Genomic DNA, 144,179 nt, shown 5'->3' on the forward strand with positions numbered 1-144,179 from the left:
TTTTTAAGCTACTACTGAACCAAAACGAAGACGAGGGACTCATTATCTCCACAAACACCATGCCGGGTTCCGACGGAGAGACGTGAAAATGCCCCCCCCCACACCTCCACCCCTCCACACGGTCACTGAAATGACACGGCTCACGACGACGTGTTGCAGTTAGAAGAGAACCGAGCTGTCACTCGCCGACAACCGTGTCGTTAATTGCCCGCTCCGAGACTTTCATGACACCGAGCCGAGGAGGCTCTCCGGCAACGGGAGTCCATTCATCCAGCCTGGCTGTGTGCTAACGACGTCTCCGTGTGTTGGCTCGTTCTAATTTAATCGGTGAGACATTTATGAATTCATCCACCACCACCACCACCACCTGGAATCAGTGTCGGGGAGAGACGGGGCTGAGGCGACTCGGCAGGGGGGGAAAGGATATGGGAAAGCGAGCGGAACCGATGCAGTGGGTCTCGTCAAGACAGCGTCAAAATACAGGTGAGCACCAGCTGCAGATGGACTGATAAAATGCCTTTAGCTTCACTCTCTCTCTCACACACACACACATACACACACACACACACACAACCAGAGCAGTCGCAGTCATCGACACGGTGACCCGGCTTTTTTTTTGTTGTTGCTGTATCTAGCTCATGCTTCAATGATGCTGGATACTCGTTTCTTAGGCCACATCTCTCAGTATATCCAGGCCCGCAGGACAGCCCTCATGTCCTCATGAAGCCAGATGAGACACTGAAGTGTTGCTGTCATACGACTTATTGTGTTGGAATCGCATGTTTTAGGTGCTGGTGCATTTCAAACTTTAACACCTGCAGCTAAACACCCCCTGGTAACCTGCTGTCACCTGTCACAGGCAGGCACATTCACCACTTTTTGGGGGGATGATTAAAAAAAAAAAAAAAAAAAAGGTAACAGGCTTTTATTGATCATCGTCACAGATGAAGATTTAATCAATTAATTAATGAATCGTGTAAGCTTACACAGGCTTGTTCCAAGATACTTGACAAATGCTGTTCAGGACTTCCATCCTGGCCAGGTCTCTCTTGAAAAAGAGATTTTAATCTCAATGAGACTAACCTGGATCAATAAAAGATAAATAAATAAAAAAACAAACCTGTTTTTTTAATCCAAAAGTTTAATATTTGCTTAATGTAAAACATACAACTGCAATGCAGTGCTGCAGTTTGGATGGAGACGCATACCTTTTTTAAGTTTTGTTTCGCAAAGTTTGTTACAATCTTTAAAAAATCTCATGTTACAAAATTTTGAGGGAACAAGTGTGTTGATTGTGATATCGTAGTAGTAATACGGTATTGTGTAGAGCTGCAAGCAACGATTATTTTCGTAATCGATTAATCTGTCGATTATTTTCCCGATTAATCGATGAATCGTTTGGTCCATAAAATGTCAGAAAATTTTAAAAAATGTTGATCAGTGTTTGTCAAAGCTGGAAATTATGATGTTCTCGAAAGTCTTTGTTTTGTTCACAAACCAAAATGATTCAGTTTTAATGATTTCTTTGTAATGTGGAGCAAAGAAACCAAGAAAATATTCATATTAAGAGAAGCTAAAACAATCATAAATCTTGTTTTAATCATGAAAAAAGCTTCAAACCGATTATCAAAATAGTTGACGATTAATTTAGTAATCGATTAATAACCGATGAATCGTTTCAGCTCTAGAATTGTGTCGCTTTAACAGATTGTGTAAGTACAGGTCTGAACGTAAAAACCACATGCATGAACACGATCTGTCCTCAGAAATCACTTCCTCAGCTGATGCCATCTGATCGGCGGCTTCAGGCTCAAATGCTAATTTATTTGCAATCACCCATATGATTTTCCCTTTTAATGAGCAAAACTTATTTCATATTACAGTGCTGTGAGGAGAGCTTTGACTCACTGAAGCTCATCTCTCTAATCTCTCTGTCATTCACACACACGCACACACAGCAGCAGTGTGCGTGTATGTGAATGACAGAGAGGTGTGTCTGTGACAGCAGACACACCTTTACTGTTAAAACAATATGTATGATCTTGCAAAAAGTCATGACATCAGTGTGTGTGTGTGTTTGAATAAAGGGCAGTGACACCTGATCAGGTCTAGGACATCCACGACATGTGATTGGTTAGATAATATTGTAGCACCGCATCGGAAAGGGACCTAAGTGTAACACTGATTACTTGAGGTTTTGTGCAAATTTAAAAAAAATGTTTTATTTGTGTCACTGGATCATGGATGTATTATATGAACTGGATAGAGCACCGCCCCTTCGCTTTCGTTCATTCCTATGAAGCTGCTCACCCAGCGCATATGCCAAAAAAGTTTTTCGACTTCCGCATTTATTTCCGGGCTATGGGGCCCATCGAGCATGCGCGGTAGTGTCACTACCATATAAAGATCTATAAAAGCCTGTGTCCATGTCTCCAGGTATCCTGTGGACACCTTGCGGTCAGTGGGAAAATTTCTTTTTGGGCTTTTGGGCTTTTATGGGGTTTTCTGTTGCAGTACCCACTGTGGCCACCATGTAAAAAATTGTCTTCAAGTCAGAGGGGGCGGTGCTCTATCCAGTTCATATTATACATCCATGCACTGGATCGGTTGTGTTTATGATCAATATTCGTGCGAGTAAACGCAACGTTAGCAACTTACCAGCAGCCAACCAACCAACCAACCGGCTAATAACAGCTGAATTCAAGTGAAATAAACATTTTCAAAACTTATCAGGTCGTCCCAACATCCTCGCTCACTCTCCTGCCAAGGCCCCTCCTCCTTAACCTTGTTTTGCTTACTTGGGGTGAGGACATGCAGCATCATAAGCCAGAGCTATACTAGAGCAGCGCTATGGAGCGGAGCAGGGCAGAGCGCAATGCATTATGGGCGTGCATGGATTGAAGGACTCCCCTGACTCTGCTTGGCTCTGATACCTTGTGATGCCCATATCAAACTGTTGTATTTTAACAGATATTGGCCATTGGCTGCCCTGATTTCTAAAGATCGGGCTCAATGGTAGAAAAATCCATATTTATCCTCATCTAGTTTCTGTGGGCTTTGGTTATTTGTCCATTAAGTTGAAGGCAATTTAGAGTTTGAAATGTCATAAACATTGACAAATGTGGCCACAAAGTGATGTGAGAGTTTCTCAGTCCAGCTCAACAACCGTATTAACAGTCTTTGTATTGACTGTGTCTGATTACTTGGTTATTATTCAGTCAACAGGTCAAACTGACACACGTTATTATTGTGCTCCTGCTCGTATCCATACTGCGGTTTTGGACGGGTACGAGATCACATGCCTCCCCCTTTTTAATGTCACACTTGTTTATCACACTGAGAATCTTTCACTGATCTCATGTTTCCTATAGACCCCTTCCCCAGCCCACGTCACACTAACATGAATGAAGTAATAATTAGTATGCATAAATGTTAAAAAAAAAAAACAATGTTTGAGAGCAACAGTGTAATTAAACTCAGGTTCAAGTCAAACTACCGTCAAACTACATCCAGCTGTGGATAAGTTTGGTTATGGTTTTTTCCTCCGTTATCAACAAAGCCATGACTAGAATCCTGTTTGGGCTTGGGTTGCGGTGGTTGAGTTGTCCAACCAGTAAACACATCCTAAGGACTTTAATTCATGATTTTATTCCAGTCTAAAGGCCACATTATGAGACAGTTTCTCACATGTCACCTCTGCTTGTCAGGGTATCTGTGGGGTCTTAAAAAGTCTTAAATCCAATAATTTGAATTTAAGGCCTTAAAATGTCTTAAATTCTCCTAAAATCTCATAAAAGGTCTTGAATACAATTTTGAAAGGTCTTAAAAATCTATTAATGTTACTTTTATTTAAAACCTGCAGAGACCCTGGCTTGTGGAAGGCGACCTGGTTTTGCACTGCCACTGCAGTCAGGTTCTGTTACGGTTGTTTGCATCATCACAAGTAGTATATAAAACCTGAGTGTTTTTGGGTGAAGCAGCGGAATCATTTGTTGTTTTTGTCGTTAGTGAATTATAGCTTATTTGTCACATTAATTAAAAGCTGTTATCCAGACTCTACAAGGTATTAATGATTAATACCTTGTAGAGTCTGGATAATGGCTTTGGATATGTACTGTATATGTAGTCTATATTAATCAGCCTGGTTCTAATTAGAAATATAAAGAGCGAGGCATAATGAAGCAATTAAAAATATTTGATGTTTTAAATGATATTTCTGATTGCTACTTAAGGGAAATGATTAAGATAGAACTATTGATCTGCTCTTAAAGCGGACCTAGACCGGAAGTTCCAATTAATGCTGTTTTTTAGTGTGTATCTGCGTCATTACCTTGTTTAAGAAGCACTGAAGGTTCAAAACAAACATTTCAGCCACTGCTGAGAACGCTGTGTTTTATTGTAATCTCGGGCTCAGCGAGATCTCTGAAAAAAACTGGTCCGGTTACGTAAACACCGGTTCTCCTGAGCAGCAGATCGTCCTGCTCCGGGCACTAGTCCGGGCACATCCGGTTGCGGACATTGAACCGCAGAAGAAGAATAACGTCCGTTGTGGAGGTGTTTCACAAGCTACAGTGTCTTCTGACTCTGGGTCTGACTCCGGGTCAAAGTCGGCGGGGAGTCCTGAAGAAGCTATTTTTAAACATTGTTAAAACAATGTTTTGATAATCAGTAGCAGTGCATCCACTGTTCCAGAGGGGGGAGCTGAGTATTGGCCAATCATAAGACTCTGTCTTCTGGGTGAGAGATTTGAGTCTCAAGTCTCGTGGCTGGGAAACACCGTCAGAAAAGAGGATTTCTATCGGCTCGTTTACAGCAATTAGGTTTTTATATGCTTATAACCCGCACCGTTTACACATTCATCTGTTTCCTGTCAGTGTGTGCTTGTGAGCTTTTTTAAAAAAAAGATGTTTGAACGTAATTATCAGAATTATCATATGCATGCATGTGACACATATCAGCAAGTCTGTGTGTGCAAGTTAGTGAAATTGCATCTGCGTCATATGAGTGACGACTGGAAAACAGATGGTTTACAACAGATCATTCTTTGAGATGAACTCAAAATGGATTAAGCAGTTGCAACCAAATTAGGAAAAATGAGAAACAAGTTACTGTTGCCCATGTGCATTTACTCTTCAGATGTGGTGCTTGGTCTTTGTCTTGGGAGATATTTTGACCTGTTTTTTTTTAAACAACGATCTGGCATGTGCCTATTTTTGTGCGTCACCTCCCTACTACCCAAACGGAAAATACTATAAGATGTCGAACCGGAATCACGTGATTCTGCAGAGAAGCCATTTATAGACGACTGTTCAATACTCGTCTGTGAAAATGCCAAGTTTAAATATTACAGTATGCATGTGACGCATACACTTGCAGTGGGGTGCTGCATGGACAAAACTGCCAGCCTGATACAGATATGACAAACCGATCCATGCATAGTGTGTGGCTGCATGACGGGTTGGCAGAATGCATGCGGTATGTTACCCACCTTAGCACACACCAAAGAAAACATTCATGTACAACACGCACAGGGACACTGCAGTGCACATACTATCACATCAACCGAAAGAAGAGAAAATCAAGTGGGAAGAGGTGAAAGGAATTGAGGGGGTGGCAGTGGGAGAAAAAGATGGAGAAAGAGGCAGAGGGAGAGTAGGAGTGAGTGGCACATGGCTTTCATTCTAAAAAAAGATGAGCAACATGAAACCAAAACCAGAATCTGAATTTACAAGATAAGAAAGAGGAGGGGAGGGCGGGCGACTGGAGAAAATGTAGGTTTTCTGTGCTCTGAAAATGGTGCAGATGCACACACTGGATCTCACAGCAGCTCTCTAATATGAATACTGAATGAGCGTGTGGGTAGAAAGAGAAGGAGAGAGTGGGAAAACAGGATGAGAAAGGCACAGGGTGAGACGGAGACCGGACAGTGGGGCTGTAACGATATGCATATCGAAATCGGAATCGCGACACTCGGAGCCACGAACCTGTCTTGCGGCGCGAGAAAACAGAATCGCGAAACGCCCTCTCTAACTCCCAGTTATTTTTCCGGTCAGCCACATGATATGAGCTGTCTGTGCTGCCAAACTTTTCAAATTACTATTATTTTTATTAGGGGTGTCAAATTATCGCGTTAATTGTGATTAATTAATTACAGTCATCATTAATGCGTTATGTTTTTTAATCGCGTTAATCTCTTAATCTCTTCTTTACTGATGTCCTCAGTACCGGGGGCAGCGACAGACGCAGCGACAACAGCATCACAAAACCACGTCTAACTTTAATAAACACAGACATGATGCATACCCACAGAAAGGTCAGAAACTCAGCTAAAAGCTCATATAAACCATTCTTATGTTCACCAAACACAGTTAAAACACCGATGGATCAAACCCGCAGGAGGTGAAAACAAACCAATACAGCGCACATGTTTAAAAGCGGCACCGGAGCGTCAGCGTGGTTATGTAAATTTACAGATTATAACGGTACCATTTTTATCACTCTACGAACAAGATTCACGGATCCAGCCCCCAAAATAAGAGCAAAACAACAACTGACTTTCAAGAAATACAAGCGGAAATGTTGTCTTACCTTTGCTATTTATCAAAACAAGTGATTTCCACCGGAACAAAACGGCATCCCATGAAGAACTACACTTCCCAGCATGCTTTGGGGACAAATCCCAGTCTGATTGGTCATTTACTTTGTATTTTTCAAGAGTATTATTTTATTTACAGAAAAGAGAGAAGTCTTTGGTTATTTATTTATTTATGTTCAAATCTGTTCACAGTGTTCCAAAATATTTCTTATTAAATTAAGTTCTCATATAAGTAAATGTTGTTTAAATAAAATGTTTTAAAAAAAATCATGGAATGTATCGAATCGTGGGTCAAAAATCGCGATACAAATCGCATCGTGAGTTTGTGTATCGTTACAGCCCTAGTGGACAGGGTGAGAATGTTCACGGCCGACAGAGAGCTGCTGTTGTATGAAAGAACAGGGAGAGACTGGATTATTAGAGACAGCAGGAGCGCAGCCAGGGATGTGACAAATGCTGGAGAGAGAGTGAGAGAGTCTTGATTTGAGCAGAATGTAACACTGACCCAGGCAGAAAAAGAGAGACTGAAGCAGATGGATGCATGACACAGAGCGTACAGTAGGAGAGCAAGAGAGATTCGGGACTGCGCTGTAGTCGTACCATTATCATGCCAACCCAGTGTAACCTTAGCATTTTGTCCACAGTTATTCTTAGCTCCTCACTACATGTCAGGTCAAAGATGGCTCTTCGATGCCGTCTTGTTTATTCCTATTAAATCTAAAACCCAGACCCAAGGTGCTTCCTTCAGGACCACTGTGTGAATCCATACTGTAGCCATAGACAGTGTTGTGTGTATGGACACATTCAGTTCATGCAAACTTTCACTATAGACTGTGAACCCTCCTCATATTTTAAGGCCAGGGTTGCCCACATCTCTTTAAAGGTCACCTAGAGTGGTCCTGTTGCACATATATGTTAGTTATGGAGGTCTACTTACATATATTAACTTGTTTTTATGGTCAAAAACCTCCTAGTTGCTGTAAACGAGCCGATAGAAATCCTCTTTTCTGACGGTGTTTCCCAGCCGCGAGATTTGAGACTCAACTCTCTGAACCCGGAAGTGACATCAGCACACCCGCTCTCAGAAGCGCAGCTCCCCCCTCTGGAACGGTGGATGCACTGCTACTCATTATCAAAACATTGTTTTAACAATGTTTAAAAAATAGCTTCTTCGTTTCTGAAACACCTCCACAACGGACGTTATTCTTCTTCTGCGGTTCAATGTACGCAACCGGATGTGCCCGGACTAGTGCCCGGAGCAGGACAATTGGATGTTCCGGAGAACCGTTGTTTATGTAACCATAACGGGATTTTCAGAGATCTCGCTGAGCCCGAGATTACAATAAAACACAGCGTTCTCAGCAAGGGCTGAACTGTTTGTTTCGAAACTTCAGGGCTTCATAAACAAGGTAATGACGCAGATACACACCAAAAAACAGCGTTAATTGGAACTTCCGGTCTAGTTCCGCTTTAAAGAAATAAATCATGTGTTTCATTCAAATCGAAGCAGGACGAATGTTCGAATCTTAAAGGCGTCCTTCTGCTTCTGTCATCCCTTGGTTTGTTGACTGAGATTATTTGGAAACACCTTTGTTTCCATACATTCTCAGGTCCACTCCACCATGAATCCCGCTGAAAGTTAAGTGTAGTTCCTTAATGACACGCAAATGCCAGCAGAGTTGCATTCGCACTATCGGGCTGAATTTCGAGCAAGTGATGGCATCAGGCTCTCACAGGCAATCGAAGTCCACAAGGATCCAATCTGGCAGCACAAATATTCTGCATGCCTGGCAGTTAAGACATTTTTCAACCACTGTGACGTTTTTTCAGACGATTTTAAAAGCAGTGAACATTCCAACATGAATATTGAAGAAGAAGATGAGGAAGAAGAAGGAGAATAGGTCTTTGAGACCTCTCATCATTGTATCTCAGACTTTGGAATAATGTCTTCAACAGAGCATACTCAAAGAATACCAGCTGGTACTATTTTTTACTTGACAACACAGAAGGGAACTGGTTGTGTTTGTTTAATCAAGTGCTAAAAAATATGCAGCACGTTGCTGCCCTAGAACAGCATGTCCTCATTTGTAAGACAGTCTGGCATCTTCTCTTTAATATATTTCAGTTTTAAATGGCTTTACTTTTTTGTTATATTTGCATTTGGCATTTGTTCACTCGACTACTACTCAAACTATAACAGGTTGAGCAGCATTTCCAGTTTCAGAAACTCTGGAGTTTTCAAATGACTCCAAGGCAACATGAAAGCAATATGGAATTGAAAAGCAAAATGGAACTTACAAACCCCTGTTTGCTTTTCCCTTCCCGGGATCAGGGGCCGCGTCAGAAGCAGCGACAAAGAATCATAAAACCATGTCTAACTTTAACAAACACAGACATGCTGCATACCCACAGAAAGGTCAGAAACTCAGCTAAAAGCTCATATAAACCATTCGTATGTTCACGAAACACAGTTAAAACACCGATGGATCAAACCCGCAGGAGGTGAAATCAAACCGTTACAGCGCAGACATGGAAAAGCGGCACCGGAGCGTCAGCGTGATTATGTAAACAAAAAAAACCTGTTGACTGGACAACGGAGAATCTACAGATTCTAACGGTACCATTTGTATCACTCTACGACCAAGATTCATGGATCCAGCCCCAAAATAAGAGCAAAACAACAACTGACTTTCAAGAAATACAAGCGGAAATGTTGTCTTACCTTGGAAACGTTATTTCCACTGGAACAAAACTGCTTCTCATGAAGAACTACACTTCCCTGCATGCTTTGGGGACAAATCCCAGTCTGATTGATCATTTACTTTTCCACAGTATTATTTTGTTACAGAAATCTTTGGTTATTTATTTATTTATGTTCAAATCTGTTCACAGTGTTCCAAAATATGTCTTATCAAATATTACATTAAGTTGTTAAGTAGATGTTTAAATAAAATGTTTTTTTAAAAATTTTAAAAATCGTGGAATGTATCGAACCGTGGGTCAAAAATCGTGATACAAATCGAATCGTGAGTTTGTGTATCGTTACAGCCCTAGTTTATACCCTCAAACCCATTCATTGATTTATCAAAAGAGCTGACTCAGCAGTTGACCTGGAGATATGAGACCAGGCTAAATTCAGCCCTAGTTTCATGTATCACTCTTTTCTTTTTTTGTGAGTACATTTTTTTTTGCAGTGATGAGATGCATCGGTTGGTGGCTGTTCCTGGTTAAACACCGTGCAGTGTGGGACACATAGATCCTACAATACTGAAAGTTGTGTTGTGTGTGTATTTGGACCAGGGAATTGTAGGCATGAGTGGACTTTGTTTGTTTTCAAACCAGTTAGTATGATCCGTTGGACAAAACATACATTCCTGTTTTAAGCTTTGTTGTGGTGATGCATGGACAGATGATGCTGTGTCACTGCCTGGCTTGATGATGCTGCAGCAGAGTCACTCTCAGTCTTATGAAAACACCTGCTATCAACAGGTTGTAAAACAAGGAATAATGCAGCAGTGCTAGTTCAAATAGGACTTGACTTCACACCAGCTCCTTATAATTGGAATCCTACTGCGTTTGCTCGGAAACATGTTCATTTGGGGAGGTGTGAATGAATGCGCAACCGAACTCTGATCCACACCAAAGAAGCGAACTCTGATTTGCTTAAAATATCGGTCTGCTTCAAGGTCGAGTCAAGTGAACCAAATGCAGGGAGTGAGCTACAACGCAGGGCATTGTGGGTAAACACAACCAGAACATATGCGCATGTAGAAATGTCGGTCATGTTTTGCTCTGATCTGGAGGAAACGGGAAGTTTTCCTGCATCAATCAACAGATGAGCGAGTTTTCTTGTTCATTGTTTGTCTCGTCTTCTCCTTCAGTAATTATTGATGCAGCGCTGCCTCAGGCGAGGAGGGGAACGCGTTATTCAAGAGGTTCGGTTCATTTCACTAAAGTGTGAAAGCAAACTCGGACCGGCTGAATGTTGCCATCCCCAATTGAACCGAGTACCCAATCGTACCAAGGGTGAATTCCAATTCCTTGCTTAGCCCTCAATCTTAACCAACTTCTTAACTCAATCTCAAAAATGCGAACTCCCTCTTGTGCAAGTGCTGTCTCGATTCTCAGAAAAATTAAGTTAAGGGGCTACCCAGAATGCATTGCGTGTTTTCACATAAGAAAGATGGCATCGAAAGCAGCGAAGCAAGTGCGATACAAATTAAGTATTTTCTTTGTTAAAAGAGATATACCATTGTATTATCTTAGTTTAGGCCCATATTATGGATTACTGACGTCATTGTTGCGTAACATTTATTTTTATTTTACGATCTTTTGTCAATAGCCGGCCGGTGCGGACAAGCGATCGTTTGCTATGGTTTACTTTTCAATAAGCCGTGGTGTGTGGTAACTGTCAGCTGAATATGTCCGTGGTTGTGGTATTTGTATGAGTATCATATTATAACTAACTGACAACCTAATAACTTGACTGACAAACGGATCGTAATAAATAATCCTGATGTAAATGTTCTTCTTCTTTTTTGGAGTTGACAGACTGGACGCAGCTTTCGCGTTATTGTGCCCCCTACAGTCTGAAGACGTATCTGCATTTAAGGGGTTTCCCATTTCTAATTGACAAAATAACCCTCAACACTTGGTTTTGAGGGACAGTTAAGATTAAGGGTTGAGCTTAAGGGTTAAGATAGGAATTGGAATTGGCCCCAAGTCTAGCGGAGACTATAAGGTGTGAAAACAACCTTAAATTCGGTGATGCCATGCAGGCCTGCTATTAACATCCACCCTGAGTGGCCTGATCTGATTGCACTAAATCCAGGTCTGAACAATCCTTCCTGAGAACATTCTCAGGTCCTATCACAGAAACCACAACCAGAGGTACTAGATGCATGGGTCCACATTCCTGAACTGCAATCCTCAGGATTACGCAGTAGAGACCACTACCTTAGCCGGCAGCTTTGTGCGATCCAGGGCAAATTCTGTTTTGTTACACTAATCAGCACTTGTGTGTTGATTTATTTATTGCAGCAACCGCCACCATACATAGATCGATGGGACACAATTTATTGTCCTCACTGGTTAAATTGTCTTAAGATCGGCAAGTCTAGACTCATTAGCATACAACACCAGACGCACACGCTGCAAATATAAAATAAAGAAAACAACATCGTAAAAAAAACAAAGGAAGGAAAGTAAACATCGTAAAAAAAACAGTAGCATAAAACCAAAAACGGCATATACTGGAAAATAATACATACATAAATAAGGAAGAAGAGTCTGCATATTAGCACAGATAATTTTCCTTTTCTTCCTCAGACACATATATACAGTCATGACATCAGTGTGTATTTGAATACAGGGCGGTGACTAACAGCAGCTCTGATCATACAGTATGCGGTCACAGGAGACTCATTCGGGGACGCATTTGAATGTCAGGTGGGAACAATTGCACTTAAAGCTGTCCACATGTGACTGGATCATAGAGAGTGATTGTTAATACCAGGTGTGAACAGGGCCATTGTCTGTTGTTTACCGTAGCAGTGCTGTTAAGTTAAAGTTGACCTTTTATTTGCAGTGGTGGAATATGTACACGTATTGAATTAGATTCTTCTGGGTTTTTTTTTTTTTCTTTTAGGATGTGTAGAAGATGCATCGGACATTTCAAAAGATTCTGCGCTCCGTGTCTGTGCCCTGATTGTTTCAGTGGTTATGTCAAAGCCATAATGACATACAGGGAACCCTGTTATTGTTGTTAGCGTCATTGTTGTTGCATCACGTGGTCACGGGCCTGCGCCTGGCACACAGTCGCACACTGCTTGGAGCACAAAAGCATTGCTCACATGCAGGAATATGTCAGTCAGTCTTTACACAAAAACACATGTCATTTGGATTTAGACGGTGTCACTCGCTCAGGATCAAGAGTCAAGAGTGTGCGTGACTCATGCCTCAGGCAGAAACCAGGGATTCAGGGATCAGGCTGAACACTTCATCACAATATTATCACAATATGTTCGAATCACAGGAGTTGACAATTTTAGTTTTAGTGAAAATTAAAGTCAGGTTTTAGACATGTACTGTTCTCTCTTAGTCTCAGACAGGGCTTGTGGTGTGTGGAGGTTTATGTCTTGAAAAGTGTCCCTCAGCTATTATTATTAAGTGAAATTAATTGTCAATTATTTGGGTTTATGGGTAGATAATAAAAAAAAAAAAAAAGCTTTTGGATTTTTCAGCTTCTTAATACATCTATCTTTGTGTGTTTTGTGTCTTTTCAGCAAACTACAGAATATGTTATGTCTATTGGATTTGCGATGGTTTCATCAATTCAATCAAATGTTCAGGTGTCTTTTTGAACGAAAAAAGATTTCTTTCTGCGGCCCGCAGAAACATTTCTGGCGGCCCGCAATGAATTACAGTTGATAGTTTTAATCCAGGAGGTACTAAGCTTGTTAAATGTTTATTGGACATTACTGGATACTAGGGATGTGAATCTTTGGGTGGCTCACGATTCGATTCAAAATCGATTCTCGATTCAACCGATTCGACTCATACGATTCTCGATTCAAAAATGTATACAATGCATAGTGTGTTAAGGCAAATTATGGCATCAAAACAATAGAGTTTGTATAAGATAATGTGATCACACAACAGCAAACTTATGACAAAAGTTAACATTTATTCATTCAAAACAAATAAAAACTTACTTACTGTACAAAATAATGAACTTGCATAAATAAAAGCTTAGGCTAGCTGCCTTTTTCTCCCAGACGTTACAACAATAAACTGTACACAACACAATGGGATTTCTTTCTGTTTCTGTTTTTTTTTTCTTGTTTTTTTTTTTTTCCTTTGGCGGCCCTCAGTCCAATGTTAGGTTCCTAAATTGGCCCTCAGGTATCAAAAGTTTGAGAACCCCTGTCTTAAATGATCTGGAATTGTTTCAACTGTAGCTGCAATCGAGATCAACTTCCCTTTGAGTCCTGTCGAACTCGGGTGAATGTAATAAAACTTAATTTAGCGTTTTACTGTGGTGAAAATAAGTTGACGGTAAATGCATCTGCTAATGGCTGCGAATGAAGCCAAAACGCCTGATAGTGGAAAGAATGCAGCCTGAATATATATATATATATATAATAGTATATAAAGTGAAATACAATACTCACTCATTGTTGTCTTTAAATGATTGATGAGAAGACAACTCATCATGATAATGATCTATTATTTGTCTAAGTGCAATGTAAACACAAAGTGCCTTCACATTCTGCGGCTTCAGTCTCTTTGGACAAAAGGACAAAACAATGATTGGATTAAGATCAACAAATTAAATCAAGAAAACAAATATTTAAGAAAAATGTATAACATTAAAGTTGTTCTTTAAATTTTTTTGTTTTGCTCATAGTGTATTGGTCATACAATTATGAAAGCTGTGATTCTTCAGAAACCTAACGTGAATTAAATCCTGCAACCACTGAAAAGCTAATTTACAAACCTGGTTGCTAAGAATAAATTAAAATATGGGGTTGTTTGCCGCCTTAGAGCCAACCAGGAACGGAACAATTTTTGGATCCTAGGGAGGAGGAGACGTGAGGCAATAAAGACTGCTGATAAATTAATAAATTATGACTCGGCCTCTCTGGCATAATCAATAAAATCCTAAGAAAATCAATATGATGGACTGCATTTGCTGTGCTAACAAGCAAACTACAGCAGATAGCTTCACTCTGACCACCAGTCTTCTGAAGGATTTCTAATTTGTTTGATAAGTTTGAAAAGAAAGTGCTTCCACTTATAAATAAACCAATAAACCCCAATTAACTGACCTAATCACACCCCTGTATTTTAACATTGGTGATAATGGTGATACTTGGGGGGGCTCAACATATTCTCAGGTTATAAGAGGGCGGAGGAGTCCCCAGCTCAGACCTGTGTTTGTTTTTGGATCAGGACTTCCCTACTTTGGAGTAAGACATATACAGACTCAGTGCCACAACAGTACATCATTTTGAAATCATAAATCACCCAGTGCATGCTGGGATGCGACAGGGTAAACGGTGAAGGAAAGTATATGGACTGTAAAGAACTGACTCCATTAAATCAGACTTTTTAAACAAAACTTTACTTAGTCTCGCTCTGAGCTCCATCGATTTCTAATTATGTCATAAAATACTTTCCATCGTTGAAGTGACATCAGGCCTGAGGGGAGTGCACTGGTAACATTGTCCCTGTTAGTCTTATGTGTGTGTGGTTTCTGCATTTAAGAGATCTGCTTGATTTCTCTGGCCTGATTGTTGTGACCTAATTGAAATCTACTTCTTTTTTTTCCCCTTTTCTTTCCTTTCTCCCTTCATATTTCCACTGTCCTCTTTAATCTTCCACCGACCCAGACTGAGTTTTAGATGAGATGTGACTTCAGTCACATGAACCTGGTTTCCTTCACTCTATTTCATTATCTCAATGCAGCCACAATGAAAGGATAACTGGAATTTGTAGATGAAGAGTTCTCCTACTAAATTCTACTGTATTGACTTCTAAAGCTGTGAAAGACAGTGATTTCACTGTGTGTTGTATTATCTTAAATATGTGGCAATCAGTGCAACCACCCACTGGCTGCAGCACTTCACAGCAGTGTTTGTTTGACCCCTGCAGGTAGTTGCAACTAACGATTATTTTCGTAATCGATTAATCTGTCGATTATTTTCTCGATTAATCGGTTGGTCCATAAAATGTCATAAAATGTTAAAAAAACGTTGATCAGTGTTCGTCAAACCTGGAAATGACGATGTTCTTGAACGTCTTGTTTTGTCCACAAACCAAAACGATTCAGTTTGAATGATTTCTTTGTTATGTGGAGCAAAGAAACGAAGAAAAAAAAAATCACATTTACGACATTAAAACAATCAGAAATCTTGTTTTAATCATGAAAAAAGCTTCAAACCGATTATCGATTATCGAAATAGTTGCCGATTAATTTAGTAATCGATTCATCGATTGATCGTTTCAGCTCTAGTTGTAATCACTTCCACTCTCAAGGTGCATCCCTCAATCTACACTGTACAGAATACCATTAATGTTTGTTTTTCTATTACAAGATTAGTATAGGTTTGTTTCTCCTGTATTTGACCATGATAGCTTATTTAGGTGTGGCAGCTGCTGCTGATATGGTTTTGAGCACATGGTATGAACTGAATGTTTTCATTCAGGTACATTGTGGTTAGAAAACAGGAATGCACGAGATAACAGAAACTTGAAGATGCTTCAAACTGATGCATTAAGCTTCCTGCAAGTCTGTAGATTTGTGTTGGCGAGGGGGTTTTAATTGTGACCACTTTTGGAAGTTGCACACTCACATTTTCCTGAATGGAAAAGGGAAACCTCTTTGCTGCTCAATGTAAATTTTCACGCAGCAGCAACAGGCATTTCACAGTCGGGTGAGAAGTGAAGGTCTGCTCTATTTAGTTTTCACTTGTATAAAGTAAAACTAGTTATGCAATTAATTTCTTCCTCTTGGTAGAATATTTTAGATGAATTATGATCATGTCTTGTCTTGTCGAGATGTGAGACTGCTTTTTTTTTGGTGCCATTAACACCAGGACGTGTAAATATGGGTTTATTTCGAGTGCAGTCAGTCATAAATTGAAGTGAGAGTGAGTCCTAATACTTGTTTAAATCATTATTGTATTTTCCTTACTGTCTATACTACTGACCGATACTATCAGTAGTGATACTGCTGACAGATGATACTAGAGATATAAGTTTACATACTGAGTTACAAACAATAACAATAATAATCCCTCTCATAATCAACAATATGACTGACCTTTACAGTCAAGAAAATAGTCATGATTAAATGAAATTAAATGGCTCCTGCATACACAACAGAAAAGTTTAGAAGTAGTGTTGTATTGCGTCTTAGTGCTGCTTAGTTAATGTTGTAAACGTAATTCATGCATACTTGACGAGTATCGGTTGTCTTTAATCTGAAAACATTTGTCAGCTGTACACGCAGCAGTAGAAGAACGTGTGAAACTATTAGCACAACTATTAGCACTCGTGTGTTAATGGAACTACAGTATGTGCCTGTGTAGATGCATGTGAATCCCTAAAGGGCCTCTGCTTCTTCCAAAACATACCAGTGTTTATCGTGCACATGCACGAATAGCTGAACTTAACCAATAAAAACGTTGAGAAAGTATTCAGAAAGTTCCACTAAAAGTCAACCATGCAAGGTTGTTAAAAATTCTGTATCTAAATCACTAACAAAATCTAAGCATTGCACAATTTTTGAGTAATGCTGTTCATAATAACAAAGACTTAACCTCCTTTTTCAAATGTTATCCAATTTGTGTTGTCATGAGGTCTCTGTCATAGTCATGCTAAAAAGCATGCGTCTTTTATTCTAAAGATAGTCCATGATCTCCATGATGTCGGTGCCAAACAAAAAGCGGGAGATGTTTGATCTGTGCGTATTCAGAGGATGATGCAAATCAGCGCAGGTGTTTACGCTTCATAGGCAGCCACTTAAAGGCATACAAAAGGTCCATTGCTAAACCGCGGGCATACAAGTCTCACATTTAGTTTTAATGTTTGTAACCGAGCATAGAATAGAGCTTTTTTTTTTACCATCTTCAAGCTCCTGGATTGTGAATACTAAAAGAAAAATGTTAATGGTCCAGTGAACTTGGGGTTATAAGAACGACAAGGTCTCAGTGTTTGTGTGTTTGGCCACAGAATAGAGAGAGAAAATGTCACTGATTATTAGTGAGACTTCACACATCCATTCTGAGAGCTACTGTATGTACTGTAGGTGGTGGCAAAAATGTCTCAATATGGTTGTTTTTTTTTCCGCTTAGAGGTAATTTGGTGCAGTAGAAACAAGGTAAACTGTATCATACACAAAAATAATTTAATTGTCAGTGAAGATGGTGCTTTCAAGTTGACGACTTCATAATTCTTGATCATTTGCTGAGCTAGTTTACTTACGGCATCGGTGTCCCCCTCCACCTCCGTCACCACTCCACTCAGGAGGGACTCCCCGGCACAGACGCTCTGCCTGTGTGACGCCAGGCGCTTTTTTGCGTCTACTTTAATGTCTGACCACTTTTTTTTTCACCTCGGCCACACTACGACCTTCTGAGGCATTGACATTATCCACCACATGCTGCCACTCTAGAGCCTTTTCGGCATTGGTGACCCCAACACTGTGTCCACCAAACAATAAAGCCTTCCTCTTCTCCACCTCCGCGTCAAGTACTTCCACCTCACACTGGGTGAAATTGCGTTTCTTGGCCTTTCTCTCCGATTTCTGCCTGATTTCAGTCATGAATCAATATTCACGAGGGGCGTTTCTCTGAATATTTATAGGCAAATATGGGCTTGGTATAACCCGCACACAGGTGCGCCACATTTACAGTGGATTGTGATTTATAAAGGGAAATCGGCGTAGGACATGCGTGCCCACTGTTTTATAAATCAGGATATTTTTGTGCATAGGCACTTTCTGTGTTTCGTGCGTATGCCAATTTTGAATTATTTGGATTATTTGACTAATTGATTACTAAATTTACACTATTTTGGGAATTGATTCATCGGTTTGATTGATGAATAGATTAATCCACGATGAAAAATAATCATTACTTCCAGCCGTACTAATGACAAGTGGATATTTTCGTTGCGCCTCTATGTCTGGTAGATAGAAGTAGTTATTTTTGGAATATTCTCTGTAAACTTTAGAGATGACTGTGTGTGAAAACCCCAGTGTGTCAGCAGTTTCTGCCAGAAATAGTCAGACCAGCACATATGATGCCAGCAATTATGTCACAGTTAAAGTCACTTATATCACCCTTCTTGCCCATTCTTTTAACTTCAACAGGTTGTCATGACCATGTCTACACAGTCCCACAATCACGGAGTTATCCGTTTAAATGATTATATGTTTGTGTTAACAAGCAGATTATGTGTATCTAATAAAGTCGGTTGGTACAGTGGTTTTAGCATGATAGATGGCATAATTTTGATAGAATAGGGAAAAACTCTCTGTAAATATGCAGTAGTGTTGCACCATAAAGGCTGCATCAGCCTGTATGAACAGCAGAAAGACTACATCAGCCTCTCTGTGGCTCCCTCTCTCCTTCCTACTGTGTCCGTTACAGATAATTTCAGTCTAGCCCAGAGGCAACTTTCTTTGCAAAATTCTCCGTGTCCTCAAACAAAAAGAACGGACAGGAAGATCACATGACCATACTCGGCATGGCACCGTCTTATATGAAAGTAGCTTTTTCTTTCTGTACTCTCTTACGTGGTGGATCCATTCACCCACTTATTTTCGTGCTCCAGTCCAAGGATGTGGATAAAAGGACATGTCATACCGTTTGGCATGTTTTAATTGAATGATTATCAGGTATATGTGCCATACAAAGAGACGTGGTAGGCCAACTAACTGGCAGGAAAGCTAAGAGAAATGCTTAAGATATGCAGTGAGATTGAGAGTAAATTGACAAATTAATATTTTCTGCATCCTACTTTTTAGCCATGTCTTACGACTTGCTGTTTCCAAATTAAAAGGAAGGAAGGAAGGACCAGAAAACTGTGGTCACTGAGTGGAAATCACTTCATATCATGTTTTTGGGTACTTGGATACTCTTGTGTATTATATTGGACATTTTTGTTAAAGCCTTATGAGGAATAATGCTGCGTTCCAGAGCCCATCCAAACAAATGGGATGTGGGACTTATCCTACCTGCATTGTACTAGCTCCTACTTCAAAGCGTTCCAGCAATTGAAGTCGAATGTTAGAAAACATGGACGATCGCGGCGCTTTAGATTTATGTTTGAAGAGGCATTTTGACTGTCAGCAATTCACTCTATTTACATACACAAGCGAGCCGTATATAAAAGCGTTGCATATCGATATGTAACGTCATGAGTATACTTTTACCGTAGCCCTACATATCTTCATGCTGACAGATAACAACAACGACATTATTTCACGCCATAACATGGAAAACACGTTGTCATGATTTGAATTGCTGTGTTTAAAACAAGTCTATACACAGAAAAGTAAAGTGTATAGCCTATTCGTGTGACTCCATGGGCGCCGCCATTATTCTCCGATGTCATTTTGGTGAAGTCGGGGGTAGGTCGATCAGCCCCGACTTCGCGAGTAGGAGGTCCCACTTCGACAGGTATTCCAGTGCACTTTTTCTAGTTGGAGGTAGGATAAGTCCCACGTCCAACTGGTTTGGATGGGCTCTGGAACGCAGCATGAGTCATGGACCCCATTCAGACTCGGAGATCACGGGCAGATCTTGCTAACTCTCAGGTCTAAAGGCTCCCGATCTGGCCCGGACTGTGTCCTAACATCTGATTGTAGGAATCGCATTCTTAGTGGTTTTTCCAGACTTGTTGAAAACAAAATTTTGTCTCTGTGAAAAGAATAGAAGTCGGTGTGTATTTCAATAAAGTGCAGGGGAAGCCAGATCCGATCCCCTGTGGTCACATCCAGGATGCATTTTCAAGTATTCCTGTGTACTTTGCTCTATCCACATTCGATAGGATAACTGAGGACGTAGGAAGTTTAATTCCTTAAATCTTTGTTTTTCTCTACAGGGCAGTGATGCCTGGCATGGTGATGTTTCGGCGGCGCTGGTCAGTTGGCAGTGATGACCTAGTGCTGCCCGCCCTTTTCCTTTTTATATTACACTGCATCTGGTGAGTCGGTGTTCCTTTCAATGTATTGCTTGTTATTATGTTTTATATACATGTTTTTGATTTATCAGTGTATATTTTATGTTCATTATCACTTCCTCTTTCGCGCTCACAGGTTGGTGGTTCTCTCCGTTGTTCTCTTCGGTCTCCCGTACGGCTCAGACCAGTCCTGTTCTGTTACGCTGGTGGACCATGGCAGAGGCTACCTGGGCATCCTGGTCAGCTGCCTAATCTGTGAGAGCGCCATCATGTGGTTGAGCATGAGAGGCAGCATTTTGTACACACAGCCCAGGGAGGCTGTACAGTATGTCATCTACATACGACTAGGTAAGACAGCCAGGCACACACACACTTCTTATCCGTCCACTCCAGCAGCATGTGGCTGTGGTCTCAACGATTATGTAATTTGTATTCAAGGTAACTGATCTTTCATTTTGGTCACCTTATAATGGCATAATTCACTTTACTCTTCTGTAATTTATGGGTCAAAGTGGTTTGTTGTTTTTTATTGACCGTGTTTGTCATAAATGAATCACGACTACTCTTTGCTATTTGCTGCACGTTCTGCTGACACAGCTCCTCCAGCGAAGCATAAATACACAGCACACCCAAATGAGACGGCAAGACGAGAACTCCCATGATCCCTCGCTGCTTCCCAACATCATCAAACTTGTTTTGAGGACCCCTGTAGTGGCAGAAATGACATAGTGACACAAAGTGATTTATGCGTTCGGTTTGGCCATCCATCCCACTGTAATGAATACTTCTCTCAGGGACTGTGCGATGGAATTTCATCTTATTATTATTGTTTGGAAATAATTCAATAATTTATATGATTACAGGGTGTCCGTGGGGTCTTAAAAAGTATTAAAAAATCTGTTTGTGAATGTTTGTGAAGCCAGTGTACTCGCTCCCTCTCCCGACATCTGTACTTCTGCTGTATCTATGAGTAACTGTACGATGTGTACTGCCTCTCTTTTTTACGCTCCTGTGTCGGTGAAGACGGCGTGTGCGCTCTCTCTCCCGACATTTGTGTTTTTAGTTACAGGCGCTAGTGTCAGCACTGCTTGCTTGAGCTAGCGTCTGCATAATCGGTACATTATACATATGTCGGTGAAGCCAGTGTACTCGCTCCCTCTCCTGACATTTGTACTACAGTTATCTGTGAGTAACTGTACAGCGAGTACCGCTTTTGCTTTGGCTTTTACTGTGTTGATGATGGCAGTGTGTGCGCTACCGCTCTCGATACTTGTTTTGTTACTACCCAATTCGGTACACCGTTGGCTGTACTCTTCATTCTAGTCCCCTGTAGATGGCAGATGTGTTCCACTAAGGCTAACTGTATTAGATACCTCTCCCATCGCAGGTGTATACTACTACCTTTAGTCAGCCACATCTTGAGCTGTGTTGCTAGGTGGGGACAGTTTGTATTTTGGCACAGCAAGCTGACCTTGCCGGTGAAGGCAGTGCTCTCACTCCCCCTCCCAGCATCGGTGGGTGCTGTTGCCCTAGTAGTTAGCAGACGTGTCCCACTATGGCTAACTGTATTCATTTGTGCGACACCTGTTGGTGAAGGCAGTGCGCTCGCTTCCTCTCCCAGCACCTATCATTTTTCCTAGTCCACTAGAGCAGACGGTCACCATGCTTGGTGACCACTCTTGCTCGACCTGTTTGACTCTCTCTGCAAACAGAAGATGATCATGATAGGTGTCCTCAGTGCCTTGGCCTCGAACACTGAGGGAGGGGCTTTCGGAGGATCCGTGCATGAACTGTAGCTTCATGCCCCAGGCAGTGCGGGTTGCCAGACTGGATGAGGTTGAACACCTGCCCCAGCTGACCCCAGCCCAGCGATTGCTTCCAGCACAGCTAGCAGATCTAAGCATCGGGCTGCAGAGGCAGTTAAACTCGATGAAGACCCTCTTCATAGCCATCCAGTTTTGGGAACCGGTGCAGTGGACACGGGTGTTCCCGCTTCCCCGCCACCATGTTCGAACCGGAGGAGGATGTGCTCTCCGTGGCGGCTTCAGCCACCGAGTTCACCAACTGTGGGGCCAATGTGGTTCCCCAGGATGCTGCCTCACACACCTCTGGGGTTAGCTCCCGCTCCTCAGCCAGCAGTGGCGGGGATTACTCCATGGGTGCCACCATTCGCATGGCCCCCGCAGGCTCAGCCGGCTGAAATTAATGAATTATACCCTGGAGTCATGGCGTAAACGTAACACCTTTTTATAAAAGCAAGTGAAAGTCTACACTACATGTATTGCATGAGTCACTCTGGAACGCCGTGGATGTAAACTGTAACTTGACCTTAACACACTTCCTCTTGATCCTTGTTGGGATTAAGGTGCTTGTAAAGGTTTGAGGTTTTTTAAACAAGATTTGAACATACAGCGACTCGCGTCGATCATTACGCTCCTCACTCCCTCTTTCTCTCTCCCTGCAGCTATTCTGTTAGTCGAGTTGGTATACGCTGTGGTAGGAATTGCCTGGCTTGTCCAATATTACCAGCCGTGCTCTGATGTCACAGCCAAAAACCTGGCATTGGGTGAGTGACTATCTCACGGGAAACATGGAGATATATGTTTATGGTAAAGATTTTCTTAATTCTTAAATGTGAATTTATGTTTCCGTGTCCCTGCAGGAATTGTTGCATGCAACTGGCTTGTGATATTCAGCGTTTGCATCACCCTCATGTGCACGTTTGATCCCACGGGTCGGACATTTGTCAAACTGAAAGCCACTCGTCGGCGTCAGCGAAACCTTACGACGTACACACTCAGGTATTAACAGGCATTGAGATGACTCCATTTTAGTTTCTTTTCGTTTTTGCCTTCACACAAAAAAAACAACAGCTGTGAATGCCTTCCTGGTTTTTACACAAATTCAGTTTATTCGTTTTTTTTTTGCTGACTCGTTCCATCTGTCCTCATCAGACACAGGCTCGAGGAGGGCCAAGCCAGCAGTTGGAGCAGGAGACTCAAGTTCTTCATGTGTTGCACAAGAGCCCAGGATACACAATCAGTGAGTCACAAGTTACGCACACACATGTTCACATTTACAGTTTCCTCCCAGTGATTAAAGGAAAAGAGAAATGAATAAAAACAGAAATGTGTCATTAAAATGAGCTCTGGCATGATTTAATCATCGCTGTGACATAAAGGAGCTCAGCTACTCGGCAGTGATGTCATATTAAATAGGTCGTATACAGTTTGAATGGAAAGTTATTTTGAGTCGTCTTAAAAAGATTTGTGACATCTGTGGTTTCACGCAAAAAAGTGAATCATAACACTAGATATGTGAAATAGCACATCTCCAATAAAAGTATACAGTATTAACGACAGACCACTATTCAGCTGAACAGAGCACAATAAACACAGTGAAGGCAAAACTTCCTGTCCTTCATTCCTGTTTTTATTACTCTCCCTTTCCAATCCATGCTGGTCCGTGCTGCCGTCCTGTCCAGGATGCGTATTCAGAAGTGGCCAGCCTTTTTGCAGAGTTCTTCAGAGACTTGGACATCGTGCCGAGCGATATTATTGCTGGCCTGGTTCTTCTCCGCCAGAGACAGCGGTCCAAGAGATCTGCTATCCTGGACCAGGTATCGCTGCCTTTAAAAAAAAAACATACGCTACCGTTCAAAAGTTTGGGCTCACCTATACAGTTTTCCCATTGAAAGTAAGATTTTTATTCATCAAAAGAGTTGCAAAATGAATAGAAAATATAGTCAAGACATTGACAAGATTAGAAATAATGATTTGGAATTCAAAATAATCATTTTGCTTTTGTCAAAGAACCATCAAAACTGTTTTCAGCTGTGCTAACATCATTGCACAAGGGTTTTCAAGGGTTTTCTAATCATCCAATAGCCTTCTAACACCATTAGCAAACACAATGTACCATTAAAACACTGGAAATGGGCCTCTATACACCTATGTACATATTCCATTAAAAACCAGACGTTTGCAGCTAGAATAGTCGTTTACCACATTAAAAATGTATAGAGTGTATTTCAGATTCATTTAATGTTATATTCATTGAAAGAAAGTGTTTCAACTTAAAAAAATAAGGACATTTCTAAGTGACCCCACTTTTGAACAGTAGTATATGTTAGTGTTTCATTTATGTACTTGTCAGTGCATGTGTCGAAATGGAAAAAAACTGTATATACTGTATATTCTGCTTTCTCTTCTTAAGGCCAACAATGACATTTTAGCCTTCTTATCTGGAATGCCTGTAACACGCAATACAAGATACCTGGACCTTAAAAATTCGGTGAGTTTCTTGTGTCAAATAGTCAAATTATGGTTTATATATAACTATTCTACAGTTTAACTCCCAACAATAGAAGTAAATATTTGTTTTATGCCACTTTCAGCCTTCTGTACAATCTCTGAAATCATATTTTGCTGTCTATATGATGATTTGTTCTGATCTTGTCTGTCTTTCTTTTCCTCCTCGAGGCTGAGATGAACATGTACAAGGATGTGTGCTACTACATGCTTTTTGCCCTGGCTGCGTACGGCTGGCCCATGTACCTGATGAGGAAACCTGCCTGTGGGCTGTGCCGCCTCGCAAGCTCCTGCCCGTACGCACTGGAAAACACACACACACACACACACACACACACACACACACACACACATTTTTCATCGTTTCAGCCTTATGTCTCCCTTGAGCTTTGCCAGTGCAGATAAAACCTCACATGCATCAACACTTGCCCAAGTGGTAATCCACTGAGGAAAATAAAGGAAAACCCCAACGATAAATTAAGTACATACTCCTTCACTGGTATATGAGATTATAGCCCTACATATCTGTATTCTTACATGTTTTTCTTATGTGTATTCTATGGACTGTTATACAAAGAAATTTTACCTTTTTTTTTTTTTTTCCTATCTCCCTCAAGATGTACATCAATGTCCAGCTCTCGGTTGTCTCAGTCCGTGACCGTGGAGGAGGACAATTGTTGTGGCTGCAATGTCCTGGCCATACGCCGGCACTTCCTGGATCGGGACCTCAAGCAGGTTCACATTGTCTACACTTCCTGCCACGATGCCGTGAGTAATAATCCATAATCCAACAAACGCGCTAAGGAGTCGTTTGTTTGGGCTTTTACTTCCTTTATAAAACAAAGGGAAGGCTATGATTTGGCGGTTTAACGGCGTCCCAGAGACCCGGATACACCGCCAAAACCAAACAGTCCTCCTGTCACAACATGTCCACTCACCTGGAGCTTGTCTGATGATTTAATAACTTTATTTTCGCCATCATATGCGTCTGTTTTGATAACTCAAATTTATTTATGATCAATGTGCTCTCGGTCGGTGTGAGACTTCACCAAGGCTGTGCTTTGTCACAGTCTGTGTAATCATCATCATCATGGACAGGATCCTAAAGTGTGGCTGAGGAGGAGGGGATAGTTCCCGTTCGGGTGATCTCAGTGTTGTATTTTTACTCTTGCTGGGCCTTAGGTGCCTGCTCCACACTCACTCATGTTAATGTGGAACAAAACGTCATTGAGACATGGGACGAGTACAGTATTTTTCTGTCATGGTCTGTGCTGCTGTTGTAAAGAGTAGATCGCCTCCTGTTTAAAGAGCTATGAAAAAGGAAGGGTTTCTTAGCTTCCCCTGTACCCTGGCAGAAACGGAGATAATCTGGTCCATCCACTTCCTGTTTGGTTTCTTATTTGCTCGACTATGAGCTGTGTATGTAAACCTCTGTGCTTTTCACTTTCACTGCGATAGGAAATCCTTCTTCATACTTTTGACCGATGTTTCTTATTAATAGCACTATCTTAAATTAAAACTGCAGAGAAGAGAAACAGCTTCCTGTTTACACTGGTACGCACACACCTAGCGTTCCTGGATCTGTCACATGACATGTTTTTAGATGTGTTGGTATGGATGCAGATTATGATGCAATGGGGCTGAATCTGAATCTTTTTTTCATTTCAAAACCTTAGAATTCCCTCACATCCTGTACACTACCATTAAAAAAAAGTTTGGGCTCACCTACACAATTTGTTTGTGTTTTCCATTAAAAAGTCACACTTTTATTCATCAAAAGAGTTGAAATGAGTAGGAAATAATAGTCAAGACATTGACAAGATGAGAAATAATGATTTTTATTCAAAATAGTTTCACAAAAGAACCAGCAAAACTGTTTTCACAAGGGTTTTCAAGGGTTTTCTAATCATCCAATAGGCTTCTAACGCGATTAGCAAACACACTGGAAATTGGCCTCTATACACCTATGTACATATTCTATTAAAAAACAGACGTTTGCAGCTAGAATAGTCATTTACCACATTAACAATGTATAGAGTGTATTTATGATTCATTCAATGTTATATTCATTGAAAAAAAGTTTTTTTCCTTCAAAAATAAGGACATTTCTAAGTGACCCCAAACTTTTGAACACTAGTGTACACTCTCCTTTGAGTAAATATGCAGTTAAATTGTTTCCTTGTTTTTTTTAACTGCAGATAATATTGAATTAAAGTCCATTTCTGTGTCGAATTCACTCAGAATTCACACGAGAAGCTGACACGAGCACCACACGAGCCACACAGTGTTGATTTGTAAAGCAGAGCACCACACGGTGAAGTTTGCCAGTTTCCATCTATAAATTCCTCTCATTGAGTGATTTCCTGACTGTGCCAATGCTGAGAATAGTTTTGATGACAAATACTCATGGAAGTGCTTAGTTTGCTGCACTGCAATTTAAAACTACGATGCATGTTGTTCTCTTTTACTGTATAACCAAGTATAACTTTTGCTTGTCATCTTCCACGCAGGTCTACGAGACTCCGTTTTTTGTTGCGGTGGATCATGGGAAACAGAAGGTCGTCATCAGCATCAGAGGCACTCTGTCACCAAAGGTAGCTCCTTCTGCTTTTTTCTGTCTCTTCAACACTCTCTGAACATCTACTGACCCCTCTGCCCTCAGTAGTGCCTCACAACATGTTCTCATACTCCTACACCATTCATGCTCTCTGAAGTGCTATTTTTATCTCGTGTTTTAAATTGAACCGACAGATTCACCAAGAGTAGGTATCTTTTTCTTCTTTTGGCTTCTCCCTTTAGGGGTTGCCGCAGTGGATCATCTGCCTCCATCTCGTCTTTTCCCTTCTCTCATCCTCCATTACACCATCTGTCCTCCTGTCCGTCTCTGAGCTCTTCTTCTCTTCCTCCTCCCCGGCAGCTCCATCTTCAACATCCTTTGTCCAATATAATCCCTAATCCGTCCTAATGCATGTGACCAAACCATCTCAACCTTGACTCTCTCTTTTACTTTCTTTCCAAACCGCTCAACCTGAGCTTGTCCCTTGAATACGATTGTGTCTATTCCTGTCAATCCTGATCGCTCCCGACGGAAATCTCAGCATCTTGAGCTCTGCCACCTCCAGCTCTTGCTTCCTGTCTTTTAGACAGTGCTGCTGTCTCCAAGCCGTACATCATAGCAGGTCTCACAAAATCACTTTTGTGAGAGTAGGTATATGGCAGAATGGAAATGAATGGCCAACAATAATAGTGTAGTACAGATCGTACCGTTGTATTCTGGCTGAATCTCAATTGTGTGTCGATGACCGAAAGCAATTCTTTTGTCAACTTGTATTTGTTGACAGGACGCATTGACTGACCTCACTGGGGATTCTGAACGTTTGCCTGTGGAGGAACAGCAAGGCACCTGGCTCGGCCACAAGGTGAGACCTGAAGTATAATCATTAAGTTTAAACTTGGGGCCAATTCCAATTCCTATCTTAACCCTCAAACTCAACCCTTAATCTTAACTGGCCCTCAAAACCAAGTGCTGAGGGTTATTTTGTCACTTAGAAATGGGACACCCCTTAAATGCAGATACGTCTTCAGACTGTAGGGGGCAGAATAACGCGAAAGCTGCGTCCAGTCTGTCAACTCCAAAAAAGAAGAAGAAGAAGAACACATTTACGTCACGATTATTCATAACGATCCGTTTGTCAGTCAAGTTATTAGGTTGTCAGTTAGTTATAAGATGATACTCATACAAATACCACAACCACGGACATATTCAGCTGACAGTTACCACACACCACGACTTATTGAAAAGTAAACCATAGCAAACCATCGCTTGTCCGCACCGGCCGGCTATTGACAAAAGATCGTAAAATTAAAATAAATGTTACGCAACAGTGACGTCAGTAATCCATAATATGGGCCTAAACTAAGATAATACAATGGTTTTCATCATTTTTATATCTCTATTAACAAAGAAAATACTTCATTTGTATCGCACTCGTTTCGCCGCTTTCGAAGCCATCCCAGAATGCAGTGCGTGAAAACACGCACTGCATTCTGGGTAGCCCTTGCTCCCAAGGGTGGTCTCGGAAAATCTCAATATTGAGGGCGATACAGCCCTAAAACTTGCCCCTCAACTTAATTTTTCTGAGAATCGGGACAGCACCTGCACTAAAGGGAGCACACATTTTTGAGATTGAGGGTTAAGATTGAAACAGTGTTCCAGACTCGGTTGTTAATAGTAGAATAATTCAATATTTAGATAAGAAATGAACAAGGCTGACATCCTGTCAATTACTCTTCCTGTTTCTTGTCTCTTTATTTCCACTCCACAGGGGATGGTTTACTCGGCAGAATACATCAAGAAGAAGCTGGAGCAGGAAATGATCTTGTCGCAAGCCTTTGGAAGAGACCTGGTGCGTGACTTTCGCTGTGTTTTTGCACACAATAATAAACATTTTCTACAATATGTGCTGGGAATTATCAACATACAACACACCACCTTATATAAATAATTATTTTACAGATATCCAGTTTTAATTGTTGTGAATGTAATGACTCTGGCTGTCCCTCACAGAGCAAAGGCACCATGCATTATGGGCTGGTGATCGTCGGGCACTCTCTCGGTGCAGGCACTGCTGCTATCCTCTCCTTCCTGCTGAGACCCCAGTACCCCACGCTTCACTGCTACTCTTACTCTCCACCTGGTGGCCTTCTAAGGTGAGTCCAGCTGTGGTATGAGGAAGTGTTTGCCGTTTTTCAATGATCTGCATCAGCAAATTATCATTAATTAATCAGCCAATTATTACACATTACATTTTTGCCTTGAGAAATCTGTTAAAGGTTAAAATCACAGACACTTTTGTGCACACAAAAACAAAAACTGTAATCATATAGTACAGTGGTTCTCAAAGTGCGGCCCGCGGGCCAATGGCGGTTGATAGTTTGAATCCAGGAGCTATGAAGCTTGTTAAATGTTTATTGGACATTACTGGATACAGACCAATAAGTCTAAAATGTAGAACTGCAATCTGGTCATTAAAATTATTACAAATGGGATTTATTTCTGTTTATTTCCAATGTTGGGTTCCTAAATTGGCCCTCAGGTATCAAAACTTTGAGAACCCCTATTATAGTACAATGGAATTTGTACTCATTTGAAAAAACCCTAGTAATCTAATGCAACCACTTAAACCACAAAATCACTTCAGTGTTTAAACCATGTGATATTTGTTTGTTTTTTTTGACAGGTTTAAAACCTGCTCTCAGGGTTTCTACAGATCTGTGAATGTCAGTGCTATAATTCAGAGTTGTATATTGTTTACCAAACACAACAGAATTGAATTACTGTATTTATTACTGACCTGCTCGCACACTCTCTTATAACAAAGCGGAGTGGTGACAGGAAATGATGCCCTGGTTGGGAGCAGAACCGTGAAATCAGTGCAAATAAAGTATTGATTTATTTGAAACGATCACAAACAATATTTATTTATTTATTTATTTATTTATTTTCATCTGTCTACTCTGAACAGAATCATTTTATATCCCAGAATGTCACGCAGAATTGATTTTTTTCTAAACTTGTTTTGTAAAGTATGAGGCACAAGTGGTTGGGAGCTGTCTGCAGTGTTTAAATGTGTTTACTATTGCAAATCAAGCCCCCCAAAAAAAGGTCTAGAGCAACTGCTGCAGTGCACTTATGCTATTTAACTGATGTCAAAACAAAGTGATTTCTTAAACTTTGAACACAGAACAAATCCAATGTCTTTGATATCACTCTTCTTTCCTTTTTTCTGTATTTGTGTTGTGTTCATTTTGAGCCATGAAGGGGAAAAAAAAGAGGACACAGGGCATTTTTTTCTAAACATGGAGGGATTCCCTTTCTGTTTTTTTTTTATAATTTAACTTCTCTTTTTTATTTTATTTTCATCATTTCCAGAACTGAGTCAACCAAAGTATAAATATGCAGTCACATTTTTGAGAATATACCACTATGTCATTATAAACACTTTTACTCTCTCTGTTATAATTACATAAATAAATCTTTCTTTGTTTTCACTTTTTAGTGAGGATGCCATGGAATACTCCAAAGAATTTGTAACATCTGTGGTATTAGGAAAAGACCTGGTGCCGAGGTATTTATCATACTTTATCCAGTATAATTGTGCTTTTTCTTCACTTTTTACATACCACAGTCACATGTTCTGTTCCTGTCTCACTTAAGGCTCGGCCTTTCGCAACTGGAGGGTTTCCGACGCCATCTTCTGGAAGTCTTGCAGAGGAGTAACAAGCCAAAGGTGACGTGAACTCTGCAAGATGACAGAATTACAAATGTGCCCAAAAAGAATGAACAAAAAATAACAGTTATTGCTGCAACACGTACGATATACAGAGGATACGTTTAGATTCCGATATCTTATATTATGTCAATTCTCTTTCTTTTTCTCCTGTACAGTGGAGGATCATTGCGGGAGGCACCAAATGCATCCCAAAATCTGAGCTTCCGCTGGAGGACGAAGATCCTCAGTCACAGCCAGCAGCAGCAGCACCTGCCAACAGTTGTCTGTGGCTCCACCCGAGTGACCTCAGCATCGCCCTTTCAGCCTCCACCCCCCTCTACCCTCCTGGCAGAGTCATCCACGTGGTGCACAACCATCCTCCGGAGACGTGGTGAGAAAAATCAATTTGAAAGCTTTGCTTTAGATTATAGCAAATAGACCAAGTCATGTCATGTCAGGTCAAATAAATGTGTGTCAGAGGTAAAACACCTTTGGTGTAAGTGATAACCACTTAATCTGAAATCTGTGGAGATGCAAAGAAGACAAAAACTCATTGAGCATTTGTTTCTGATCAGAACAGATTAACTCTGAAATGTTATATCTAAAATGTATAGATTTGTGTCCAGCCATGGCAAAACCGGTCACAAGTCTACCGAGTTTTTACAGATTCTGAAAGTGTGATTTCTAAGCTTTCCAACAATGTCCAACACATGCAAATCGGATACTATTTGAAGAAGATATGGCCATTTGAATGTAGGCACTCTTCAAACTGCTTTAGGGAGAATTTTTTTGGCTTATTCTTTTAGCATTTGTGTAGTATATACACATTATAATTAATATTTAATTACATTAATGCTGACCACTGGACTGCAACTGTACAGTGTACTGTACACTGTTTAATTCAATATAGTGAGTTATTTATATTTTTCTTTTTTGTTGTATTTTGGCACCAATTTCACAACAGCAAATTCCCTGTATGGATTCTAGCATCCGTGGCAATAAACCTGTTTCTGATACTTGGCTGCGATGGTTCTCAGTCGTCCAGGTCGTTGTATCTTCGTGAGTGCTTTGAGATTTCTTGAAGACATTTCACTTCACATCTAAGAGAGCGTCTTCAGAACTGAAAGAAGGTGAAATGTCCTCAAGAAAACCAAGGCCAGTTGCCTTCAGGACTGTATTGCTAGTCCTGAAGAACTGTGCACTTAAGCCTCTTTTTAGGTTTCTCCCTGTTCGTATTGTACTGGAAGTTATTCTATATCCAGATTTCTCATCTTTGATTTAAAAAAAAAAAAAATAATAATAATGCATAACCGCTGACCACAACCTCTTAATGGCATGCAACATGTTTTCTGGTTGGATGCAGATACATTCTGAACATTCTCTAGTATGGATGTCGCCATAGTCACCGCATGCAGTTGATTATATTGACAAATTTTCTCTGGTTTCTAAAATAAGGCTCATTTGTAAAGTCTGACGCAAACTACATTACTAATCTCAGTGATGAAGAAGCTTGGATAAAATAAACGACTCCCACACATTCTGTGTTGCAGGCGAAGGCCGTGGAGGAAGCAGACTGTTGATAAGTCAACATGTGTGTTCACTTTTTATTTCATCCGTGATTGACAGCCTCTCTCTCCTCCTCCTCCCCCCCTACCTTCCTGTAGCTGTGGCCAAGAGGATCCGACCTACTCAGCTCTGTGGGGGGACAACAAGGCCTTCAATGAGGTCATCATATCACCCGCCATGCTTAATGAGCACATGCCCCACATGGTGATGGAGGGCCTCAACAAGGTCTGTTTTATGTGTGCATGCAGTCAGATTTGGTGGGGGTGTTTGAAATTGCAGTGAAGTGGCTTTTCTTTCTAAAAAAAATGTGTTACTGATTCCCAACATCGGGAGACTGAGGTGATGATGGTGGTGAGTGTGCGAGTGAGTGGCTTTGAACTTGAAAATGAAAGTTTAATAATTTTGCATAAAGGGGGATATCACTGTTTGATATTGAAATATTAGTAGAAACTAATAGAGAAATGTGAAAAAATAAGTTTATCAATGATATGTACAGGACAATGAAGACTATTAACACGTTGTGATAAAAGCATTCACAATGAGTAGATCTTTATACGCTACCGTTCAAAAGTTTGGGGTCACAATACAGTTTTTTTGTGTTTTCCATTAAAAGTCACACTGATATTCATCAAAAGAGTTGCAAAATGAATGGAAAATAGACATTGACAAGATTAGAAATAATTGTGTTCTTTCGTCAAAGGACCAGCAAAACAGTTTTCAGCTGTGCTAACATCATTGCTCAAGGGTTTTCAAATCATCTAATAGCCTTCTAGTAAAAGAGTTACTTTTACTTATTTTAGATAATTTTTTTTATACACCACAGATTTTTCTAAACCAGGGAACAAGGCCGCTGCGCCCCATGTAATCGGTGAGCGCTCCCTTGTCCAGGTGCAGATTGAAACCCAAGTCACACCATCAAATACGTCATTATTACAGTTACAAGTACACTGGATCAGCACCTATTAAATGCTGAAAAGTCTCTTTCCGCTAAAGCGAAACTTGGCTGCATACGGAGCAGATTATGAACTCCCTGCGACATTCACTTCACACCAGAGAACATTCTCGCTCTTTGAGCAGTTAACTGAAGAGATCAGCTCATCTGATGCATCTGTTATTCCCTTAATTGCTGCACTAAAGTGTATTCTACACAAAGATTGAGACCACGGAGTGAAAACAATGAAAAGTGCGCTCTGCTCTTTAAGAGTTTGTCACCACGTTTTAATAACATCTACCCAGATCCCCTGCACTTCATCGTGACTGTACTCGATGTTATGTGAATTGTTTTTTTTTGATGGGTTAGGGTTAGGTTTAACTGATGTCTAAAACACAGGTTACTATTTGAAATGAAAATGCATTTCATATTTCAAGTTTATTTATAAAGCACATTTAAAAACAACTTCGGTTGAACCAAAGTGCTGCACAGTTATTTGAATACAATATAATCACACACAATATGGTAATAAATAAAAACAATAAAGGAATAGTAAGAGCTCAGTTTAAAACAAAAACTGTCATAACTAATGTTGTCAGTTGGTGCAACCAATATTCATCAGGTGGTGCAACCAATTTAAACCAATAAATGATAAGTTAAAGTGACCAAATGGTTTATAAATGTAATGTGTGTAGTAATTATACTGAATATATGAATTTGTGCATTTGTGTGATTATTTTCCTGTCTTTAAATGTAAAATTGGATGTTAAGGATGTTTAAAACCTGACCTACAGAGACCAAAAATCTTAAATTATTGTAAAAAAAAAAAACACAATGATAAAAATAATGTTTATCTAATGTAGACACCTTAAAAATAATTAATTTTAAAATTAATATTAGGAATGTATATATATTTTTATAAATGTTTGGTTGGGCCATCTGTCATTTTTTTCATTGTGAAGTTAAAAATACTGTTAAAAAATTAGTTGAGAATAGTTATTCAATATATGAGATGTGTTCAAACACATTGTTCTGGATTCAAAAATATGCATTACATCTATATTGAAAATACTTTTTAAAAATACAATTTTTAGAAGCTTTATTTGTCATTGACCCATATACAAAAAATAAATGCTGCTGTTCTGAAACACTTTCTATACGATAAAAATCAATTATGCCTCTCTGCATTTTTGTCATTTAATTAACAGTGCTATGCCCCTTTGATGTTCAATTAAGAATGCGAGGCATTTTGGATGCATGTGAGCTGTCATTTAACATCATTTTTTTCCCTCTACCTTGCATGGGAACTTGTTGGCTCCTGGTTGGTTTCATGATGGTCTCCTCTGGTCTGTCTTTCTGAGCACATTTTTCCATGAGCATTTGATCACATCTGATTCGATAACAGGGCGTCTGTGCGCTTGCATGTGATGGATCCACTCTGTGGGGGATTGCACTCGTTTGTTCCTCCCTCTCTGTACAGTGTGTGTGTGTGTGTGTGTGTGTGTGTGTGTTTACATGCGTGCTGTGCTTTTAGTCCGTGGTGTGTGATACCTGTGGTGTTTCTGCAGGTCCTGGAGTCTGAGCAGGAAAACTCAGAACGAGAGGAACTGGAAGTCACTCAAGCCACCTTCAGTACCACTGTGCTCATAACCACACACGCAGAATTAAACTCTGATTCGCCCCCTCCCTACCACAAAGATCTGTCCTGCACTCCCTCTCTCATAGACACCGAGGACGCTCTCGTTTGTCCCATTTCTGTTAATGCAGATCCTGATGCTTCTCCTCCTCCGTTAGACTCTACTTCTGCCTCACAGCCAAGCTTGGTGCCTGTCCCCCCACTTTCAAGCAGTCCTTCTGACTCCCACTTGGAAACCCCTTCTGTTGAACATGATTCATGCATTCCACCGCAAACTCGACCAAACCCGCCCGACTCAAACATTACCTCCTCTCCTTCTGAAATCCAAGGGATTGACGAGTTTGATTCTCCTCTCAGGATAACGCCGTCCCATAGCTCTTTTTTAAAACAAGCACCAAACAGTGTTTCTGGTACTTTTGCTTAAGACCTGGCGACATCTAATTTGCGTTCTAAGCCTCCGCTGCTACGAGTTGCCTTCATTAAAGCTCGGCCCTTCCCTAAAATTCACTGGCCTGGGCATCAGAAAACAGAATAACATAAAATCCAAGAACTCTATCTACCACATAAATGCTTCAGGAAGCACAGACTGCGAGACTGTAAATAAAAGCAGCAGCAGTTTAATTGGGCCATTGTGTGGGCTATTTCTTTTTTTTTATGGGTGCAACAAAAACTATTTGTTGCACAGTGGCAGCATTATAGTGTTTTGATATGGCTGCTTATGCCGAGGTGGTAAATGCATCAGCACAAATGTGTTGTTGTGACAGTTTACCCCTTTTAAAGACGGTGTAAATACAGCGGTATCAGACTGATGTTAATGGGATAGTTCGGAATTTTGGACATTAGACCTATTTTCCAACTCAGCCGGTGTGATGGAGACGTCTGGAGACGTTTTCAAGAAATTTCATTCAGTTCTTCTAGTTGCCGAGTTCGCTGATGCTACGGCTAGCGCAAGTCAATGGTACAAGTTAGCATGGCATTAGAAACACTCTTACCGACTCCACAGTGCACCCGAGGCAAATCAATTGTAACGGCAGACTATCGATGTACATATCTGTGTTGATAGAATAATATTTGAAACAAAACTAACGTCACATCGCATGAATTTTTGAGGGACTACTTTCTCAGCACTATACTTCCGGCAGCAGAATCAGGCCGCCGCTGCCGGAAGTATAACGCGCTGCTGCTGCTGAGACGGCAACTAGAAGAACTGAATGAAATTTCTTGAAAACGTCTCCAGACGTCTCCATCACACCGGCTGAGTTGGAAAATAGGTCTTATGTCCAAAATTCTGAACTATCCCTTTAATATAAATGGATAATCAACGGTGCAGTGTCCGACCATTATCACACTGGACCTTAAACAACACCGATAACCTGACCTTCATTAGCCTTTTTGTGCTTATTACAGCTAACGTTATAGAAATAATTGAACATAAAACACCCTAAACTTGTTGCTGCTGCTGCAATGAATACTGTGTTCAGGTGGCGAGACCAAGATGAAGTCATGACTGTAATTAAACAGCAGAAACATTTTTGTATTTGCTGTAATAGTAAATAAATAATAATAAAAAGAAATCCTGGAATGCATGGCAGGTTAATGGTTAATGTTTGGCCTGTGTAGGATGAGTTCAAACACTTTCTCACTTGTCTAACTCTTAATGAGCTTCTTCATCCAGCTTTTCCCCTCGTTCTTTTTCCCTTCCTCTCACAGCTACGGTACATTTTGGTCGAGTGTTGTGGCATGAACTTGCTCACCCCCCCCGTTCCTCAAGCTAACAAGTTTTCTTTGTGTTCCCAAAGTTTCCATGGTAACCTCATTTCTTCCACATTAACTGCTCTTTCTTTCTTTCTTTCTTTCTTGGCCGGGGTTTTTCAGCAGCTTGCCACTCTTTTCCTCGAGATTTATTTTGCCTTTTTTTTTTGCCCTTTTTTTTAAAAGCACACATTCAGCTTTTCCTCAATTATAATCCATTCAAGCAACAGTCAATTACTCACCAGCGAGCAGATGGAGTCACAAGGGAGCACAAATATATAAATATGGAGTACGCCCTTCAGCTCCATTACTCTCCTGTAAAATTGCTACTCGCCGACAGACTGACGCATTTCTGATTTCCTCTCATTACAGACTGACTCCACCTGGAGAGCTTTCATTATCCATTTGAAAACTGGAATTTATATATATATATATATATATTTATATTCTCTACTGTAAATGTGTTGTGTCACGATGTGGATTCATCATTTATGTGTGTTTGAGTATGACTACAGAGGGTACATATTTTATAATGCAAATCTTATAAACTAGTATTTTGAGTCGCTTTGTTTTTTTTTTAATGATATTTAGATGTTTATTTGTGACGATTTTGTTTGGAATAATTAGCACCAGTTGATGCACTGTAGTCGATCATCTGCAGCAAACGAGTTCTCATGTCGTCATCTGCATAACATGGACCCAAATGAACGTGTTTATTTGTGTCTTTATTTGGGTGTTTTTTGTGTGTGTTGTTTTTTTTACATGCTCTGTTTACATTCATCTCCATTTTGGTGTGTTGCCATTTTATGTTCCATTGTCATCCTTTTGCGTTACATGTTTTTGTATTTGCTTGCCGCTCCATGTGTTTTTATGCCACACTTGTGCTTCTTCTACCACCTTCATTAAATTTAACCAAAGTGTTGCTGTGATTTGCCGTGTGCGTGTGTGTGTGTGTGTGTGTGTGTGTTTTCCCTCACGTTTTATTAACCATTAACACCACACAGTGTTTTAAATTTTCTTCAAGTTACATTATGGGACTCTGCTGTTTTCTATTCCTTATATTGTACTGTATTTTCCTGCAGAGACATCATAGTTGATTGTGGGTGTTAAATGCCAGTCGACGTAGGTGTAGGCTCACCCTGTGCTCTTCAACACGATATAATAATGGATGTAATATCAGCAGTTAAGCTTTATAGGATGTATTGGTTTTCTGGATGTCGTTAAATAACAGCATTTATTTCATTTATGTCTTAAAGGTACAGTATGTGACATTTCAGAGGGTTTATTGGCATAAATAGAACATTACTATCCTGGAAGTATGTTTGTATGTGAAAGTGTGATAATAATGTGGTTTCTGTAGCCTGAGATTAAGCCTTTTCAAATGTTTTTTATTATTTTAAGACCGTTACGCGCTTATGCAAACATACTTATGTGTACGTTTCTGCCAATAAACCCTCTTAAATGTTACAAATGGAGCTACAGCTATTAGGTGATGTTTGCTTTGTATGGACAAATTAAGATTAATAATGACCAGTAGATTATACATCAATATTTTTGATGTCTGTACACAGTCGTGCTTTATTAAATGGTTTTGAGAGCAGACTAAACAAAATGTTCAAAATAAACAAGAACACGGGGTTAATTTTTTGACGGTTCTTCAAAATAAGCACGTAAGCAATGTTAATGTTCCTTGAATGTAGCACTTTTTGAATACATTTACCCACTGAGTCATATGTCTGTGTGTGTGTGTGTGCGCCACTGTGCTTGCGACAGGTGCTGGAGAACTACAACAAAGGGAAAACGGCTTTGTTGTCGGCGGCTAAGATCATGGTGAGCCCCACAGAAGTCGACTTGAACCCAGAGAGCCTTTTCATGGACGCGGTGGCAAACTCTCAGCAGCCGACGCCTACAACCCACCACCGCAGGAACAGCAGTGTTCGGTTAGTACAACAGGCTAAAAACTGCGGGTGTGTGGGTGTGTTTTAGGCCACGAATATGAAACGAAACACAGTTTGAGTGTTTGTAAAGTTTAAAGTTTCCCCTCTTAACTTCTCTTACAATGGAGGAAAAAGTTCTTCCTCGTGGGGTCAAATGTCATTTTAATGATAGGCACTATCAAATAATACGACTGCTACTAACTGCTACTTTATTGTTTTCTCAAAATTATCATGTCTGTTTGTTTGTTTGGTGTTTTTTATTTTTATTTTTATTTTTTTTAAAGACAAAAATCATTGTTACGGTAAGAAACGCATGCTATTACTAACTTTGCATAATGTGCTCCCTTTTTCTCATGCACGCATGCACAATGTTTGACCACAGGGCAGCAACGTATGGTAGTATTCAGTTCCCACCTCGCCCTCTCTGTCCAAAAGTCAGTGTGAAGGTAGTCATGATTGAGTTATAATCTATCTATATATAGTCTTCCAAGAGCATAATGTGCTCTAGGTTTTACTCCCAGTCTCTCTCCGTGTGTGTTAAATGTTTAACTCACGTTCACCTCGTCTGTAGAATCTATTAACACGTTCCCACATCCCCTTCTTTAACCCTGTGTAAGTTTGTTTTTGACCCGTATCTCATTCCATGTCGTGTGCTTTGGATCCCCTTTCCCTTCCCCGCCGTTGCTCTCCAACCCGCTCTTCTCCTCTCCCGTAGCTCATGCGCCCAGTCTGAAATATCTCTGGACGGTTTCTCCGAGTGCCCCCCTCCGCCGGTGCCCGTTGTCCTGCGCGGAGCCCGCGAGAGGCTCACGGTGGAGCTGCGGGACCGCAAAGCGCCGCTGGCCGTCATGGAGAGCCTCTCGGACGCCGAATCCCTCTACAGCCTGGACTCCCGGCGCTCCTCTGCTGCGCTAAGGGGCTCGCCTCTGCTCGGTACCCTCTCGTTCCCTTTGGACGCCCCGATCCCGGAGGAGAACCCGTCTCTCAGCTCTCGCACTGAACTCCTCGCTGCCGACTCCCTCTGCCAGGGAACGCCGGAGCATCTGGGCGAGGTCGGGCCGTTCTTTACGCCGATGGAGTCCTCGTCCACGCCGGATTACCCCATGCGGCTGTCTCCTGCCACACCTCGCTACGGTGGACACCGTTCTCCTGCCCTGCTAGACCAGAGCGTTTTGGCTCAGCCTTTCAAGCCAGAGGTCAACGCCAACACAGAAATGCACCCTGATGTGGATCCCCAGCAGATTCCTGGTGTCTACAGCCCGGGAACCACTCCCATCGCTCCCCTCAGCCCTCAGATTGATTCTAGAGAGCGAGAACGGGATGATTGGGAGCTGGAGACAGAAAAGAGACATTTAAGTGCAGAGACCAAACCGGCATCTTCCACTCCTCCGCCCCAACAACTGTCCAACGGGAACCCCAGCCAGGCAGTCCTGGAATTTGCGCAGTACTTAGACTCTCTATTCAGACTGGACGGCAGCAGTTCGCCACCCATGGAGCTGTCTGACGGCGAGTCAGAGTCAGGCCGGGGTTCCTTTGGACAGGGCGAGTATCTCAGAGACGGACAGGTGCTGGATGACAAACAGCTGCTGGCCAGAGCAACACTGGAACCAAACCTTGTCCCCAAACCTCCACGCACTTTTGCCGGATCTGCCGATCCCTCTTCGGGCATCTCTCTGTCGCCCTCCTTCCCTCTGTCGTCGTCCGAGGAGCTCAACGACTTTTCCCCCGGCGAGGCCGCGCCGCCGGCCATGCCCTCCCTACGAACACCTCCCCCTTACCACTGCCCTGAAGAGAACACGCTATCATCTATGGTGTAAGTGTGCTCTCCGGCCCTGAATCGAGAAGCGTGGTCATCCAAACTCCTCAAAAAAACAAAACATATCACAGTTATGTTGCATGCAATGGAATGCAGTCACTTATCAGAGCTCCAGTGACAGGACTTGACTTATCAACAACCACAAACCTATTTCCATTCTTCAGGTGTTTCCCCCTCCCTTTAAGGCTGTTTATAGCATTTTCACACTATTGCAAATGTCTATAGGAGATAAAAAATAAAAAAGACGATACCTCTCTCTGCATGTCAGGGGGCTGTGCTGCTTTTGGATGAATATAAATAACTGTAGCTTCACAATGCCATTCCAAAACAATGATATTCAACATCGACTCCCTGACTTAACCAGATCAAAGGGAGTCTAATTCAGTGAGCAGGGATTCAGAAGCTAACACTGTAGTATGGGTCAGCCTTGGTGTGGATGCACTGCGCAACTTCCTGCTTCCCTCAGCAGCTACGATTTTAATTTTGTCCAAAAAATGTTGAATTTCGTTTTTAGTTTATTTTTGGAAATCAGGAATGTGAAAAAAAAAAAAAGACATTGTCCATAAATAAAAAAAAAAAAAAAAAAAAAAAAAAAAGAGGTGAGATGACATTAACGAAAAATGTTCCTCAGGTCTGTAAAGAGTTTTACAGTTTGAGAAAAGAGAGAACGTGTGTGTGTGTGTTACATTGGTGAGAATTCATGTGTCTTAAAAATATATAGTGATTGTGACAGTTATTACAGACGCCTATGGATGTTTTTGAGTCTTTTTGGTTCTAGTGCATGAAGAGTTTTTTTGGGGGGGGTTTTTTCCACAGAGAAATGGTCACTAAGCCACTGAGACTGACTTTTGAGAACTCTTGCATTCATCATGTTGCTCAATTTATCCCCCTTTTGCCAAAAAAAAAAAAAATTATACATTGTATTGCCAAATGTATTTATGAGATGTGATTTTTGTATATGTATATGAATATTGCTTGATTTAATCACAAGCTTACGTACACGATCTCCTCTCCCATAGCCACACACACACACCATGTTAGACTGTTACAAAGCAACACCGCAGAAGAGAGATGTCGTCCTGATCTGAACACTGACACTGCCATGCTTTAAATATCCAAACATTATGAACCAACGATGCACCTGTTGTCGTTATACTACTGTATCTTTTTATCTTTTTGGGGTCAACCCTAAGCAAACGTAGCATGGTCATTAGGTTCCAGTAAATAAGCTTTTAATGGAGAAATTCGACAATGTGTTTATGAAAGATCGGCAAACCAGGACCAAATCTGGCAACGCTTTATAATGAGTGCACACTATTAGCATTAGTTAAGCATTAGTTAAGCATTAAAGCGGACCTAGACCGGAAGTTCCAATTAACGCTGTTTTTTTAGTGTGTATCTGCGTCATTACCTTGTTTAAGAAGCCCTGAAGGTTCTAAACAAACAGTTCAGCCACTGCTGAGAACGCTGTGTTTTATTGTAATCTCGGGCTCAGCGAGATCTCTGAAAAAAACCTGGTCCGGTTACGTAAACACCGGTTCTCCAGAGCAGCAGATCGTCCTGCTCCGGGCACTAGTCCGGGCACATCCAGGTTGCGTACATTGAACCGCAGAAGAAGAATAACGTCCGATGTGGAGGTGTTTCACGAGCGACAGTGTCTTCTGACTCTGGGTCTGACTCCGGGTCAAAGTCATAAAAGGGACTGCGGCGGGGAGTCGTGAAGAAGCTATTTTTAAACACTGTTAAAACAATGTTTTGATAATGAGGAGCAGTGCATCCACCGTTCCAGAGGGGGGAGCTGTGCTTCTGAGAGCGGGAGTGTGTTGAATATACTGGCCAATCACAAGACTCTGTCTTCTGGGTGAGAGAGTTGAGTCTGAAATATCGCGGCTGGGAAACGGCGTCAGAAAAGAGGATTTCTATCGGCTCGTTTACAGCAACTAGGAGGTTTTTGACCATAAAAACAAGTTAATGTATGTAAGTAGACCTCCATAACTCACATATATGTGCAACAGGACCACTCTGTGAGCTTTAATAAATCTTAAATTCATCATTTTATCGTTTGTTGGAGGTGGGATGAGTCAAACGTTTAGAACTGTTTACAAACTACATACTAATGAGTATTCATGCGTTATACATGCGTAACTAATGCTAATAGTGTGTACTTTATTATAAAGCGTTACCCCTTAAATCTTAAAAGCATCCCAGGATCTCATTTCTCTTTCCCAGGGTGTTTGCAGCCGGTGTTTTCTTCCCTTTAATCGACTTCATCTCAAACATCACCGAGGTTGGAGTGAATACAATAAACTCTCTCGCATCATTTTATGCCAACTTTAAACACTTGGGAATACAATCTTCCATATCACTCTGGGTGTAACAGGTGGCTCACGGTTTTGCATTATTTATTATTGTTACTGTTTAGATCACTTTTATTGCTGTTTTTGATGGTATTATTATCCCTATTGCGCTTTCAAGCGGATGGGTTTGATGTCAGTGGATTTTTTTTTATCTCAGTTTTTTCGGGGGACAGCGTGGGGAACTTTTGTTTTAGACTTTCCCAAATGTATGTATGTAAGTTATTATGTATTTCAGCTTTTTCTTTTTTTCTGTCCAAGTGAAAAAAAAAAAGGTATGTGACATTCTGCCATGGCACACATATTTTTTTGTTTTGTTTTCCAAATCTGTCAAAGCGGTGCGGAGTAACAGCCACGCTCACTTTCGCTGCAGCCCAACCATCAAACCTGTAGTCGGCGTACCGATCTGCACAGAAACGATATGCTGTGGTCGCTACGCAGCAGACGTTTTGCCGTCTGACTCGACACAAACAATGCAGCCCGTGCCACTAAGTCTCTCACCAGAAAGCATTGGTTCTCAAAGTGCGGCCCGGGGGCCAATGGCGGGCCGCAGAAACATTTCTGGCGGCCCGCAATGAATTACAGTTGATGGTTTTAATCCAGGAGCTACTAAGCTTAAATGTTTATTGGACATTACTGGACACAGACCAACAAGTGTAAACTGTAGAACTGCAATCTGGTCATTAAAATTATTAGAAATGTGATTTCTTTCTATTTTTTTCCCCCTTTTTTCCCTTTAGCGGCCCTCAGTCCAATTTAGGGTTCCTAAATTGGCCCTCGGGTATCAAAACTTTGAGAACCCCTGCTCTAAAAGGTTGGGCCGGCTGTTTCCTACGTCCAGTAGCTTTGCTCGAAGCCGGTCATGCGCGGAAAAAACGCAGCTGAACGAAAGCACTGTAATACCATGCCAATTTCCACCATAATGTGTATAGCACCATCTTCTATGTGTAATTATTTATGCAGATGTCAAAAGAAAAAAAAAAAAAGAATTCCAATAGAATAATTTAGAAAATAACTATATAACAGTAAAAAGATAAAGACTATGTTAAAAAGATAATGATATAGATATATATATATATATATTATAAGAAAATATATTTCAGTTATTTATTCAAAAATATAGGCAGATTTACAAATTGGTCTTTATTAAAAGAGAAATAAGTCAACTATGTCTTGTCCATGTTTACCTGGTTTGCTTCCCTTCCTTTCCTGCCCCCTTAAAGATAATGTATTTAACTCCCCTCCTCCCTGCCTGTAATAAACTATGAAAGTAACTATGAATTTCTGTCAAATTCATTCAGCATGGACTACTGATAAAAATCTATAATGTCTTTTTCATGCATTGGTAGTTTTGTTGTTTTCCAGGTCTGCTGCTTTTTCCTCATTGTTCATTTAGCGCACACGTGTCAAACTAGAGGCCCGGGGCCGGATGTGGCCCGCCACGTCATTTTATGTGGCCCGCGAGTGATTAATTGTTCTTAAAAAAATCTGTGTTAAAATAGGTCTATGCTGGGGCAGCGTTGCCTCAGTTGGTAGAGCACCTACCCCATATGCTGAGGCTGTAGTCCTCGCTGCAGGTGACCCTGGTTTGAATCCCGCACCAAGTGGTCTTTACTGCGTGTCATTCCCCTGTCTCTCTGTTTCCTGTCTCTCTCCACTATGCTATTATTAAAGGCAAAAAGGCCCAAAAAATATATATAAAAAAAAAAAATACGTCTATGCTGCTTAAAAGGGACACTGTGTAGTATTTATAGGTTTATATGACCCAAAATCCACTTTTTTATACATATGATGTGCTCCTGCATTGTCTAGTCGCTGTATAATATTCTTTGTTTCATTTTCGTAGTGTTTCAAAAAGTCATGTAAAATAACATGGTCGCGGGCCGCGGTTGCATTGCCACTGTTAGCAGCGAGACGCCATGTTTCTACGGGAGCCTGTAAGGACAAACGCGAGAGAACAAATCAAGCGTCGCTTTACTTGTAGCGGAAGTCCCGCCTCCACTCTCTCAGCTTCGTCTGCTACGGCCGCGGTAGCTCGCCCTCTCCCTCGCCTCATCTGCTGACACGGAGAAAGACGACGAGGACGACATTTGACCGGCTGAGGACACCGTAGCGCTAAGGGAAGGGAGGGGGTGAGCAGAGGAGCAGTTCTTTGTTGTACATTTCAGCCTCTCCTCTAGATGGCACTATAAACTACTTACTTCACCTTTAAGGTGTGCGTTGACCATAAACTACATTTCCAACAATGCATAGCGATTGCGTTACCCGCAAAGCGACGGCATCCCACCACTAGATCTCAGTGTATATCATTGTATATGTGTCATGCGACGAGTGACTGGGTTACATCTATAATGCATCATATTTCTAACTTGAATAAGTAATAAATGCAGAAAGTTATTTAGCAATATGTTACGTAGTAGTTATCTTTATTTTACATTATATTTGGTTACGTTTAGTTACATTTATTCTGTATGACAGTTGCATCTGGCCCTTTGAGGGTAACCATTATGCTGAAAATGAGGCCCTCAGTGAAAATTAGTTTAACACCCCTGAATTAGCGTGATAGTCATATAGGTATGAGTATAAATGTTCAAGTTACTGAAGTTAACAGGTGGAGTGTTTCTGACTCAGGCAGAGGAAACCCTAGGATTTTAATAGTTAATAGTATACTTAATTAATTGTGATAGAGAACGTTTTTCCAAACCTGACAAAAAGTCTTTGCTTTGGGTTTTGATGTAAAGAGTGTGTGACCAGTTTAAGATGTTGTGGTTGTGGGTGGATTTTTGAGTTAAGAGTTCGTCAGAGCTATATTTGAGCCCAAGTGTAGGTGCAGCAGTGTGTGTGTGTGTGTGTGTGTTATGAGCGTAGAGGAGGTCTGCGAGAGATGAAAAATGTACTTTTGAGCTTTAAGAAGGCGTCAAGGGTCATATCGCACAGCGTGGACGGGGAGGTGCATGTTTGATAACTGGCTGTGACGCACACCACACTTGAATTATTGACTCGGATGTTTAAATGTAATGATACAATAGACAGCAGAGCCTGCAGTAGAATCACTGAATGCATTTCAGTGAGATTCCCACCTCCCGCACATGTTGCAGCTGAACAGATTTTCTGGCACGGACATGTTTTGAAGCAGCAGTTGGAAGATGTGTTAATGTGAAAAGTGTGGCGACCGATATAAACTGTAGTGTGAGCAGTGTCTGGAGTCCAATAAGAGTGAAGTGATGTTGACAGAATATCATTTGACAGCCTGCTGTTGATGCATGTACACAAATACAATGAGTGAATTTGTATAAATTAAATTAAATGAAGACCTTTCTCTCTAATTCAAATTTGTGAATATGCAATAAAGTTTTTCGGCTGTAGAAAAACATTGGCACGTGTTAAAAAAGTGTACATATTCTTCTTCTCTAAATATAATTACGTCTGTCTGTCGGTAAAACATGAAGACAGTATGTAGAACATAAACGTTCATAGAATAATATTCTAAGTTTAAAAACGTATTTGGTGTAGGCCACATTTATTAACACCAGAGGGAAGCAAAACGCCGTTTTCATGAGAAACAAGGATAAGCCACAGGAAAACGAAGAAGAGTTACTTCCGGTATCTACTGACGGACATCCTGGAGTGCTAATGTTAGCTTGAGGCTGGGTCAGTATTAAAACTGTGTTATTAAATGTTATCCGTTCACTGTCACACTCACTAAATAGCGCGTTACAAAGCTAGATGTAAAACACCCACCGGCATTCCAGTGTTTAGTAATTCCAGTTCACGAGCTAAGTGAGCGTGGGTGTTTACAGCTGGTTAAGGCTATGGCTTCGCTAGCTGCGGTTAGCCAAGTTAGCCTCCTACTAAAATGAAAACATTGAAATCGTCTTATCGAAAGTCGTTTCGCGTGTTATGTCAGCAATTGTAGCTTGTTCACATTGGTTGTGTTACATTTAGGTTATCGATGCTGTGATACCTGCTTGTTTTTGAAAGAAAATGATTTAATTGAACCGTCGGCGGCTTGTTATTGTTAAGGAAGTCAATGATAAAACTGCAGTGACCGCGCAGATACATTGAAATTGTGACTTATCCGTTCATTACTATACTGTGGGTTCACATGTATTAGTTTATTATGACGTAGATTATGTTGTGAATAAAATATGGCTGTGAGTGAATATTGTTTTATGTCTTAAATGGGATAATGTTGATTTTATTGACATATTTGTTTTCTTTAATTCAGAGACAATCAGTTTACTTGTGCACAACATGGAAAACTACTACATTCCTACATTTAAGAAGCACAGATTTATTTTCTTGCATAAAACCTTTGTGTCAAACATCATGCTATGCGTTGATCAGTTCTAATATAAGAAAGACAGCTGTCACTGATCAGATTCCTGTCTTTGCAGTGGTTGGTCGGACAGTGAGGTGTCAGGCATGTATGCCCCTGGGAAATACAGCTCACGGGGCCCTGCTCTCATCCCTCGGATGAAAACCAAGCATCGCATATACTACATCACTCTCTTCTCTGTGGTGTTGCTTGGATTAATTGCCACTGGAATGTTTCAGTTCTGGCCCCATTCCATTGAGTCCACATCTGACTGGACTCTGGATAAACGCAGTGTCCACGATGCTCCTCTGGTTCGCCTTACTGCTTCCAGCCCCATTCCTGAGAGAGGTGACCTCAGCTGTCGCATGCACACTTGTTTTGATGTGTACAGATGTGGCTACAATCCCAAGAATAAAATCAAGGTAACATATATATACTCAAAATAACGCTCTTAAAGCAAATCATGTAAGTGTTTTTGTTGGAATTATGACTCACTGTGGAATTGATTTCTCTCGCAGGTCTACATTTACCCTCTGCAGCGGTTTGTAGATGATCTGGGGGTTCCCATCAGCAACACTGGACTGTCTCGAGAATACAATGACCTGCTCAGTGCCATCTCAGACAGTGATTTTTACACAGATGACGTCACAAGAGCTTGTCTTTTTATCCCATCTATTGATGTGCTGAATCAGAACTCTTTGCGCATCAGAGAGACTGCTCAGGCTTTTGCAATGTTACCAAGGTAAATCTTTACTGCAGAAACAGTCATGAAAATATTAAGCCGTTTCTTACTGTTAATCATGCTGTTTTACTGTGTTTTCAGTATCTTTTACTCTCAAATTGTTCTTCTTTAGCTCTTTTTTAAAATGAATCTCATTATTGATGTCAAAACACAAATGTAACTTTGTAATACCCCTGAAACGAACAATTGTTTTACTTATGAAGTGTGTTGATTAAGTTAAGAGAGTTAAGGGAAGAAAATAAAAAAAATGCAGCAAAGCATACCCATACATATATTAAGTGTTATTATGTTATATTATATATATATATATATATTTATTAATGTTATATTTTGTCAAAACGGACCCACTGGTGTTATTTGTGTTTTGATAGATGGGACAAAGGAATGAATCACCTGCTCTTCAACATGTTACCTGGAGGACCGCCAGACTACAATACTGCCTTGGATGTACCCAGAGACCGGTAATTTTAAGTTGCATCTTAGAAACACTAATTTATGTCTGAGGTGGAAAAAAACTGTGTCTTTTTTTGGGGGGCCAGACAGCGGTTAAGTATGTGTTCAGAATTCATGCTTTTGGGATTTCCTATCAGCATTGGCAATTTAAAGCCAGTTTGGATAAATTGTGGCAAGTCGGTTAATCAATTAAACCTATTGTACAATCTAATCTTGGCTTAACTTGTGTAATCTCCATGTGTAAAGTGCGCTGAATAGTTGAACGATGCACAGTGACACCATCTGCAGCAAGATGATGTTCCAGTTCTTTGGAGCTGGTCTGTGGGTTGACTCTGACTGTTCTCACCATCATTCGCCTCTGCTTATCTGAGGTTTTTCTTGGCCCAGCAGCCTATATGTGATTCTGTTTTCGCTTATACGTGCGCCTGTGCATCCTCAGTGGCTGCGCTGGCCCGCCACACCCGTAGAGCTGCAGTCTCTCCACCCGCAGGTGCCAGGGAGAAGATATCAGTCAAAACTCCCTGCAATAAAATAATAAGAAATTAGACGCCCTACTTTTAGGGTATTATTACTATTTTTTATTTAAATAATTTTATTTTCAAAAGCTCAGAGTGCCCCGCAATTTTTATTTATTTACTTTTTGGGGGGGGGGGTACTTACATGATGCGGCCCAGCCTCCTTGGGCAAATTGAGTTTGAGACCCCTGCGCTAGATGATGTCATCAACTAATTTGTATAATTCACCATGTATATATATGTGTGTGAGTGTGTTTTGTATCAACTGCAGTGATTTATTTTGTGTGAGACTGAGTGAAGAAACATGTACACTGTAGAGACTGACTCCCTGAGCCCTTGATCAAGCATTTGTGTTTCTTCTCCCTCATCGTGTTTGCGTTATAGCACATCATATTGTGTGAAGGTGTAAAAACCTGCGGCCGTGAACGCATCATTTAAAAACCAGGAAGCGTATCATCATTAGCAACATGCAGATCTCAGCGGCTCTGTTATTGTTGTAAATTAGACTGTGGCAGCAGGTACAACAAGCTCCAACTTTTGCATACCATTGTATAAATGTTGCACAATGAATGAAGCATACATGCTACATATATTGGGCTGTGGTTTTATTTTTCCTCTATTTAGGACAATGAACTTCCTAAACAATGACACAATAAGTGTGTTTTTTACGTGTGTATATATATAGCTATATAGAATTCCACACTACATTGTATTGTGTAGCCTCATGTAGCATTCACCACCACTACAGTCACTCTTCAAGTTTTGAGAAGATAATTTATTTCAGATAAAAGGGGATATTTACAATAAATTGGGATATACATTTTTCAGGAAGCCTGGAGGATATGTTGAAAAATCTGGTTGTATTTACTAGTAAAGAACCCATAAGTCTCAAGATGTCCTGTAGTCTAGAGTGATGGTTGGGTATGGAAGACGGCTGCTTTATGACCATGCAGCCTTGAGACAATGAACCCTATCTTTAGCTATAAGGAATTTTCTGGGCTCATCCAGCTGGAGTGCATTTGGGATGCAGCCTCATCAGAACCAGGTGTATGACTGACGGTGTGTTTCCATTTTATGTCCTTGTTTTAGAATAAAAGGGATTACAATATACGTCCAGTGGACTAATCAGAGATAAATTACCAGGCCAGTAAGCCTTGTTTGTTGCCACTTGCTTTTGTTTCCATTATTACAATAATAAGCTCCATTTGTTTCAGAGTGCTGCTTGCTGGAGGTGGCTTCTCTACATGGACCTACAGACAAGGTTATGATGTCAGCATCCCAGTTTACAGTCCACTGTCTGCAGATGTTGAGCTGCCTGAGAGACAGCCTGGGTGAGCACATCTCTAAGAGGATCTCTAAGAGAACATAATGGTGTTAATGGTGTTATTTGACATCGGTCTTATTGTGATGGACTTGGACTTGATTTGTCTAGGTAAAAACAATTTTCTAATCTCTTCTCTCAGGCCACGGCGCTACTTTATTCTGTCTTCTCAAACTGCCATCCACCGAGAATACCGTGCTGAACTGGAGCGTTTGAAGGAAGAAAATGGAGAAGCATTGCTCCTCCTAGACAAATGCAGCAATCTCTCCCAGGGTGCTGCCTCTTCAAAAAAACGCTGCTACAAGGGGCAGGTGTACGACTACCCTCAGATCCTGCAGGTAGGAAGAAGAGCATCAAGATGTATATTGTTTTTTGATAAATGCACTCACTTTGTAGCACTGAAGATGTATTCACATTGTCAGGGTTTTAATTTGTCTGTGAAATGCAAAATCTCCCATCTTCACCCCCAATGTGTCTCCACAGGAGTCTTCATTCTGTGTGGTTCTGCGAGGAGCGCGTTTGGGTCAGGCTGCCCTCAGTGATGTCCTGCAGGCTGGCTGTGTCCCCGTCATTCTCGCCGACTCTTACATCCTGCCATTCTCTGAAGTACTCGACTGGAAAAGGTCTGCCTAACTTGTGTAACAAATCAAAAATGTACTTTGACAGTTTTGCCATTTTTAGTTCACTAATTTAAAGTTTCTGTCTCTTGAACAGGGCATCTGTGGTTATTCCAGAGGAAAAGCTATCAGAGATGTACACCATCCTCAAGAGTATTCCTCACAGACAAGTGGAAGAGATGCAGAGACAGGTAACACACACCCACACACTCTTTCTTGCTCAGCAAGTATTCTTTTTTTTTTAGAGTTCTTACATTTAGCTGTAGTTAAATGAAACCTGGTCAGACCTGGTACAGTTTGTTTTGTTTTATTAGGTCATCACTTTCTGTTAGAAAAGATCTGAGCAAGTCTACATGTGTCCAGGTGTCCAACCCACCCAATTTATCAAGTATGTTTTAAAACATTGAAAGTCAATCCCTGGTACGGTATTAACGACATTCTTGAGTGGGGTTGCATAGAGTGGATATCTCTAAGTTAAAGTCTGAACCTTAATGCTTCTTTAGATTTAATCTGGTGGAGCCATGTGACCACATTCTTTAGCATGTGACTGAAGTTTTTGAGACGACTTACCTAAGTCGTGACCTCTGACCTGTTGCAGTTTGACAGTGAATTGAAAGTATTTTAACACTTCTCGGTGCCCATATTTTGATTCATTTGTATCCAAACATCAACAGAGATGACAACAGGATTTCTTGTTACAGCAGCATAAGTAGAGCTTTGATTTCACTATTCAATTGAAAGTGCTGTGTGACGGGCTATTTAACCCTAGAACACCACAAGTTTTCATCTTCATTATTTTTTTTTTTAGAAATGTTTTTGATAATGGTTGAGCTGGTGTAGTTCATTGGTTTGACCAGCAGATGGCTCACCAGATTTTGCTTTCATTCCGTCTGCCTGATTGATAGTTTGGAGGATTGGGCCTTCAGCTTAGTATTGGTCACTATTCATCAGTTTATTCCGTGGAAAATCAAATATTTTTTCCCTTCCTCAAAATATCAGTTGTTTTATTTGTCGTTACCATGGCACGATGAGCAGCACTGCTTCATTCTGCAGGGACAGGACATTAAAATAGCTGAAGGAGCAAATCCTATTTGAGATCAGTTCAAGTTTTGACAGGCCACTACAGTTCAGTTTGCTTCGGTAGACACGTTTCAGGCAGAAGAGCTCAATGTCAAATTTGAGATGACGTTATTACATCCATTTAGGTCACATTTTAAAAGGCCACATACTAAACGGCTGAAGAGAGACTGCTGACCTCATGTTTGTTTATGGTCTCCTATGAGCCTTGATTGGGTCATACCCTTAAAACAGGACACTTACGTCTAGTGCAGACCTTTATTGGATAAGCACATCAAATCGGTTCGGTTATTAAATTAGAATATACAGTACATTTCACTAACAGGGATTTATCTCTAAGTATTGAAATTTACTACTATGGTGTCCTGGCTGCGGCTGATTCACAGTAGATGCACGATTAGTTTACTCTTCTCTCCTTTATATGCTGTCTGCTTTATTCAGTTTGATTTTCACATGCTTTGCATCATACACAACTGAATAGATAGTCAGTTTGATGCCTTGTTTTTTATTCAGTCAAATACATAATGTGTAATTATCCAATTATCTTACAGTGAACCTTTGCAAATTTGATCTCTTTGAGCAGTCACCTGTGATCCATCAGATTTATGATCTTCATTACATTCACAAATCCAGGAGTTGTGTGACCTTCAAAGCTCTAAAGCACAAGATTTGGAATTTTATAATGATATCCATCTGTCCATCCATTATGTACCGCTTTATCCTCCACCGGAGGGTCAGCTGACATTGGGCGATAGGCGCGGGGTACACTCTGAACAGTTCGCCAGTCCATCGCAGGGCCACATATAGAGACAAGCAACCATTCACTCACACTCTCAGACCTACAGTCAATTTAGAGTGACCAATTCACCTAATACCCATATCGCATGTTTTTGGACTGTGGGAGGAAGCCGGAGAACCCGGAGAAAACCCACGCACACACGGGGAGAACATGTTACGAACATGTCAGTCGTGTTGCCCTAGGCTCAAAATCCTGCTACATTTTATTTCAGACTTTCTAATAAGGTCTGATTTACACCTGTGAGACTGCGTATGTGTTAATCAAAAGTAAAGGGCTAATAAATCTTGAGCAAAACAATTTTCCCAGTGAGCAGCTCCTATGATTGAAACAGACTCGGTTTCACTGCTGGTTTTGATTATGTCAAAAACGCTAATGATTGCCTGGTTTTGTCCACAGCTTCCTGGCTGCCATTTCACGTCTGTACGTTGAATCTCTCTTGACAACTTGCACGGAGTTAAACAAAGTCGTGTAACATAAACTGCCCCCTGAAAATCTCTTTGACCTTCATTTTACTTATTTTCAGCAGAGTGGGAGCTGCTGGGGAGCTCTTAAGATTAGAAGAAAAATTGGATTGAAGCAGTCTCTGCCTCAGATATTTGACTTACGGAAGAAGATTTTTTTTTCCCTGGTTCTTTTTTTTGTCTCAGTATTTGCATCAGAATTATAGTTTACATCATGCATACTTTTCTATGTTGGTCACCTTCAAGGTTGAAGAGGAAGACTCCTAAAGAGGAACAAAGAGTAGACTCCAGGCTAAAGCCATAATGCTATTGGAAGATGTTTTAGGGGGCTCTCTTTCTCTTCTCTTCTGCAATGCTGTCTCTTCTTCCCTACTCATAAAAATTCCTGCAGGCGCTGGGAGCGGGTGGAGGGTGCTGAGACAGGCCCCCGGCCCCGCACAGTTTGCTTTCAGCCTCCTCCCAGTCGGAATAGAAACTTTCATCACTGGCTGATTTATGGGCCGTTGGGATTCCCCCTGGAGATTAGAAAGTCTTTTTGGATTCTTCTCATCCCTCTGTTTATGTGTTGTTGTACATCTCCAGTGCTTCGCCTCATATGCAGACGCTGGTAATTTAGGCAATCGTCATGTGTTTTTCACGTCACCATGAGCTTTCCGTGAAATGCAGTGCGCACACATCACCCAGTAACTCCACAGTGGGGGGTATTCTACAATAAGATATATATGTCTTTGCTCCGCAAACAAACATTCTACACATCTTCAGACGTGGGACTGTGGGTGTATCAGTTGATGGTGAGGTGGAGTCAGGTCAGTGTAGCGTGGTGCCTCTTGGTGGGAGTGAGTGTTGTTTAAAGCTTCATTAACTCTTATAGGGTTCTTTCACCTCTGAACTGTCCCTTGAAGTATATGACCTACAGGAGGAGGCTCGACACATATGAATCATGGTATAAAACGTAAATCAGTTTTAGATTAAACCTCATTTATCCCACTACCCCAAATAGATAAAATAAGATATATATTAACAACATTTTGGTGCACTACTTGCTTCATGTTAGATCAACTTAATGTTTGATATTACAAATCCAGTACACACACACACACACACACGTATGAGGTGGCAGGTGGAGTTTGATATCCCCCCCCTCAATGGATTGTGATAACATTACGATGAGGGTTTGGAGTTCTGCTTTGCACATCAGAGATCTGTTGAAATAAAATGGGTGCAGCCAGACCACGTTTCACAGAGCTTCAGAAGTAGAGTTGTTGAAGAACAAGAGTCTGGAGAGGGCTGCAAAGTGTCTTAAAAGACATGGAGTGGTCATGTGAAGGCCAGACTAACGTTTTTTGTCATTTGATAAGATTGTAATTAATTTTATTTTTGACAGAAGCCAGAATCATATTGTGCACCTCTGTCTTGTCAACGTCTATAAAATCTGAATCCCTGGAAATGAAGAGAACGTATATTTGGTCCATATGGCAGATGTTTTCTTTGCACATTTTTATAAGTGATTGTGTTTCTTCTGTTTTATAGGCACGCTGGTTCTGGGAGGCCTACTTCAGCTCCATGAAGGCTATCGGCTTAACAACACTCCAGATCATCAATGACCGCATCTACCCATATGCTGCACGCACCTACGAGCAGTGGAACAATCCACCTGTGGTGGTAAGTAACAGTGTCATTTTAGTATTTTTGTTGCATATAGTCTTAGATACCGCACAGTCTGCGTTCTCCATTGCAGTGAACCAGTCTCTCGTATAATGAAGTATGTTTATTAGAGACATCTGAACAAAAACCGTGCAGAATGAAGCTTTGACCATACCGATGCTCACACTGCCACTTAAGCTTGTAAATCGAAGCCGTTGTGGTAGAGTGACAGTAGATGAAGCACCACACATGCAGCACTTCAGTTTGGTATAAACCCAGCAAGCTCTGAGGCAGCTAGTGTCAGCATTTCTGCTCCAAGAAGATGCCTCCACTGTGGTGAAAAATAAGTTCCTGCATGTCTGAGTCATTGTGTTAGTAGAGAGTCTGCTGGATGTGAAGAATGATGTGTGTGTTTGTGTGTGCGTTCCGCATCCCTGTGGTTGTGGGAGTTTGTGGCTGCAGACAGCTTGGCTGTGCGACCATCTCTCAGGAGTTGTTAATCAGCCTGGTCTGATCTAAAGTGTCGTCTATGCTCAGCCTATGGGTTAGAGGCATGTGCCTGTTGAGAGTGTGTAGCTGAGTCAAACGTCTTTTCTTCAAGTATCTCAGACTTGGTCGATCCACTGAAATGCTGACATTAAAAAGGGTGCAGGTACAATTCCGTTCTGCTAGATTCTATACAGTAATTCAGGATTGAAAGGTTTATGGTCAAGCAGCTGCTCTCTCTTCACCATGGTTCCCTGTTTTCCTTTGAGCAGGTAGCCTGTTAATCAGCAGTTACACTTGACATTGCTCACTTATGTCTCAGGTGTTCAACCTCCAGTCCAATCTATCAGTATCACTCAGGTCTTAAGATCTGTCCAGACCTAGAGGAGGTTAATTGTGTTGGGCTACAGACCTTTGGCCATTCCTCCCCTACAATGCCAGATGAAGTGTTTTCTCAATGGCTTCAGTAAATGGATGGTGAGAAGAACTTGCACAGAGCACTAAATAAATCAAGCAGACATGTTTCCCCTCTCCTCTCGTAGTTCTTTATGCTGGTAATTGAAAGCACATTTCCTCAGATTGCTGGTGCCTTTAGAGGGGGGTTCAGAATAAAGGACACGCTGCTTTCTGTTTCGGATTTGCTGGTAGTGGGCATACTTGTAAAGTTTATATACATTACAAGAATTTTGAGCTTTGAAACTTGCAAATTCACAGTTTTTCCACAAGTTTAAAACTAGCGCATTTGTTGTCTTATTTAATCGCTATCTATTTTAAAAGTCGACAGTTTCTAATCGTTGGGAGTGTTTTTGTTTTGTCTCTGTTCTTCTCCACAACTTTAACCTCGCTGAACAACAAGGAAACTGTTTGCGTATGTGAAATTAGTCAATCACAACAATGAGCTGTGTTCAGGCTTGACAAAGCCGAGCAAAGTCACTCTTCATAGTTAAATTCTGAGGAAGAGTGAGAGTAATTACACACGTGTTTCTTTATAACAATGCCTGCAGCTTTTCAATAATTTTGCTGCCAATGCCAGAACTATTGGTCATCTTTATTCATGAACAAATATGTGACAGGCCATATTCACTTGCACCAATAAATAGAACACTTCTGATTTGGCTTCATTCGTGCCAATGGGCTGACATAGGGCGAAAAGTGGGGTACATCCTGGACAGGTCACCAGTACATTACAGGGCTATATACAATAATTTTCGTCAAATTCTTTACAATTTGATTTACAAATCAAAAACAAATAGCTAGCGAGTTGTGACCAATATTCATATTAAAGCAGACATGTCTATCTAACTACACCAGGTTGCTTTACAAATTTGGTGTTTATACAGTTTAAATTCATTTTTTATCAACATAATTATGTCTATCAATTAAAATAGCCACTACTGTACCCAATGCATTTCACAAGATATCAGTTTTCACACGTACTGTTAAGTTTGAACATTAGTAAAATGTATTTCCCAGGAAATGTTTTTTCAACAGTTTCTCATTTTGAATGTCATTGGCTCATCTTCATTTTATCTTTAGGCACATTTATTCACGTATCTTCTTCAAGCCTTTAAAAAAACAACAACAACAAAAACTAATGAAAGTGTTCTTTTCAAGTGTAATCATAATATATAACACAGCTCCTTCAGATCTGTTGGTGACATATTGAGCTGTGGCTTCCTTTCATCTCGTTTACTCTGTACAACAAATGACTGAAGTAGTCTCTGGCCTGTTAATCTGGGCTGCATATATGTGTTAGTTTAATTATTTCCTCCTCTCCTTGAGTGACAATGTGACAACAGCTACAAGGAAGTTTCCACTTGCCAGTAAAGTGAGTTTTTATTGGTGGATGGATGACTGATGTTCCGGGAAAAGATGGTGCCTGTGTCTCTGTTGATAGACTCGTGTTGATGTGGTGGAAGGAGCCATATAATCACGTTGTGGCCACCTGGATCCAGAGGAGAAATACAGTTTATATAGACTTCAAGAAGCCCACAGATTTACTGCGTTAGATATGCTCTCAGTAATAGACACTGTAGCCAGTATGGAACATTTTCGTAGCCTTTGAAGAGTGAACTCTCCTGCTCCTGAAATATTTGGGGGTGTATTTTCCTTTCACTCAGAACAAAAACCTTTGTCAACAAATAAGGGAGGTGTTTTTTTCCTAACATTTTTGTTAGGTGTCTCCTCTGTCGGTGTCACTCTTATCCAGATGACTATTACATAGGGTTAGTATTTACATGTAACTTCAGAAAACTCCTGTGGCTTTACTTGATTTAACAGTATCACTTGGTCTAAGCTGGAGTCGATGCTTCTCCAAGGATTAACTGTCTCGTTGAAAAGGAAGCAGAAGCCAAGCACAATAGACATCCACAATTCAATGGCTGACAAACGTTCCTGCTTTTTATCCTTGGATTTCACCTGAATGGTAGAATTGTTTCACTCGTTATAATCACAAGCAGATAAATACGTTTAGCTAACTTGTCTTATTTGCAAACTCTCACTTCATCTTATTTGCCCTTCAGTCTTTCTCCCTCTGGGTTTACTTGGCATTCTGTTAAAAACGTTTTGGCATTCTGCATTCTGCCTCTATTAGCCCTACAGGGACTTTGTTGGATGATTCCTGTTCCATAATAAAAAAAAAAAATCATCTGGAAATGACTGCAGGTGACCTCATTGTCCAACGAAGCATTATTATAGTGCAATAAATCATGGAAAACATGACAGACAGGGCTGTTACAAAAGAGAGCCCAGCTCGCTGCCACTGTACCACAAATTCATGCAAATGCAGACCCAGTGTGTATGAAGATACAAATGCTTTCCACTGAAATAACATAATAATAACAATAACATTTGTTTTCCATCTTTGGTTTCTGTAGAAGTGGTCCAGTGTGAACAGCCCTCTCTTCTTGCCACTTATCCCACCAAGGGCACCTGGATTCACGGCAGTGGTGCTGACCTACGACCGCGTTGAAAGTCTTTTCCGGGTCATCACAGAAATCTCTAAAGTACCCAGCCTTGCTAAGCTACTGGTGGTTTGGAATAACCAGAACAAAAGTCCTCCTGAGGGTGAGTGGGTTTTCATAATTCATTCATAACATTGAAATTCTCACTTTGTTGGCCACCCTATATACATACAAAAAATAGGCAAACAATTGAAGTGCAGGATAAGTAAGTTAAGTAAAAAAATATATATATATATTGTTTCAAGCTGTAGTTTGTGTAGTTTTTTAATCTTTAGGAAACCCAAAATACAAATGCAGAAATAACACAGTAACCAGTTGATCTTCTATACAATCCATAGCCTCAGTTCTTCTGTAACATAATACTGTGTTCAGACTTGATTTAACATCGTTCTCTGTTAAAATAATCACAGATTACAGGTGCAAACTCACCCAAGATGCTTCAAGGGCAGATTTTTGTATGAAAGGGGCCTTAATACCCTTTCTTTGTCCATATGATGATGGTTAGACCAAATGTGAAGCCTCTGATGTACAACAGATGAGTGAAAATAGCACCCAAGCCCCAGAATAAATGCTGTCATGACAAACTGAATGCCAGGGCCACTGCTTTCTGGCTTTCTCGTTCACAAAAGGTGTGATAGCAGAACTTGAATGTTAAGACTTAACTCGGAACTTTCTGACATTGTAATTGTAAGGTTTTAGTAGTCAAATGTAAGTTTATTTTATTGCACTTTGTCCTCAATTTTGCATTAATATGGTATTTATGTATATAATATTGTGCCTTAACTCAGACTGCCCTGGACCAGAAATTGGAGCAGACCTGATGCTAAGACAGTTGGCTAATATAATGAAGTCATGAGATGACTTTGAAGTGCTTCCTTGTGGCTTTCAGTTGCCCTTTCATTAGAAGCTTCAACGGCGCCTGGCTGGAGCTTTGTGACCTATTAGAATTAACAAGTGGCCATTGACGGGTCGGGTGAATATAAAGGTGCACTGTTGTGTTTACAGGCCCCTGTTTCCTTCTTTTTAAAAAGACGAGGGGAGATCAGATGTCTGTGTAGGTTCTCAGTCGTTCAGGTCAAGTGTAGATATAAACGACTGGACTGGATTTTCTTTCAGAGGTTTCACCTCCAAGAGTCTTCCACAGTTCTGATTCTAGATCGAAATATTATTTATCGTATTGTCCACACTGCTTTTTGTCATTTTGTGTTCCTGCAAATGATCTGTACAGATCAGTTGGACTGTGACTCAAGATATATTTTGTTTTGTTGATTCTTAAATACAATTGTGTTAAGGTTTGAAACTTCACGTGTTATCTTACATAATTTGCCCCCACTACTCATGTCTCCTTCCAGCCTCAAAAATAAAAAGAAGGACTGACAGCAACATCAGAGTGAAAGATGAACCTCTGGGTGTTGGACATCAGTTTTACTTATCAGTTTTTTTATAGCTTCTGACAGGAAAGCCCAGACGTGGTTAGGAGGACCGAGATCTCTTCTTAAAGGCTGCCAGGCACCAGTTAGCCCCTTAATGAGGGGACACACTCTTTGTGATCTGTCTGTGCTATAGTCCGTGCCATGGATCCTGCCCAAGATCTTTGAAACACTCCCCTGAAGAATGGAGAATCGTAGTGTGGTTACATTTGCACGTGCTTGAGGTTAGCATTGAGATACGAGTCAGGGAGTGAAGTTAAACTCCCAGATCACTGTTTTCCACTGCCAGGACACACTTCAAATATCTCTGTCAGTAGTGAATGACATCATAACTCCTTACCCATCCTCAGACACTGATAGTGGCCACGTTTATAATTTTTCTCAATCCCTAAATAATAATGATTATCGTGTCCCACTTTATGGTATATACTCAATGTATGTGTGGGGCTGCAACTAACAATTATATCAATTTGCATCTATTTTGCCCAATTATATGGGAAAATACATGCAATTGCAATGCATTAGATATGTCTGGTTAATAAAATATCATTACAGAGAAATACCTAAGTACCTCCAGCCATGGTGATTGGTGGTTTTTACATAGACTGCGGTGTTCTGCTATAGACTGTAGCCTGATTTATGTTCCATTACACTACACTTTTGATAATTATTGCCTGACTAAACTCAAAGAGTCAAGCAGCATTTTTACATTTATGGTCAGGCAAAAGGTTTTGGTCATCACTAGTTTACATTATGTCATCCTAATTCGGTATTTGTGTTTTTCTCATTTTGATATGGACACAAATATTTTTTTCAAATCGAAATCACAATTCGAAATAATGAGTCCATCACAAATAATGCAATTAAATTGTTCTATTATTCACTGTTCCGTGTTCTTTTCCATGACGATTGAGTAAATTATCTTATTGAGAATCAATCTGCCTGTTTACACCACTGTATTTTAAAGTTGGCGATAATTGTGTGCTGTTTGAGAACTCAATATTTTCTCAGGTGGTACTTGGTATAAAAAGTTTTGTGAACCACTGCATTAGAGTATAATAGAGGAGATTATTTAGTGTGTTGATGTGATAATATGCCATCTTAAATATATGACACGGTAAATATTGAACTGAAGTTTGACAATTTATGCTTGAAAAATTACAATCAGATATGTCACCTTAATCGTTGTGGCCTTATAGATAATTTAAATGTTCTTTAACTGAGTGTTGAGCAGAAGTTGGTCAGTTGTGACAAAAATGACGGTGACACAATTACAGTAGGGCAAGAAATCAGATTTTAGTCCTCCATACATATTTTAAATATGAACTCAAAGGAATTTCACATTTCTACTTCACACAACTTCTTCTAATAGTGATTTCTGGCAGGTTGAACACCGATAGGTGTCATTTGTGCAGTTTTCATGGTAGAACTGTGCTGTGTTCTTCTCTCACAAACACTTTTACCCATCTGTCATAGTCAGACTGACCATCGGCATCACTGGGACAAATCCCACCTCGTTGGTGAGCCATCAAAATGGCCATAAAGTTTTTACTGTCCAGGCAGGCAGGCCTCGTCACAGTATCAATTGCAGTTGTGCACATTTTTGCATGGGACATAAAGGTCCCAGCAGGCGGTCAGACCAATGTCTAACATCTGGACTCTGTACCTGTGACTCAGGTTCTGAAAGAGTCTCAGAGTGAGCAGTGTGCCAGAGCTATGTAATGCAATGTTTTGATTTCCAATTCTGTGTCTGATGACTGATTTATCAACTCAATTATTTCAGCACTTTATCTCATCTCTAACCTGTTATTGTCTTGTTTTCCCCCTGGCAGAGTCTCTTTGGCCAAAGGTCGGCGTTCCCCTCAAAGTCGTGCGGACCAAAGAGAACAAACTGAGCAACCGCTTCTTCCCCTACGACGAAATCGAGACGGAAGCCGTGCTGGCAATCGACGATGACATCATCATGCTGACATCTGACGAGCTGCAGTTTGGCTACGAGGTGAGAAACAGACCACCCCTCCCCCATTCAAATAGAAATGCTTTACCTTGAGCTCACTTTTCCATCGTTGGCAGGAACTGCAATGGTCCATTTCATGTTGATCTCTCTCTTGGGGAGATTTTTCGGTCTCATTCTCCACTGGTTTGGTGCTTGACTACCTCCTGAATGGGTGTGCGTGTGTTTGATGTGTGAAGAATGATGACAGGTCTAGAGCTGATGCTTTCCATGCCCCCACATACCTGCCTGGCCCCACTTAGTGTGACACACTCACCTGAATCCATTTAGAAGCCATTTAATAAAATTATGCTCAGTTTAAATATAATTACATGGAATTACAGGTGGTATAAAGTCGCTGTCCGTCTGACTGGATGACAGGGTTTCTCACAGCAGAGAGGGTCAAACAAGCTGCTTGTGTCAAACTGTAGATATTCGGGTGACAAAAAAAATGCTTGAATTCAATAATGGAATAAAGACCAAATGTGTGTGCTAAGCTCTCGTTTAAAGGAGACATATTATGCAAAATCAACTTTTTAATCATTTTAATACTTATATTTGGAACTTTGAATGTCAGCAAAGTGTGGAAAAAAAGGTGACTCACTCTCATGTTTCATTTGCATTTAAAGAGACTGACACTCAAAAGCAAGCGTTATGAACAGGGCTGTTTTGGCAGAGTGATTGAACTGCTGTGGTGCTTCATCCTTAAGGTATTTTGACCAAAGCATGTCACAGAGATGTTCATTAGGAAACCAGGGTTCACTTGGAGAAACAGGGTATAATATGTCTACTTTAATGACCAACAAAGTTGAACTAACCTGAAAATAGTAAACCTTGAACCCTGAATCTGTCTCCTCACCCTCTCACAGGTATGGAGGGAGTTCCCAGACAGGCTGGTGGGTTACCCAGGGAGGCTGCACCTCTGGGACCATGAAATGGGGAAGTGGAAGTATGAGTCGGAGTGGACCAACGAGGTCTCCATGGTTCTGACTGGAGCAGCGTTCTATCACAAGGTAACTTGGACGTGCCTGACTGAAGCTGAAAAACAAAAGAGTTTGTTATGCTACGGGATCCTTGGGTTTAGCACTGTTTAGAGATGTTGAAATGTACAAGTTGATGGTGATACAGTTGCACACATGATGTGTCTCTATAAAAACAAAGAAACGCAGTGTTAAATTAAAGATGGTCTGTAGCATGGGCAGTTTGCCACAAGAACGACCTCCAGAGAGGACATGGAGGAGTTACTCTTGTTTAAGAGCATCAGGATATGTTTGTAGAGGTGAAGGAAGTGTTTCAGAGAGTGGCACTCGCATTTTCACCTCACGTACAAGGGTAAAGAGACGACGGTGGGTATTAAGACTTTATTGTAAAAGTTCACAGTTGAGATGTGAAGGAAGTGTCTGTGTCTGCTAGGGCTGAAAGATATGGATAAAATTACATATCTCGATATCCATGCCAGATATCTCGATATCCATGCGATACGGTATGACTACAGGTTCGGTGAAAACCAAGCATTTTTCAGAAAAATAAAAACATAATACAAAAGTAAGTGGAAACTTTCCACATGGAAAGTGCAGTTTTATTGATGAGAACTCACTGCCAGTCATCAACATTAACATAAATTTACCAAAGAATAAATAAAAAATAATTTTTCATCATCATCACATCACATAACATAGTGGTGCATTCAAGGGCAATCGTAAAAAAGGACTGGATCTGTACATGCAGGGCGAGCGCGGGGGAAAATCTATATCGTTTATATCGTCGCTTTTTCGATCTTAATATCTTGAATGTTCAAATCTCGATATCAATACGATAACCATATATCGTTCAGCCCTAGTGTCTGCACACATGTGTAAGAGAGAGCGAAGGGGGAAGGTTGAGTTTGTCTGAGATCATTTATTTGAATAATGCACATTTTTACAGATCTGATTGCAAATTCTGTGATTAATTTGATTTCTAATAATAGTTTCCCAGCCCCAGTTATGTTGCATCCCCTTTTTCCAAAACAGAAATACTTTATTTGGGGGGCTTGAATTAAATCATTGTAGAATAGCTTAGATAATTCCCTTGAGGCCTCTGTTCCTGGGTGTATGTGGGGTTTCCAGCATCGATATTACAGTGATGGATGAGCAGCGTGTCAGAGGAAGAGCAGGGTTATCACACTTTGTCCTAAACGTTCACACACTTAATTAACTTTAAAGCAAACTTGGCGTCGCGGTGCCTCCTACACGCTCTCAGGATCGTCCGGTCAAATTGCGTCTGCGTTATTGCACATAATAAGCCTTTGAAATATCTATGACATCTCGTCATCGCTTGTTTTGTCTGCTTCCTTTTCAGTACTTCAACTATTTGTACACATACAAGATGCCAGGAGACATCAAGAACTGGGTGGACGCTCACATGAACTGTGAAGATATTGCCATGAATTTCCTGGTGGCTAACATCACAGGCAAAGCCCCCATAAAGGTACATTGATTTTTCTTTTCCTCCTTTGAGTTTGCAGGGGGAGGCTGAAGCCTTGACAGAGAGGGCCACCACCTCTGGGTCTGATCAGCTCTCACCCTTCTCCTCCTCCTCCTCTGTGCCCAGGTGCAGGGGCCCGAGCTAAAGCCCAGCCTTGACCTCCCTTATCTGTGTGTCACTCACTGACACTCCCCCTCTGAGTGTGTTTTCCTAAGCTCTCCGGTGCTCATGCACACCCTGCCATCAATTCACAAGCCACACACTCACGTCCTCCCATATCTCAAACAGGTTCCTTTTAGAAAACACGCCATGGTCGTTCCTACCCCCCCCCCCCCCCCCCACTCTTTATTTTCTCTCATACACAGACATACATTGTGCCAGAGTGTGCGTGTGATAGGAGGCATAACATCATTTCCTTCTAACTCCTTGATATAAGTTTAATCCTTATTACACAACTGTTCAAAAGTTTGGGGTCACCAAGAAATGTGCTTTTAAATAGAGATATTAATAGAATTGAAAAGCACTTTTTTTCAATGAATATAACATTAAATGAATAAGAACACTCTATACATTGTTAATGTGGTAAACGACTATTCTAGCTGCAAACGTCTGGTTTTTTTTTGTTGTTGTTGTATGTAGTATGGTTGTGCCATGTAGTATGGTTGACTGCATCCCCCATGGTGTTGAGCAGATTTGCTGTGTGCAGGGCAAGTCTCTGATACTTGGCCTGCAGCATTTTTATTCTTCTTTATTTGTTTCATGACCATGGCAACCGGACCGGGGGTTGGACAGATGAGGGAAGTGCATGCGTGTGTGTGAGTGAGCATGAGCGCACACGTGTAAATGTGCAGGTGTTGTCATTAGATGTGGCGGACCAAGTGGGGGACCGAGTCACTGTCCGACCAACCCCCACCAGCGAGCCAATAAGGATCTCGCAGCCCGGGGAACCCAGCGGCCTCAGCGGGCTGGAGGAGCCCACAGCCACCGCCCCACAGGATAGCCACGGAAGCCCCTCACACAGGGTCAGCTCGCGGGGGAAGACGGCGACAGAGCTACAGATAGAGGCCAAGCCACCCCACACCCAGGCAGATTGAAGAGGCCCAGGCCTCCCGCACCTAGAGCCCGCTAGCGCCCCAGGGCGGGGCCAGCCCCCCCAGGCCGCCCACCGGGAAAGTGGGACAGATCCCGCCACAACCATCCTCGCCACACACCAGAGACTGACCGCACGCCCCCCATTCCCAGGAGGGGAAGGCAGAGGCCAACGTAGGACCCCGAGCCAGGGGGCCCCCGAAGATGGAAGACAGGAAGACTCCCAGGCCAGTCCTGGGCAGAGCTCCCAAGCATAGACAGGGACAGAGGTCCGAGGGACCGCCATGCCCGACCCCGCGGCACCCCAGCCAGGGGCACCACCAAACATCCAGGAGTGCCGATGCCCAGCGCCAGCCCCCGCCGGGTAAGCATTCAGACGCCCACCACCGCACCTTCAGAGAGGTGCGTGGTGATGGACAGCAGCAATGCTCCCCAGTCCCCCCCAGCTGAGTGAAGGCGACCCGATCCCCACACCTTGTGATACCCCCAAGCCACCGTAGCCGCCTCCACCCAAACAGCCAGCCCCCAACTCGGCGGAGAACTCACCCACCAGACCATGCTGTCTCTGATGCGATAAAACAGTATTCTTACCGTGGTGTACATTACAGAGACGTGCAATGATAGTATTATTATGTGAGATTGGTGACAGATAAGGAAACGAGATGGGGTTTAATTACAGATTCATCGTTTTGATTTGAGAGGAGATGCATGTTTTTTGTAACCAGGTTTTTTTTTTTTTTTTATATATATATAGCCAGGGGGTTACCTCTTTGTCCCGGTATAACTGACCATTGACGTAGAGCTTGTCCACTGCGATCATTGCCCGGGCTCCACATTCGATAAATGTCCTTCTCGTTGGGAACAGCCTCCTGCGTCGCTCCAGGATCTCCTTTGGGAACTGGTCATTAACGCTGAAGTCCGTTCCTCGTAGTTCCCTGCCTCGACTCTTAACCAGCTCCTTTTGTTGAAAGTGTTCGAATTTGACAACAATCAGACGCGGTTGACCTTCCTGCCGCTTCCCTCCTTCCATCCCTTTTTTCTGGGATCCCGGAGACAACCAGATTGTCCCTCATGATGCGTGCCTGTAGGTCTATAACTATGTCCTTTATGTGTTTGTTTTCCTCTTTAAGGTGCCTCGTTTCCTCAGTGAGGGTTTGATCTGATCCTTTCAGGGAGTTATTTTCAGCCGCAAGTAGGGGCACCTGTTGCTGGCTAAACTCCAGAGATTCGCGCAGGGATTGAAATTCTTTGTGTAGCGTTTCTACCAAGGAAAGTCGAGCATCAAAGCTGTCCAGTTTAGTATTTATGGAGGTAAGGATCTCCATAAATTTGCTGTCCGGGAGTGAAGTTGCCCCTGGGGAATTCTCCGGGCGGCTGAGGAGTTTTCTTTTCCCTTAGCTAGAGATTGGTTAGCGATGTTTGGTTGTTTGGGTTAGATACGAACCAAAAGTCTGGTTTTTAATGGACTATGTACATAGGTGTATAGAGGCCCATTTCCAGTGTTTTAATGGTACATTGTGTTTGCTAATCGCTGAAAACTGTTTTGCTGGTTCTTTGACGAAAGGGCATAATGATTATTTTGAATAAAAATCATTATTTGCAATCTATATTTTCTATTCATTTTGCAACTCTTTTGATGAATACAAAAAATTTGTATAGGTGAGCCCAAACTTTTGAACGGTGTGTATGTGCAATATAATCAACTCAACTCAGGCTCAACTGAACTGCTGAAGATTAACAAACGCTTTTAAAATGATCTGACATTCTTGATTTAACTGCTTTGCTCCTGTTCAGGTGACCCCAAGGAAAAAGTTCAAGTGCCCTGAGTGTACTGCCATTGATGGTCTGTCCCTGGATCAGACACACATGGTGGAGAGGTATGGTACCTGATCTTTATTTGGTAAAACCACGGGGACACACATATGTTCATGTGTGTGAATCATTTAGAGCTGAAATTATTAATCGATTACTATATTAATCGTCAACTATTTTGATAATCTATTGGTTTGGTTTGAAGCAAGATTTCTGATTGTTTTAGCTTCTTAAATGTGAATTGTCATTCATTCAAACCAAATCATTCAAACCAACCACATCATTTTTGTTTGTGGACAAAACGAGACATTAGAGTTTCCAGGTTTGACCAACACTGATCAACGTTTTTTTTAACATTTTCTGACATTTTCTGGACCAAACAATTAATCTATTAAACGAGAAAATAATCGTCATATTCGATTACGAAACTAATCATTCGTTGCAGCTCTAGATCTGTGCACTACGATCTATCTGATTCTACGGACTGAAGAGAACAAATATCACAAATGAAAACTAGAAAAGCACTCGGAAAGTGCAGACCTCCGCCAAGGCAACTCGATGCCTACAAAATACAACCTGCAGGCGCGCCTGGGTCAGTCAGCGAGTGTTGTAACCAGTGGTAGAATCTACGGATCACGCCCAAAATGTAATCACTTGTACCTGGTCCCATTGCGGACATTTCCTGGACATTTCATCCAAATGCGTCTGTGACTTTTAGAGTTATGTTGCTAACTAACAGACAGACAGACAAACAAACAAACTCCAGCAAAAACATATACCTCCTTGGTGGAGGGCAATAATGATGTCACGTTAAATTACTCTTCCCTCTGATCTCGCAATTACAATTCCTCAATCGCAATTAGATATTTATACAAAAATCGTTCAGCTCTATTTCACACACAACATCAGGGAAATTGGATTTTTTAAAGCTAACCCTTATACATCAACTACACGATTTCTAAGTAAATCTGTTTTGTTTTCATCTTCAGATCCGAGTGCATCAACAAGTTTGCATCGGTGTTTGCCACGATGCCTCTGAAGGTGGTGGAACACCGCGCAGATCCGGTCCTCTACAAAGACGACTTTCCAGAGAAACTCAAGAGCTTCCCCAACATCGGCAGCCTCTGACTATCCAGTAACAGATGTTTGGACCTGGTCACGGCCTCCAAACTTTAGCAGTTGTCACCATGGACATCTTTTAAATTAACATCCTGACTCAAGTTGTACATGCTCTTGTCACTTCTTTTGCTCCTTTTGATTTTTTTTAATGGAGAGTGGTTCAAGTGCATTATGTATAAAATAATATAAATGACAGGAAAAAAAACAAAAAACACTAACATCATGTGACCTTGTGACCTTTTACTGTTACTATTTTCGAGCTGAACATTTCTCCCGGTCTGGAGACGCTGTGTATGTATATACACACACACATATTTATATATTATATATAAATGTATGTATAATGTTTTATTTTGTTTGCTATCAAAATATGCCATAGATCATATTCTTTTAGCTCTGCTGTATAAAAAGAAAAAAAAAAAACTCCCAAAAACGTAGCTTTATATTATTGTACATGGTTCAGCTGCATAGCGACGTAGGTCTGCGTGCGATTGTGTTGACGTACGATGGCGGCTAACAGATGACGTATCAGATCGGACTGACTAAGTTAGCCCCCATAAATCTAATATTTAGAGTGAGTAAGTGCTAATTTAAAAAAAACATGACGCTGAGCTACTGGAACATCTTGAATTGTAATTTTCTAACGCCAGAGCAAGCCTTTGTTTTCATCATATTTATATACGTCGGAGACGCAGTGGTGCTGAGAGAAGCGTCCACCAAGTTCTTTCATGAGTTATGTGCATGTGCGTTAGAGTAGGAGTCGCTGTTTGCCATGCATTTGAAGACCTACTATAATGTGAATAATAGACGACCACAAAAATCCACATTTCTCCTAACGGTTATGTACAGTTCTTATTAATTTTATTTGCTGTTTTTGTCTTCATTTGTGTGTTTCTTTTTCAGTACTAGTTTTCCCAGCTCCAGTGTTTAGACTGTAACACTGAGAGCAGCACAGTCTCTGACATGTTAATCTGGCCTTGTGATGTTTTTATTTGCCTTTTTGTTTTTTTATTGCTTTTCAAAGGTCAGAAAAAGTTGTTTTAAATGTTCGTTTTTGGCTAAATTAATGTATCTAATTGTAAATATACCTTTGTAATAATACGTGTTAAATAAAAACCACACTACTACATTTCATGGGTTTAATGCAGTGTGGTGTGATTGGGGTTGGGATGAAGATGAAGTCAGACATTTATTTTATTTTATTTTCTGCCTCGACTCCAACCCCGAGAGCGTTTAGCGCCGGCGCTCCTCGACACGGCCGATCCCCTGCTCCCTCCAGCCAGTCACCTGTTGTTAATATACACCGCCTAATCCACCCTGTTCAATGTCAGCAGTTCAAAAGAGCGCAGTTCGTATTTTTGTCAACTTCAATTAGCGTGATACTTTGGTGCGTTGCGCCATCTCATTTCAGCACTCGTGTTCCTTCAAAGGGGCCTGAAATTGCGTGGGGATTTCAGGGTGCGACTGCAGGGATGACACAATCATTTTTGACTGGGTGGAGCTGTGCAACAAGAGCACATTCACTATTTTCATAAGACGTGGACGTACAGCGTGTTTGAAGCTGGTGAACTGACAGACAGGCTTTTGTCTTGATAGTCTTGTGTGGCAACAGTTGGTCTGCAGACAGGAAGTCTTACATGTTTTAATGGGCTCAATGAAACGCACTCGTCCGCAAAAAAGGATGTGCAATAACTTATTGTACTTTAATCACACACAAATGTAACACAAGCATGAGTAAATTCATACACTCGTTTTAAAAAGACAGCTTGAAGCCACACATAAATTTTTACACTCGTAAGAATTACATATCAAGAGGGGGGGAAAAAACAATGTTTAAACAACATTTAAAATACAAACGTTCCCATGTACCACCAAATACATTTAAAAAAAAAAATGAATGCTTGATAAATTGTCTCAAAATAAAATTATCTAATTAACACTTTTTTTCGCATGCACACAACAGCACACACGTTACTCATATACTGATTATCTGACTTCAGTAGTATAAGAAAATGAGAAAAGTGGCCGATAATGTCATCAATCAGAGATGGATTATTATTATTTATGCAGCAAACAGGAATCAACGCTAAAAGAGGAGATTGAGAATGAAAAAAACATGTCAGCGCTTTTTTTTGTGTAAACCTGAGTGACTGAAGGTGAGGAGGCGACGTGTTCTGTCTGCACTCTGCACAGAGAAACCGTCGTGATGGACAGCCATGTCTGTCCTGATATACAATACTGCTGCAGTGCTCAGTGTTAATTAAAAAGCCGTCCTGGTTTGGCTGGCCCCTGTAGTAGGAGTAAGGAGGGGGGAGGGGGGAGGGTGGCTGCAGCTTTAGGCCGGTGGAAAAAGTGGAAGTGAGTAAAATGAGAGACAGTGGGATGTGTGTGATAATATGTGTGTGCTGCTGAGATGGGTGATGAGGAGGAGGAGGAGGAGGAGGAGGAGGGCGGGGGCTGAAACTTTGAAAGTGGAGCCATGACAGCTGAGTGGGGAAAGCATGTGTGTGAGGCATGTTTGTTTTGCATTTACCCCCTTGAGTGCAGCTGTGTGCTGTACTGTCCTTTTTTTTTTTTTTTTTTCTCAGAACACCGGAACACAGCAGACGCCATCGCGGCTCACCCTCCGTAAAAAAAAAAAAAAAAAAAACCCCACCAGAGCAGGGGCCCAAGTCTTGCTTTGGTCAAGACCGTGCACATGCCTTGGATTTGGAGTTTGAAGTGAATGGTGATTGGCTCTGCTCTCTCTGCTTCTCTTACCTGCCCACAAGGACAGTGAATGTGGTTTAGTTTAGGGAATTAGCGACGGTATAGCTCGGGCCCGAAAGTGTTCCCGCAGGGTAACCGGGTTTGCTTTTCGAAAACCCACCAAACCCCCGTTGTTATGGTTCGATGCTTAAAGCAGACCGTGAAAACAAAGGAAGAACATGCGCGACCTCATCGCCTATTACCTCATCTGCTATTCCTGTCACCGGGAGGAGGAGGAGGAGGAGGAGGGAGGACGCAGTTAAAAACAAGCTTTAGTTTGTGAATATATGAATGATATGAGGACACGGACATAAGGAAATGTTTAAGGTTCAGAGAGATGATGCTTATCTCTGGTTAAATTTAACCTCCGCCGCATCTCTTTCCACAGCGAGACATAACAGGACATATTATTGCTCCGAGCTCAGATAGCAGTAAACAGGAAGTTCATTGACTCTGACGTGTCAGTGGTCTTATTAAAGCAGGTAAAACATGTACATGAATGTTTAAAACCTCACCCAAAACCTCCAACCTGCTGCATCTTTTACTGGATTAACCTTTTTGAGGTTAATAGCTGCAATTGGGCTCCTGTTGCCTCCCAAGTTCACTTCAAGGACAGCGAAACACGACGCGGTGCACATGGAAACAAAGAAACCCGAGACTCACCAAACCCGACCAGTGCAACGATGCTAACTGATTCCAGGAGGTGAGTTTTGTTGCGCAGCGATGTGATTACACACCTCTCGGGGGACGAAGTGAACTAAAAAAAAATAACGAAGTTCAACGTGTTTATAAAGCCACAACATTATAATGCAGAGCTCAGCAGAGGTTTGAGTCAGTGTGAGAGTGGAGGGGTGGAGATTAATTTGGCCCCGACTACATCTATTACATCCATTCTCTACCACTTTATCCTCCACTCGAGGGGTGGCATGGCTGCTGGTTCCAATCCCAGCTGACATAGATGGAAAGATGGGCTCAAGTGGAGAACAATGCAAACTCCATGCAGAAAAGGCCCTTCGTTCACAAACCCAGTTCTTTCTGCTGCAAGGCAACAGAACCTTATCACTACTCCACCGTGTGACTCACTATGTCACTATCACACCTCAATGAAAATTAAAGAATTAGTAAGTGACATCTAATGGTGAGACATGGCTGTCACTTTTTATGGGAAATTTTGATTTGAACTTGGACGAGTTAGGGTTTAAATTTGAATTGTTTTTCAAAATTTAATATCAGACTCTGGTAGCCAGACGCCCTGGCCTTAACATCCTATATCAATGACCTCTTGGCCCATCATCAGGTAGAAAACAGTGATGTTGTTGGCTGTGAAAATGGAGGACACACACGTGCTAAATCAGGGGTTCTCAAAGTTGTGATACCTGAGGGCCAATTTAGGAACCCAACATTGGACTGAGGGCCACCAAAGAAAGAAATCCCATTTGTACTAATTTTAATGACCAGATTGCAGTTCTACAGTTTAGCGTTAAGTAATATAAGCGTTAATATAATGTAATTTAAGCATTAATATAATAACACTTTCTAATTTACTGGGTAATTCCCCAGTATTTTGGCCATTGTTCTTACCTTCTAATTACAGGTTAATACCAAGTAACACATTTCTGTTACCATATATTTACTGGGTAAATAGCTAGTAATTGGGGGCTGTAGCTACCTGTTTATTACCAGCTTATAACCCAATAATACACTAAAATTCACCATATAGAAACCAGGTAAATACCCAGTATTTTGGTTTACACATATTGGTCTGTATCCAGTAATGTCCAATATACATTTAACAAGCTTAGTACCTTTTAGATTAAAACTATCAACTGTAATTCATTGCGGGCCGCCAGAAATGTGTCTGCGGGCCGCCATTGGCCCCCGGGCCGCACTTTGAGAACCAATGTGCTAGACGGACCTGTTTGAACCCAACGTTTAGCTTAGCTGTTAGTTTCACCTAAGTGGGACATGACAACAAAAAGTTCAACCTCATGGGATAACATAATATTATATTATATAGATTTTTTTGGGGGAAAAAGGCCTTCGCATACCAAAAAAAAACAATTGTTCTTAGTTTGCATAGTAAGATTCTGCATCAAAATGAAAAAAATCTGTCTGTTTGACTGTTTATCTGCTGCTGCAGAAACATGTGAACCTCTGTAAAGCATGTACATATAAAAGGCTTATACTAAAGATACAAAAACATACATACATGTAGTATCTTCAGTTTCTGACCCCTAAATATGGGACCGTATCTATGTTCCCCCCAGTCCTATGTTCCCCGGGTCCTATGTTCCCCGGGTCCTATGTTCCCGGCTTTGTATGTGACCGGGGAACATAGGACCCTTTTTTAGAAAAAGAGTCCTATGTTACCCACTTCACCCAAAAGGACCCGGGGAACATAGGACCCTACCCCTTACCCTAAACCTAACCCTTTACCCTGGAGCTCCACACCCAGGCTTCCACAAAGTGGGGGACATAGGACCTTTTTTGGGAAAAACAGGGAACATAGGACCCAGGGAACATAGGACCCAGGGAAAATAGGACCGGGGGGAACATAGGACCCAGGAAAAATAGGACCCGGTGAACATAGGTACGACCCCCTAAATATTACACACTGGACCTTTAAGGTCTGCGTTAATCTGGTTGATCGGTTCCATTGTCTTCATTTTAGCTCAGAAACAGTGAGATAAACATTTATTTACATCAGCGCTGTCATTGCAGTATTTATCTGTCGATCACTGATGAGTTAAAGGCGGTTGAACACTGACGTTCCTCTCAGCGGTCCAGAGTGATCAACGCACCGTTCAACTCTCCACCCGCTGCCTCTGATTCAAAGGTGGGAGCTGCTGCTTTATTCGCTTGTTGTTTCTGGCACTCAGAATGACTTATAGAGTATAGGCGCTTCTCTCTCTGAAAACTCCCCAGACTGGAAATGCAAAAGGCCGCGATCACGTCCACTCAGAGTCTGTCTTTGTGACGTGAACACAGAGCTGGCTCTGTTTGGGCGGCTGCTGCGCCCAGTCTCTCAGACTCCCACGGACACTTCCTCACTCTCTCTCTGGCCATCAGCAGGGTCAGAGTCAGTGCGGCAGGTGGATCTGTCACGCTGACCTCACTAAAATCTCTTTGACTTTCAAATGCCGAGGGCCAGAGGCACTTTTTGAGTTCTGCAGTTACTAAAATACACACGTTTTTCTTTTGTGTGTGTGTGTGTGTGTGTGTGTGTGACAAATATGCTTGGATATAAATGCTTTCCTGTAACTCTATCTGAGCACCAACATGACTTCGGTGAGGCATGTGCTAATGCTGATAAAGGCTGTCTTTACATACAATAATATTTACACGGCACACGCCTACATTTCAGTTGAATGAAATGTCGAAAAAAATCAAAAAGAAGTGGGAGGGGAAAGAAATAAAACGAAAAAAACACTCCAAACTTAAATAACAAGGTAAAAAATAAAACAGCACCTGAACGAGGAACTACAACATGACACTGAAAGCCCTGTACAAATAGAATTTCCTGTATTTTAGCAAATAAGTGCATGGATTTCTTTGATATTCTTGTTTTTGTTCTAACATTTGATTTTTTTCCTGTACTCGGCAACATCTGTTATTCAGTAGAGCATCAACCTTCCCTTCTCAGCTCTTTGCTTTCTCCCACCACAGTTGTTGAGACATGGCGGAACCACCACGCCACCGATCGTACCAAATCGTACCAAATCGTTTTTTTCTTCATCCATCTGTGTGTTTTTCACAATTATTCTGTTGCAACATTCATAAAGGTAGTCACTGTTGCCCTGCCAAAACTCTCTACTTTCGTGCCCCTCGGTTTGTTTCCCCCGTCCGGCATTTGCCGACACACATCATGTGGCCCAAGATATGGCTGCACTGTGCTCTTTGGCCTTCATGCGCAAAGCTGCGATACTGGAAGACTTGCGGTCGGGGTCCATGTTGAGATCGTACGCGTTGATGCCCGCAGCCATGCCGGGAGATCCTCCGAAAAGGCTGCCCATGTGAGCCTGTCCCACGTGACCGCCGGGGCTCGGCACGCCCAGGTAATCGGAAACCCCACTGGCAGAGTGGGGGTGAGGAGTCATGCAGGGGGTGACTGTGTCGCAGGGAACCACGCAGCCCGGCACGGGGGACGCTGCACTGCTGCCTCCGATCCAAGAAGGGTTCTGGATCTGAAATGTTAATGAATGGTAAATCAACATCGGTAAAGAGTGGTGAAACCGTCAAAAAAGTTGTTAAAGCGGACCTAGACCGGAAGTTCAAATTAACGCTGTTTTTTTTAGTGTGTATCTGCGTCATTACCTTGTTTAAGAAGCCCTGAAGGTTCTAAACAAACAGTTCAGTCACTGCTGAGAACGCTGTGTTTTATTGTAATCTCAGGCTCAGCGAGATCTCTGAAAAAAAACCTGGTCCGGTTACGTAAACACCGGTTCTCCCGAGCAGCAGATCATCCTGCTCTGGGCACTAGTCCGGGCACATCCGGTTGCGTACATTGAACCGCAGAAGAAGAATAACGTCCGTTGTGGAGGTGTTTCACGAGCGACAGTGTCTTCTGACTCTGGGTCTGACTCCGGGTCAAAGTCATAAAAGGGACTGCGGCGGGGAGTCGTGAAGAAGCTATTTTTAAACACTGTTAAAACAATGTTTTGATAATGAGTAGCAGTGCATCCACCGTTCCAGAGGGGGGAGCTGTGCTTCTGAGAGCGGGTGTGCTGAATATACTGGCCAATCACAAGACTCTGTCTTCTGGGTGAGAGAGTTGAGTCTCAAATCTCGCGGCTAGGAAACAGCGTCAGAAAAGACAGATTTCTATCGGCTCGTTTACAGCAACTAGGAGGTTTTTGACCATAAAAACAAGTTAATGTATGTAAGTAGACCTCCATAACTAACATATATGTGCAACAGGACCATTCTAGGTCCGCTTTAAGGGGAGCTGATGAGAAGCTGATTGTTCATTCTTCTCACGACTTACACCGCACCCTTGTGAGTGCAAGTTTCTGCTTTTACATCTCTATGAGATCAGGTGTGGACAAGGTTTCGTATGCCATCGAGGGATTCAAATCCTTTTGCATTGACGCCAATTCCACTAAAAACGTAACCCATGACCCTAGTTTACCTTGCCGTCTCCCTAAAACCCAAATTTGAACTTCTGCAACTTGACCAACCCTTACCCTACTAAAACTGAAGATTCCTCCCAAGTCACCAGTGACGAAATATTCCCAAAATATCGTGGTTACCCTCCTCCCCAATCCCTCCCCCCTCCCGTTATCCTGAGCTATGGCAGAAAACGCGGCGAGCGTTGTGGCTCAGCAGCTACGCAGGACGAGGCGGAACAGGCGCGGTAGCTTCACAGATGTTTTCCATGGTGTCGGTCAAAGTGTAGTGATTGAGTTTTTCATTCGTGAGTCAAGTGTGTCAACTGTGAGCACTAAATGTGAAAAATTGCAATTTTGCAATGTTAAACACACGCAAACTATATCTGGGCTGTGTTTCTTCTTTTTTTATAGGAAAAGATATTCATCTTTACATCTCCTGTACATCTTCAGATCTTCTACATACGATGATTTTGGCCAACTTTTATAAACTGATTTCCTGCCTTTCATCTGTTTGCATTTTGTTTGACAAAAAAAAATCCCTCGGAGAAGTCGTTCTTTTTGTTTTACATCACATTTACGTTATAACGCAACATAAACTCTTTTTTTTTTTTTTTTTTTTAAATCTTCTTTGTTCTATTCACCATCAGTTAGCCTCCCGCCCAAAAAAGCATTACATATGGGCTTGATTAGCAAAGTGATTGCACAAGCCAAAACTGCCTGGATAAAAGGTGCATTGCTTGATATTTTTTTGTGCTTAAGCATGGTGTTAGTGAACTGCAGAGGTGCTGACACTCCCAAGTACCAGTGTAAAAGCAGAAATCAATGTCCTGTTCTTTTAGACGTGCTTTTACCTGTGCATAGTTCTCAGGTCGAGTCAGCAGAGGCAGCTCATAAGCCGTGGAGAAGTGTGTCCGGACCTGCTGCATCTGACCGAAACGCTCCCTCTTCCTCCATTTTGCTCTTCGATTCTGGAACCAAACCTGCACAGACATCAGAGTCAAAGTCTGAATGTTAGAAAGAAAACCGATCTACCAATGGTTTGTGACTTTCCACTCAAATCTGAAGGAAATGCTGTACTTCTCCACAGATGCAAATCTTAAGTTTCCTTTTAAAATGGACAACTTAACCAAGGCAGAATTGCTAAAAGCCAGAGACAGGTGAATATCAGAAATGATATCTGCAGCACATCAAAAATACAAAAACACAATTCAGAGTCAACTTAAAGCTGTCGTGCGTAAAGGCCACATTATACTTCTCCGACTGCATAATGCGTTATCCGACTGCGTCACCACGGAGACCACTCGAGCCTTCATACGTCTGTGTTGTGGTGACGGATACGCACTGCGATTTCCCGCCCGATCAGTAGGGGCCGCTGCGCAAGGTTGTTGTGATTCTGGCTACAGTGAGCAATGGCATCCGAGAGAGAAAGACTGTTGTTGTTGAAACAGTGGCCGTTTCTCACTTTTCTATGTCACGGAACGCAGTTTTAAGATAATTTGGAGTCTAAACATGTGCTGTGTGTGTTAAGATATGACATATTTATAGTTTGGCAGCGACGTTGTCGGCGGTGTTCAGCTCCGCCTCTGTGGACGCTCGGTGCGCACTGCACGGCTCAATCTATGGCCAGTTGCTTTAGATTTATTACATAATGCACCTTTAAGCTTTGTATGAGAACAAACTGTGGACGTTGAAGAAACACCGGTCGTAAGGGAGTGGCGCTTTTCTGTTGCCCAATCGGCTGACTGTTGTGGATCTAGCTCCATCCATACTGTTACCATTACTCTGGTACCATAAGGTTGGAACAGCTGAAGCTGGTTATTTTGGTATTATTCCTAATGGAAACGCGACAAAAATATATAGCTGCTTTAATTGATCTAAATGTATGTCTGTGCAGTTTAACTCAAAGAGAAACGCTTAAATTGTGACAAAAGAGAAAGGAAATTATCAATGAATGCTTCAGACATCAGGTTTATCACACTGTACAGCTCCCGTCTGTGTGATTGTAAGTGGTCTGATTGTACCACAAATTTAAAAAACAAAGAGACTTCTCTGTGGCGTATCACGTATCAGCTCTTTGCTCACACTTCACTATAGATCAGTGGAGGCAATATGGAGAATTGTAACGCGAGACGGGATTATAACTGCGGTTTGTTTACATTTTCTTTTTTAATTTCCTGCGGCCTAAAGCTCTGGCTTTGAGATGCCGTCTCCTCCTAAATTAAAGAAGCACACAGAGAGCACAGGATATAATCCTTCTGTTCTTGATGTTTTCAAACGTCCTTTGCGTCGCCGTCTTCGCAAGAGACCCAAGCGGATCACAGTGTCTCTGAAATTAACTAGAAATCGAGTTGATGTGTTTCAAACACCCTAGTACAGTATATACATTTCAAAGGCTTGGTTTTGGCAAGTCAGGTCGTGATGTGGAAAAAAAAAAAACCCTCCTGTTTCTTTGTTTCGTTCACGATTAGGTTTCCTGTCCACGCCGTCAAAAACCAAAGGATTTATGTCATTTCCAATAGTTGCAGCTCAGCAGGGATGTTATTGGGCCTGAGTTGACAGGGCACCGACAGGGATGACACGATATAAATAGGAAAGAGGTAAAGAAAAGTTTAATATTTGTTATTCAAATTTATCATAAACATAAGGTTTATAAAAACATGTTTTAAGCGTTTGGCAAAAACACAAACTGCTTTTAGCGGCTCTCCGTGTATATATATATAAACATATATGTATATGTATATGTATATGTATATGTATATATATATATACATATACATATATATATATAAATATAAATATATATATGTATATGTATATATATATATAAATATGTATATGTATATATATATTAATATTTGCAAGTCTGGTCACTTTGTCTGGTATGCATATTTATATATATATATAAATATGTATATGTATATGTATATATATACATGTACATACATATATATATGCATATACGTATATATATATATATATATATACGTATATGTATATGTATATGTATATATATATGTATATATATATATATATATATAAATATGTATATGTATATATATATATCTATATATAAATATATAGATATATGTATATGCACTCTCTATATCTATATATAATATCTCTTTAGTATCCCTGGTTGAGTTTTATATTATAATAATAATAATTATTATTATTATAAAATGTGCCAGAGAGCATTTTTGTTTCATGTCATTTTTTGTTTCATACAGTGAAAGTAAACAGCTCTCATCTGCTCATTCTCTCGGCGTCGTGCCAAGTCTGTTGGCGATTATACTGGGAGAACATATTTTTGTGTTGCACACACTGCATTGTGACAGTAATTGGTAAAGACCTTGACAGCTTAAGTAGCTGGTGGACGTTCAATGAGGCTTTATTTATGTTACAGCCTCAGAGAGAGAGAGCAGGGAAATGCCAAACCGGCCCCAGCAGGAGAGCTGTACGGGCCCGAAAACACTTTGAAGTATGAGAGCGGCTCAGAAGATTGATAACCCGCCTCTGCTGTCACTCACGTCCGCTTCCATACTAAAGTCAAAAGAAATCCAAGGTTGAGCCTGGCTTCAGTTTTCCGACACCCCGACAGCACTAATAATATCATGGAAACACCCACTGACCACTGTTGTACTTCATTAAATGTAAGTTTGTTCCCTTTTTCCCCCCAAAGTCCATTAAAGGTAAATCTAGGACATTGAGCTGTTTCAGAGAGGAATATATCAGATTATCAGATCTGCTTTATGTGACGCACACGAAATGTATGGTCACATTTAATGTAATTTTATTATTTTTTATTTGTGGATTGTTATTTCTATGAGAGAAATGTAGTAATATGAGCCATAATGGTCAATTATTGTTTCCTGGTAAAAGCATATGAAGGACCATACCTGACATATCAATAAATAAATAAATGCATAAATAAATAAATACATAAATAAATGCATAAATAAATAAATAAATGTAGGTGAACAGAAATGTAGAAATAAATATAAAGCATTTATTTTTTTATTTATGCATTTCTATATTTTTTTTTTACATTTATTTGTGTATTTATTTATTTATTTATACATGCATTTATTGGTGCATTTATTTATTTATTCCTGTATTTATGCATTTATTTATTCCTGTATTTATTTATTTATTGATATGTCAGGTATGGTCCTCCATAAAAGCACAAGGTCCCTTTATAATACCGCATCTCAGTGCTGCCAGCAGGAGGCAGTGTGGCGCTGCTTCTCTCCCATGGACTCTCTTTGCGCGCAGCTCGTTACTTCCGCATTCTGCAGAGAGCGAAGCCGTACGAAAGGGAAGCAGCTGTCGCCTGTCTCATTCTTTCTCCCGTTTCACAGGTTTGTGATGTCTTTAAACACGTATAATGATATCTCCCTGTTTTTAACATGTTACATAACTGAAAATCGATGTTGTAGAGGGAAATGAGTACATTTATATGAACAAGCAGAGAAAATGCAGGGTTTCCTTGGTGCCGCGGCTAACCCAAAATGGCGCCCGCTGTAAACTTTTTGTTAAAAACAAAGTAAGCTTTAAACATGTTTGAGTTGGTGGCTCCAGCACATTTCCTTTTGGTTTAAGTACTATTTGTGTTGATACACAGGGTACCCACGGGGACTTATAACGTCAATAATTTAAATGCAAGGCCTTAAAATGTCTTAAATTCTCCCAAAATCTCACAAAAGGTCTCAAATACAATTTTGAAAGGTCTTAAAAATCTATCAAAGTTACTTTTATTTAAAACATGCATAAACTTTAGACTCGCTTTGAAATGTTTTTGTTTTTGAGGATGCGATAACACAACTACAACAAGGAACTAAAGTAGGCCACCTGTGCTCCCCAGTGAGAATAGCGCTAGTGTGCTATGCGCATGCGCCGCGGTGTGTTACAGCTTAGCATAGCAGCGGAGAAAACTTAATGAAAGCTACAGCTATGCCGAATTAAAAAGATTTGTGGCTCCAATTCTCCTTCATGTCTTTTGTACTTATTTGCCAGTATGGATTTGAAATGGGTCTTAAATTGTATTCATTATGGTCTTAAAAAAGTCTTGAATTTGACTTGTTGAAACCTTCAGAAACCCTGATACAACAGTTTGTTCTGAATTAATGTGTTATTGCTGTTACAGTGTGTATTCTTCAAGCCATAAGCACAGTTTTGAAGGCCTTCAGCTCATGCATTTGTACAGAACTGTCCTCAGTAGCAATATGCTATGTGTGTTTTCTTTATTTTGCACAAGGAGTGAGGTTGAAGAAGGGGACATACGAAAACCCAGAAATGCTACATATCAGAGTAATGTTTTCTGTTAGCTGAATGTGAACTAATTGGAAACACTAGTTCAGTTAATAACTGAATGAGAATTCATTAATGCAGTAGTAAATATCATTTTAATGGTAAATGTGTTTTATTTGAAAGTAAAAGTTGTGGTGCCTAGTCTAAGTATTTTGTTTATTTTTGATATTGTGAATGTTGTTTTGATAAAGTAATATTTTGCTATGGAATACAAGAGACGTGCGAGACAGAAGCAGCTGTCGCCTGTCTCATTCTTTCTCCTGTTTTACAGGAATCTTATCAGTCTATGGGTTCTCAGCCTGAGACCGGTAACATTTACCCAGACTGCACTCATTCAATTCTTTTTGTCTTTTTATTTATGTGAACCTTTCAGATGTACAGTCATATAAATGTATTCTTTTCATTTTCTTTCATTCTTAATTACCTCTACCAGGGAGATTTGTCTGTTGCCAGCATCTGTCTCTCGTACAGATGCTGGCAACAGACTCGTAAAAATGCAGAACAGATTTTGATAGAATGTCAGAACATAATACTAAAACACTGTCAAGTTATGTTTCACATTGATTATGTAGCATGTTTTGTTCAACTTCAAGTCCGTAATCACAAATTACCTATGGTAAACGGCGTCAACGTTAGCGCACATTAACCGGAAAAAGACGCACAATGACGTGATGTTAGTGGGACTCCGGATTGTTAAAATGAATCTCTAAAGTAATGCAAAACTTTAAAAACAGAGGCACACATACACAGTACACAGGTACACTAGTTATTTGCAGTTGTACAGCTCGGCTGTTGGCGTGCTAACCGGTGCTAAAGGAGCTAACGCAGCTAACAGAGCTAACTGGTAAACAATGTGCGTTAACGTGCTCAGCACTATTAAAAACTTAATTTATAAGCACATTTTTGCTGATATCCCCTGCCCCGATTGGCCAAATTGCCAATTTGTTGATTAGCTCAGGCTCAAATCTTTTTGGTCTAATGAGATGATAATATTAAAGTTCCAGTGTGTAAGACATGGTGAACTAAGTACACCAGAGAGGATGCTGGTCTTAGTTAGCATCATAAGTTTCTGCTCTGACTGTTTTTTTCTGTTCAGGCTGCTGTAGAAACATGTTGGTGCAAGATGATGGACTTCTTCAAGCAAGACCCTTACCTTAATTGCAATTATAAGGTATTATAAATTATAAGGCTTATTCTATGGCAGCAAAAACTCAACAATTTCACTTTTAAAGTGATCATACATCTACACTAACATACACGTAGGTAGTATATTCTGTACAACAACCTCCCTAATTGTTACTCACTGGACCGTTAATCAATATTATTAGTTGTTGCTTTGTATTTTTGTGCCATGATTTTGTATTTAAATAAACAACGTTTATCTATAAAATGTATGGAAATGACTGGACTATTTGAACAGGAAGTAATGTCGTCTTCAGGTTTTCCTGCCATTTCATCTTTAGTTCCACAAACTCACTCTGACACCTGTGTTTGCTTGGTGAACTCCACACGTCCGATGCTGTCTCTCTGCACTAAGAGAACTGCAAATCTGAGCGATGGGATGTTTTTGAAACCCCCCCTGACCCTTGACTTCTAACCTTTATATGTATCTGCAGTGCATGCGACTCAGATATGTATACTGCTGTTCCTTTTGAAACCCCGAGAGGAAAAAGCAAGCAACCTTTTTTTTTTAAGGCTGAGGAGTTACGGTTATTGTATTTTTATTTATTTTTTTAAAGCATTTAAATGAAAAGGCTTTGAAATTTCAAAAGTTGGAACACAACGGCAACAGTAAAGGATTTTTATGACGTTTTATGGCTCTCTTTTTTCCCCTCACTCCAGATGCAGAATTCAAAAGCTGTGAGTTGTGCATTTTGCGTGTGAGAGAGTTCCACTCGCTGAGACTGACAAGGCATCACACGTCTTTTATCTTTTTTAAGCTGAGTGTTTGAGAGGGCCGCTGGGAGAGCCGAGAACTGTGAAGCTACATCCATCTGAGTCGGGCAGGTCCGTGGTAGTCAGCAGAGCAGCATACCTTCAAAGAGTGCAGGGTTGAGTTAGAGACTTCCTGTCTTCCACTACAGACCTTTTTCTGACCACTGTTCCAGCTCATTGTGTAGAAGATTAGTTTTAATTGACCTCGTCTCTCATTTCATGTTCACCGCTTGCTCACTGCATCCATAATGATGCATGTTTTAGCAGCGTTAGCCTCCTTTTAATCTAAAAATGGCCTTAGAAATTCAGCTTACGACCCTGTAATGTCAATTTGTGACTTGCTTAAAGGCCCATGGGAAAGGTTTTACACCTACCTTTGGAGACCACAGCAGGGACATATTCTTGTCTGGGCTGGGCAGGATGTTAATGAAAGAAAAACAAGAGAAAAGTCCTGAGGCTTTAGCGGTCATATGTGTACACACATGCACACAAACGGTGGCGGTCTCGTCTCTGTTTCTCTAGTTATAGAATGGATTTCAGCAGTCATAACCCATTTGTTTGCAAATTAGGCCGACAAGGTGACTCTATAGGAAGGCCCGCATTCAGCGAGGCGCAGTGAACCTCACGCTGGAGCGACGCCACCCTAAGCCGAAGTCGGCTCTAAACACCGTGGAAAAGTGGAAACACGGCGAGAGTGGAATGATGAAAGCTGAGGGAAAACCTGCTCCCCAAGAACGGCACATATGAGGCCCAGGCAACTCAAACCTCTTCGCTCCCCTGGGCCCCACTGGCCTCTGTGAGCTCCCACTCCCCCACTCTCACCCCATGACTCCCACATTACCAGATAAATCTCTGGTGTTGTTCCGTGAGTGACGTTATCTGTGCAGAGCTGCAGATGTTGAAGGATCCGTGAAGATTGTTATTTTTACACGAAGAACTTCTTTTACTTATCGGTGCGACAGTCATGTGGTTCTTTGTGGTTATTAGCAACTGCACTTCTATTAGTGGAATTAAAAAGCTTTTAAATCAAACTCAATCTGTAGTTAGAAATCTGAAGTTTGTTGGTTTGAGTTCTCAGCTGTTTTTTTTTTTTCATGTTTTGCATATTTTTCTGCACGGCGTTCCGCCTTAAATCTGCAGTGCGTATGTTTTGATGATATTTTTGTGTGGATGATGATATCATTCTGCCTCAGTTTGGTCTTAGTGAACAGAAACAGTGTAACTGTTTGTATGCTGGGTTCTGCATCTGGAAGCATGCTCTGTCGAGTAATAATATCAGACTAGAATGAGGGAGTGTTTGTGAGTATACAGCAGCAGCAGCAGCAGCAGGGACGTGTGGGATTTTTTTTGTGGATGCTGCTTTGTGTTTTCAATTTGCAGCTTCAGCCTCTCTTACTCGCACAATGTTGCTGTTTCTGCTGCAGCTATTTGTCTTGACACATAACAAATCACCGTGTCACCGGGTGACACACAGAAACACACGGTGGGTCACGTGGAGCTGAAACTGTAGTTTGTAACTTTTAAATATAAACAACTCTCTGTTTGTTCCATTCAAACCTTTGCCAAATGAGTTCACACTATGATTTTAAAGCATCCGCCGAGGAACATTTTCATTGTAATATATTTTCGCTAATAAGCACGTTACAATGTCGAATTGTGTTGGAATATGTTGGTTTGATACACATCCAACTGACCGTTGAGCTTTGAACACTAATGTCAGAAAATAAGTGACGATTTATGAAAGCAGCTGGCTAACTAGCTAGCGAGCGGCTATCCGCCGAGTGCCCCGAGAGAGCACTATAAGTATAAGCCGGGCAGAAGAAGCACATGCTGTTTGAGCAAAACCAAAGCAAGACATTGTGGGTAAACACAACCAGAACATAGAGCAGGGAGAAAAAAGTTGAGCCCATTGTTGCAGTGTATATGTGTCGTATATGTTCACATAAAACCATAAGAATTGATGCAGCTCCGTGTTTTGCTCTGATGTGGAGGAAACGCAAGTTTTCCTGCATTAACCAATAGACGAGTGACTTTTCTTGTCCATCATTTGTCTCGTCTTCTCCTTCAGTAATTCTCGATGCAGCGCCTCCTCAGACGAGGAGGGGAACACGTTATTCAAAAGGTTCGGTTCATTTCACTAAAGTGAGAAAGTGTGAAGGCAAACTCGGACCGGCTGAATGTTGCAACCCCAGTTGAACAGAGTCCCAAGCTCGTCCATCCATCTTTGTTTGATTTATCCTCTGCATGAGGGTGGTGTGAACTACAACAACAGTACATCTTTAAACACAGTTAAGGACTTCCTCCTTACCTGCACACGAGCTTCAGTCAGGTCTGTCCTCAGTGCCAGTTGCTCCCGCGCGTAAACGTCAGGGTAGTGCGTCTTCTGGAAAACCTTCTCCAGCTCCTCCAGCTGGTAGCTCGTGAAGGTTGTGCGGTTGCGTCTCTTCTTGCCCTTGTTGCTCTCGCTGCCATCGCTTTTGTCCAGAGGACTTGCCAAGTCGGTGCCCGGCAGCCTGTCCGAGGACGCCTTGACCCCTTGATCCTTCGCAGCCAGGTAGCTGGTGTCCATTCCAGGTGGATCTGAGTCTGGAGCCAATTCAGTGTCGGTCAGACCTGAAGTGTCTTTACCTGGAGAGACAGGGGGAGACGAATGGTATCCCTGAAGGTCACACAATACAGTTCACAGACTACAGGAAGGGGAAACCTTTGTGTACACTACCTTTCAAAAGTTTGGGGTCACCTATACAAAAGTTTTTTGTTTTCCATTAAAAGTCACACTTTTATTCATCAAAACAGTTGCAATATGAATAGATTATTTGCCCTTTTGTCAATGAACCAGCAAAACTGTTTTCCGCTGTGCTGACATCATTGCACAATGGTTTTCAAGGGTTTTCTAATCATCCAATAGCTTTCTAACGTGATTAGCAAACACAATGTACCATTAGAACACTGGAAATGTATGTATGTATTCCATTAAAAACCAGACGTTTGCAGCTAGAATAGTCGTTTACCACATGACCAATGTATAGAGTGGATTTCTGATTCATTTAATGTTATATTCAATGAAAAAAGTGCTTTTCCTTCCATTTCTCAGTGGCCCCAAACTTTTGAACGGTAGTGTAAAGTGCATGCGTAATGCAAAAATAACTAATATTGCTTGATACCTTACTTTGAGGAAGCCCTTGAAGTTACTTTAGTCTTAAACTGACTAAAAGTTAAAGTACTTTTAGGGGGTTTCTTGGCATGAACTGAACATAATACCCATAAATATCGTTTCATAGGTGTACAATAACTTTAAGATTCATATTATTTGGTTTTCAACGGCTTTTGAAATGAGCTACCATTTCACAGTGCCGTATATAACAGTGTAACAGCATCCCGAGCTCTCAATCCAGTCACAGTATGTGACACAAACAAAGAATGATGTTATATCCTTGAAAAATAAGGACAAAATGAATGGAATAGGTATAATAGGTATAATGACAAGTGGCCCCAAACGTTTGAATGGTAGTGTAAATTTGAACTGAAATTCCCTTAAGTTCCTACTTGAGTCAGCTAGCTCAGCAATTACTTGTGCATTTTGGTAAATTCCATTGTATTTTGGTAAAATGTCTGTATTGTATGTATATGTGAAATGTTGTAGTGTGTTGACCTCCAAGGTCACCACAGAAATCAATACCTTCGAGCCAAACATGAAAATAAGGGAAAGTAACGAGAGTTATTACTTGATGTTGAGCAAAAAAAGCTGTGTTCTAACTTGGCTCCGAGAGACACAGTCACTCACTTTCTGTGGACAGCGAATAAAAGTAGCATGAGATAAATGTGCGTAATGATCTACTGCTCGGGATTCTGGGCTGCATAGCACAGTTAACTGATGAAAGTCATGTGTGTGGATCCTCCAGATGAATTAGACGATAATGTACAAGGGGGGGAAATCTGTTCATATTCAGACTTCAAAGCTCCTTAACTCTTTCGTTTTAGTGCCTCAGTCAAAGCATTAAACTGTCTTTTTGACATTTTTTCTCATTGGGAGACTTTTGGGATGCAGAGTTTCAAACGTCCACACACAAATGCACCTGCTTTATAATTCATAAAATGTTTTACAGCTGCTGTTACTTAATGATGCTCATATACTGCACATCTCTGTGATGTTTCTATTATTTCTACTATAATCTGGATTATAAATCCAACAGGTTTTTCGAATAAAAAGTGACTCATTAGCCAGTTCTCACTAGGAGGTCACCAGAGACAGTGTTTTCTTATCTCCTGCCACGTCCTAAATTACACCTATTTTACTATGGCGATCGATTGTCATTTATTTAGTCATCACTTCTAGAAAGAAACTAATAAAACATTGAGCTGTTCCACTAAACTTTGTTATGAAAGCTGCTGTAGTGATGTCATCAGAGGACGGTCTTCCTTCCTCTTCATCTCTATTCCACTCCTTCTTGTCCACATTTGGTGAGAGGTGGAGTTTTCGGGTGAATTCCAATTCCTTGCTTAACCCTCAATCTTAATCCTCAATCTCAAAAATGTGCGCTCCCTCTAGTGCAATTGCTGTCCCGATTCTCAGATAAATCAAGTTGAGGGGCAAGTTTAAGGGCTGTATCGCTCTCAATATTGAGATTTTCTACCCAGAATGCATGTAATGCGTGTTTTCACATAACAAAGATGGGCGTCGAAAGCAGCGAAGCGAGTGCGATACAAATGAAGTATTTTCTTTGTTAATAGAGATATAAAAATGATGAAAACCATTGTATTATCTTAGTTTAGGCCCATATTATGGATTACTGACGTCATTGTTGCATAACATTTATTTTAATTTTACGATCTTTTGTCAATAGCCGGCCGGTGCGGACAAGCGATCGGTTGCTATGGTTTACTTTTCAATAAGCCGTGGTGTGTGGTAACTGTCAGCTGAATATGTCCGTGGTTGTGGTATTTGTATGAGTATCATCTTATAACTAACTGACAACCTAATAACTTGACTGACAAACGGATCGTAATAAATAATCCTGACGTAAATGTGTTCTTCTAATTCTTCTTTTTTGGAGTTGACAGACTGGACGCAGCTTTCACGTTATTCTGCCCCCTACAGTCTGAAGACGTATCTGCATTTAAGGGGTGTCCCATTTCTAAGTGACAAAATAACCCTCAACACTTTTGAGATTAAGAGTTGAGCTTGAGGGTTAAGATAGGAATTGGAATTGGCCCTTCTTCACAACAAAAATCGGCCAGCTTAACCCCAACAAAGAGGGTGGCTTCTTTGTGAATATTTGCCCTCAGATTGTCAGTTTTTGCTTAAGGGGAAACATGGACGTAGTAACTTAAAGTTTGCTATTAAAATGTCCGATATTGATCGAAAACAGGCAACACGTTTTGCCTTTTAGTCATTGTTTTGGTTATTAGTCCTGAGGGATTCAACATGGTCTAAAATGGAAAAAGACAACTATAAACTATAATTCATCATTCATCATATAATTCATAGTCTTGGAAACTTATGCACTGACAGCTTAGAACCAGTCGGGCTGGTTTACTGAAAACCAGGAAGTGACAGTACATTGGATAAAGTGGCATAATTGAAGAGTAGAGCTGAAACAATTACTTGATTAATCGATTACCGAATGAATCGCCAATTATTTTCACAATCGATTCATCGGTTTGAAGCTTTTTTCATAATTAAAACAAGATTTCTGATTGTTTTAGCCTCTTAAATGTGAATATTTTCTTCGTTTCTTTGCTCCACAACATTTCCAACATTTTTTTTATGTTTTCTGGGTTAGAGTTAGGGTTAGGGTTATTTTATGGACCAAACGATTAATCGAGAAAATAAACAGATTTATCGATTACAAAAAAACAGATAGTTTCTTAGAGAACCAAGATGCATTAGTTAAGTTACTTCGTGCCACCTAGATATCGACCAACATGGGTCAGGGCAGCTGAGAGCTGATATACCATTTAATGTCTTGGTCAATATGTTTGGCCACTTTAAATAGAACAGAAACTTATGACACACAAAGTTGCTTCACTGAAATAAAATGTATTTAAACAACAATTATGGTCCGTTTCTCCAATCTGCATTTTGTATGTATAAGCTACATATTAAATGTATGAGACAAAATCAAAAGGGCACAATTTATGGTGGATTTTCATTTATCAAGTTTCTGAAAACAAAAATGTATAGTTTTTGTTGTTATTAAATTCTATTATTTGGCACCAATCACTTTGTTTTCATCTCCTCCATATTTTACAAAAATCTGTTTTTGTTTTGCTTTTTACACCTCACTTTTCACTCCATTCATTATTGATAGTCGGTTGTGTCTGTGTTTCATATTACATTTGAAATAGAATGTGGCACAGAGGAACAAACTCCCTGGCATTGATTTACAACTGCGGAAACTATCATCATCAAACTTACTCACATACAAACATACACACACACACACGGAGCAGCTTTGCACGGCCTGTCCTAAGGACCAATCGCAGCTCTTGCCGTCTCCGTTGTCGCTTGACGGAGTGACGGACACTTAAAAAATATTTTGTGCAGTCGGAGACAACGCAGAGGCTCTAAGACGTCTGCGTAACCTACGCAGAGCACTTTATGCAGGAGCCTAAATTGGGCATTAGGGTGCTTTCACACTTACATTATTTGGTGCGCACCAAATGCTGTGGTTCGGTTCGTTTGCGTAGGTCTGAATGCAATCTCGGTACTTTGGTGCGCACCAAATCGACCGCTTTAGCCGATCTACTTTGGTGCGGTTCCTCTGATGTGAAAGCAACCAAACAAAATGGGACGAAACGGTCTAGTTTAATGCATTATGGGTAATGAGATGAGATGCGGGATTACGTCAATCCCCACCTGGGAACATTACGGCAGCGCAGCGCTGTCATGGGCACTGCCTTGCGAGCCAGCCGTATTCAGCGAGCCAGCGTTCAGCTCCGGTGACTGCGGCGCTTACGCTCTGTCTATTTTGGTTCGTTTAGAACTCTGCATATGTGACAGCGAACCGTACCCACGTCTGTTTGCTACATTGTGACATTTTTCTGACTGGTGCGGACCAAAGCAATCGAAACTATAGGTTGTGAAAGCGCCCTTAATCCTCAAAAAGCCCCGTTAAAAATGACCTCACAAAAATAGATTTGTTTGACAATTGGTCCACACCAAGTCATTTGTGTGTCTATTTAACACACAGAAACTCTTTTGCTCGCTTCATGGCTGCAGCGTAACAGTAAAACATCAGGCAGAAGTCTGACCATAAATTTTCCTCAGCAGTTCTCGTTGACATTGGCAGCTCTTGTCCTGCTGCTGTTGATGATGATGATGATGAGGCCTGTGAGTGCATGTGTGAGTGACTAGACTGCATCCTTCTGTGTCTCGGTAGCAACTGAGGTGAAGTTATTTCAGGACGTCTTCGCTCATCTGCAGAGACCTCCAGTGATTTGTCGGGTTAGAGCTCGGAGGTGTGCGGGTTTCATGGGCGCTGCTCTGTGTGCCATGTGTTTTCATCACTGACCTTCATCTCACTTGTCATGTTTGGTCACGAACTGCAAGGTGTGGTGAACGGATAGCTTGTTGTGCTTGGTCTCTCACAGACACATGGCAACAACAAATTTAGAATGTGTTATGTCCCAATACCTCCCCTAACCCTACATTTTTCCCCTAACCCTACATTTTTCGCATTGACGTGTAGGGAGGAACTAGGGGAAATGTGATTTTTCCCCTCAAAACGTAGTGAGCTCTGGTGCGGGCTTAAAAAGAAGTGGAAGATGAAATTACCCATTACTTCACTGACTAAAAGTACTTTTAGGGGGTTTCTTGGCATGAACTGAACATAATACCCATAAATAATAAGTTTCATAGGTGTACAATAACTTTAAGATTCATATTATTTGGTTTTCAACGGCTTTTGAAATGAGCCACCATTTCACAGTGCCGTATATAACCGTGTTACAGCAGCCCGAGCTCACAATCCAGCCACAGTATGGGTTTCCCATTTTGAAGACGAAGCTCGCGACACAAACAAAGAAGAACAACATAGTTTCTGGTCTGCACAGGCCACTGTAGTTATCTGAACCGACTCCTTTGTTTGTTAGAATCTGCAGACTGACCACGAGATGCCAATAACTCTTACACTCTAGACCTTTTAAGGGGAAAAAATGATGTGCGGCGAAATCAGCTCAAAAATGAAAAACAGCTGATATGACTCAGAAAACAAACCAACAAACATCAGATTGATTTTAATTCAAAAATCTGTCTATTTACCATACTTTGCTGTTTTGTTGCCATGGACAATTTCTTTGTTTGTTTCCAAGAAAAGTATTAAGTAGTTGAATGCCAGCGCTAGGATGGCGCTTGCTGAGATAAGCTGGAGCTGCTGTTTTATTTCCTTCATCCGTCCACGGAGAGCACAACCTCCCCCACACGGCACACAATGCAGACAGTGTATTGTCTGACAGTATTGTATTGTATGAGACCAGATGCAATTCATCGTTCCCAGATCCCAGTGAGCAATGACTCTGGTTTCTGAGAAGTTTGCCCAATGGTGCCGGAGAGAGAAGAATTTTTTAAGGGCCTCGCGGAGCCGTGTTTTGGTGGCAGATCGCTCTCTGTGGGTCTCTGCGCTCACAAACACACAGTCTCTGTGTTCACGACCAACACATCCTGTTGGGTCTGAAGGGGGGAGCAAATGGGTTTTTTTTACCCCACCAAAAATCTCTCTATATATCCTTCATATTTCCCTGGCCCGGCAAACCCTCAGGCCCCACAAGGCCAGAGCTGTCGGACTGTTTGAAATCATGAGGCCTCTCGCTGATCAAAGGCCATTGTTTATATCGCATGTCACTGATGTTTTCTTGGCAGGAGGGGGAATATTGTGACAATCTCTTGCTTGTTATCCAACCGATCCTCTGAAACTGCAAGGCTCTCCCAACACTGCCCAAGGTGAACGGCGGAGGAGCCTCCCGCAGAGAGCGCACCATATGTATGATGAACATAAGACGCTCTTACTGTAAACACAGCCTCTCTGGATATAAACTATCTGGAAGGAGGAGAGAGAGAGAGGCAGGAAGGAAATGCTGTGAAAAACAAATGCAGCATCAAAAACTATCCTCGTGTTTATGAGAACAACCTGGTTCTTCTTCCATTATACAAAAGACGATTTTTGGACAACATTTACGTTTCTGCGCGTAGCGTCCGGGTCACCTATATTCCTGTTTTTGTTCTTTTCTTTTTTCGGAAGAACTATGCCATGCAAAATGTTTTGGATTCATAACCGCAGAACATCCGACCAAAAGTCACGCAAAAAGTGCTTCAGAATAAGCTGTTTCTGGGTTTATCCGATGCGTGTGTGTGTATACACAACACGTGAATGTGTGCTTCTAATTGTGATTTTTCTGAAAAATATGGTGAGTTTAATTGTGATAATATATACACTACCGTTCAAAAGTTTGGGGTCACTTAGAAATGTCCCTATTTTTCAAGGAAAAGCACTTCTTTTCAATGAATATAACATTAAATGAATCAGAAATACACTCTATACATTGTTAATGGGTTAGGTCAGGGGTCTGAAACCTGCGGCTCCAGAGCCTCACGTGGCTCTTCAGCCCCTCTGCAGTGGCTCGTTGTTGCTTTGCAGAAAAAACAATGGTTTTATTTTCTATTTTATTGTAATTTTTTGACTCTTTATTGCAGAGATAAAGGCGTATACAAGGCGTGTTTTGATATTTTGTGCATTACATTCCAAAGCGATATTGAAAAACATCCCTGAAAGCCTTTAAATTAAAGTAATGTGTACATGATGAAGTACACATTTGGAGTCCTGTCCATTTTTAGATCCATGTACGTATGTCATGCAGGTTTTCTCAGTGTATAAACTACATAAAATCGTTTTATTTCATTCAAAGTCTTTTTTTTTTCTCTACACTTTAGAAGAGGTGGGGTATAAGCAGCTATAGAATGTCAAGAGTTTTCTTTTTGTAGTTCTAAAATGTCATAAATGGGACAAATGGAGTTCTTTAAATATAGTATATGTGTGAAACTTTATACATGATATTAACTTAATTTTAAGACTCAAATAGGTTTTTTTGTGGCTCCAGATTAATTGTATTTGGGTGGAAAAGTGATAAAATGGCTCTTTTCATTCTAAAGGTTGCAGATCCCCGGGTTAGGGTTACCCTGGTAAACGACTATTCTAGCTGCAAACATTTTTAATGGAATATGTACATAGGTGTATAGAGGCCCATTTCCAGTGTTCTAATGGTACATTGTGTTTGCTAATGGCGTTAGAAGGCTATTGGATGATTAGAAAACCCTTGAAAACCTTTGTGCAATGATGTTAGCACAGCTTAAAACAGTTTTGCTGGTTCTTTGACGAAATCAAAATTATTATTTTGAATAAAAATCATTATTTCTAATCTTGTCAATGTCTTGACTATATTTTCTATTCATTTTGCAACTCTTTTGATGAATAAAAAGTGAGACTTTTAATGGAAAACACAAAAACATTGTAAAGGTGAGCCCAAACTTAACTGAAACTTTTGAATGGTAGTGTTAGTCGAGCTCAATTTGAGTATTTTTTATTGGCCCAGAAAAACAGCCTTGAAGAAACGACAGGACAGCTCAGAGAGAAGTTACTGCTTATGCTGCAAAGAAACCTAAAAAGGGAAATAATGTTTTGATAAATGTAATTAAACAGCTTAATATGAATGTTGTGTCATATGCCATATGTTTATGGACGTGTTAGGACAGAACAAAGTACATACATGTCCAATCAATCCACTAGTGTGATGATAACAACGTTCCAGTGGCTCAGACAACAGTTCATCGCCATCAGGTAAATGACAGGTCAACATCAAAGCATGATTTAAATGGCTGTTAAGTGACGGGACACCATCCATGACTCTGTATTGACTGGGATGACGGGGGTCAGCGCAATGTGCTAAAGAGGAAGTGCTATAAATTACACCAGCACGTGGCAACCGAGAGAGTGATTAACAACACGGCTCAAACTGAGAAAACTATTATCCAACAGAGGAGGAAAAGTTGATTATGTCAGAGGAGGACAGAGGAGAGGTAACATCTGAGCAAAAATACTTATTTGTGCACATCTTTTAGTGCAGTGTTTTTCAACCAGTGTGCCGCCGTGAGAGATCGTCAGGTGTGCCGTTGGAAATTATCCAATTTCACCTAATTGGTCTAAAAACATTTTTTGAAAACAAATAATTAATTATCTGCAAATAATATGGATATAAATATTCAAGACACTTTGATAAGAATTACTAAATTGTTAATATAAGCTACAGAGTATAATTTTTTAACATTTTTGTTTGGTGGTGCATGTGTGAAAAAAATGTACCTTGGCTAAAAAAAGGTTGAAAAACACTGTTTTAGTGTACAGAGATTAGAAATGTTTTTGAAAGAAAAGCACTTTTTTAATGAATATAAAATTAAATGAATCAGAAATAAACTCTATACATTGTTAATGTGGTGTACAGAGGCCCATTTCCAGTGTTCTAATGGTACATTGTGTTTGCTAATGGTGTTAGAAGGCTATTGGATGATTTGAAAACCCTTGTGCAATGATGTTAGCACAGCTGAAAACAGTTTTGCTGGTTCTTTGGCAAAAGGACAAAATTATTATTTTGAAAAAAAATAATTATTTGTAATCTTGTCAATGTCTTGACTATATTTTCTATGCATTTTGCAACTCTTTTTGAGCCCAAACTTTTGAATTGTAGTTTGGAGCTTCGAGCAGGAGATGAGTCGCGAGCGTCGCTCGGCTGCAGAAACAACAGGTGGAAACACTGACACCTGACTCTGTGCCACGACTGCAGAGAGAATAGACGTAGGCCACGTTTACACTTGCTGGATATTTTTAAAAACATATTTTCTTCCTTTTCCAAAATAAATTTGTGCACACATCATCGTTTTCAAAAAAAGATTCCATTTATATTAACCCCGCATAAATAAGCTGTTCGAGAACCATCATAACTACACCAAGCCTGTGAGCGGCAGTGTGTAGGAAGAAGGAGAAAGCCATACAAGCCAATCAGAATCCTCATAGACAACAACAACAACGACGACTGACCTCTCACCCTCGATGTATGAACGTAACTATACAAGTGACAGAGTGACGGCAGCGATGATCGCGACGTCCTGAAATTGTCACACTACTCCTCTGGAACCTCATGAATAACCTCATTCTCAAAGTTCTTCCACCTGACAGCAGTCCGCCCAGGTCGGATCCAAAACCGGCGATGCTGACGGTGACACGGTCTAGAGCCCTAACACGTCTCTGCTCCTCTATGTAATATAGGAGCTGTATTTGCAAATGCAAACGTGAAAATGATCATCACCAAATGTAAAAAAGGTCGCATTTTTGGAGCGTAGATTGCGTAAAACTCTGTTTTTCGCCGTTTTTTTCCCCCCCATTTACATGCAAACGCGAAAACAGAGTTTTCCAAAATCTCCACTTTTGCCGTTTTTAGAAAAAAAGGCACAAACGCAGGGGGAAAGTCTCAGTTTTTAAAAATACCCGTGTTGGTGTAAACTTAAGGCCACATTATACTTCCCCAACTGCGTAACCACGGAGACCACGCGAGCCGTCATACTTCTCCGTCGTGGTAACGGATACACACTGCAACTTCCTGCCCAATCATTGGGGGTCGCTGTGCAAGGTTGTTGTGCTTTTGGCTACAGTAAGCAATGGCGTCCGAGAGAGAAAGAGAGAGAAAGACTGTTGTTGTTGAAACAGTGGCCGTTTCTCACTTTTCTGTGTCACGGAACGCAGTTTTAAGATCATTTGAGGCGAGAAATTGGCCATTTAGAGTCTAAACATGTGCTGTGTGTGTTAAGATATGACATATTTATAGTTTGGCAGCGACGTTGTCGGCAGTGATCAGCTCCACCACTGTGGACGCTCGGTGCGCATTGTGAGCCGGCACAGAGCAGCTTCGCTCGGCCTGTCCTGAGGACCAATCGCAGCTCTTGCCGTCTCCGTTGTCCCTTGACGGAGTGACGGACACTTAAAATATTTTGTGCAGTCGGAGATGACGCAGAGGCTCTACGACACTTTACGCAGGAGTATAAATTGGGATTAAGCCGTAGTGAAGTTGTCAGAAAACAGTTGCTCACATGTCCGGCAGGTACAAGGCAGCATTGTCAATAATTTAGTGGAGTTGTGTCTCTGGTCGTGTGGTGAATGTCAGTGTGATAATCACTGTTGTTTGTCGTTCTGTGTGAGTAATATGTGGCTTCTTTCTGTAGCTGCTGCACCAGTGTTTACCAGTTTGTCACTAATGCTACATTCAGATTACAAGCTACAATGTTCAAATCAGATTATATTTGATGCTTTATGTTCACAACTATACGTTTTATGTAGGGGACTGCTCTGTCAAACATACGCACAACAAGAGTAGAGTGTTTGTAATATCTCTCAATATTGAAGTGGGAGAAAAGATAAGATTAGAACTTCTTTTGACCCCCTCTTCCTCCTCCTCCTCCTCCTCCCCTGGGGAAATTCAGAAACAAAAGCTATGGCAGCAAACGTGCGAGTGAGACCCGTTCACACCTCATCATGCCACGTATCAGATATTTGACCTCGTAGCACATGGCGTGACACAAAGTTTGGATTTTCATCTCAAAAGTTGGTGATCCCATTTCTGTGTCCACACAAAACAATCAGATCCAAGTCACGTCAACAACAAAACTTTAACCTGATAATATAAATGCAGCCTTATTTAGTCTGAGTAAACATTGTAACGCTGTTTTTTTACATGGAAAAGATACTGTACTGACACTTATTCTATCACCATCAATGAGTGTGAGTTTGAGTGTGTGTGTGTGTGTGTGTGTGTGAGAGAGAACACCACATATATCCAACATGTATCCTGTATTGCAGCCTTTGTGATTTAATAATTGTGTTAAATTTGAGATTTTGATTTGAACGATTCAGCCCTACACACACACTCACACACACACACACACACACACACACACACACACACACACACAGGGGTCTCTTTTGCTGTTCACTTTGAAATCCAACACTGCTGACTGTGCAGATCCATCAGTGTTGGCTCCATGTGCAAAATTCATATACAAGTACACACACACACACACACACACACAGAGAGAAAAAAACCCCTGTCCATAAAGTGGAAGACTGATAAATCACTTCTCACGCACTCTTTTACTCTCACTCTTCCCCTCTGTCTCCCTCCCTCCTGCCAGCTTCTCTTCCTTGGAGCAAAACAAAATCGTGTGTGATTTTGTGTGTAAGATTTGAAGAAAGAGCGTTCCGTCTGAAAACTTTCCGAAGTGCATTTTTGTGTGCCAACCAACCAACTTAACATAACGCCCGATCACGTCTTCCTACCAACGAATTCATAGACGGAAAGCTTTAGTAAGATATTGACGAAAATCATGCACCACTTTTGAAACATTGGCTTCTGATTCAACCTTGATAATTCTTTTTGTTGTTGTTGTGATGTTAAGATTCTGATAATACTTCTCAAGCAATTTTCCAACTTTAAAGCTCACCTAGAGTGGTCCTGTTGCACATATATGTTAGTTATGGAGGTCTACTTACATATATTAACTTGTTTTTATGGTCAAAAACCTCCTAGTTGCTGTAAACGAGCCAATAGAAATCCTCTTTTCTGACGCCGTTTCCCAGCCGCGAGATTTGAGACTCAACTCTCTCACCCAGAAGACAGAGTCTTGTGATTGGCCAGTACCCGAAAACATACATATTCAGCACACCCGCTCTCAGATGCACAGCTCCCCCCTCTGGAACGGTGGATGCACAGCTCCTCATTATCAAAACATTGTTTTAACAGTGTTTAAAAATAGTTTCTTCACGATTCCCCGCCGCAGTCCCTTTTATGACTTTGACCCAGAGTCAGACCTAGAGTCAGAAGACACTGTCACTCGTGAAAAACACCTCCACAACGGACGTTATTCTTCTTCTGCGGTTCAATGTACGCAACCGGATGTGCCCGGACTAGTGCCCGGAGCAGGACGATCTGCTGTTCCGGAGAACCGGTGTTTACGTAACCGGACCGGGTTTTTTCAGAGATCTCGCTGAGCCCGAGATTACAATAAAACACAGCGTTCTCAGCAGTGGCTGAACTGTTTGTTTAGAACCTTCAGGGCTTCTTAAACAAGGTAATGATGCAGATACACACTAAAAAACAGCGTTAATTGGAACTTCCTGTCTAGGTCCACTTTTTAAAACCAAATGACTGAAACTAAAATGTCTCAGATGTTCAAAACAGAAACGGCTCATGCTCTACGTTTAAGTCTGCGACTTAAAATGTTTTTGAAAAAACCTACAACTTCTCAACCACGACTGACTGACACATAGAGAAAATCCACTGTGACACAGTGAGGGCAGTGGTGCAGGCCTCCACCGTCGGTCCTGTATCAGCGTTCACTTTTCGTGTCGCGGTGACATCGAGACCAAAGGAAGTTGCGAGCCGTTTTTTTTGTTTTTGCCCCGCTGCTCTCGCTCAACCGTGCAAACTGAGCCTAATGTAAATTATCCTGCCAAACGTTGGCCTAAACGCTGAAACAGATCTGAGTCCCACGTCACCTTCACTCATGTCACTGACTGATGCTGAAATGTGCCCCCAGTTTTGTCTGGGCTCCTTTTATCTGGTTCCCATTACACCCTGCTCGAACCAATCAGTGCAGACGGCCGTTACAGGACGCTGAAATGGCTGCGTCGTCTGGGGAGTGGGGGGGGTTAAAGTTAGCGAAGGTGCAGAGGGGGGGGAAACAAACGAGGAGAATCTTCCGAAAATCTCATCAGGCTGAGCGCTGCTTAAAAAGCCCAATTTATACTCCTGCGTAAAGTGCTCTGCATAGGTTACGCAGAGTCCTCTGCATCGTCTCCGACTGCACAAAATATTTTAAGTGTCCGTCACTCCGTCAAGGGACAACGGAGATGGCAAAAGCTGCGATTGGTCCTCAGGACAGGCCGAGCGAAGCTGCTCTGTGCCGGCTCACAGTGCGCACCGAGCGTCCACAGAGGCGGAGCTGATCACCGCCGACAACGTCGCTGCCAAACTATAAATACGTTATATCTTAACACACAAACCACATGTTTAGACTCTAAATGGCCAATTTCTCGCCTCAAATTATCTTAAAACTGCGTTCCGTGACACAGAAAAGTGAGAAACGGCCACTGTTTCAACGACAACAGTCTTTCTCTCTCTTTCTCTCTCGGACGCCATTGCTCACTGTAGCCAGAAGCACAACAACCTTGCGCAGCGACCCCTAGGGATCGGGCGGGAAATTGCAAGCTTGTATCCGTCACCACGACGCAGAGGTATGAAGGCTCGAGGGGTCTCCGTGGTGACGCAGTATAATGTGGCCTTAACTGTCAGCTACTGCTTGTGCTGGGGGAATTCAACGTTTAGCTTTCACAAGAGCAGCAAAAAAAAAACTGCAGTGAACTCCTTTTTTTGCCCGAGAAACCACTCATGGTTTGAGCTGCGGCCTTTCACGTCGTCGAGCTGCAATCACCAGTGTCGTTACTCCCTCACATCTCTGTGAACAGTGACACAAGACATGCACACCAAGTGCCACCAAGTAGTAATTAAGCCTACAAGTCAACACACACACACACACACACAACAATAAACCAACATCCCTTTGTCTCACTGCGGTGGCTCGATATTGACTTGAGTAAAACTTGACTCCAAATGTTGCTGCTTTTTGACACCAGAGACTCTCTCTCTGAAACGGGGGGTTTCAAATGGATTCTCTCTGCTGTGCTTGGGGTGGGTGGATGGGGGTTGGAGGGGGGGGGGACGAGAGCAGGAAAATCCGACCTGGAGGTCAGCGCCCCCCTGAGACACTGAAGCGAACACACAAACAAATCAAAAGAAGAAAGGCATCGTCTCCTGGGCTTCACAGAGACAACACGAGTGACTGAAACCTCCTTTACGTTCGTGGATTTCAACGACGCTATTTCAAACAAAAAAAAATGATGCTCCTTATTTCCTGGTTTTGCCATCACAAACAGTATGTTTCTATTCTATTGCCTATGTTAACAAGCACAGCCTCTGCTGTTTTCCCTCGTTACTGTCATTATATTTATTTATCATTTGTTTGTTTTCTCTTTGTGTATGAACTTGTCTGTTTTGTGTCTGGCTGTATGCACATGTAAATTGGCCTGTGGATGTATAATCTGGCAGATGAACATGTTGACGTTTTTGCTAATGTGCAATCACCCTCAATGCTCCAATAAATAAATAAATAGGTTTTAACAGATACACAGTGTGTACTGTCATTTATTTGGTGTATTTTATTCATTCATTAAATTCTCCTTTTCAGCTGCTTTATTGCCTGTGTTTATGTTCTAACTCAGCCTGATTTCACTAACAACACGGTTGTGTTGGGTCAGAACAATGAAAGAGTTGTGTTGTGCAGATTCTAATGAATGTTTGTCTAAATGTTTGTCAGACACACAAGTTTTTTCTCTCTTTCAGCCAAAAACACCGTCTCATGAAAACATCTCTGAGTCACACGTTCGACCCTGAGTAAACCAATCAGGCAGACAGACAAACAAATCTCCCGACGAGTCCAATCTGCGGCTCAGTGCAGTGCGTGCGTAAAAATCCATGCAGGTCTGACCAAAGAAATGTCGGAGGAAGTGAAACACGACAGAAATTTGCAATAAAACCATCAGGACCTATTAATCTCTCTCTCTGTGTTGTGTGTTTCACACGTTTCTGCAAATATTCACAGTATTTATATCATATAATATTATAAAAAATATTATATAATATTATATTATATAATATAATACTATAATATTATATTATATTATATAATAATATTATTAAAAATATTATATTATATAATAATAGTATATAATATGATATAATAATTTATGTTTAATATAATAAAAATATTATATAATGTATTAAACACGTGAGCAAATTTTAATTCGTGTTTAAATGAAAAGAATAAGTGCGCGCGTGTGTGTTTGTGTGTGTTTGTGTGTAGTAAACTGACTAATCTGAGTCGCATTACTGTGTTTTTTTTCTTCATCCTGAATCCAGATTTTATGAATTCAAATCCCTAAAAACCGACAAACCTGCGCATATTTCACAAGGAAAATACATATAATTTAATATTTAAACATGTTTTTATATCCATTATATCAGAATTTTTTTTTAAAAGAAATCGAAAAATTATTGAATTATTTGTAACATATATATTATGCTTTAAATGAAAAAGAAAAGTAAAACATGTATTGTCATTTCAGGGGTAACGCTTTTCTTCCTTTAATTATTCTTTTAAAGTGTATTTAGTACACGTGCCGCTTGTTTGCTTTATTTTACAGCATGTTCTATAACTAACATTTGATTTGCTCTGCATGGATTTACCGGCTGAGCTGAGTGATAAAAAGTTAACAGCCGTAATAAAAAACCTGTCAAAGCTTTTGAAAACGTTGCGTGTTTTATTTTTTTTGAGAGCTGCAAACTGTCAAAACATCCCATGAAACCATAGACGATCACTAAAATATACAGAGAAGCAGAGAAACAAAAATACACTTTATTACGATGTTTTAGGCCAAACTCTCTCTTTCTCTCTCTCTCTCTCTCTCTCTCTCTATATATATATATATATATATATATGCAGTCGCATTTTATTTTTTGATATTTCAAAAAGAACTGTGGATTGTTGGGAAAAAGTATGTATTTGTTACTTTTATTAATTAATTAATTAATTTATTTTGTGTGTTTTTTGTCTGTTTTATAATTTCTGTCGATTTATGCTGGAATTATTGTCACTGAAAATACATTTTGGATGGAATTTTGAAGGCGTGTGTGTGTGTGTGTGTGTAAAGTTACTCCCGTGTTTATTTCTATTTACTTTATTTTAAGGGGGGTAAAAAAAGAGTAAAAAATATTCCCGAATCCTTGAATTCTTGGATTATTTCTGCTCCAAAGTGTCCTCGCTTGTCTAATGAGGCGTAAATCTTTATTTACAGCCCCGTCAGTCACCCCGTCACAGCCTCCATTACAGCTAATTGGGGCCAATCATGCAAATGAAAATATGATGAGTTTGGAGTTCACTGATTGTTCCTCCATCTGACATCATGAAAGCCTGTTAACCCGCAATTGTCCGACTCGGCTCCGATATGTGCAGATTATCGCATTAAATGCGCGCTAATTTAATTTCGATCTGCCAAGTAAAGGGGGACAATTTGACAGTCAGGGAGATTAAACCTCGCTGGGCCGTGGATGGAGTGATTGGTGGTTGGTGCGTTTTTACGCGCGGAGGCTTTTTTTTTTTACCCATCAGTTCATCCCGTAAAAACGGATTATTATTCGGAAACATTTCACCACTGCAGCCAGAGCCGTATAACTCAGCCACACGGCCATTTATTTGCCTCCTCAGACTAAGATTCAGATTAATTAAAGACATACACATTGAGAAATCATCATCATCAAAGGTTACAGTTCAACATAATCTAAAACTGTATTTAATCATTGGAGAAAATGGATTTGTAGATTGAATTAGGCCGAGAAAGTGACTGATTGATTGATTGATTGATTGATTGATTGATTGACTGAGTGAGTGAATTTTGGTCACTGAATTTGTTGAGAAGGCCCAAATAATTCAACACCAACACTTGGAACAAGGAAGTTTCTCAACCGCAAAGAAAGAAGACACCAGAACGAGAAGACGAGCCAATATCTTGCTGCAGATGATTCAATAAGTTTTGGAGAGGTCGGAACCTATAGATGCATGAACATCTCTCCTCATCCTCAACAGTTTAATCATCGAAGCCCTTAATAATCATCTTATGATTATCATTATTCAAAACTCACCATAGCAGGAGGCGAGCGCGCCGTTGTGTCCCCTCTCCTGGTGCCCTTCGTCCTCCTCCTCCTCCTCGGGTGTTTTGCAGGAAGAGGACCTCTGCATAAACAGGTGGTATTTACTGAACGTGCTTTGCGTCGCCGCCGCCGCCGCCGTGTCCAATGACTGCAGACCCTCCTGCTGCTGCTGGAAGGGACCGCTGCGGCTCTTCTCTCCTCCGTAAGCCTGACCTTTGTTGGGCAGGAAGGCGGCGATGGGGCTGTATTTGGTGTCGGCGGTCGGGAATGTCCTAAAGTGGTCCGTGATGTGGTGGTGGTGGTGGTGGTGGAGGTGGTGGAGGTCCCTACCTTGCGCTGCAGTGGGGCTATAATATGAATCCATGGATGTCATGTCGCTGTATGAAACACAGGTCTCGGCGTTCATGCCTAAAAAAAAAAAAAGTCAAGGGAAGGAAAATACCAAACTTCTCTCTCACTCTCTTTCTCTCTCTCTCTCTCTTTTGCGCAGACGCCCCTTCCTCTACCACACAATGATCTCACACACACACACACACACACATGCACTGCAGCTGGTTTTGGTTATACAACGATTCGGATCTTTTCTAGGAACCACTATCTTTGACCAAACAGTCCAAACTCCCCGCGCAGGTTTGAGGAGAGTGACACACTGTGTCTGTGTGTGTGTGTGTGTGTGGACTTTACGTCGCTTATTAACTGCAGAAATGATCGTAAAACAGGAGGGCGGGGGGGTCTTAACACATGACACGAGTCTAATTTGGATATGAATATCGTCTGATGAGTGATGGCACTGGGGCGGAGAGGGCACGATTTTACGCTTCATTCGTAATGGTTCATCAGAGTCAGAGTCAGAGGTTTGAGTTCCTGCAGTCACTCAGTCTGCATCTGTGTGGTTTCTGGATTAAACTGCGCTTTAAACGCAACGAATATCTTCCATTCTTCTATTAAATAATAACAACGTTACTTCAATAACTTATTCTGTCTTTATTTGCCAACAATTTCAAATTATTCATCAGTTTTACATCCTCATTTTTGTTTGTTTCCCTCAAAACCAGAATTATTTTTCACAATTATATTAAATAAATATATATATATATTTATATCAAATATATTATAGGCCTGTGGTTTCAAAATAAATGTGTAATGATATGTTAGATTTCATTTATCAGCCAACATCTTGCAGACATGGAAGGTTAACCGCATTTTAAAAACTGCTCTAAAGTTTGATTTAAATAAACAATAAAATAAAACATATTAATAGTTATTTACTTTCAATGTATTTCTTGACTGGATTTTGTATGAAGATTTTAATTTTAATCTTCTCTTATTATTGTCCTCAGAATCTTCCAACTTCACCAAAAGACACACTTATCTCTGTGGATCTTGGATTTTCTTTGACCCTTAAAATGAAACAGTTGATTTTCCACTTAAATTCAATACAATAAAGTTCAGATTAACTAATCCAATCCACTTTATTTGTATATATAGCACATTATAAAAAACAACACAGTTACCAAAGTGCTGCACAACAGATACAAAATGATCAAATACATAAAGTTAAAATACAATAAATGAAAACATATAAAAGGCAAAAACGTAACCATGAGATCAGATAAACTGAGCAATACATAAAAATACAGTAACTAAGTCCTTTATTCAACATTTATTCAGCTTAATTCTTTTAGAAAATGTAGATTTAACAGATTTATTTTCCTGAAGTCCAGTCGTTTCGTCATGAAACGAACACATTTGACCAAACTCAATTAAACTGTGAAAAGATGAAAATTCAATCAATTAAAAATGTTATTCATCGTTTATAAAAGGCAGCCTGTATCAAGACAATCTGTTTATTTCAGAGAGAAAACTCACAAAATAGGAGCTAAACAACACAGTTTTGGTGCACAGTGTCACAGCCGTGTCCTTCCCTGTGTCTGCATGGCCTTTACTGTGCATTAACTCTTAATTACTGGGAAAAACATGACGTATAGCTCGAGCTGGGGTACATGTACAAGAGCTTATACAGAGCAGGGGCGGAGCTACGGGGGGTGCAAGTGGGGGTAGCTACCCACCCCCCCCCCCACACTGTAGAGCTTTGCCCCCCTAACTTTTGTGTTTTAAAAACTTTACTCGCAAAAGCATCCGCCACTACATCCACAAGCTTTTCAAAGTATTGAAACAAACATTAAATTGACTAAAAGTCAATAATAGTAAATCTCAGGCCCCTGACTCACTTATAGCATTTACCTGGTTTCTATATGGTGAATTTTAGTGTATTATTGGGTTATAAGCTGGTAATAAGCAGGTAGCTACAGCCCCCAATTACTAGCTATTTACCCAGTAAATATATGGTAACAGAAATGTGTTACTTGGTATTAACCTGTAATTAGAAGGTAAGAACAATGGCCAAAATACTGGGGAATTACCCAGTAAATTATAAAGCGTTATTATATTAATGCTTAAATTACATTATATTAACGCTTATATTACTTAACACTAAACTGTAGAACTGCAATCTGGTCATTAAAATGATTACAAATGGGATTTATTTCTGTTTTTTTTCCTTTGGTGGCCCTCAGTCCAATGTTGGGTTCCTAAATTGGCCCTCAGGTATCAAAACTTTGAGAACCCCTGACTTATAGCTACGGCCCTGCATCAAACGTGCAGAGGCGCAGCTTGTGAACAGCCAAGGCAGGCAACTGCTTGGGGCCCCCGAGCCTATAGGGGGCCCCCCCGACACTCGGAGCCTGAGGGCTGTTTTTACTGAAATGTGCAGTGACCAGCCGCCTCCCCGTCCCCCTTAAACAACAAGGGGCGATTTGCAATGACATCTCAGTAGGAAACCTCCCTAAAGGGGCCCCACCTCACTTTAACCTGTGTGAAGTCATTTTTGCTTAGGGCCCCTACAGACTCTAGAATCGCCTCTGCAAATGTGCATCGCACACAGTCTGGCTCACACACAGCGATACAGTTCACAATATTGTATTATATCACACGTATACTTAAAAATACCATATTTATGATGCAAAATGAATGTATTAATATCAAAAACAGACACTTTTTTTCAGTTTTTATATTCAGGATTTTTCTTTAGTCCTTTTCTACACTGTGTGTACATTTTTGGATATTGTGCATTCTTATTTTTATTCCTATCTCTTTATACTTTATTACTTACTCTAATTCTTTATCATATTGTATTTTATTTTATTCTATTTCTACTCTTATCTTTACGTATTATATCTTTTTTACTTATATTTAGACTGTAATTTTTTTTACCATATTGTATTTTATTTTATTCTATTTTTACTCTTATCTTTACGTATTATATCTTTTTTTTAACTTATATTTAGGCTGTCATTTTTTTACCATATTGTATTTTATTTTATTCTAATTCTAACTCTTATCTTTACGTATTATATCTTTTTTTACTTATATTTAGACTGTCATTTTTTACCATATTGTATTTTATTTTATTCTATTTTTACTCTTATCTTTACATTTACATACAACTTATTATGCCCTGTTGTAAATGTGTGTTTCCCCTCCTGGCGGAGGAATAAAGTCATTCAATAATAACATTTAAATGACATGAATAATAGTGGTGGACAACTGGAATTAAAATTTGTACCAGGAGCCTTTTCGGGGCCACCTCCATCGCCCTAACAAGTGTATTTATATATGTCATTGAATGTTGGATATGATACATTTACTGTAAAATGTGATAATTATGACCAAATGACTTATTATTACTGTGGATTTGTGGATGTGCTTATAATACTTTTGCTTTTTAAGTGATGCACTGGGCTTGTTTCTGTTGTTCATGATAAAACAGTAAGTATTTTTATATTTGTTATGTTAAATCCATTTACATTGGTGGAATTTTCTAGATCCACCACTGAATACAGAGGGACGGCAACTTAAAAAAAAAAAAAAAACAGCAACAAACACACAAACACGTTCAGCGCAGTCGTGCACACATGGTGGACACGTGCACACACGGGCGAGGACACGTGTGCGAGACAAAATAAAGCAGCTGACGGAGAGAGAGAGAAAGAAAGAGAGGAGAGAGAAAAAAGAGCTGGAATCTGCTCCATTTTGCATGATTGGATTTCGATGTTAAGTCCGTCCGGCTGAAAGGTGTCTAAACTTTCACCGCACATCTGATGTCATGTTCATGCTCTGCAAACCTGGCTGACACTCAGCTATAAACTGTCTCAGGAGGATGAGGGAAGAGGAGGAAGAGGAGGAGGAGGAAGAGGAGGAGGGGGGTGGAAATAAAACGATGCTACAGTTTATGTTTCACGTGATCCGGGCAAACACATTTGTAATTACTGCTCTCTTCATGTACGTCTGCAGCAAACTCTGCAGTCAAATCACTTACAGATTCCAACTTCATGATCTTGTAATGTAATAATATTGTGGCTTTTCTATACAGTTTTAGCAATTTATTGACACGGTTTTTGTTGCAATTTACACTATTGTGTTTTCCATTAAAAGTCACACTTTTATTCATCAAAAGAGTTGCAAAATGAATAGAAAATACAGTCAAGATATTGACAAGATTAGAAATAATGATTTTTATTCAAAATAATCATTTTGCCCTTTGGTCAAAGAACCAGCAAAACTGTTTTCAGCTGTGCTAACATCATTGCACAAGGGTTTTCAAATCATCCAATAGCCTTCCAACACCATTAGCAAACACAATGTACCATTAGAACACTGGAAATGGGCCTCTATACACCTATGTACATATTCCATTAAAAACCAGACGTTTGCAGCCAGAATAGTCGTTTACCACATTAACAATGTATAGAGTGTATTTCTGATTCATTTAGTGTTAAGGGCCAATTCCAATTCCTATCTTAACCCTCAAGCTCAACCCTTAATCTTAACTGGCCCTCAAAACCAAGTGTTGAGGGTTATTTTGTCACTTAGAAATGGGACACCCCTTAAATGCAGATACGTCTTCAGACTGTAGGGGGCAGAATAACGCGAAAGCTGCGTCCAGTCTGTCAACTCCAAAAAAGAAGAAGAAGAAGAAGAACACATTTACGTCACGATTATTTATTACGATCCGTTTGTCAGTCAAGTTATTAGGTTGTCAGTTAGTTATAAGATGATACTCATACAAATACCACAACCACGGACATATTCAGCTGACAGTTACCACACACCACGGCTTATTGAAAAGTAAACCATAGCAAACCATCGCTTGTCCGCACCGGCCGACTATTGACAAAAGATCGTAAAATAAAAATAAATGTTACGCAACAATGACGTCAGTAGTCTATAATATGGGGCTAAACTAAGATAATACAATGGTTTTCATAATTTTTATATCTCTATTAACAAAGTAAATACTTCATTTGTATCGCACTTGTTTCGCTGCTTTCGACGCCATCTTTCCTACGTGAAAACACGCAATGCATTCTGGGTAGAATTTGCTACCAAGGGTGGTCTATGAAAATCTCAATATTGAGGGCGATACAGCCCTTAAACTTGCCCCTCAACTTAATTTTTCTGAGAATCGGGACAGCACTTGCACTAGAGGGAGCGCACATTTTTGAGATTGAGGGTTAAGATTGAGGGTTAAGCAAGGAATTGGAATTCACCCTTAGATTCAGTGAAAAAAGTGTCCAAAATAAGGACATTTCTAAGTGAGCCCAAACGTTTGAACAGTAGTACATTATACAACGCGAATCAATAACAAGTTGTGCCGTGTTTTACTTGCTGCAATTAATAACATCAGTAAACATTTTTCCCTGAGGCATTAATGGTTCTCAAATGTCTCAAAAGTATTCTCCCATTAAGAGGGAAAACAGACAATAAAGCAGGACACATGAGTGTGATGGACAGCCGGTATCGTCCAGTAAGAGCCTGTTTCCCAGAAGATGCCGTCAGAACTTTTGTTTGAAAAACGCTGACATGGACCCAGAGTCAGTTTCGCACGTGGAATATTACTTCGTCTCTGCGCCGTAATGTCATCTGATCTGTTTCGCATCACTCCAGTCAAGGAAATCTGCAGCGACCGTAAAAACAAAGACGCGATATAGTGTGTTTTATATTTCCATTGGCGTGTGTTTAGGAGGTGGTGGTTCATGTTTTTGGCCACGAGCGATGACTCCATCTCATCTTTTTTATTTCACCAGGGAAAGTGTCCCCAGTTTTACTCAGCAGTAATTGCTTTATTATGAGAACCATGCGCGCGTTTCCCAGCGAGAACGTGACGAGGGACCGTCCTCCTGGCTATTGAAATGTTGTTTACTTGTCAGTTTTCTGGCACGGTGAGCGGACGCTTCCCTTTCACACCTGCAGTGAATAAGGGAGCATTAAAACACACAGAAATACCCGCACTAATATAGTTCATCCATGCACATAAACTATATCAAGGCCTTGGTATCAGATTTTTTTTTGTCTTGTTAAAGTAGAACATTGAGCCAGATTCTTTGAGGAGTCGTCACCACTGGCGACAGAAGTTCACATTTAAATTTCACTGACTGAAGTGATTAAGAGACAAATAAAATAATACGTCTTATTTGGGAGTTTGTTTTTATTAGCACTGTGAAATGAGCGGTCTAAATCCACTGCAGATAGAACAACGACAGAGCCCCCGCGACAATAAATAAAACATTCGCTTCGTGAAATCGTTTAGAAGGTTTTATTGAATGGGATTATAGAAACAAATATGTTTGCGAACGGCAAAAGCAAACTGTTTTTTTATGTGAATAAATGATCCCGAATCGTCAGTATTTACTGCGCACAAGTGAGAGCTTCGCTTTTAGGAGGGTTTAGTGACAAAAAGTTAATATAATACGCATATTTATATTCTTTTTTATATGTTTTGTATATATAAATGGATGTATATACTAAATGAATCGCCAACTATTTTGATAATCGATAATCGATTTGAAGCTTTTTTCATGATTAAAACAAGATTTCTGACTGTTTCAGCTTCTTAAATGTGAATATTTTCTTCGTTTATTTGCTCCACATAACAAAAAAATCATTAAAACCGAATCATTTTGGTTTGTGGACAAAAACAAGATGTTCGAGATGTTCATTTCCAGGTTTGACAAACACTGATCAGCGTTTTTTAACATTTTATGGACCATCGATTAATCGATTAATCGAGAAAATAATCGACAGATTAATCATTAATTAATCACCAACATTACCAACCAACAATCTTTTTAGTGATGTATCTTAACACGGTTTTATTGTGTTTTGACATTGTGATTTTATTTTTGTTGTGTTGTGTTGTACTGTGTTTCGTGTGAAACTGTGTTATCGTTGTTGTTTGTATATGCTAGTCTTTGTTAGATTTATATTTTGTTTGTTTGTTTTTTTCCCTGCCCAGGGACTACAGATGAAATTTAGCTAGTAGCTAGTTCTGGTAAGGCTGAGAGCCGTACATTGTCCCTGTTAAATAAACAAATAAATCGATTACGAAAATAATCGTTAGTTGCAGCTCTAATATATACACGTATATATACACACACACACACACATATATACATATATATGTATATATATAAGAAGAGTGGAGACAGATGTGAAAGATCTTTTGTCGTTTCCAGTATGCAAAGGATGAATTTAAAGGGAGGGATGAGGAGAAGTGCTAAGTCTCTTACATGTGTTTCAGGCGAGGGCCTTGCTGCACGCGGGCCGCCATTTTGTGCCGACTAAATGTTTCCGATCCACACGCAACAATCTGCAACAAAATGAATCGGCGCACGTAGTTTTGTTTTGTTTATTTGAAGCTGAAGCTCACAGCGAAAAATAAAGATCTGGTGGAGGAAAAGAAAAGAGTTTGTGAAAGAGTTGTTTGCATTCTCACCATTATTTCCTGACATGTTTACGAGAAGGAGGGGGGTGAAGGAGTGAGAAGTCCACTATTTGTGGCAATCTACAGTTTCAGTTGTTGTGTTGTGGATGTTTCTGTACTTTTACACACCTTTGAAACTATATATATATATATATACACATTATATTTAGATAGTAGAGAGTTGGACAGAATATAAGATTGACAGTGCTTTACTTCTCTTCATGCTGTATTTCAGCAGCCGGAACTGGGTGCTATAGGTGACTTTAAATCAGGGGTTCTCAAAGTGTTGATACCTGAGGGCCAATTTAGGAACCCAACATTGGACTGAGGGCCTCCAAAGGAAAAAAACCCCCAGAAAGAAATCCCATTTGTAATAATTTGAATGACCAGATTGCAGTTCTACAGTTTAGCGTTAAGTAATTTAAGCATTAATACAATACAACGCTTTATAATTTACTGGGTAATTACCCAGTATTTTGGCCATTGTTCTTACCTTCTAATTACAGGTTAATACCAAGTAACACATTTCTGTTACCATATATTTACTGGGTAAATAGCTAGTAATTGGGGGCTGTAGCTACCTGCTTATTACCAGCTTATAACCCAATAATACACTAAAATTCACCATATAGAAACCAGGTAAATACCCAGTATTTTTGTTTACACTTATTGGTCTGTATCCAGTAATGTCCAATAAACATTTAACAAGCTTAGTAGCTCCTGGATTAAAACTATCAACTGTAATAAAGTGCTTTAAATGCATAATTTGGAGGAGCTTTGCAGCTTCAACCTGCACAAGATAAACAATGAATTTTGCAAAGGTGGAGCGAGAATTTAGGTAGTGACGATTGTACAGATAAAAACAACTGATAGAGGAGATTTAAAAAATAAATAAATAAATAAATAAAGCATGAGAACGAAATGTTGAATCTTGGTTGTGGCCTGTTTGTTTTCCACAGCATGTGCTTAATGAGGGAAAGACAAGAGAGCCATGTCAGCATAAACAGTGAATGCAAATGTATAGGCGTCATCAATGAAACTCGTGCAGTAGAAAGAACAAAGGAGCAGCAGCAGCAGTCGTACTTTTGTGCATGGCTCTTTTTCTCTGCTGGTTGGACAGAAAACTTTTTTTTTTTTTTTTCTTTTTTTAATCAAAGATTGCATATGGATTTGCTTGGGCAGGGGTTTGTTAGTCATGGAAAAAAGAGATGAAAGCAAAGGTCACATCACTGGCAAGGATCTTTTATGCCTTTTGTTGTCGACATTTAGTCGATTTTCTCCGAAATGAGAAACTCAAGCTGAACCTCGATGAGAATAATGTCGAAGAAAGTTGTTGTTGTTGCTGCTTCTGGACCCAGTGTTTATTCCCTGTAACAATCAATTTATCTTTCAATTATCACTGTAGTTTCTACAAAGATGTATATGTAAATACACAAAGGTGCAATATGGCCCTTTAACACCTATATTATAGTATATAGATTTGATTCTATAGATTTTTTGTGTGGAATATGACATTATACCACTGACCGTACAAGATAAGATAAGATCATCCTTTATTAGTCCTGCAGTGGGCACATTTACATCGTTACAGCAGATAAAGATAATAGGTAATAAACATGCATTACCAAAAAAATACAATATATAAAGATATTAACACTAAGACACATAGTATATGACTGGGAAAGAACACTGTAGATTTGTAGATTATGAATCCCAAATAGATTGAAAATATTGATATAGCATATATATGTATATATATATATACCGGTGTATATATATATACATATATATAGCATAGGTCTACTCAAAAACAAGACATTTAAGTGTAGTGTGGCCAATTTCTTATTAGTGAATATTGTGGGACTTTAAATAGATTATTATATGTGGTATTATCTTTATTATTATTATATCTAAGGGATAATAGCAACAGTTGTTTTTCAGTTTGAATGTATGTGCCATAACAATTAGAGGTGGCTGATTTGACCACAGATTCATGAATAATGGACGGTTTTAACCACAGTGAATAATCCATGTCCATGTGGCCTCTGAGTTCTTTTTTGAAACCCCAGTGAAGCCCATAATAGATTGGGGAGGGTAATAAAGCTTAAAGTTTAATTATGACTGATGATTGAAAACACACACTATTGCTCATGTCTGCAGACAGTGATGATCCTCTTTTTCCGGATACGTCCCAAACTAAGAGTCTATTGACGGGGGGGGGGGGGGGGGGGGGGGATTGTGACTAATTTTTTTAGGAAGGTGTAATTATGTTTTATTTTCTGAGACATATATGAAGACATTGTCCCAGCGGAACAACGAGTGCGACTGTTGTCGCGGGCCAGTGACCCAGAAATGGCTCCTGTTGCTTTTTTCAGACGACCCTCGATCCACTAACGAGACATACGAGCGAGATATTTGTGAACGTGGGGGTTAAAAGAAAAACATGAGGGGCGTGGAGGAGACGAGAGCCCACATCCTTAATGCACTGGCAACATTAAACTTTAGCCACCCCATCCCCCCTTCCTCCAGTTTGACTTTAGCCTGTGGCAAAGTGACTTGATTGAGGTCTTTGATGGGAATTAATACACCGTGGAAAGACAGCTTTGTTTGGGAATGGAAATGAACATAAAACGGAAAGCGGAACAGGAAGCAGAGAGGCCCACAAGCCCATCTTATTTAATTTCACATAAAAGGGACATTCCATTTCCACTGGCCTGTTTGATTATTGCAGTGTACTGTGTGTGTAGTGTGTGTGTGTGTGTTCCAGGTATTCCCCATGTTGTGGGGACTTAAAAAAAAAAGTCTCATTATGGGGACTTGTCTTCCTTATAAGCAAGTCATCAGAATGTAAATTGTTCCATTTTAAAGTGAAGACATGTTGGATGGTTAGAATCAGGTTAAGGTTAGGCCGATAATAGTTATGGTTAAGGTTAGAGTAAGTCTCCAGGAAATTAACATAAGTCAATGTAATGCCCTCTGAAGACCAGACCATGTGTGTGTGTGCAGAGAGAGAGAGATTTTTAGAGCAGGAGTTCTCAAAGTTTTGATACCTGAGGGCCAATTTAGGAACCCAACATTGGACTGAGGGCCGCCAAAGGAAAAAAAACAGAAAGAAATCCAATTTGTAATCATTTTAATGACCAGATTGCAGTTCAGCTTTAAGTAATATAAGCGTTAATATAATAACACTTTATAATTTACTGGGTAATTACACAGTATTTTGGCCATTGTTCTTACCTTCTAATTACAGGTTAATACCAAGTAACACATTTCTGTTACCATATATTTACTGGGTAAATAGCTAGTAATTGGGGGCTGTAGCTACCTGCTTATTACCAGCTTATAACCCAATAATACACTAAAATTCACCATATAGAAACCAGGTAAATACCCAGTATTTTTGTTTACACTTATTGGTCTGTATCCAGTAATGTCCAATAAACATTTAACAAGCTTAGTAGCTCCTTAAAACTATCAACTGTAATTCATCACGGGCCGCCAGAAATGTTTCTGCGGGCCGACATTGGCCCCCGGGCTGCACTTTGAGAACCAATGCTTTAGAGCATATACTGAACAGAAAAAAATGCAGCCTGGACACATTTTGAACACATTGACTGCAGCCAACTTTCAAAAAATGATTGGAATAAGATTTCGGTAGCACTGACCATCATCATCATCATCATCGAGGAATGTTTGAAACCACTACCTGCCTCTGTGTCCACAGGCGAAACATCTGCGATTACTTTTATAATGTGAGAAAAATGATCAGACTTCTGCTGGAGTGTTTCATCTTTGTGATATGTAAATATCACATCTGACATGTACCTGACTGAATCACAGATTCCTCCTGTGTTCAGCATTGAAGAATCTTGCTTGAACCAGGAGCTGCATCAGACTCTTTGATGATTCCTTGACTTAAAAAGTGGAAAGTTACTTATTTTTCTTTCTGGAATTTGAGTCCATCTTTCATGTAGTGAAGAAGGTGGTTACTGCGTAAAAATTATGAATATACACTACCGTTTCCATTAAAAGTCACAGTTTTATTCATCAAACGCATTGGTTCTCAAAGTGCGGCCCGCGGGCCAATGACAGACCGCAGAAACATTTCTGGTGGACCGCATTAAATTACAGTTGATAGTTTTTGGATATTACTGGATACAGACCAATAAGTGTAAACAAAAATTCTGGGTATTTATCTGGTTGCTATATGGTGAATTTTTGTGTATTATTGGGTTATAAGCTGGTAATAAGCAGGTAGCTACAGCCCCCAATTACTAGCTATTTACCCAGTAAATATATGGTAACAGAAATGTGTTACTTGGTATTAACCTGTAATTAGAAGGTAAGAACAATGGCCAAAATACTGGGGAATTACCCAGTAAATTATAAAAAGCGATATAAAGCCTTATTATATAAACGCTTATATTACTTAACGCTAAAGTGTAGAACTGCGATCTGGTCATTAAAATGATTACAAATGGGATTTCTTTCTGGTTTTTTTTTCCTTTGGCGGCCCTCAGTCCAATGTTGGGTCCCTAAATTGGCCCTCAGGTATCCAAACTTTGAGAACCCCTGATCAAAAGAGTTGCAAAATGAATAGAAAATATAGTCAAAACATTGACAAGAACAATAAGGACATTTCTACCCCAAGTGACCCCAAACTTTTGAACGGTAGTATATATTTTCTATTCATTTTGCAACCCTTTGGTGAATAAAACTGTGAGACTTTTAATGGAAAACAAAAAACATTATAGGTTACCCCCAAACTTTTTAAACTTTATTTATTTACTGACACTTTCAAAACGTAGCACAGAACACTGTAATTAGAGGAGAACGGAGCAGTGAAGGGGTCACTTGAGCCAGCGATACTGATTTGTGGATTATGAGTTAAAACGTCCGAATCTCAGATTTATTGTAACACTAACAAACAAGACAAGGACCTCAGAGTGCTTCACAGGCCTGCTTTATTATATGGTCAGTTTAAACACAAAAAGAAATATCACAGCGTTTATAACGTGCATAAATGTCGTAAATGTGGTCTGTCTACGCCCATCAGCTACAGTGATGTCGATGACTGAAATCGTCTTAAAAATACATCTTCACCACTTATTGCTTTGCAAGGCCCATTGAAGTGAAATCATCATCTTTGTTTTTTCCTGCAGAACCGCTTCAAGAGACAACAAAGCGCTGTCGTCACTGTGTTTTGACTTTTTGCGGTCGCGATGATTGCGTGTGGATCATGTTTATCTGCTTGGTGATCTGCTTTGTCTCCACTTTCATAGAGATTTCACTTGTCGTGTTGTCTTTCTGTGGTCTCGACTGCGCGCCAAAGAAGATTCTGTCGCTTTTTTTTTTCTTGTAACGCATTCGTCGTACGCTCGCGTGAAAGTGTCTGCCGAGCCGCAGAATGGTTCCTGCCGCTCTTGAACAGCAGCAACACACCTGCAGTGTTCGCACATCGATCACCCGTCAGCGTCAACTTTTCGGGGCGAGGTGCAAGCTGCAAAACCTCTGCAAATCTGACACTCTGCAGCAGATTCTTGTGTGCTGCCGAAATTGCTTTCACATGAGCAGGGAACTGCGCAGCATCAACAGTTTTGCTGGGGCACATTACACACACCAAAAAATGTAAAAAAAAAAAAAAAAATGGTTGCACTTATCTTGAATTTATTCATTTAAAAAAAGACCTAAGGAAGTAAAGACATAAAAACAAACCACGCTTCACTTAAAGGAAGCTTTGGCTTTTGCGGATAACGTTTGGTATTCGCACAGTCAAGAGGATGAGCCGGTGCCAGGGAAATCTGCTGGACCTCCTGCGGAGGAGCATTAAACATCTGGCACGTCAGGTTCAAAGCGATGGACCTCAGTGTTTCAATAAATATTTATGTGGAATCATAATTTAACAACGCCTCCTGCTTTCTGCGAGTGGAAATGACCTTCATTACCAGTAGGTGGCAGTAGTCTGTTTTTGTCATCGAAAAAAAGTGAAACCACAGGACATATTCCTGAAGACTTACAGAAGGTATGAAAAGGATTTTATCTGAATGAGCTTCCATGCCTTTTCTTGGCTGGAGCTGAGCAGCCAATCACAGTGATTTGTCTCGACAGACACAACACAGATTCAGAGTCAACAAGGATGCTTAAAGCTCACATAGAGTGGTCTTGTTGCACATATATGTTAGTTATGGAGGTCTACTTACATACATTTACTTGTTTTTATGGTCAAAAACCTCCTAGTTGTTGTCAACGAACCAATATAAATCCTCTTTTCTGACGCTGTTGCCCAGCCGCGATATTTCAGACTCAACTCTCTCACCCAGAAGACAGAGTCTTGTGATTGGCCAATATTTTCAGCACATCCGCTCTCACAAGCACAGCTCCCCCCTCTGGAACGGTGGATGCACTGCTCCTCATTATCAAAACATTGTTTTAACAGTGTTTAAAAATAGCTTCTTCACGACTCCCCACCGCAGTCCCTTTTATGACTTTGACCCGGAGTCAGACCCAGAGTCAGAAGACACTGTCGCTCGTGAAACACCTCCACAACGGACGTTATTATTCTTCTGCGGTTCAATGTACGCAACCGGATGTGCCCGGACTAGTGCCCGGAGCAGGACGATCTGCTGCTCCGGAGAACCGGTGTTTACGTAACCGGACCGCTGAGCCCGAGATTACAATACAACACAGCGTTCTCCGCAATGGCTGAAATGTTTGTTTAGAACCTTCAGGGCTTCTTAAACAAGGTATTGACGCAGATACACAGCGTTAATTGGAACTTCCGGTCTAGGTCCGCTTTAAAGGTCCCATATTATGCAATATCAACTTTATTTATATCCTTATATTTGGGACACTGTAGGTCGGCAAAGTGTGAAAAAAAAGATGACTCACTCATGTTTTTGTGGTTCCTCCTCAGTCTAAGTACAGGAGATAAAACACACAAGGTTGACTTCCGCACTCATTGGTACGTCACAATGCGCTAAATTCCGGGAATCGTTGTCTCGCGGAGCTCCGCTTTCTCCATAAAACACGCAAGAGTGCTGGCGAGGGCAACTGTAACCCGAAAACCGGAAGTCAGCGAAGTCAGCGAAACGTTCTTTTCTTGGCTGCACAGTACAGCACAGAGTTCTACACAAACTTCCAGCCTCAGAGTATTTACATTTTATATATGACGGCAATGCTCCTGCTAGAGTCGGCAAACGATGGCTTTTCCAAATGCTAACTGCTGTTAGCTGCCGTTAGCCTCAGTGTCGCTGACGTAGTTTCCTGTGTCTCATTTGCATATTTAAAGAGACAGGCACTCAAAAGCGAGCGTTCTGAACAGGGCTGTTTTGGCAGAGTGATTGAACTGCTGTGGTGCTTCATCCTTAAGGTATTTTGACCAAAGCATGTCACAGACATGTTCATCAGGACACCAGGGAACTAGGTTCACTTGGAGAAATAGGGTATAATATCTCTACTTTAAAACCACTGTCCTTCTCATTAGTGGATAAAACCGTCCCTGACTCACTTCCTGAACCACAGTTGTCCTCATGTCGATGCAGCACACTGTTCTTTTCTTCTTTCTTTTTCAGGGTCATTGTTTTCCATCTGCCTTTTGTCTCTCTTTTTTTTCTGCTCTTTTCATTTTCAGGCGATGCCTGGGGATGATGGTGGTGCTCAGCCCAACAATCCAGACCCTCAGCATACACAGAATTTGCGGATGAAAGTTTATTAGGATCTGGCGGAAAAATGTGTCCCACATGTGACTCGGAATCTGGTGTCGATCTTGGGATTCCTCTTTTTTACCGATATGATCGGTTGAGAAAATTATCCTGCTTCATCAAATTCAGAGCACACCCATGCTGACACACACAGCACGGAACATGGGGAGGATTGTGTGTGTCTGTGTGTGTGTGTGAGTACATATATAAGTAGAAAGGTTACATTTGGAGTGAGCAGGCTGCAGATTTTTGGAATCAGATAACCTCTGGAAGATATTACAGATCAAACTGATGTCATCTCATTTAACAGTCAGGATGCTCCCACTGCGAGAGCGCGTGCTTTACTCTACCGCATCCTCCACTGTCCACCACCGTCTTCACTGCTATGTTATGTTGTGGTTGTGGTGTGTGAAGATGGTAAAAGGAAAAAAAAACGTTACCCTACATTAAAATTACCCTACCAACCACCTCCGTGGAAAACATTCTGACACCTGCAATAAAGCCATTTGCTTCTCATTGTTCAACTTAATCTATGACCTTACTGTGCTATAGTGATAAAACTGTAATATTACATTTAGCAGATGCTTTTTTAGGGAAATGTTTTATGTTTTAATGTGTTGGAAGACCTTTTCTAGGCTCTAAATATACACTAAAATGTGTTTATCTTGATATTTGGTCATTACACTGGCGGACAAAATGACCCATGCGTTGTCAGTCCATGGTGTTTTGCTTGTGGAGGAACAACATAGTCGGAAGCAATCGCTTGCTTTGTCATTTTCATGTCTTGCCATCTTCTGATTGCTGGAGCTACACGGTCTTTGCTAAAATGTGATGTAAGCCATTTGCAGGACTCCTGTTGACACTAACGCTGCGTTCCAGAGCCCGTCCAAACAAATGGTATGTGGGACTTACCCTACCTGAATTGTACTAACTCCTACTTCAAAGCGTTCCAGCAATCGAAGCCGAATGTTAGAAAACGTGGACGATCGCGGCGCTTTAGATTTATGTTTGAAGAGGCGTTTTGACTGTCAGCCATTCAGTCTACTTACATACACAAGCGAGCCGTACGCGTAAAAGGCGATATTACATATCGATTTGTAACGTCACGAGTATACTTCTACCGTAGCCCTACATATCTTCATGCTGATAGATAACAAATGGCTAATATTTGGTAACATCTCTTGTCTCTAGCTGTAACTTAAATCCCAAGAGCAACCATACTGGACCACATGGTGGCGTAGTGGCTAGCAGAAGGTCACCGGTTTGAATCCCAATTTGACCAAGGGCCTGTGTGGATTCTCTGCAGGAACTCGGGTTTTCCTCCTACTATTTGAGGTTGAGTTCATGTAAGGTTTGATTATTTTTTTTAATTTGTATTTTTTAATTTCAGATAACCTTACCACAGTTTTGAATGTGTCCGCATTTGGTGATTTTCATTGTCTGTTTTCTGTTTTCTTGTCAGGCAGCGGCTGCACGAGCCGTTCGCCATAGCGTCCTATTACAGAGCAAAGGCACAGACCTCCTCTGCCTTTCTGTATAATGTACGTCAAAAACCACATCGCTACGCTGCCTATTGACGTTACTGTGCTATGTTTGTGCTGCATTTACGTTCGCATTGCTTTCGCGAACACACCGTCACGCCCTCTCGCTGTTTTGCGTCCAGCAATTTAGCGGGAGGTGTAATAATGAAGGCTCGACAAGAGAGGCTTAAACATTTCTAAATACTAATTTAGTGTGTGTGCGTTTTGGTCCGTGACTGCCTGCCTTACCCTACCCTAGAGCTCACCGCATGTCACTGCTGGAATTGACTTCAGCCTCCCACGGTCCTCATGTGGAGGATAAAGTTGTAGACAAAGAGTGAGCAGTTCGCTTTAAGGGAGGTCTTCAATTGACTCTGGAGACCACAGCCACACTGGGTTACTTAGAGGAAATAAACACAAGGTCATGTGTAGCTGACAGTGACAAAAAGTGATGGCATTGTTGTAAGATGTTCTCCTGTATGTATTTTTAAGGATAACTTGCTGTGAAGGTAAATGGCGAATTCACTAAGGGGACCGTATCTTTGTTCCCCGGGTCCTATGTTCCCCGCTTTGTATGTGACCGGGGAACATAGAACCCTTTCTCTAAAAAAGGGTCCTATGTTCCCCGCTTTCACCCAAAAGGACCCGGGGAACATAGGACCCTACCCCTTACCCTAACCCTAACCCTAACCCTTTACCCTGGAGCTCCACACCCAGGCTACCACAAAGTGGGGAACATAGGACCTTTTTTGGGAAAAACGGGGAACATAGGACGCTTTCCCTAAAAAAGGGTCCTATGTTCCCCGCTTTCACCCAAAAGGACCCGGGTAACATAGGACCCTAACCCTAACTCTAACCCTAACCCTTTACCCTGGAGCTCCACACCCAGGCTTCCACAAAGTGGGGAACATAGGACCTTTTTTGGGAGAAACCGGGAACATCGGACCCTTTTTCTAAAAAAAGGTCCGATGCTCCCCGATCGGGGAACATAGGACCCGGGAACATAGGTACGACCCCTAACTGGGTAACCTGGAGGGCTAACACATCAGAGCTTTAGATTCTTGTGTTAATCTTTTAATCACTTATAAGTGGCGAACAATAAACATGTCATATCAAAAGGTTCTGCTAATACAGCTGAGGTAAGACACATTTTTACATCGCACACTATGGTAGGTTTGGAGGAAAAAAAAAACAACAACCAGTGGAGACATGTGATACTAATGTGAAACAGTATGAAGAGACTTCAGAAATGCAGCACTGGCACCTCACCCTGCTCTAACCACTTCTAAGAGATAATGCTGTGCAAATAGGTTGCAGGCCGCAATCTAGAGGGCAGTGTATTCTGAATAAATTACACAAATGTCCAGCAATTTGTTATCTTCCTCTCTACCACCCTGTGTCTTTGTAAACATCCAGATGCTGAAGAATTTTCGGTGCTGTTGGTTTTCTTTTTTTTATTTATTTGTATAAAGGTTTCATTTTTGAAATTTCTCAATCAAAAGAGATTGTTTTTTGGGATTTTTAAGACAAGAAAGTTTTTTAAAACTGAGCTTTTTTCATCGCAGAGTTCCTCACACAACAGAGCACTTTTACTTGAAGTCTGAAAAAAACACCGAATGGTGGTTTCTGCCAAAAATATGGTATTTTTTTCTTTTTTTGGATCACATTTTTTGTTTAAACATGACATTGACTTGAGGTTAACTGTCTTCAATTTAGACAAAGCTATGATACTTTCAAGGATGCAGACGATAGAGTTCCTGTTTCAAACCAACCTCAGAGTTAGTTACGTACTCTTACTACAGTTATAAATCTCCAAAATCAAAGTTGATATAAAACCATACAGTAATGTTTGATGGGCTTGGCCTGGTTTTATGAGGTTTTCCAAATAATTTGTTTTAATAGCATATAGCCCAATATATTATAAATCCATATAGGTTTATAGTGGGATGAGTGAAAGACAGGTTAACCACTGATTTTCCGTCTCTGTATAATATATTTACACAGACATCCCTCATTTCCCCTACTTTAAAGCTCTTCATATGCTACAATATGTGTGTATGTGTGTGTGTGTGTGTGTGTGTGTGTGTGTGTGTGTGTGTGTGTGTGTGTGTGTGTGTGTGTGTGTGTGTGTGTGTGTGTGTGTGTGTGTGTGTGTGTGTGTGTGTGTGCGCATGTGTGTGTGTGTGAGGCTCAAAAAACTTGTGATGTGATTTTGCATTGACGTGAGGACTCTTTTTTTCTGACACCCCTAGAAATGGTCTTAGGGTTAGGGCAAGGGTTGGGGTTAGGGAATGCATTACGTTTGTGTGTGTGTGTGTGTGCGTGTGTTCTTGTACTTGAGGCGTACTGAGGACCAGTGAGGGTTTTTAACCAACAAAGTGAGGTCATTTTTACAAAGTGGAGACATTTTGCCCGGTCCTCACTTTGTTTTAATTCAAATCACTTCCTTAGGTTGTAAACATGCTATAGTCTGTTTTTAACAGTGGTCCCCCAATTTGGTACAAAACCCCCTGTTTTTCCAGCCCTGGTGTTTCACACACTTTTTTCTCTGGGGCTCCACCTGCACACGTGTTATGGTACTGCATCCAGTAGATGTACTTTGTAGATGTCATTCATGAAGTAGATATTTGTAATTGTGTGGATTTATAAAGTGGAAATGCTGGTCCTCAGTATGCAGCAAGTACAATAGTGTGTGTGTGTGTGTGTGTGTGTGTGTGTGTGTGTGTGTGTGTGTGTGTGTGTGTGTGTGTGTGTGTGCGTGTGTGTGTAATGGGCACAGCTCCACTCACCTGGCCCTGCTCCACACCTGCTGCTAATCATCTCATCAGCTCACAGCTCCAGAACCCTGGCTCTCCTTCAGTCCGCAGTGAGAGAGAGAGAGAGATCTACTTTTGACCACTCACTTATTTGACTTATTTCCTGTTCTCCTCGCGATTGCATCGCCCGACTCTGATAAGTGTTCTCCTGTGGCTGTGGTTCCCGTGCCAGCTTATAACCGGCCCATCACTTACCAAGTCCGCTCAGCTGCTTCCTCCCCCCCAAGCTGCACATATACTGACGCTGGACTCTGCCATTGCCCTCATCGCACCACGTCACAAGCATTTGTGTCCAGCTTCCCAGTCATTTAATCCATATTTTTACCTTGTACTTTGTTACTGTACTTAAAGGGACACTGTGTAGTATTTATGGGTTTATCTGACCCAAAATCCACTTTTTTATACATATTATGTGCTCCTGCATTGTCTAGTCACTGTATAATAGTTTTTGTTTCATTTTCGTAGTGTTTCAAAAAGTCATGTAAAATAACATGGTCGCGGGCCGCGGTTGCATAGCCACTGTTAGCAGCGAGACGCCATGTTTCTACCGGAGCCTGTAAGGACAAACGCGAGAGAACAAATCAAGCGTCGCTTTACTTGTAGCGGAAGTCCCGCCTCAACTCTCTCCGCTTCGTCTGCTACGGCCGCGGTAGCACGCCCTCTCCCTCGCCTCACGAACCTCATCTGCTGACACGGAGAAAGACGACGAGGACGTCATTTGACCGGCTGAGGATACCGTAGCGCTCAGGGAAGGGAGGGGGTGAGCAGAGGAGCAGTTCTTTGTTGTAAATTTCAGCCTCTCCTCTAGATGGCACTATAAACTACTTACTTCACCTTTAAGTATAATTTTCACATATCTCTATATCTCATATTTATCGTTATTTTTTTACTTTGTTATTTATATTTCTGACAAGTTTTACTTTTACTCCACAACATATCTTCCCTACAAAATAAAAGTTTAGTAGGCGACGTGATGCCCGTTTGTTGTTGTTTAGCGGCACCAGCTGTTAGCCTCAGATTTCAGCTCCAAGTCGACTTAGGCCGGCTTTACGCGGGCAACGCTCCCGGGTTGAAAGCGACAAAAATATTTTATCAGATGTGCCTTTCGTTTAGACGGCGACGGGCGTTTTTGGGGCTTAAAAACGCAAAAAAAATGAACCCACCCTCCAGAGTGGAAATCTTAAAAACGCTCGCCGTCGCGTTCCCGTCTAAAGGCTTGAAAACGCAAAAGTGTTCTCTGAGCTGCTCACGCTGGCTTATCCTCCTGTACGCGTTGACGTCAGATCCATGTGCAGTACAGACAAACAACAACAAACATGTCGGATTATTATCCATCAGTCGGACATTCAAGTTGCCTTATTAGCTGCTCTGATACCTATCCAGGAGTCATTTCAGCAATTACGCCGAGTTAATGTTTTGGTTTTCGACTGTGGGCTACTCAGCGCTACTAGAGAGAAGTAGAAGGACGTTTCAGCCATGGATGTATAGACTGTGGGCTACTCAGCGCTACTAGAGAGAAGTAGAAGGACGTTTCAGCCATGGATGTATAATATGAACTGGATAGAGCTCCGCTCCCTCTGCCTTGAAGACAATTTTTACATGGTGGCCACTGTGGGTACTGCAACAGAAAACCCCATAAAAGGTCAAAAAGCAGTTTTCCCATTGATCGCAATAGTAAAAGAGACGCCTGTAAAAGTGTCCACAGGACACCTGGAGACATGGACACAGGCTTTTATAGATCTTTATATGGCAGTGACACTACTACGCATGCTCTATGGGCCCCATAACCCGGAAATAAATGCGGAAGTCAAAAAACTTTTTTGGCATATGTGCTGGGTGAGCAGCTTCATAGGAATTAACGGAAGCGAAGGGGCGGAGCTCTATCCAGTTCATATCATACATCCGTGGTTTCAGCGCATGCGCGCGCTCCTGGTGTTGTTGTATGACAGTGCCACCTAGCCACCTGGCATGCATACTACATCAAATTTCACACACGTTTGCGTCATCGTGTGCATGCAGATTTCCACCCAAAGACGCTCGTTTGTGTTCAGATCGTTGTCGTGTAAAGCCAGCCTGAAACACACCAGCGGCTCATAATCAATAATAAAAGTCTGTTTTCAGTGTTCAGCCTGTCAGGGTTGTTTTTGTTTTTTCAAATGATCTTATCCTTATAGTCAGGGATAGATGGAAGTGGATTCCTCCACTCATCCCTCCCTTTCCCCCCCGCTGTCAGGGAACTATGGTGGCCTTCACGTACCGGAAAGATGTCATTTTTTGTGTTTGTTAGTAAACGTCTGCTTCAGAAGTCAAAACACATTTTCATTTGAACTACTGTAATAACATTAAGACACAAGATGTCAAGTTTAGTAAAGCAAGGCCTTTGTCTTAAAGGATTATTTGATGCTATACGGAATGGAAAAGATGTTTTTGTTGATAAGCGATTGTACACTTATATAAACATACTTGATGCCAACAAACCATCCTAAAGGGTTAGGGTTATTATTATTAGGGTTGTTGTTTTTTAACAAATACACATTGTAAAATATGCAGCTCAATCATCATGTTGATGTTCTTGTTCTGTATTTATTCAACAAAACAATCTCAAGACCAGGATCAAATCAAACTTACCCCCAAGACTTTGGAGCTGTGTAAGGATGTCATGTATGGAACACTGCCAGTAATTAAATTAACTGGTGATCATGTTTTCTCCCAATTGTCACCAATTAGCCATAGTTAATTAACCAGTTAATCATATAAAATGACCAACAGGACATATATCTGTATTTCGCACGACATTGCAACATCTAATAATGCTTTAATTTTGCTGCATAGAATGTTCAAAGGACAGCGAGGGGCAGTTGTTTTCTAATAGAGAAGCTGCTTTCAGACATGCACTGACCTCTGGAGAGTTTGTGCATCAACAGGAGTCCTGCCAGCAGCTTTACAGTCAATCCTCTATGTGGAACTGTCTGCAAGAGAAATCACTGTGATTAGCGTTTTTTGACCTAAAGCCAATGCACAGAGATGCTCCTGTCATATCCTTGGTATGTCATTAGCCACAGGAAGTGTCATGTCAGCTCGGCCCCACCCCTTTGCCGTGTTCCCTCCTGAGATTACGCTGCCGTTATCATATGCCGTCTACAGCCTGAAAATGGCATATACTTCACGCAAGCTGACGCATCCAGCTCCAGTCGCTACACGACGCGTAAGCAGTAAAAAGAGGAACACAAACAGGTGACGATGAAAAGTTCCTCAAACAGGAGTCTGACGAAAGAAAAACAAAGACTCTGCCTCCGCTGGAACAAAGCCACATTCTCTGGAACAGTGTCACTGGGATAAAAGTTGACTGTGATCTCCCGACTCGACCTTTGACCCTGACATTATTTACATTGGTGGGAGGAAGGATCCTGTGCATCTCTTAGCGTTTAATCTCACAGAGTCAGGCAGAAAGCGGGGCTGAGCTTTTGCTGTGGGAGGCCTGGAGCAGAGCCTCTGGTGTTTATTTTGCTGGGCAGATTGGAGTCTCGCAGCAAGGTGCTCGCTGTCATCGCTGTGACCTACGAACTCAGGCCACCGGACATCACGAGACTCCGGAGAGGAGGGCCACAGCAGCATGTGGGAGGAGGTCAGAGGGCAGGGCTGCTGCTGAACATGTGCACAGATGTCAACGAAAGGCCTCACTGAGTTTTCTTTTGACTCCGTGCATCTTTTTAAGAACGTTTAAAGCAGGGGTTCTCAAAGTTTTGATACCTGAGGGCCAATTTAGGGACCCAACATTGGACTGAGGGCCACCAAAGGAAAAAAACCATAAAGAAATCCCATTTGTAATAATTTTAATGACCAGATCGCAGTTTAGCATTAAGTAATATAAGCATTAATATAAAGTAATTTAAGCGTTAATATAATAATGCTTTATAATTTACTGGGTAATTCCCCAGTATTTTGGCCATTGTTCTTACCTTCTAATTACAGGTTAATACCAAGTAACACATTTCTGTTACCATATATTTACTGGGTAAATAGCTAGTAATTGGGGGCTGTAGCTACCTGCTTATTACCAGCTTATAACCCAATAATACACTAAAATTCACCATATAGAAACCAGGTTAATAACCAGTATTTTTGTTTACACTTATTGGTCTGTATCCAGTAATGTCCAATAAACATTTAACAAGCTTAGTACCTCCTGGATTAAAACTATCAACTGTAATTCACTGCGGGCTGCCAGAAATGTTTCTGCGGGCCGCCATTGGCCCCCGGGCCGCACTTTGAGAACCAATGGTTTAAAGCAAATATTCAATAAACGACCTGGAAATCATGATAGTGAATGGTAATCATAACTTTATTCTCCAGCCCTATTTTCTACAAACATACATTTATACGTTTTCTTTTTTTTTTATCACGTCTTAGTTTTTTCCAAAACTTCCTTATATTGTTGCAAAAATGTAATCAAATCTAAATAGTAATAAGCAGTTTGAGTCTCATATCCAACTGTAATAATATACATAAGGTATAGATAGGTTTGGAAACTACTTACAGCAGCGTCATTAAACTTCTGTTTTAATTGTACTGTTTTATCTTCTATTATTAAAGCAGACATCACGGAATGCATTAGCTTTCATGTAGAGCTGAAACGATTAATCGATTGTTAATCGATTACTAAATGAATCGCCAACTATTTTGATAATCGGTTTGAAGCTTTTTTCATGATTAAAACAAGATTTCTGATTGTTTTAGCTTCTTAAATGTGAATATTTTCCTAGTCTTTGCTCCACATAACAAGGAAATCCTTAAAACTGAATCATTTTGGTTTGTGGACAAAACAAGACGTTCAAGAACATCGTCATTTCCAGGTTTGACAAACACTGATCAACCTTTTTTTTTTTAACATTTTCTGACATTTTCTGGACCAACCGATTCATTGATTCATCAAGAAAATAATCGACAGTTGCAGCTCTACTTTCTTTGGTGAAAAAGAGAAACAAAAAAATGCTTGGACTCTGATTAGAATTGACAATATGAACTTGATGAGTGTTAAAATAACAGATGAGAACTTAAAAATTCACATAGCCTTTGTTGCCTAACACGTAAAAAAAAAAAAAAAACTGTTATCGTGACTGTATTTGAACTCGGAGCTCCCATTGTGGAAAACAAACCTAACCTAATTGTGAAAATGGAAATGAACTATATTAATAAACACAATCAGCCATGTGTATATTTTCAGCCTGATTTCTTTGAAATTCATTGCAAAGCTAAATTACTGGACCTAAGAACGTAATAAATGCAGTTCTTCGTTTACGTGTTTCGAGCCCGTCTATGACCAGAACTGGAAAAGCTCCGACGACCGGTAGTGAAACAACACTGATGACCAGTATAAATACCCCGGTGACCTTTTTTTCTCTTTTTTTAACAAAGGTCAGCGCCAAGAGAAAACAGAGAGCTCACTCTCTGCTCTAATATCCTGGAATGTCCTGGAAGCAGCAAGGAGGAGGGGGGGGGGGAAGAGAAGGCCTTTCAAGGGGGATTTTAATCAGAGTCATGTTCTTTATTTAATTTGAGGAGACATTTACAGATGACCCGCTCTTGAGATGGTCATTTATTCACTTGAGGAAGTTGAAGGAATGAATTGTTACTATTTAAGATACGACAAAGAAAGACATGTATTAATAATGACGGTAGACATGGACGCTGTCACATAATCATGTATTTGTCAGTGAGTTGGTCGAAAGTCGAAAAGAATGGGTCTTTTAGGGCATGTTTTATATTGAGGCCTAAAGCCTTTTCTCTTATTAATTAATTATCCAATATTAAATTGAATTAAATTAAATTAAATTAAATTAAATTAAATTAAATGAATGATGTCCGTCTTTGACAGGCCTGTATTTGTACATCCTGTTGTTACACATAAAAACATACAAGGCCTGCAGAGGACAGTAGTCCTCTGTTTCCCATTGTTCTGAAATATGAACACCAACGCTCACTAACCACTTTATTATGAACTCTGATTAGTTCACTGTGCGTCCAACATGTAATGTGTGCCAGCATTGTTGCGACAGAATGTTAGAAAAATGCCCCTAAATATAATATAATAATGTTTTTTTTACTTTTGTCCGTCAGACTTGTCAGTTTGCCCGTTATTCATCATTCATTCAATTCGTTTGTGCCTCAGTTTTGTTTTTGAGATCCAAGCTTTCGCCTTATTTAACTTTTTTGTTTCAAACAATGTACCTGTTCAAACACCTGCCTCAACTGCTCTCCAACCTACCTGATATCAGGACACAGCTCTACTGTTAGGAACCCTGTCTTCTGCCCAGAACTTCAGTAGTTTATGGACTTTGACTTATATAGAACATCTTCTGTTCCATATTCAAGAACTATTGACAATGCTACTTAGGCATGAGTTGTGGTCCTGTTGCACATATATGTTAGTTATGGAGGTCTACTTACATACATGAACTTGTTTTTATGGTCAAAAACCTCCTAGTTGCTGTAAACGAGCCGATAGAAATCCTCTTTTCTGACGCTGTTTCCCAGCCGCGATATTTGAGACTCAACTCTCTCACCACCAGAAGACAGAGGCTTGTGATTGGCCAGTTAATTAACGCTGTTTTTTAGTGTGTATCTGCGTCATTACCTTGTTTAAGAAGCCCCGAAGGTTCTAAACAAACATTTCAGCCACTGCTGAGAACGCTGTGTTTTATTGTAATCTCGGGTTCAGCGAGATCTCTGAAAAAACCCGTTCCGGTTACGTAAACACCGGTTCTCCTGAACAGCAGATCGTCCTGCTCCGGGCACTAGTCCGGGCACATCCGGTTGCGTACATTGAACCGCAGAAGGAGAATAACGTCCGTTGTGGAGGTGTTTCACGAGCGACAGTGTCTTCTGACTCTGGGTCTGACTCCGGGTCAAAGTCATTAAATGGACTGCGGCGGGGAGTCGTGAAGAAGCTATTTTTAAACACTGTTAAAACAATGTTTTGATAATGAGGAGCAGTGCATCCACTGTTCCAGAGGGGGGAGCTGCGCTTCTGAGAGCGGGTGTGCTGAATATGTCACTTCCGGGTACTGGCCAATCACAAGACTCTGTCTTCTGGGGGTGAGATTTATGTCTGAAATATCGCGGCTGGGGAACAGCGTCAGAAAAGAGGATTTCTATCGGCTCGTTTACGGCAACTAGGAGGTTTTTGACCATAAAAACAAGTTAATGTATGTAAGTAGACCTCCATAACTAACATATGTGTGCAACAGGACCACTCTATGTGAGCTTTAAAGAAATAGTGGTAATGGAAATTGTTCATATTGAATCACATTTCCACTCAAAGTGCTATAACCACCCCAAAGTTACTTGGTCGTTGGAAGCGTGAGACTCTTATAGTTTCTGTAGTCCAGTCACCTCCTTGGAGGTAGATCCGTGTCAGGTTCTGGGAGCTTCCATGCCGGCAACAAAGCCCTGTTCATCCTGCTTCAGGGTGACCAAGTGATTCCAATTAAAGCTGCATGTGTTGTTTACTGGGGCTGGGGTTGTTGGAGTCAAACATGAAGGAGTGCGATCACACAAGCAGAGCGAGCAGAACCCTCCATTCACGCTGTCCTGAATCTGCTCAAACACTGAGATCTGCTGTCTTACATTTATGACCATGTGATTAAAGGGGTCTGTTTTGCCTGTAAGAACTTTACATTTTTATTCTCGAACAGTACGACGATATACACAGCACAAGCACAGCTTAAAGTAACGGCACCCAGAGCATGACATGGGGTGGAATACAGAAATAAAGAGAATAAGACTGACCAGCTGAACAGGCTAATTGGTCAGATCATACTGGAGGCTAACGGGCAAAAAGCGAGACTAATCAATTTGTTTTAGTGTATTATTGCATCCGCTGGCTGAAAGAGAGTGGGCTGAGGGCAGAGGAAGGAAAAGATAAATGAAAGAATCTGAAGTGCCCGAGGACAAAAAAGTACGCAGCGCTGAATAAAGGGGGCAAACAGATGCTCGCACAGATTTTTCCAATGCAAACATTTTTATCACGATGCTCCGTTGTCCAAGTTTATCTTTGCCGGTGAAGTTGTGTCACTTTTGCTGCGGCAACGCTTGGCCAAGATTAAGATGTTTTTACTTTTAAAACAATGGAAAAAATAAGAGGAATAAGCAGAAACCATGTGAGGTGATATTGAATCCCCTGCTGTTGAAATTGGAAACAGCACAGACTCTGCAGTGGCAGTGACTGATAAAATAGAACTTTACAGAAATCCACAAAGATCAAATGTAGCACATGGTGGAGTCAGTTGTGCTTTGTTTTTATATTCTTCTATAATTATGTCGAAGCATCCGTTTTCTACGTGTATTTTTTCAAATGCTTTCAGACTAATTCTTGACTAATCCCAATTTAGTGTAATCAGTGTGGTGACACAGTGGTTTGCCCAATTGTGCAACATTTCAGTGTTTGTTAACACAGTTTGTCAGGTTTGTTTCTCAGTTTACTCGCAGCCAATTTGTGTTTGCCCTCTCTGCAGACATGTGGTCTGCTCCGAATTCACTAAATAATCCCATTGGCACAAAAAACATAAATATGAACGAATGACACCAAGTCAACATGTTTTACCATTTGAATTTTCTACCTAAAAACATCAGTTATCATTTTCACTTTTATTTTTGCCTGTAGCACATTGTTACATTTTTTTTATATATAAATATGCATATATACTGTATGGATGTATATATGTATATCTATATGTATATATATATATGTATGTATATATCAATCAATCATGATTTTCCTTTATAAATCATTGGTTGTTTGGATAAGAGTTTTCAGTTAAATATATCATACAGGAGACAACACAGTGATATTTGAGAAGTGAAATAAAGTTTATGTGATTTACAGAAAATGTGCAAGAATTATTTAAACAAAATTAGGCATGTGGATAAGTTTAGGCACCACAAAACGCTTCCTATAGCTTCCAATTAGAGTCTGGATTCTGGCGGAAGGTGTTTTGGACCATTCTACTTTACGAAACATCTCCAGTTCAGTCAGGTTTGATGGATTCCGAGCATGGACAGTCCACTTTAAATCATACCACAATATGGTATATAATATTTCAATAATATTCAGGTCTGGAGACTGAGATGACCATTCCAGAACATTGTATTTGTTCCTCTGCATGAAAGCTATAGTAGATTTTGAGCAGTGTTTAGGGTCGTTGTCTTGTTGAAAGATCCAGGCACAGCTTCAACTTTGTCACCGATTCCTGGACATTGTTCTCCAGAATCTGCTGATATTGAGTGGAATCCATGCAACCCTCAACTTTAACAAGATTCCCAGTCCCTGCACTGGCCTCACAGCCCCACAGCATGATGGAACCGCCACCAAATTTTACTGTAGGTAGCAAGTGTTTTTCTTGGAAGTCTGTGTGCTTTTTCCACCATGCATAACGCCCCTTGTTTTGCCCAAATAACTCTATTTTAGTTTCCTCAGTCCACAGCACCTTATTCCAAAATGAAGCTGGCTTGTCCAAAGAGAAAAGGCTTATTCTGCATTCCTCTTCCATGCAGCATCTCCTTGTGTAAAGTGCGCTTAACGATGCACAGTGACACCATCTGCAATGATGATGTTGTAGATCTTTGGAGCTGGTCTGTGGGTTGACTGTGACTGTTCTCACCATCCTTCGCCTCTGCTTATCTGAGATTTTTCTTGGTCTGCCACTTCGGGCCTTAACTAGAACTGTGCCTGTGGTCTTCCAATTCCTCAGGATGTTCCTCACAGTTGAAACTGAGAGCTTAAATCTCTGAGATAGCTTTCTGTGTCCTTCCCCTAAACCATGATGTTGAACAATCATTGTTTTCAGGTCATTAGAGAGTTGTTTTGAGGCTCCCATGTTGCCACTCTTCAGAGAAGATGCAAAGAGGAGAAACACTTACAATTGACCTCCTTAAATACTCTTTCTCATGATCGGATTCACCTGTGTATGGAGGTCAAGGGTCATTGAGGTTACAAAACCAATTTTGAGTTCCAATAATTAGTGCTAAAGGTATTGAAATCAATAAAATGACCAAAATTTATGCACATGCCTAATTTTGTTTAAATAATTCTTGCACACTTTCTGTAAATCATATAAACTTTGTGAAATCATCAACACAAAAAGAGATGACACCAGTTTGCACAATAACAAAAAGTTCAACCTGGTGTCTATCTTGTGTGACCTCAGACGTTTACGTGATCAACAAATGACAGATTTATTGGATTTCAAGAAAAAGCTTTTTCATGTGAAAATGAGCAACATGAAAGGCGGACATAATAAACTCATTTCGTCGACTGAATGGAGGCATGTAGAATTTGGCGCGGAGCAGCAAAGGGCACCGTGTTGGCTGAGTGTCAACATCAGCTTGTGACTTAGTGACTGTCAGAGTCGGGGGACTGTGACTCGTGTATAGGAAGAGAAAGAAGGCTCCGTTCAACAAATGTCCTTTTCATTTCACGCTTTACATCCATACACTACGCTCCTCCTCATCCTCCTCCAGCCACTAATTCAATTGTAGCTAATTACCCAATTGAAATCACATGTATGAGCGAGTTAATAACCTATTTGATGGATTGTGCATGAAAATAACCTTCTCTCCTTTTGGAAGTCTGAGAAAAGGGGACCCTATCTATGTTTCCCGGGTCCTATGTTCCCCAGGTCCTATGTTCCCCGGGTCCTATGTTCCCTGCTTTGTATGTGACCGGGGAACATAGGACCCTTTCTCTAAAAAAGGGTCCTATGTTCCCCGCTGTTCACCCAAAAGGACCCGGGGAACATAGGACCCTACACCATACCCTAACCCTAACCCTAACCCTAACCCTACCCTTACCCTACCCTACCCTAACCCTACCCCTAACCCTTTACCCTGGAGCTCCACACTCAGGCTTCCACAAAGTGGGGAACATAGGACCCTTTTTTTTAAAAAACGGGGGAACATAGGACCCGGGAAACATAGGTACGACCCCGAGAAAAGAGTGCAGAATCTTAGCCTGGAGTCGCGAGTTTGTAGTTGTTGGTGTGTATTTGTTGTGTATTGTTGTCCACACAGTACCTATACACAGTCATACAGCATTACCAAGGAAAGGCCCCATACCATTTTGCTTGAGGGAGGTTTTGCATAGAGAAGAAGATATGAACCAAGGAAATCAGCCGTGGCATGTTGACGCAAGTCTAAATTTCCCAGGAGCCCCAGCTATTAAACTTTAATTGCTCTCGTTTTCAATTGGAAGAGTTGTGAGAACAGTGGTGGGTACATTTTTAGAACCAGTGAGGAAGGAAAAGCTGTCAAATCACACTGTAGGAGTTCAGCGCTCGACTCACACCTGTCGCTGCAGGGCTGCCGTGATCCTTGCAAAAGTTCTCATGTGAAATCTGGAGGAGGAGGAAAAAAAAAATAAAACAGCACAATACAGAGGAAAAAAAGCAGATGACAACAAGACTTAAACATTTCCAAATGCTGGCCCAGTTTCCCCATTGAAAAAAAAAAAATAGTTAAAAAACAGAGAATATCTGAGCTTTGTTTCTCGATTGTTTGCATAATATACTTTGATGGGTGGATACTCGTCCCAATCCCTGGCTCTTTTGTATCTGCAGATTACAAAAGGCCTGTTTCCAGCGCCGTGCAGGCTACCAAGAAGAGACTATCAAAGGGAAGGAATGGGCTTTCAAGTCAGGACCCTTCGATTGTGTTACAGATTGATTCCAGGTGAGGCAGCTTTGGGAAGTTCAGCCGGAGGAAAATTGCCCCTCCGTGCAGCGCTTGCAAGAGGCAGGGAGGCTTCACGGTTGGCATGGTGCTCCGGAATTCCAATACTACTCACGTTTTTGGTGGGATTTCTGAGGGATGAATGCTAGGCCTCAAAAATCTTGTTGTGGTTGATTGCAGTTACATTAAAAGCTAAGCCCAGACCAAAAAAAGAGGAGGTATACAGAGTGTCTGGTTGTTTGAAAAAAAAAAAAAAAAAAAAAAAAGCAGCACACTGCATAGCTGTACAGCACCACAGTCTACAGACAATAATTGCCAATATAATGTTCAAAATATCCCTTTGATTTGCGCATGAGATAAGTCCCGGGTTTATTTCTCCAAAAAGACATTTTCCAGTTCCACTCTGGTGTTAACGTGATTTTGAAAATGAGCGGTTCATGTTCTTCGTTTCAAACATGTGATTATGGCAGAAAACTATCTCAAGGACTCCTGGCTGAGACACACAATACACATTTAAGCGAGCGTCCTTAAGTGTAACATTGCACTGCACGGCCACATAACCTTTGTTCTGTTTTGCTCAAACGCGGCATCGATTTATTACATTTCTCAGACGACAGTCACTCGAGAAAACTATAGCCTTTGATTATGTGGAGATGAATTGATCCATTAATGACCAGCTGTCCCATTCACTTTACTTTTCTTTTTGACCAACAACATTCTTCTATCTTTCAGGGAGAGATTTCACAGGAATTTGTCCAAATGATCACATCAGACTTATCTCATTCTGATACACTGGCACTATAGTAGTAACTGTACAGTTAAACAAGTCTTAAAGAGAAGCCGCACATTCACATGTACACACGCGCACACGCACACACACCCACACATTCTTGTACTTGCTGCATACTGAGGACCGGGTATAAGTGCTAACAAAGTGAGGACCAGCATTTCCACTTTGTAAATCAACACAATTACAAATATCTACTTCATGAATGACATCGATAAAGAACTACTGGGTGCAGTGCAATATAATGTCTGCAGGTGGCGCCCCAGAGCAGAGCAGGAAAACAGGTTTTTGTACCAAATTGAGGACCTCTGTTAAAAACAGAGTATAGCACACATACATGTTTACAACCTAAGGAAGTGATTTCAATGAAAACAAAATGAGGACCGGCCAAAATGTCCTCACTTCGTAAAAAAAAGGCCTCACTTTGTTGGTTAAAAACCCTCACTTGTCCTCAGTATGTCGCAAGTACAAGAACACACACACACACACACACACACACACACACACACACACACACACACACACACACACACACACACACACACACACAAACACATTCTTGTACTTGCTGCATACTGAGAACCGGGTATAAGTCCTGACAAAGTGAGGACCAGCATTTCCACTTTGTAAATCAACACAATTACAAATATGTACTTCATGAATGACATCTATGAAGATCTACTGGGTGCAGTACCATAAAATGTCTGCAGGTGGAGCCCCACAGTGAAAAGTGTTTGAAACACCAGGGTTGGAAAACGGGTATTTGTACCAAATTGTACCAAAAATGAGAGTATAGCATGTTTACAACCTAAGGAAGTGATTTCTTTGTAAAACAAAGTGAGGACCGGCCATAATGTCCTCAATTCATAAAAATGACCTCACTTTATTGGTTAAAAACCCTCACTGGTCCTCAGTATTCTGCAAGTACAAGAACACACACACACACACACACCCACAGAGAGAGAGAGAGTGAGACTGTTTGTGTTTGCTGTGAACATGTCAGATCTGATCCGAACCAGGCTACGTGTGGGAAGGGCAATTAGGTGGAGACAGAGCTGAGCCATGAACTGTGGCGGTGCCAATTGTGGATCACTCACCTGTCTGGCCAACGAAACCGAGACATGGAAACATCTGCTGATGTTTTCAAACTGTCCCTGTTTTCTCCGCGGGAACCTTGATGCAGTGCAGTGAAAACGGTCTATTTTTGGTTCTGTGTTGCACCTCATCGTGGTTTGTTGATGAATGATGTGATTTCATCGGTTGGTAAAAGCGCAGCTCCGTTTTTTTTCTGCGCTCCGTCAACTTAGCGATTGCGCTACAAATTAAGTATTTTCTTTGTTAATAGAGATATAAAAATGATGAAAACCATTGTATTATCTTAGTTTAGGCCCATATTATGGATTACTAACGTCATTGTTGCGTAACATTTATTTTATTTTACGATCTTTTGTCAATAGCCGGTGCGGACAAGCGATGGTTTGCTATGGTTTACTTTTCAATAAGCCGTGGTGTGTGGTAACTGTCAGCTGAATATGTCCGTGGTTGTGGTATTTGTATGAGTATAACTTGACTGACAAACGGATCGTAATAAATAATCCTGACGTAAATGTGTTCTTCTTCTCCTTCTATTTTGGAGTTGACAGACTGGACGCAGCTTTCACGTTATTCTGCCCCCCGCAGTCTGAAGACGTATCTGCATTTAAGGGGTGTCCCATTTCTAAGTGACAAAATAACCCTCAACACTTGGTTTTAAGGGTTGTGCTTGAGGGTAAAGATAGGAATTGGAATTGGCCCCAAGTATCCAGCGACCCTCCGCACAGACTACGATCACCCTCACCGTCTCCCAGGGCCACACAGAGCATATAAGCTGTTATTCCACTGTTGTTTGGAAAGGATTGTGCCGAGACTGGTGCAGTAATGAAAAGAAAATAGAAGTGATGTTCCCATGACGGATATGGAAAACTAAATTGAGAGAAGCTTTTCTGTCAGCTCAGAGTTCACACCTCTGGTCCCACAGCAACGGCCCCCTCCCCCGCTACACTCGTCCTCTGTTCCTCTGTCCTCCATTGACTCACCCTTTCCCCGAAAGAACCTGATCCGGGCCCGCGGGCTCCATGTGCTCACGTCCTGTCGAGGATTTGTTGATTTCTCTAATCACTGTTCTGTTCTGTTCCAGCTCCGCTCGTCTTTGTTTGTTTAGTAGAGCGAGTGGCAAACACAAGCGCTTGGGATGGTCCTGTTGTGGAACAAAGAGCAGAGAAGCGCTGGAGGACACTGAGCTCTTGATTGCATCTGTAAGGTCACTGTAATTACTATGTCCTGTGTGATTTGGTCCTGAATTGCACTGCAACAGAATCAGGTCGAGTGTAATTATAGTTTTCATTTCGGAGAGGGGGTGGGTGTCAAAAACACATGCACACTATATACATTCCCTCGATTTTTCCTCTGAGCTGGAAGACTGATATGTGTGTATGCGCCTTTCCTTATTTTATTTTTGTAATATTATTATTTGATTTTTTCTTTTGTTTTTTAAATTTATTTATTTATTGATTGATTTTTTTACTATTACTTGTACTGTTCATTTCATCCACGTCTTTCTCTTTCACTAAGTTGTGTATGTTGGGGGGTGGGGACAGAGGTGGAAAGTAATGAAATACATTTACTCAAGTTACTGTATTGCATACTTTTTTGGTGTATTTTGTATTTTTTAAGTACAATTTAAAATCAGGATTTTGTATTTTACTTGAGTACGTATTGACTCAAGTATTGTACTTAGTTACTTTATAAATCCTAAAAATTCAGCACAATGAAGACCTACAGGGGGAAAATATACACCAGAACCAGACGAATGATGATGTGTTAGCATTAGCACTGGAGCGTGAACATAGAGGGCGTGGCCAAAAGTGACGTCATATCCTGTGTCGCGCCGGGCGCGTGAGCTCCAAAATAGTTTTGGATTTCTGAGCCCTTGTCATATTTCTACTACCCTCACACCCCACACAAAGTAACTAAGTAACTTTTACTTAAAGTACATTTCAAATGAACTACTTTTTACTTCTACTTGAGTACATTTTCATCAAAGTATTGGTACTTTTACTTGAGTACAATATTTTAGTACTTGTGTATGGTATGGTGGGTGGTGGTTGGGTAGGGATGTGATGATTTATGGTCATAATGCATTCTTATTTCTGGTTCTGTACATTACACTGTTTGTCAAATTATTCAAAATGTTCTATAAATAAAGTTGGGAGGAAAAAAACACCACATGCACAAACTTTTGCATCAAGTGTGTGAAACACATAGTAGTTTGTTAGTTAGATGAGACGCACAGAGGTGAAGAAGAGAACGCTGCCGAGAATACAAACCAACGTAGAAAAGAGAAGTGCTCTATTTACAATCTTTGGTGATCTCCTCTCTTCTTCTGACAGGAGGAAACAGGACTGTGAAATGTTTGGGAACCACTGGCCTAAAGGATTCCTTCGTGAAGAAATGTCATAATCCTGAAATTAAACGTGAATCATATCTCTCAATAGACTGAGGAACTGTTTTTTATTATTATTATTATTATTGGCTCATCGAAACCTAAGTTTGGAAATTCTTGCTCACCGTAAATGTTGAGAGTTGATTTAAGAGCAAACTCTGTCCAAAACACAAGACAGCTTGTACATAATTGCGAGTGTATTTGCGTCAGAGGCACTGCTACTGATTGGGCAGCGCATGGAAAGTTCTGCTCTGTTATCACTTTAGAAACCCTATGTGAAGATTTTTTTCTTCTTTAAAAAAAAAAAAAAAAAACTTAATAAAGCAACTTAATTTAATAGCTGACGATGGGAAAGTTGCCAAGCTCAATTTTCTCTGGCCTGTGTTTACCTGCTCTACCATAAGAGGCTGCCTGACAATGAATGCACAGTCACACCACCACCAATACCACTCCATCTGCAGCTATAACTACATAATGAACTGTTGTGCCTCAGATGTCGGTCACACACTGTCTGCCTCTCTCTCTCTCTCTCTCTCTCTCTCTCTCTCTCTCTCTCTCTCTCTCTCTCTCTCTCTCTCTCTCTCTCTCCACACTACACCATCTCCTATAAATGTGAGAGGTGCAACATGTAGCAGGGTTTATTTAGCAGTTTACAATTGCTTTAAGATAATTTTTGTGTCTCCATAGACTTAGAATAAGTTTTATATATGTACTTTAGACAAGTAGCAGACAAGCATGTGTTTCTGTTATCCCTACTCAAATAATCTGTTATCCTGACTAAAATAATCTGTTATCCTGTCATCCTGACTAAAATAATCCGTCATCCTGACTAAAATAATCTGTTATCCTGACTAAAATAATCTGTTATCCTGTTATCCTGACTAAAATAATCTGTAAACCCGACTAAAATAATCTGTTATCCTGACTCAAATAATCTGTTATCCCGACTAAAATAATCTGTTATCCTGACTCGAATAATCTGTTATCACGGCACAAACAATCTGTTATCCTGACTAAAATAATCCGTCATCCTGACTCAAATAATCTGTTATCCTGACTAAAATAATCTGTTTTCCCGATCAAATATGTTATCCCGACTCAAATAATCTGTTATCCTGACTCAAATAATCTGTTATCCCGACTCAAATAATCTGTTATCCTGACTCAAATAATCTGTTTTCCCGATCAAATATGTTATCCCGACTCAAATAATCTGTTATCTTGACTCGAATAATCTGGTATCTTGACTCAGATGTTCTGTTATCCAGACAAAATGCATTTGTTATACTGACTAAAATATTTTGTTATCCTGATGAAAATCTTGTTACCCTGATGACTTAATCTGTTTCCTGATATAATTCCACAAATTTACGCAAATGAAGAATGACATCCTTTCTGGTATGTGGAGGCCACCGTAGTTCCCTGACACACTTGGGTCAGTGGAGGAGTTCCCTGTCAAAACATTGATTTAACAATGTTTAAAAATAGCTTCTTCACGACTCCCCGCCGCAGTCCCTTTTATGACTTTGACCCGGAGTCAGGCCCAGAGTCAGAAGACACTGTCGCTCGTGAAACACCTCCACAACGGACGTTATTCTTCTTCTGCGGTTCAATGTACGCAACCGGATGTGCCCGGACTAGTGCCCGGAGCAGGACGATCTGCTGTTCAGGAGAACCGCTGTTTACGTAACTATCACGGGATTTTCAGAGATCTCACTGAGCACGAGATTACAATAAAACACAGCGTTCTCAGCAGTGGCTGAACTGTTTGTTTTGAAACTTCAGGGCTTCAAAAACAAGTTAATGACGCAGATACACACTAAAAAAACAGCGTTAATTGGAACTTCCGGTCTAGGTCCGCTTTAAACCCAGTCCTGGTATATTCATTGTGCCTGTGGTGCTCCCCTTAAGAGCAGGTGTCACCCATTGCATGTCACTGTCTGTTTTGTCTAACCACCACCTTTCTCTCAAAGGCGGTGGTTGCTCTAAATAAATCCACATATGGTGACATACGCCTGGTGCATGATGTCAAATGCCTGCCTTTTCCTTGAGAGCTCTTCAGGCTCAATCAAGAACCTGACCTCAGATCATCTGCAGAGCACCTGCCATATAGCTGCACAGAAATGTACACACAGCAATGGGACAGCGAGGTATGGGTGGGGGTGACATGTTATTCCCATCATTTGAAATAGAAATCAAAGCTGATCTAATTTAGCCAGGGCTGTATAATTGAGGCCTTTAGGGAAACACTGACGGGGTCCAGATACACTCTCCTTCTGTGCAAATGTTTGACTGGAAGCACAGGAAATTCTGGGATACAGGGAAGCCATGACATAGCCGCGGATGTAAACCAGACGTCAGCTGTCTGTGTGTCCCGATGTTGCATGAAAACGTATAGGAAACAATCAGCCATAATATCAGAGCTCTGTCCACACTCATCTAAAACAGTTGCACACATGTCATTATCCAGGTCTACACTTGTTTGTTTAAGCTCTGGCTTGACTTATGGTAAATGTGTGTAACATTTCTTATTTCAGCACTCGGTCATGTGAGCTTTTTGTCTGCACAGGTCCTCCCAGTCTGCCTGTCCTGTTCATATTGACACAGTAAATTTAAGTGAGCGCTATTGAGGATCGTTTTTTATTGAAGCCATCACTTCTTTAGAGTTGTGGATCTATTCATTATAGCATTGGTTCTCAAAGTGAGGCCCGCAGGTCAATGGCGGCCCGCAGAAACATTTCTGGCGGCCGGCAATGAATTACAGTTGATAATTTTTAATCCAGGAGCGATTAAGCTTGTTAAATGTTGATTGGACATTACTGGATACACACCAATAAGTGTAAACTGTAGAACTGTATTACACAGTATAGTATGACGTTTTTGTCAAATTTTGGCATTTAAATTTTTCCCAAAAAAATTTCACATTTTGGACGACATAGTAAAGTATGACGTTTTTGTCAAATTTTGGACCAAATTTTTTTTATTATTATTTCCAAATTTGGGACAGCATATATGTATTTTTTGTCAAATTTTGGACCTTTATTTATTTATTTTTTTTTTATTGTCAAATTTGGGACAGCATAGTATTGTACAACGTTTTTGTCAAATTTTGGACCAAAAACTTTTTCCCCCAAAAAATTGTACAATTTGGACAACGTAGTATAGTACGTCGGTTTTGTCCAATTTTGGACGCTATAGGTATTACAAATGGGATTTCTTTCAGTTTTTTTTCTTTTTTTTCCCTTTGGCGGCCCTCAGTCCAATGTTGGGCTCCTAAATTGGCCCTCAGTATCAAAACTTTGAGATTCCCTGCATTATAGTAATAGTTTGACTCATACTGAAGGAGGTCAGACATTTCGTGACCGTTCACAGATGGCGGTTGGTGCCGTGTTCGTGGTCCAAAAACGATTCCACTTTAACTTGCTTGGATGAAACGTTGTTATCTTCACATCTCTTCTGGAGATTTCAAAGGGGGGGGGGGGGAGGAGATTTGTCCAGGTAACACTGGGAGTCTGAAACGCTTCCATTATTTTTGAAATACACAAATGGAGAGAGGAGGTTATTTGGCTCCGGGGGTTTGGGTTTAAAATTTTTATCCAAGCCGATTCGAATCCAAAAGCGGAGAAAATATGACACATTCCATCTGCTTTGCAACAGAATGGACTGAGTTTTAACTGAAACCACACCATGTTTCAAAGCAGCGTATCGTATAAATTTCAGCTCAAAATAGCTCTTGTCATATCTGATGAATTCAAATCCAGAATCTGCCTGCAGCCTCTTCATTAAACAGCTTATCATATACGCTTTTAAAATGACAGTATGTAAATTGGAGAAACATTTATTATGGTGAAGTCGCTGAATGTCACTCACCTCACCTGCCCCTTTCATGTGTGTTGGAGAACCTACACTGTAAAAAAAAAAAAAGTTGAGAAAACTCAAAATTTCAAGGCAACTTACTGCAATCAATTTTTGAGTTTACAGCCCAAGTTTGTCTAACAAAATAATATTTGTTGATGGAACTTTTTAAAAAAACACGCAATCTTTTTTGGGCTGTAAACTCAAAAATTGACTGCAGGAAGTTGCCTTGAAATTTTGAGTTTTCTTTTTTTACAGTGTACGTAGCCTTCAGTTAGCATCAAAACTCAAAAGTGTAAAACATAATGGTCCAAAATGGCGGCCTCTAGCTGACCTCGCTCCTGGTAAAAGATGATTGTACACTTATGAAAACATTTAATTATAATTATTTTTAACATAATTTCTGCCAAATTTAAATAATTTCACCAAACTCTTATGCACTGGACGTTTAATTTCAATCCCAATCCTTCTATAAATTGACCTGCTAATAAATCAATATTTCAACCAGTAAAAAAAAAGAAGATTATATAAGTGTGGATTAATGTGATTACTCAGTGGTGAAAAGTTGGGACATTTTTATTGCCCTCATCCATGTCCATAACTGACAGATGTTTATCTACTCACTGACAAAGTCCCAGGCTCTGTAGGACCCAGATGATTTTGAATTTGAAAAGTATTTATTCTAACGAACGTGCAAGAATATATACAACCAACAGCAACAAAAAAACGCTATTTAATAATTCTCAACAACAAAGAAAAACATTAGCTATCTTGCCGACAAGTTCGAAAATAAATAAGTCAATAGATAAAATTACTGCCCATTTCCTTCTTTCCTTACAGTGCGAGCAGATCATTTAATAACAAAAAGCAGCCTGAACTTTTCTGTGTCTATTTATATTTATTTTATTACTTTGATGAGTATTTTTTTTTTCTGTAATAAGTTTGATTGCTGCCTAAAATGTCAGTTGGTCACTCTTATCATCCGGATCTTATAAAACCCAACTTTTGGACTTTTAACTGAGACATGAAATACGCTAACAGTTGTCAAACTGTGCTTTATGCATGGCAGATGCTCTGAATTGAAGTTCTGTATTATCACTTTTTAACCATCTGTTTTATAAATCATGTCATGATATCTTTAATTCACGGACTTCTGTGTGGCTTTCTGATGCAAATCAAGAACGTATGATGAAAGGGGGGGGAAAAAAAGGACAAAACGGAAGAAAAAAATATCCTCTGCGTCATTCTCTGGAGGCAAAGTCAGTACCTTCTAAGGAAATATGATTAATATGATTTGTTTTTGTTTGGTTTGGTGCTGCATGTGGTGGTGACATAGCAAATATAAACATA

At 40.7% G+C, this 144,179-nt stretch overlaps 3 protein-coding genes across 4 annotated transcripts; 2 read left to right on the forward strand and 1 right to left on the reverse strand.

Moving 5' to 3' along the window:
• The first annotated feature begins 354 nt into the window (after positions 1-354).
• dagla (diacylglycerol lipase, alpha) lies at positions 355-42,203 on the forward strand. 2 transcript variants are annotated; one of them, XM_083890901.1, is made up of 21 exons: positions 355-483; positions 20,210-20,311; positions 20,424-20,635; positions 22,752-22,853; positions 22,950-23,088; positions 23,242-23,329; positions 23,772-23,906; positions 24,503-24,580; positions 24,769-24,893; positions 25,215-25,365; positions 27,108-27,191; positions 27,939-28,016; positions 28,923-29,003; positions 29,165-29,307; positions 30,657-30,725; positions 30,815-30,887; positions 31,046-31,260; positions 32,534-32,660; positions 38,528-38,694; positions 38,976-38,993; positions 39,407-42,203. In XM_083890901.1, the coding sequence occupies exons 2-21, from the start codon at positions 20,217-20,219 to the stop codon at positions 40,506-40,508; spliced, it is 3,282 nt and encodes a 1,093-aa protein (XP_083747027.1). In that variant the 5' UTR covers positions 355-483; positions 20,210-20,216; the 3' UTR covers positions 40,509-42,203. The 2 variants fall into 2 exon arrangements, with proteins under 2 accessions (XP_083747027.1, XP_083747028.1); XM_083890902.1 differs by lacking the exon at positions 38,976-38,993.
• Positions 42,204-46,468: 4,265 nt separating this feature from the next.
• Positions 46,469-69,277, forward strand: ext2 (exostosin glycosyltransferase 2). Its single transcript, XM_083890903.1, has 15 exons — positions 46,469-46,512; positions 47,259-47,601; positions 47,698-47,921; positions 48,293-48,382; positions 50,104-50,220; positions 50,353-50,548; positions 50,694-50,833; positions 50,925-51,018; positions 54,695-54,826; positions 58,171-58,360; positions 61,520-61,686; positions 62,550-62,693; positions 64,021-64,149; positions 67,030-67,112; positions 68,037-69,277. Exons 2-15 carry the CDS (start codon positions 47,287-47,289, stop codon positions 68,173-68,175), a joined length of 2,160 nt encoding a protein of 719 aa, XP_083747029.1. The 5' UTR covers positions 46,469-46,512; positions 47,259-47,286; the 3' UTR covers positions 68,176-69,277.
• A 5,500-nt stretch (positions 69,278-74,777) lies between these two features.
• Positions 74,778-103,759, reverse strand: alx4a (ALX homeobox 4a; the record flags this gene model as incomplete). Its single annotated transcript, XM_083890906.1, has 4 exons — positions 103,116-103,759; positions 85,573-85,892; positions 76,874-77,002; positions 74,778-75,098 (listed from the first exon to the last, which is right to left on the reverse strand). Exons 1-4 carry the CDS (start codon positions 103,528-103,530, stop codon positions 74,778-74,780), a joined length of 1,185 nt encoding a protein of 394 aa, XP_083747032.1. The 5' UTR covers positions 103,531-103,759.
• Positions 103,760-144,179: the final 40,420 nt, after the last annotated feature.

Source organism: Microchirus variegatus (assembly GCF_963457635.1).
Source record: "Microchirus variegatus genome assembly, chromosome: 6".
NCBI classification, from domain to species: domain Eukaryota; kingdom Metazoa; phylum Chordata; class Actinopteri; order Pleuronectiformes; family Soleidae; genus Microchirus; species Microchirus variegatus.

Bases quoted from the DNA above. Each gene is read 5' to 3' on its own strand.
- dagla (XM_083890901.1), top strand. From the start codon at position 20,217: ATGCCTGGCATGGTGATGTTTCGGCGGCGCTGGTCAGTTGGCAGTGAT. The intron at 20,312-20,423 runs GTGAGTCGGTGT...TCGCGCTCACAG, and splicing joins TTTATATTACACTGCATCTG to GTTGGTGGTTCTCTCCGTTG. The intron at 24,581-24,768 runs GTGAGTTTCTTG...TTCCTCCTCGAG, and splicing joins ACCTGGACCTTAAAAATTCG to GCTGAGATGAACATGTACAA.
- ext2 (XM_083890903.1), top strand. From the start codon at position 47,287: ATGTATGCCCCTGGGAAATACAGCTCACGGGGCCCTGCTCTCATCCCT. The intron at 47,602-47,697 runs GTAACATATATA...TTTCTCTCGCAG, and splicing joins ATCCCAAGAATAAAATCAAG to GTCTACATTTACCCTCTGCA. The intron at 62,694-64,020 runs GTAACTTGGACG...CTTCCTTTTCAG, and splicing joins GAGCAGCGTTCTATCACAAG to TACTTCAACTATTTGTACAC.